Source organism: Corylus avellana, chromosome 9 (genome assembly GCF_965113065.1).
Source record: "Corylus avellana chromosome 9, dhCorAvel1.hap1.2, whole genome shotgun sequence".
Lineage (NCBI taxonomy): Eukaryota > Viridiplantae > Streptophyta > Magnoliopsida > Fagales > Betulaceae > Corylus > Corylus avellana.
In genome coordinates this window covers 16,358,164-16,502,342 of record NC_142498.1, presented here as the reverse complement: position 1 = coordinate 16,502,342, position 144,179 = coordinate 16,358,164, and the positions used below count along the sequence as shown (strand labels likewise).

General features: G+C 35.6%; 9 protein-coding genes, 1 non-coding gene and 4 pseudogenes across 31 annotated transcripts in view; 6 read left to right on the top strand and 8 right to left on the bottom strand.

Annotated features, from left to right (window-relative positions):
- Window positions 1–451: 451 nt before the first annotated feature.
- Window positions 452–1,574, top strand: LOC132179343 (uncharacterized). The gene has a single exon (XM_059592048.2). It carries the CDS (start codon window positions 484–486, stop codon window positions 1,432–1,434), a length of 951 nt encoding a protein of 316 aa, XP_059448031.2. The 5' UTR covers window positions 452–483; the 3' UTR covers window positions 1,435–1,574.
- A 412-nt stretch (window positions 1,575–1,986) lies between these two features.
- On the bottom strand, window positions 1,987–4,587 carry LOC132179352 (TMV resistance protein N pseudogene; annotated as a pseudogene).
- Window positions 4,588–6,831: 2,244 nt separating this feature from the next.
- Window positions 6,832–9,400, bottom strand: LOC132190977 (TMV resistance protein N pseudogene; annotated as a pseudogene).
- Window positions 9,401–11,472: 2,072 nt separating this feature from the next.
- LOC132185475 (TMV resistance protein N pseudogene) lies at window positions 11,473–14,722 on the bottom strand (annotated as a pseudogene).
- A 2,912-nt stretch (window positions 14,723–17,634) lies between these two features.
- LOC132190177 (uncharacterized) lies at window positions 17,635–27,087 on the top strand. 2 transcript variants are annotated; one of them, XM_059605083.2, is made up of 5 exons: window positions 17,635–17,784; window positions 18,576–18,660; window positions 19,147–19,281; window positions 26,588–26,689; window positions 26,848–27,087. In XM_059605083.2, the coding sequence occupies exons 1-5, from the start codon at window positions 17,690–17,692 to the stop codon at window positions 26,890–26,892; spliced, it is 462 nt and encodes a 153-aa protein (XP_059461066.1). In that variant the 5' UTR covers window positions 17,635–17,689; the 3' UTR covers window positions 26,893–27,087. The 2 variants fall into 2 exon arrangements, with proteins under 2 accessions (XP_059461066.1, XP_059461067.1); XM_059605084.2 differs by having other exon boundaries at window positions 17,639–17,784; window positions 19,147–19,260; window positions 26,848–27,086.
- A 1,367-nt stretch (window positions 27,088–28,454) lies between these two features.
- On the top strand, window positions 28,455–37,154 carry LOC132189241 (cyclic nucleotide-gated ion channel 17). Its single transcript, XM_059603878.2, has 7 exons — window positions 28,455–28,739; window positions 29,540–30,110; window positions 33,255–33,467; window positions 33,656–33,945; window positions 34,551–34,662; window positions 35,338–35,574; window positions 36,153–37,154. The coding sequence occupies exons 1-7, from the start codon at window positions 28,711–28,713 to the stop codon at window positions 36,873–36,875; spliced, it is 2,175 nt and encodes a 724-aa protein (XP_059459861.2). The 5' UTR covers window positions 28,455–28,710; the 3' UTR covers window positions 36,876–37,154.
- A 1,469-nt stretch (window positions 37,155–38,623) lies between these two features.
- Window positions 38,624–47,328, bottom strand: SCY1 (SECY homolog 1). Its single transcript, XM_059605583.2, has 8 exons — window positions 47,086–47,328; window positions 45,616–45,773; window positions 45,114–45,499; window positions 44,295–44,594; window positions 44,124–44,213; window positions 43,329–43,452; window positions 42,431–42,594; window positions 38,624–39,117 (listed from the first exon to the last, which is right to left on the bottom strand). Exons 1-8 carry the CDS (start codon window positions 47,262–47,264, stop codon window positions 38,887–38,889), a joined length of 1,632 nt encoding a protein of 543 aa, XP_059461566.1. The 5' UTR covers window positions 47,265–47,328; the 3' UTR covers window positions 38,624–38,886.
- Window positions 47,329–62,053: 14,725 nt separating this feature from the next.
- Window positions 62,054–66,760, bottom strand: LOC132189301 (Double Clp-N motif-containing P-loop nucleoside triphosphate hydrolases superfamily protein). Of its 2 annotated transcripts, none has more exons than XM_059603971.2 (3): window positions 64,934–66,760; window positions 64,105–64,405; window positions 62,054–63,977 (listed from the first exon to the last, which is right to left on the bottom strand). In XM_059603971.2, the coding sequence occupies exons 1-3, from the start codon at window positions 66,136–66,138 to the stop codon at window positions 62,340–62,342; spliced, it is 3,144 nt and encodes a 1,047-aa protein (XP_059459954.2). In that variant the 5' UTR covers window positions 66,139–66,760; the 3' UTR covers window positions 62,054–62,339. The 2 variants fall into 2 exon arrangements, with proteins under 2 accessions (XP_059459954.2, XP_059459956.2); XM_059603973.2 differs by having other exon boundaries at window positions 64,105–64,390.
- A 16,023-nt stretch (window positions 66,761–82,783) lies between these two features.
- LOC148583866 (uncharacterized) lies at window positions 82,784–86,200 on the top strand (annotated as a pseudogene).
- A 3,907-nt stretch (window positions 86,201–90,107) lies between these two features.
- Window positions 90,108–93,890, bottom strand: LOC132190426 (BNR/Asp-box repeat family protein). 2 transcript variants are annotated; one of them, XM_059605416.2, is made up of 9 exons: window positions 93,526–93,890; window positions 93,128–93,287; window positions 92,929–93,015; window positions 92,119–92,246; window positions 91,494–91,590; window positions 91,309–91,386; window positions 90,995–91,220; window positions 90,479–90,702; window positions 90,108–90,334 (listed from the first exon to the last, which is right to left on the bottom strand). In XM_059605416.2, exons 1-9 carry the CDS (start codon window positions 93,744–93,746, stop codon window positions 90,299–90,301), a joined length of 1,257 nt encoding a protein of 418 aa, XP_059461399.2. In that variant the 5' UTR covers window positions 93,747–93,890; the 3' UTR covers window positions 90,108–90,298. The 2 variants fall into 2 exon arrangements, with proteins under 2 accessions (XP_059461399.2, XP_059461400.2); XM_059605417.2 differs by having other exon boundaries at window positions 90,108–90,316; window positions 93,526–93,886.
- A 2,661-nt stretch (window positions 93,891–96,551) lies between these two features.
- Window positions 96,552–103,158, bottom strand: LOC132189656 (uncharacterized). Of its 16 annotated transcripts, none has more exons than XR_015909110.1 (11): window positions 102,479–103,158; window positions 101,812–101,910; window positions 101,526–101,620; window positions 101,324–101,430; window positions 100,625–101,211; window positions 99,594–99,963; window positions 98,488–98,655; window positions 98,233–98,393; window positions 97,475–97,544; window positions 97,060–97,329; window positions 96,552–96,964 (listed from the first exon to the last, which is right to left on the bottom strand). It is a non-coding gene; the product is annotated as an uncharacterized LOC132189656 (transcript). The 16 variants fall into 16 exon arrangements; XR_015909113.1 differs by having other exon boundaries at window positions 97,475–97,533; XR_015909111.1 differs by having other exon boundaries at window positions 97,475–98,393; window positions 99,594–99,707; window positions 99,809–99,963.
- Window positions 103,159–103,185: 27 nt separating this feature from the next.
- On the bottom strand, window positions 103,186–110,037 carry LOC132190975 (putative disease resistance RPP13-like protein 1). Of its 4 annotated transcripts, XM_088510476.1 has the most exons (6): window positions 106,113–110,037; window positions 105,920–106,023; window positions 105,233–105,368; window positions 104,829–105,037; window positions 104,614–104,724; window positions 103,186–103,405 (listed from the first exon to the last, which is right to left on the bottom strand). In XM_088510476.1, the coding sequence occupies exon 1, from the start codon at window positions 110,035–110,037 to the stop codon at window positions 106,174–106,176; it is 3,864 nt and encodes a 1,287-aa protein (XP_088366602.1). In that variant the 3' UTR covers window positions 103,186–103,405; window positions 104,614–104,724; window positions 104,829–105,037; window positions 105,233–105,368; window positions 105,920–106,023; window positions 106,113–106,173. The 4 variants fall into 4 exon arrangements, with proteins under 4 accessions (XP_088366602.1, XP_088366601.1, XP_088366603.1 ...); XM_088510475.1 differs by lacking the exon at window positions 104,829–105,037; XM_088510477.1 differs by lacking the exons at window positions 104,614–104,724; window positions 104,829–105,037.
- A 14,354-nt stretch (window positions 110,038–124,391) lies between these two features.
- Window positions 124,392–133,922, top strand: LOC132189590 (tRNA-thr(GGU) m(6)t(6)A37 methyltransferase). The gene is given in 10 exon segments (XM_059604334.2): window positions 124,392–124,645; window positions 124,737–124,858; window positions 125,691–125,791; window positions 128,244–128,439; window positions 128,541–128,633; window positions 130,154–130,213; window positions 130,373–130,447; window positions 131,449–131,529; window positions 133,366–133,737; window positions 133,740–133,922. Coding segments are annotated over 10 exon segments (1,215 nt in total). The 5' UTR covers window positions 124,392–124,554; the 3' UTR covers window positions 133,764–133,922.
- A 4,345-nt stretch (window positions 133,923–138,267) lies between these two features.
- Window positions 138,268–144,179, top strand: part of LOC132190296 (diacylglycerol kinase 7) — a 14,659-nt gene continuing 8,747 nt past the window's right edge. The window contains exons 1-5 of the mRNA XM_059605242.2: window positions 138,268–138,809; window positions 140,381–140,503; window positions 140,663–140,800; window positions 140,888–140,973; window positions 142,001–142,088. Of these exons, the coding sequence (XP_059461225.2) occupies window positions 138,462–138,809; window positions 140,381–140,503; window positions 140,663–140,800; window positions 140,888–140,973; window positions 142,001–142,088 (783 nt within the window). The 5' untranslated portion in view covers window positions 138,268–138,461. The remainder of the gene's footprint in view (window positions 138,810–140,380; window positions 140,504–140,662; window positions 140,801–140,887; window positions 140,974–142,000; window positions 142,089–144,179) is intronic.

Sequence of the window (144,179 nt, the reverse complement as noted above, 5' to 3'; positions counted from 1 at the left end):
GTTGCATAGAAGTTCCAGTTTTTTTTTGTCTTTTTGCTAGATTTTTTATTTTTTGTTTTTTGTTTTTGATTTTTTGTTTTTTTTTTTTTTTTCTTATCACCAACATCCGTCAATCACAATGTTTGGTTTTTTAATGAGAGGCCCTCTTGTGCTCTATCCTATCATTTAAAAAATGCATACAAGTCAATTTCTTGAAGGGAGACTTTTCCCTTGGCTAATGTAGCCAACATAGACTGACTATAATCTCCATGATATTTTGTTTTTTAATGAGAGGCCCTCTTGTGCTCTGTCCTAGCATTTAAAAAATGCATACAAGTCAATTTCTTGAAGGGAGACTTTTCCCTTTGCTAATGTAGCCAAAATAGACTGATTAAAATCTCCATGATATATATATATATATATATATATATATATATATATATATATATGAGCTTTCCCTTGTGTCAAGAATATCAATCATCCTCCCTCTCTAGCTATAGCACAATGGAGTTGCATGCATGTTTTGGTTTTCTGAAAATTCTTAGAGAATCCAGCAAAATGTTTTTCCAAAATGTGAAGCTAATGGCCTCCATCACCATACTCATCCTTCTCCTCAACTCATTGCTCTTGATCTCCAACATCTTCTCCATCAAAGAAGTTGTCGGCGATTTTGCCACCAAGGCAATGTTTTTGCAGATTACTACTCCCGGTACCTCTGACTACTACAAACTTATCATTGCTTTGAAAGAAGACGCCAGATTCCTTGCTAGGGTGGAATGGATTTTCTTTCTTGCCATCTACGTCACCTCCTTATTCTCTGCTGCAACCGCAATCTCAGCATCAGGGGCAACATACAGAGGAAAAGACATGTCCATCAAAGATTTGCTTCTGGGAGTGGTGAAATCATGGAAAAGGCCTTCTATTACTTTTCTTTACATAACTCTGCTTCAGTCAGGTTACCTTTTCTTTACATGGGCAACTCTGTGTATCTTCATGCTGATGTTTGTAGGTGAAGTTTTCTTGCCTGCAATTTCCTGGATAATAATTATTCTAGCCACGGTTTTCCTCAGTTACTTAGCCATTGTTTGGACCTTAGCATTTGTGGTTTCTGTCATGGAAGAAAGATGTGGAATCGATGCACTAGGAAAGGCTGGAGAGCTAGTGAAGGGCTTGGAGATGAGTGGATTTTTTCTGAATCTTGTTTTTGGAGTAGTAGCTTCTGTTGTTTATCAGGGTTTTAGGTTGATCAATATTAATCAATCAGCAGTAATAAGACTGCTTATTGTGTTGCTTGTATCCAATTCTCTCTGCCTGCTCAAGGTGTTTGAATTGATGGCATTCACTGTCTTGTACTACGAGTGCAAGAAGAACAAGGGAGAAGAGACTGAAATTCATGGGAGCCTGGAATACACTAAAATACCTGCCACAGCACCAATTAGTGCAGATATGCCATAAGAGGGGAAAGATCTATGTTCTTTGATGTACGTGTAATAAGGCTTGGTTTGTTGTTCTTTTTTCTTCTTTTGTTTTTGCTTGGCATAATATGTGTTAATGGAAAATAATTTGTAATGCTCAAACACAAATTTTCTTCTTGATATGTGCTGTTCATATGTAAAGAAAATATAAAACCCTTTGTTCCAAAGGGTCTGTCTTTCTGCGATAGCAAAGCCAAGTGAAGCCAAGACGTATAATAGTTTATTGAAAAAGAAATGTGAACTATGTTTTAAGATCAAGCTTTTCATCTCTCTAAGTTGATTTTGAAGGCCTGATCTTACCATGTTAGACGTTTCCCATAAACCTTTGTTTGAACAAATGGGGGTGAGAATATTCAAAATAATGTGATGCACAAATTCTATATGTGAGATTTTGGTATAGGGTGAAGGACAAAGCTGAAAATTCAGCTAATGTATGAAGGTGAAATGGGCTTAATTAAACAATTTTGTGGTGTTGGTAGTAAGTAGCAATCTCATCTGACGTCACAGAAAATGACAGAAATGGAATTTCTCATTACAATGGCTGTTCCAAATTGCAAAAAGCTAAATATTTGCTTTTTTAATAATTAAGGCTCTGATTATTTCAGCGTAAAATATGAAATAAAATAAAGGCAAGACAACCAAAAAAGAAAAGTAAAAAAAGACCACAAAGAAAAGAAGTAACAAAGCGATGTCCTTTGCTTGTGCGGGGCCGAGACCTTGTTGGCATTTCTGCTAGCAAATAACTTATTCTTTCTTGAATACTTCTGTGAGGAATTCTTTTGTAGGTATCTAATGCCTTTTTCCATTGATGTATATCTTTACCATGCAGATCTGAACCTAGCACTTCTAAAGCTAGTGGAAGGCCCTCAGCATAACTTATTGCATGTTCCATCAATTTTAGAAAATCATCGGTAGGTTTTTTTCCTTTGAAAGCATTCCAACAAAAGAGCTCAAGAGCTTCATTGTATTCTAATTCCTTCACTTTATATATTAGATCATCAACTACTCCATGATTAGTCAATACTATGTTGTCTCTTGTCGTTATGATGATCCTACTTCCTAAACCAAACCAATCAACTTCTCCAACCAATTTATCTAATTGGAACAATTGATTATCCACGTCATCAAGAACAAGGAGTACCCTTTTAGAGCAAAGCCTTTCCTTTATCAAAGAAATTCCGTGATCAACACTATCAACCTTCACAGTGTCTCTTAAGATTTTCGAAAGAAGTGTATTTTGTAGTTGGACCATACCGGAATATTGCTTAGAAGTTTCTCTAACGTTTGCAAGAAAACAACTACCTTCAAACTGAGAAGCAATTGAGTTGTAGATAGCTTTAGCAATAGTTGTCTTACCAATTCCACCCGCTCCTAAGATCCCAACCATGCGTCTATCATTCACATCAATACTTAAAAGTGAATTAACCTCCTGTACACGAGAATCTATTCCAACTGGATACTTGGCAACGTGTAAGTCTATGTGATTTACGATTCTTGATACAGTCTGAACGATTTTGTCAATAAATCTAGCTTCATTCCTACAAAATACAAATGATTAGAAACATGTAATGAGTTAAACTTTCCATATGAAAAAACATAGGAACATAAATATATGAGAAAAATATAAAAAAAGTCCCTCAAACTAAAATTTGTTTGCGATAGAGACCCACAATATTCAAAAGGTACTAAAGTAGCCTATCAAACTACCAATGTATGTCAAAAATGCCACATCTTTTTTTATATTCCTATAATATCCCTATTCTTTTAAAAACAAAATTAAAAAATTAAAAATAAACTAAACTATTTTCTAAAAAAAAAAAAAAAACAAAGGGCGAATAAATACAAAATATATTTTTTAGAATAAATAAAAAATTAGTCATTATAGTTAACTTAAAATACAAATCGCTCGTGCAGTATAAAAAATATGGATAAATGCAAAATCAAACCATGTGATTGCCTCAATTGACAACCACCCCCTTTCCTTTTTAAAAAAAATAAATAAATTTAAATAAATTTAAATAAATAATTTTTTAGTTTTTAAAAGAATAAGGATATTATAGGAATAAAAAATTAAAAAATTAAAAAAAATAATTAAAAAAAAAAAAAAAAAAAGATGTGGCCTTTTTGACACACTTTAGTAGTTTGATAGGCTACTTTAGTACATTTTGAACATCGTTGGGCTCTTTAAAAAACGACTATTAGTTTAAGGGAACATTTTTATGAAGAAAAATACTTCTTTTTAAAAAATAAAAAATAAAAAATAAAAAAGAAATAAAAAAACCACAGAGGATGTTATTTCTTCAGAAATTTTTTTAATTTTTTTTATTTAAAAATAAAATAAAAAATAAGAGAAAAGTTACACCAAAATTGTGCCTTTATCATTTCTCATACATTATTTCTATCTGTTTCTCTCCTAAATTTCTCTTTACCTTCCCAATCTCTAGTCCAAGATCTCAAATATACACCCATAGATATATGTATGCACGTATGTCCAATCTATAAGTATGTATTGTAATTGGAATCATCAGGAAAAAAATAAAAATAAAAATCTTAAATGAATGCACAAGAGTAGTAAGAAATACCCATTCCCTAAGGGCCACCCAGACAAATTGGCGACTTCTGTTAGGGCCGTCTTCCACTTCTGCACTTTGATGTCATTTTTGAACCTTTCTTCATGTTTAGCCAATGCTTCTTCAAAACTGTTCTTTTGATGTCGGACATCTGATGGGTCCAACTTGTAAAACAATGGCATAACCATTTGTCCATTTGTTTCTTTACATTCAAGGATCTTCAGAAGCTCGTCCAAGCACCATTTGGATGATGCGTAGGTTTGAGAGAATACAATGATTGAAATTCTTGATTTTTCAATAGCTTCGAGAAGTGCTGGAGAAATTTCCTCTCCGCTTCTAAGCTGATCAGCATCTATGAAAGTGTTGATTCCCTTTTGAAGCAAAGCTTGATGTAGATGGGCAGTAAAATTGTCACGAGTATCTTCACCTCTAAAACTCAAGAATACATCATAATTCCATCGATGGGTGGATGAATAAGAGGAAGAGGCTTCTTGGAAGGCCATGGAAAAAGTTATCCTCTCTCTGTGTGCGAGACCACTAGCTAGGAGAGATAATTGCCTTGCAGTTGCAGAACCAACTTAGCTCTTAAGGAGAATAGTGATGCTGTTTTACATCATTTAAAAAAAAAAAAAAAAAACAAACAAACAAACGGAGAAGAGAAGAGAAAACGCGTCGGAATCTCATCTGACGTCATAATTAAACAATTTTGTGGTGTTGGTAGTAAGTAGCAATCTCATCTGACGTCACAGAAAATGACAGAAATGGAATTTCTCATTACAATGGCTGTTCCAAATTGCAAAAAGCTAAATATTTGCTTTTTTAATAAATAAGGCTCTGATTATTTCAGCGTAAAATAATTTCAAAAAAATGTCAGTATTTGCTGTTAATTTTTTTCAAGCTTTTCTTTAGAATTCTTGACTAGGACTTGGTAAACAGATCCTTTTCCATGATCAACAAGTCTTTGCTATTGGTATTTAATAAAGCTAGCTTTTCTCTGGAATGCTTGACTTTTCGGACATTGCAAGACTCTGTAATTCGAGTCTTTTTCCAGGAAACTTCTTGTTGTAGACTTATTGGCCAGGAAACCTTTAGGCATATTATTGAGTTCAGAGCAGATAGACGTCACAAATTCATAGCCTTAAGATTGTGGGTAAGTGATGCCTAATATGTCATACTATGGACTCCCTTGATGTTATAATGAAAATAACCTCGCGGTCAGTGACCGAACTATATGTTAATTATATATGTATTTTTAAGCTTAAAATTTAAGCCCACTGCCAATTGCCCGTGCAGTTGTTGAGTTGTTTGAAAACCACTACCATTTTGGCTCTCTCGAAAAGTGTCCTAATTATTATGACAATCAAGTAATTTTAACATGCATAGTGTTAAGCATGAGTAGTCAAAAAAGAGTTTCTTTGGAATTAAGTTAGAGAGTTTAAAATGTATTTTTAACATCTAAAAAGTTGATATGTCTGATAAAAAAAATTTTAAAAAGTTTTTATTTTTTTTTATTTTTTTTTAACTTTTCTTCATTTTAAAAATTATTAAAATGCACTTTTAAGATAATAAAGTTTTTCTCTAAAAGAATAAATTATTTTTAGGCACCATGTCTCCTTTAGGCAAATCTACCGGCATGCCTTAGGATATTTTTGGGCTAACTTCACAAAGGCCTATGTATTTTGAGAAGACTTTCAAAATTTAAAAACTCTTAATTTCACCATTTGAATCTTTTTTTTTTTTTTTTACATGTCCACGCAATAGAAGGGAGGGGAACTCAAACTAGTGACCTCCGCTTCATAAGATGTGGTTTATAACCAATTGAGCCACCCCTTAGGGACTCACCATTTGAACTTTTAATTTGATTCAATCTACTCCTTCATCAATTTTTGGCGTTAACCCCTAACGGAGGCTATAAAAAAATATCAAAATACCCTCAATTTTTCCTTTAAAAAAAAAAAAAAAAAAAAAATTAAGGGTAAATTTAAAATTTTATAAAATATTCAGACGTATAAAATTCATTTCATCTATTTTAACGTCGGTTTAACGCCAAACTCTAATACATGGGGTAAATTACATCAAATTAAAAGATCGAGAGGTAAAATTGAAAATTTTTGAACTTCGAAACATCCTCTTTAAACGCATAAAAATTCAGGGTCTTTCTCAAGTTTCCTAAGGCAATGAATCAGTAGTGTGCCAGCAAAATCAAAGCATAAAAGTGTTCCACATTTTAGCACTTGCTAGAATTATTAAGTTTGCAGAGCTCAAATGGGTAGCTGAAACAGAGCTCGATAATGGCTTCGTATCACTAGGTACGCGATTCTTGCTCCAGCAGAGCATTAATGGCGGAGGACGAGTTCAACTCGTTTGATTTGGGACTCGGGTGAGCTTGTAACTGGTGCGAGGCTTTTGTTTGGGTGCCGGATTTTTTTTTTTTTTTAATTATTTTCAAACAATTTCTTTCTCTCAAATTTCTTGGTGTTCAAAAACAGACCAAAAATAAAATGATTTGAAATTTCCAATTTGTTACTATTTTTAATTGAGTAATGGTATAAGGAGATGCCAAGGGTTTGTTTGGTAATGGGGATAGGGATGGGCTAAACACTGTTCATCACCATTTCCCAAAAAAATCAACATCAAAACATTCTAACTTTTTCACTTTTAATATCAAATCATTCACTTTTTATTATTATTTAAATAAAAAAATCACTACAAAACAAAACTTTTTCACTTTTCCATACCACTTTTTCGTTTTTTTTATACCAAACATTCTTACTTTTTTTCACATCAATCTACATCAACTACAGTGTTTAGGCCATCCCATTTGCCAAACTCCCCCCAAATACGATACATCTGAAATAAAGTAAAGGCAAGACCACCAAAAAAGAAAAGTAAAACAAGACCAAAAATAAAAGAAGTAACAAAGCGATGTCCTTTGCTTGTGCGGGGCCGAGACCTTGTTGGCATTTCTGCTAGCAAATAACTTATTCTTTCTTGAATACTTCTGTGAGGAATTCTTTTGTAGGTATCTAATGCCTTTTTCCATTGACGTATATCTTTACCATGCAGATCTGAACCTAGCACTTCTAAAGCTAGTGGAAGGCCCTCAGCATAACTTATTGCATGTTCCATCAATTTTAGAAAATCATCGGTAGGTTTTTTTCCTTTGAAAGCATTCCAACAAAAGAGCTCAAGAGCTTCATTGTATTCTAATTCCTTCACTTTATATATTAGATCATCAACTACTCCGTGATTAGTCAATACTATGTTGTCTCTTGTCGTTATGATGATCCTACTTCCTAAACCAAACCAATCAACTTCTCCAACCAATTTATCTAATTGGAACAATTGATTATCCACGTCATCAAGAACAAGGAGTACCCTTTTAGAGCAAAGCCTTTCCTTTATCAAAGAAATTCCGTGATCAACACTATCAACCTTCACAGTGTCTCTTAAGATTTTCGAAAGAAGTGTATTTTGTAGTTGGACCATACCGGAATATTGCTTAGAAGTTTCTCTAACGTTTGCAAGAAAACAACTACCATCAAACTGAGAAGCAATTGAGTTGTAGATAGCTTTAGCAATAGTTGTCTTACCAATTCCACCCGCTCCTAAGATCCCAACCATGCGTCTATCATTCACATCAATACTTAAAAGTGAATTAACCTCCTGTACACGAGAATCTATTCCAACTGGATACTTGGCAACGTGTAAGTCTATGTGATTTACGATTCTTGATACAGTCTGAACGATTTTGTCAATAAATCTAGCTTCATTCCTACAAAATACAAATGATTAGAAACATGTAATGAGTTAAACTTTCCATATGAAAAAACATAGGAACATAAATATATGAGAAAAATATAAAAAAAAATCCCTCAAACTAAAATTTGTTTGCGATAGAGACCCACAATATTCAAAAGGTACTAAAGTAGCCTATCAAACTACCAATGTATGTCAAAAATGCCACATCTTTTTTTATATTCCTATAATATCCCTATTCTTTTAAAAACAAAATTAAAAAATTAAAAATAAACTAAACTATTTTCTAAAAAAAAAAAAAAACAAAGGGCGAATAAATACAAAATATATTTTTTAGAATAAATAAAAAATTAGTCATTATAGTTAACTTAAAATACAAATCGCTCGTGCAGTATAAAAAATATGGATAAATGCAAAATCAAACCATGTGATTGCCTCAATTGACAACCACCCCCTTTCCTTTTTTTAAAAAATAAATAAATTTAAATAAATTTAAATAAATAATTTTTTAGTTTTTAAAAGAATAAGGATATTATAGGAATAAAAAATTAAAAAATTAAAAAAAATAATTTAAAAAAAAAAAAAAAAGATGTGGCCTTTTTGACACACTTTAGTAGTTTGATAGGCTACTTTAGTACATTTTGAACATCATTGGGCTCTTTAAAAAACGACTATTAGTTTAAGGGAACATTTTTATGAAGAAAAATACTTCTTTTTTTAAAAAAAATAATAATAATAAAAATAAAAAAAATAAAAATAAAAAACCACAGAGGATGTTATTTCTTCAGAAATTTTTTTAATTTTTTTTATTTAAAAATAAAATAAAAAATAAGAGAAAAGTTACACCAAAATTGTGCCTTTATCATTTCTCATACATTATTTCTATCTGTTTCTCTCCTAAATTTCTCTTTACCTTCCCAATCTCTAGTGCAAGATCTCAAATATACACCCATAGATATATGTATGCACGTATGTCCAATCTATAAGTATGTATTGTAATTGGAATCATCAGGAAAAAAATAAAAATAAAAATCTTAAATGAATGCACAAGAGTAGTAAGAAATACCCATTCCCTAAGGGCCACCCAGACAAATTGGCGACTTCTGTTAGGGCCGTCTTCCACTTCTGCACTTTGATGTCATTTTTGAACCTTTCTTCATGTTTAGCCAATGCTTCTTCAAAACTGTTCTTTTGATGTCGGACATCTGATGGGTCCAACTTGTAAAACAATGGCATAACCATTTGTCCATTTGTTTCTTTACATTCAAGGATCTTCAGAAGCTCGTCCAAGCACCATTTGGATGATGCGTAGGTTTGAGAGAATACAATGATTGAAATTCTTGATTTTTCAATAGCTTCGAGAAGTGCTGGAGAAATTTCCTCTCCGCTTCTAAGCTGATCAGCATCTATGAAAGTGTTGATTCCCTTTTGAAGCAAAGCTTGATGTAGATGGGCAGTAAAATTGTCACGAGTATCTTCACCTCTAAAACTCAAGAATACATCATAATTCCATCGATGGGTGGATGAATAAGAGGAAGAGGCTTCTTGGAAGGCCATGGAAAAAGTTATCCTCTCTCTGTGTGCGAGACCACTAGCTAGGAGAGATAATTGCCTTGCAGTTGCAGAACCAACTTAGCTCTTAAGGAGAATAGTGATGCTGTTTTACATCATTTAAAAAAAAAAAAAAAACAAACAAACAAACGGAGAAGAGAAGAGAAAACGCGTCGGAATCTCATCTGACGTCATAATTAAACAATTTTGTGGTGTTGGTAGTAAGTAGCAATCTCATCTGACGTCACAGAAAATGACAGAAATGGAATTTCTCATTACAATGGCTGTTCCAAATTGCAAAAAGCTAAATATTTGCTTTTTTAATAAATAAGGCTCTGATTATTTCAGCGTAAAATAATTTCAAAAAAATGTCAGTATTTGCTGTTAATTTTTTTCAAGCTTTTCTTTAGAATTCTTGACTAGGACTTGGTAAACAGATCCTTTTTCATGATCAACAAGTCTTTGCTATTGGTATTTAATAAAGCTAGCTTTTCTCTGGAATGCTTGACTTTTCGGACATTGCAAGACTCTGTAATTCGAGTCTTTTTCCAGGAAACTTCTTGTTGTAGACTTATTGGCCAGGAAACCTTTAGGCATATTATTGAGTTCAGAGCAGATAGACGTCACAAATTCATAGCCTTAAGATTGTGGGTAAGTGATGCCTAATATGTCATACTATGGACTCCCTTGATGTTATAATGAAAATAACCTCGCGGTCAGTGACCGAACTATATGTTAATTATATATGTATTTTTAAGCTTAAAATTTAAGCCCACTGCCAATTGCCCGTGCAGTTGTTGAGTTGTTTGAAAACCACTACCATTTTGGCTCTCTCGAAAAGTGTCCTAATTATTATGACAATCAAGTAATTTTAACATGCATAGTGTTAAGCATGAGTAGTCAAAAAAGAGTTTCTTTGGAATTAAGTTAGAGAGTTTAAAATGTATTTTTAACATCTAAAAAGTTGATATGTCTGATAAAAAAAATTTTAAAAAGTTTTTATTTTTTTTTATTTTTTTTTAACTTTTCTTCATTTTAAAAATTATTAAAATGCACTTTTAAGATAATAAAGTTTTTCTCTAAAAGAATAAATTATTTTTAGGCACCATGTCTCCTTTAGGCAAATCTACCGGCATGCCTTAGGATATTTTTGGGCTAACTTCACAAAGGCCTATGTATTTTGAGAAGACTTTCAAAATTTAAAAACTCTTAATTTCATCATTTGAATCTTTTTTTTTTTTTTTTTACATGTCCACGCAATAGAAGTGAGAGGAATTCAAACTAGTGACCTCCGCTTCATAAGATGTGGTTTATAACCAATTGAGCCACCCCTTAGGGACTCACCATTTGAACTTTTAATTTGATTCAATCTACTCCTTCATCAATTTTTGGCGTTAACCCCTAACGGAGGCTATAAAAAAATATCAAAATACCCTCAATTTTTCCTTTAAAAAAAAAAAAAAAAAAATTAAGGGTAAATTTAAAATTTTATAAAATATTCAGACGTATAAAATTCATTTCATCTATTTTAACGTCGGTTTAACGCCAAACTCTAATACATGGGGTAAATTACATCAAATTAAAAGATCGAGAGGTAAAATTGAAAATTTTTGAACTTCGAAACATCCTCTCTAAACGCATAAAAATTCAGGGTCTTTCTCAAGTTTCCTAAGGCAATGAATCAGTAGTGTGCCAGCAAAATCAAAGCATAAAAGTTGTCCACATTTTAGCACTTGCTAGAATTATTAAGTTTGCAGAGCTCAAATGGGTAGCTGAAACAGAGCTCGATAATGGCTTCATATCACCAGGTACACGGTTCTTGCACCAACAGAGCATTAATGGCGGAGGACGAGTTCAACTCGTTTGATTTGGGACTCGGGTGAGCTTGTAACTGGTGCGAGGCTTGTGTTTGGGTGCCCCATTTTTTTTTTAAATTATTTTCAAACAATTTCTTTCTCTCAAATTTCTTGGCGTTCAAAAACAGACCAAAAATAAAATGATTTGAAATTTCCAATTTGTTATTATTTTTAATTGAGTAATGATATAAGAAGAATTAAAATCTTCTTAGAATTTTAATAAATATAATATGACTTTTAAAATCACTAATAGATCAAAATTTAATAATACAATATAAAACATTATCGTATCAAGCAATAAAAAAGGGCAAGACCACCAAGAAAATAAGCAGCTAAGCGAAGTCCTTTCTTTGTGCGGGGCCAAGACCTTATTGGCAATTCTGCTAGCAGATAACTTATTCTTTCTTGAATACTTCTGTGAGGAATTCTTTTGTAGTTATCTAATGCCTTTTTCCATTGATGTATATCTTTACCATGCAGATCTGAACCTAGCACTTCTAAAGCTAGTGGAAGGCCCTCAGCATAACTTATTGCATGTTCCATCAGTTCTAGAAAATCATGGGTAGGTTTTTTTCCTTTGAAAGCATTCCAACAAAAGAGATCAAGAGCTTCGTTGTAGTCTAATTCCTTCACTTTATATATTAGATCATCAACTACTCCGTGATTAGTCAATACTTTGATGTCTCTTGTCGTTATGATGATCCTACTACCTAAACCAAACCAATCAACTTCTCCAACCAATTTATCTAATTGGAACAATTGATTATCCACGTCATCAAGAACAATGAGTACCCTTTTAGAGCAAAGTCTTTCCTTTATCACAGAAATTCCGTGATCAACACTGTCAACCTTCACAGTATCTCTTCGGATTTTCGAAAGAAGTATATTTTGTAGTTGGACCATACCGGAATATTGCTTAGAAGTTTCTCTAACGCTTGCAAGAAAACAACTACCTTCAAACTGAGAAGCAATAGTTGTCTTACCAATTCCACCCCCTCCTAAGATCCCAACCATGCGTCTATCATTCATATCAAGACGTAAACGGGAATTAACCTCCTGTACACGAGAATCTATTCCAACTGGATACTTGGCAACGTGTAAGTCTATGTGATTTACGATTTCTGAGACATTCTGAACGATTTTGTCAATAAATTTAGCTTCATTCCTACAAAATACAAAAGATTAGAAACATTTAATGAGTTAAACTTTCCATATGAAAAAACATAGGAACATAAATATATGGTAAAAATATAAAAAAGTCCATCAAACTAACATGTGTTTGCGATAGAGACTCATAATGTTCAAAAGGTACTAAAGTAGCACATCAGACTACCAATGTGTGTCAAAAAGGCCACATCTTTTTTTATATTTCTATAATACCCCTATTCTTTTAAAAACTAAATTAAAAAAAATAAAAAATAAAACTAAACTATTTTCTAAAAAAAAAAACTCAAAGGGCAAATAAATACAAAATATTTTTTTTTAGAATAAATAAAAAATTAGTCACTGTAGTTAACTTAAATTACAAATCGCTCGTGCAGTATAAAAAATATAGATAAATGCAAAATCAAACCCTGTGATTGCCTCAACTGACAACCACCCCCTTTCCTTTTTTAAAAAATAAAATAAAATAAATTTAAATAAATAATTTTTTAGTTTTTTATTTATGTTAGTTTTTAAAAGAATAAGGATATTATAGGAATATAAAATAAAAAAATAAAAAATAAAAAATAAAAAATAAAAAAAGAAGAAAAAAGATGTGGCCTTTTTGATACACTTTAGTAGTTTGATGAACTACTTTAACGCATTTTGAACATCGTGAGGCTCTTTAAAAAACGACTATTAGTTTAAGGGACCATTTTTATGAAGAAAAATACATTTTAAAATAAATAAATAAAAGAACCACATAGGATGTTATTTCTTCAGAAATTTTTTTATTTTTTCTTTTGTTTTAAAAAAAAATAAAAAATAAGAGAAAAGTTACGCCAAAATTGTGCCTTTATTATTTCTCATACATTATTTCTATCCGTTTCTCTCCTAAATTTCTCTTTACATTCCCTAGGGGTGTCAACCCAGTCCGGTTTCCCAATTTTTGGCCAAAACCGAGAACTGGAACCGGAACCGGGACCCCGGTTACCGACCAGTTCCGGTTTTACCCGATCCGGTAACCGGTTTTTTAAGAAAATTGTGTTTTGGGCTTATTTTAGATATTAGGCCTAAAATAAGCTCTCTTTTTTTCTTTTTTTTTTCATAAGTTGGCTCGTTTTTAAAAAAATCTATTAGTCTTTTTGTCTAAATTAAAGGAGCTTTGTTGTGATTGTTTCAAATAATTATTACAACAATAAATATAAACTACCAACAATAAATACTTTATATATATATTCAAACAGTATATTTCATTGTGAGCCTAAGAAATTGTAAGAACAAACTTCATGCCCCAACATCATAAAATAAACAACTACTACAATCAACCCAATAAACCCAACATCAAAATTCCATCAAACCTTGTTTAGATGTTAATATTATACACTAACGTAACAATATATATAAATATTACAACAATAAATATAAACTACCAACAATATATTTATTTGTTTTCCATTTTTCCTACTCTCCAAATTGACTGTCTAAAAATTTCAACTTAGCATAATAATATATATTAATATATAAATATAATAATATATAAATATTATTAAATAAAATGGAAACCCGGTTCCCGGTTTTGTGGTAAAAACCGGGTACCAAAAACTGGGTACCGGAACCAAGGTACCTGGTTTTTGGATTTTTCAAACCGGAACTGGAACCGGGTCCCTGGTTTCCTGGTTTTCGGTTTTCCAGTTTCCCGGTTCCGGTTCCGATTTCCTGGTAATTTTTGACACCCCTAACCTTCCCAATCTCTAGTCCAAGATCTCAAACATACACCCATAGATATATGAATGCACGTATGTCCAATCTATAAGTATCTATTGTAATTGGAATCATCAGGAAAAAAAAATAAAAATAAAAATCTTAAATGAATGCACAAGAGTAGTAAGAAATACCCATTCCCTAAGGGCCATCCAGACAAATTGGCGACTTCTGTTAGGGCCGTCTTCCACTTCTGCACTTTGATGTCATTTTTGAACATTTCTTCATGTTTAGTCAATGCTTCTTTAAAACTGTTCTTTTGATATCGGACATTCGATGGGTCCAACTTGTAAAACAACGGCATAACCATTTGTCCATTTGTTTCTTTACATTCAAGGATCTTCAGAAGCTCGTCCAAGCACCATCTGGATGATGCGTAGGTTTGAGAGAATACAATGATTGAAATTCTTGATTTTTCAATAGCTTCGAGAAGTGTTGGAGAAATTTCATCTCCGCTTCTAAGCTGATCATCATCTATGAAGGTGTTGATTCCCTTTTGAAGCAAAGCCTGGTATAGATGGGCAGTAAAATTGTCGCGAGTATCTTCACCTCGAAAACTCAAAAATACATCATAACTCCATCGATGGATGGATGAATAAGAGGAAGACGCTCCTTGGAAGGCCATGGAAAAAGTTATCCTCTCTCTGTGTGCGAGACCACTAGCTAGGAGAGATAATTGCCTTGCAGTTTTGCAGAACCAATTTTGCTCTTAAGGAGAAAAGTGATGCTGTTTTACATCATTAAAAAATAAAAAAACGGAGAAGAGAAGAGAAAACGCGTGGGTGACTGGGTCACATGCATTAAATTAAGGATGACAATTGATTGATAAACTTCCCCACACACAATAAACTAGAAAAGTAAAGTGTGGTTGAAAAACGAAGGTTAAGAGGCTTCATGGAAACTTGCAAGGTATTTTATATGGTTCTGTTTAGGTTTTTCTCCTTTTCTCTCATCTTGTATCTCACATACTCACACCCATGTCGTGATGCTAGGTCTTAAAAAAATTATAAAACAAGCTCAAAACACTAAAAAAAGCTCAGACTATTTTATAGGTTCTAATAGAGACCAAAGAAGGGCAAAAAAACTAAAATAGGCTCAAAATGCTCATTACCTGATATGCAAAGAATGACGAAAGAGGATACCTAAAAGTGATAACTTCATTATATGGATGCGAATGCAAATTTTGTCAATGACTGCATCCACATGTACAGCCCTAAGTATTTATATGAATAAATATTATGCAAGATGAGATAAACTTGTAATTTGAGGAAAAGGGCCGGTTGTTCACACCAGTCGCTCGTTGTATTGATAAGAGCAATGATACTTACTATACTTTCATTTTATCCCCTATTTTATTGCCAATGTTTATCAATTTTTTTTTATTTTTTTTTTTAAGATTGATAGTCACTGCGACATTAACCCAATGAGATGAGCTGGAGTATTTATCATGCCTCATTGATCAGTAAATGCGCCTTTTTTTTATTAATATCTTAGTTTATAAAAATTGATTTTAATTGTTTTCTTTGCCGCGGATTTGAAATAGGTCATTCTTTGTCTTTTTCGTCCAATAAAATAATGTCAGTTTTCAATATCATATTAAAATAATAATTATTTATTTTATTAATTATTAAAAATTTAAAATGACAAAAAAAAAAAAAAAAGAAGGTGGGGGTGGGGTTCAGCCATCCCTTATCCCTTAAAGGGAAAGGGTCAGGGCAGCCACCACATGAGCTGGGAATAAGAGGGTTACACGTATCCAAGAATTAAAGAAATATTATTTAGTAAATTTTCGCATAACTAACTGTTGTAAAAGTGAAAATAAGTTAATTTTTCTTTTTAAAAAGTCCGTTGTGATTGTCACTGTCAAATTATTTTAGTTGTATGAAAATTATATGATAAGTTACTAAATAGCATTTCTTTAAAAAATTAATAAGAGAAAAACCATAAATATCTCATAAAAAATAAAAAAACAACAAAATGTTCTTGTAAAAAAATGGTCATTCTCGAAAATAAACTCTTGGCAGTTGAGAACACACACCATCATCTATCATTTGCATGATCTGTTTATGACACATTTATCTTTTGTATGTTTTTTTATAATAAGGTTTATCTAGGCGTTATAAAGAATAGTTACATGCATAGGATAAACAGATACCTGTTTATTTGCTAAGTACCTGTTTTGCTAGCCCTACCATCATGTCATTATTCAAAGAATCAAAAGCATTCACATCTTGTTCAAAAATATGTAGCTAAATTTTAGTTAAAAGGTCCCTTTGTTTTTTTTTTTTTTTTTTTTTTTTTTTTTTTTTAACTTTAGTTATTTATTTTTTAAAATTACTTATATTCAATTTAGTATTTAGTTATTCACTTTTATTATTTTATTTAAACATTATGTTTTTATTATTAAAGTTCAAATATCATTCAATAACAATTAGAGGAGAAAGAATAAAATAAATTTTTATTGAAAGAGAGATGATAGAACGAATTTTACATTTATACATGTTATGAATTGTTGAGCTACGATGCTCAACCAAGAGCGGAGGGAGGGGAGTCGAGGGGGTCAAATGCCTCCCTCACCAGAACCTCCACTTGCTGAAAATCCTGTATGTTAAATTCTTATTTACAAGTTACAATATTCAATGTATTTTTACCCCTAACAAATGGTAATGTTATGATGTATATTACAAAGATTTTTTCTTAAGAAATGAGAAAGAATGATTTTCAATGAAAATGAAAATGTTATGAGAAATTTTTTTTTTTGGGGGGGATAAGGAAACTTTTTATGAAGGTAAAAAATATTATGATTTTACATATGCTGGTAGAGATATGAGAAGGAATGAGAAGTGTGTGATAGAAGGCTATAATGAAAGCTTATGAAGAAAGAAGTCTAGCATATGTTTAAGTAAATGAAATGTTTTCAAAAAATGGATAGTTACAATTGGTCTCTCTGACCTACGCTCTTTGTTCAAAAAATAAAAAATGTTTCAGATTACTTCGGCTAAAAAAATAAGACATAATATGGTATTAGGGCTAGATGTAGCGCAACTATTATGTGTAGTCCATCATTAGAGATTTGTTACGTTAAGTACATTTAGAGTTAATCTGGTGCTCAAAATGACTCAATCCGCAGATACAGGTTGAGAACAGGTCCTTCATGATTACGCACACTCCCAACATACCGGATTTAATTGTATGTGAAGCTGCAAAGTAACAATTGGTAAGACAAATTTTCAAGTTACAAAAGTTAAGTAGTTGTTTTAATTTTAGAAATTTTATTTATTGCAAAGAGTCAAAGAGATGTTATTTCTATTTTCTACTGATAAATGTTTATTCAATATCTCATAAATTTTCAAGAAATTATTCATTGCCAATTCAGAAATTGCTTTAAGTGTCTTTAAGGGATAGCTCAATCGGATAAAAATTACGCTTCATGAAATGGAGGTCATTTGTAAAAAAAAACAAATTGCTTCAAGTTTTCACAAAAAGTATTTATTGGCAAGAAAGATTATTTATTTTTATTTCTTTATCAAAAGTTTTTAACTCAACTGTTCTAAAACCGTTGGAGTACTTACGGATCTCAAGACTCTTGTAGATGGCATCCAAATCTCTACCACTCATCAGTGGAGGACTCCTTTTCCCTCAGTACTCATCCCTTTCCAACCACAACAGCCCGGCAACTCTCCTCAAGTAAGTCCAATCCTTTATCATACATACTCACTTCTCCGTTTCGTTCCGACACCGGTTTTTCTTGTTACTTCTTCTCAGATTTTCCTTACCCTTCGTTTGTTTTGCTGAGAAAGATGTTGATTTTAAAAACAAAAATTTAATCTTTTTGGGTGTTAATTTGTTCAATCTCACATACCTCACATACCCTCTTCTTTATCTACTTTATTAAGTGGATTTCTTTCTTCTTTTCTTAAAATTTTCTCTACCCATCTGTTTGGTTGCTGAGCAAATTATGATTTTAGAAGATACATACTCTTAAAAAATGTTTGTCCTTTAAATTCACATGCCCTTTTCTTCATATGTCTAAGAAGTGGACTCCTCTGTTTATTTCTTAAATTCTCTTTGTCTTTTGGTTGCTAGGAAAAATATTGAAATAATATTTAGAAAAAGCACATGATCTGGCCAAAATTCAGTTTAACTGTTTAATTATTTGTCATTGATATACAGTTTCAGATGTAAATTAGAATATTTCATGCTTTTGGCGAAGAAGAACCATGCTTTTCAATGCAAACGAGAACCCAAGAGAGAGTAGAAATGAACTTAGAATTGGGAAGAGCATAAAAATAATTGGTTGATTAATTACCTATTTAGTCAAAAGGTCATGGCACCTTTGGAAAGGAATCTGTTTCCAAAACTCAAATGAGTTTGATGACTCATTTCACCATCTTAACTGATTTAGAGGGTTAAAGCCCTGAGCATACCCTAACCATTTTGCATATTTGATATCCTTTTTAATTTCATTTTTTTCTCAGGTGGGGATGGAAAAGAGACCAAGAAGCAAGCATGGTCATCAACCAAACCAGAGGCCAAACATTTCGAATCTTGGCCAACCCTAATGTACGCATTAATCCAAGGCTTCCGCATGTATAATGCCAATATGTTTGGTTTGAATATGATCAAAGGTTTTGTAGGTATGTCGTTGGTGATGAAATTAGTGCATAGTGGGAGCAAAATTTTTACGCTCTGGATGGGTGTTAGATGATTCATTTTTTTAATTGCTTGGGTAATGGTACATACTTAAAATGTGTGTACATTCTATCTTTTGTATGGAATTTTTCTTACAATCTTAATGTCTGAGATTCATTGAAGTTGCAATTTACACCCTTTTTTCTATTTTGTTTGTACTTTCTTTTCCTTTAACTGCCTTTTTTGCTCAATCAAGTTCCAGCTCATGTTAAGAAGAATTGCTTCTGTATTAAATTTTGATTTGTGTAAATAAATAAATTTGTAGCCCATACCAATAAAATCAACTTCTGCTCCTTATCCTATGCTTCTTGTCCATCTTGGCTGTACTCTAACCAAAAAAAATTAATAAATGTGCAGGTGTCTTCAGGGAAAGTAGGTTTCAACAAAGAAGTGATCATGGTTGATCCTTTGGAAGCCAAGCGGCTGGCTGCCAAGCAAATGCAAGAGATTGAAGCTAAAGAGAAATTCAAGGTGAAGGACATTTCATCTTTGGTAAAGATGTTGACTATGAATTGAATTGTCTAGCATACTCATTGATACCACGCTGTTGGTGTGGATGAATATCTCATAGATTTTTGGTCTTAATATAAATATTTGCACTAGATATCTGCAGGGACCTTGGAAGTCCTATTTAGGACATGCATTTGCGTCTTATTTCCTTTGTTAAATGTTTTATTCTTTAGACTATGAGAAAGAAAGGAGCCTAGCAGCCTTTTTTTCTTGATAAGAAAAGAGGAACGAGGTTGTCAATTCCTTTTTTCATTTTGGCTTAGTTGAGAAAATAAATGGTGTATGAGTTTCCATATAGAAAGATTTGAAGATGGAAACAATTCAAAATGATCTTTCATTAAGAACAACCAGGTTATTTTTGAACAACGATCAACTAAGGTAACAAAGTACCTATAACCAAGGTCCCGAACTTTTCAAAGGACCTTAAATATCTGAATGAACTACCTAAAGGGTCTAGACTAAAGACTACTATCTCTAGAAGAATAGGAAGCACAACGATGCTTACTCAATTGACAAGCATTACAGTCAACTACACTTTTTTGATGTAAAGTAGGGACTAATTGATGCAAGACACGTACATACTAGTGACCAAGGCGGCAATGCCATTAGAATAGATTGAGACTAGAGGAAGAACGAAACACTTGAATTTCAGGTGCAACTTTTATGTAGTATAGGCCATTCATTTCACAACCTCCACCAATCATCTTCATCTTTAGTTCTTGAAAGACACAATAGTGAGCAAAAAATGTAACAGAACAATCTTAAAGCTTTGTGGGTTCGCTGACGAAAACCAAATTAATTGGAAATTTGGGAACAAATAAGATTGAAGAGGGAAACATTAAGCTTGTTCCTTCACCTATGATAGGTTGAGAACAGCCATCAGCAAGCCTAACAATCTTTTGGGATAATTGATTCCAAGAAGAAAAGATATGGGCATTACCTATCATATGATCAGTAGCTCCAGAATCAATAATCCATGAATTTGAAGAGGATGCATTACCTGTTTTTGCAAGAACGGCAGTGGAAGAAGAAGAAGATGGCTGATTTTGGTGTTGATTAAAGAATTGGTTGATATCCTCCTTTTTCAAGACCATAAGATCATGTCCACCAGAAATTGATGAAGCCTGTTGGTTTGACTGATCAGTAGGGGACACTTGATTGACAGTAGGTTTACCATTTTAGTCCCAATAATAATCGATTTTATGTCCACATACACCACAATGAGTATAGTGTTTGGAACCTTGACCACCTCCACCTTGTCCTCCCCCTGAATCTTTTCACAGCATCTACCACCCCTTCCACCATGATTACTTCGACCACCACCACCATGTTCAGATGAGGCAGCAAGGGTTTCTGTTTGAAGAACCATTGTCAGATATTTTCAAACCTTGACTCCACAATTCACCCTCAAATTTTAGTTAAATATTATACATGTTAGACTTTACTTGTTTAAGCTCACATGTGAAGGGGAGTGTTGGAATATGAATTAAATTATTAAGTTCACCCCTTTATGAAATTGATTTCACTTTTTGGGACAAGTGGTGATTTAATGGTATTAGAGTAGAAGTCATGAGTTTGAACCTTGACTCCACAATTCACTCCCCATTTCAGGTAAATATTCTACATGTTGGACCTTACTTGTTATAAGGGAGTTTGAGTTCAAACATGAAGGGGAGCATTGGAATGTTAATTAAAATATTAAATTCACCCCTTCCTACCAACTTAAATTGTTGGGACAAGTGGTGATTCAACACCAAACACTGCCAACCTTTGCAACTTCGCAACCACAGTGATGATGAAGAGCTTAGCAACACCAGCACAAGAAAACACCATAGACAAAATTGATGACGACAAGAAAGGGAGACACTGTTAAATATATTGGAGATATATATTGAAGAAGAGAGAGCGGAAGCATATAATGGACTACATTGTATTAAGATTAATTATGATGAAAGATTATAGAGATTTCTATTTATAGAGAGGTTATAAGTGATAGGCAAGTAAACCTATTAGACTAAGGAAACCCTAGAATGCATAAGGAAGGAAATAACCCTAGAATAATATCAAATATATATTCTTAACATCCCTTGTCAAACTCAAGGTGTAAGCTTGAGTTTGGGAAAAAGAAAGGATTTTTCTTTGAATTCGCCGAAAAAGCTGCTTGTTTCGGAAGAGTTGCCAGAGTGACGCCATAAAAGTTGCAAGAGACCGGTGGCCTACTGATGGAATAGTGGATTGGGCCGCTATGATGGGCCTTGACTAATTAAGTCATGCATTTGGATTGGAGCCTAGTTCACTTGGTGGCAATTTGACTCAAAAACCATATACTAGTAATGGACTAGCTCGCTTGGTCGGCTGAGCGGAGAGAAAAGGGCTGGTTGAATGAGCTAATTTGGCTTGAAACCCTTGGACCGTCTCGCCTGGTCGAGTTGAGAGAAAGGACCGGTTGAAAGGGCTAATCACGCCCGAAAGCTCGTGGACTGTTGGAAGGTCTGACCTGAAAATTCAGAGCTACTAATGGATCGATGGCTTGGGGAGAGGCTGCAGTAACCAGTGATGGCGGTGGTTGGCAAGGCATAAGTGGGCCATTTGAAATGGGCTTGTTTGGCCCGAATCCATGGACTAAATGAAATGATTGGTTTGACACGAGAGTGCCTGCCAAAAAAATGATTGCAAGAAGATTGAACCGGGTTGAACTGTGCCGAAAAAGGCTGTGGAATTGAACTGAACAGAACAATGCATGAACCGACTTGAATCGGATAAAACAAAAGCCTTAACTTGGTGAAGAATCTCATTTTGTGCCATATAGAGATGCCAAAAGCAAAAAACAGACCACAAATATGAAATCAGGACAAAAAATAGAGTAGGGAACACCTAGTTAGCTCTGAGAACGGTCAAAGTCAACGGCCAATGGTCAAAGTAAACTTGAATAGTCAAAGTCAAAAGTCCAACAACGGGTTAAAGTCAAGCCTGACAATGTGCTGACGTGGCAGAGGTGTTGACATAAGACTAGGGCTGAGGTGGCACTCTGTTTGGATGACACGTGGATGTAGGAGAACTTCTGGCATGTGTAGAACACGTGCTTCATTGCAGTGGCGCTGGGGTGCATAAAGCCCAGGCCTAGATTCTTTTGCTGGTGCGTGGAGGCGCGTCTGAGACCCGTTGGCAACGTGCAGGATGGAATTGTGACGATCGACAGAGGATCTTCGGAACGGCGCGACAACAAAACTGTTTGGAAGAAGACGGCAGCAGGTGGGAAAACGGCAGCACCTTCGGGCGGCGTGTGTAGGCGTGTGGTTGATCTGATGAGGTTGTACTCGGCGGCTCTAAAGTCGTCTAGCCCTAATCTATCAATTGGCGCTATTACCGAGGTGATCAGCACTTTATGACGGCGCGTAACAAAACAGGCAAATTCTTGAGGGGCTGTTGCAGCTCGTTTGGACACCATTGGCGGTGAATAGACTGACGGATTTTGGTCTATATACTTGGAACGACTTTTGAGGCTATGGGAAGTAGAAATTTTGGAGGCGCTTGGTGTACGGTGACGAGACTAAAATTCGTCAAAGGAGAACCTAGAAAAGATGACGTTTATTGAAAACCACAAAAAAGTAGCTCTGATACCATGTTAACTATATTGGAGAGATATTTTGAAGAAGAGAGAGCGGAAGCATATAATAGACTACATTATAATAAGATTAATTATGATGAAGTATTATAGAGATCTCTATTTATATAGAGGTTATGTAAACTTAGTAGACTAAAGAAACCCTAGAATACATAAGAAGGAAATAACCTTAGAATAATATCAAATATATTCTTAACAGCCTCATTGGATCAGCCACGCACTGCCCGAAGCTGCTGCTATGTTGCCCACGCGCCGCTGCATTCTTTCGATCAATTTGGTTGCAGCACCATTCCACAAATCTGCCATCGGCTGTTTAGGATCTGTTCAAAAATTAGCCAACAGACGTGATACGCGCCCCCACGCGCCACTACTGTCTCTGTGTGTTGGGCCTCGTGCCTAAATTCTGCCGCCATTGTAGCACGTGTACAACACGCGCCAGTCTCTTCTTCTTGCAAGGTTTCGCCATGTGTCAACTAGACCAAGATCCACATTAGTCCTAGCCACGTTAGCTCCTTGTCCGGCTTGACTTGGATCCCTTGTTTGACTTTTACTTTGACTTCTCTTATGGTTGACTGTTGACTTTGACCACTCTCTAAGTTAACATGGTGTTTCTTACTCAAGTTTTGGTCCTAATTTCATATTTGTTGTCTGTTTTTTGCTTTTGGCATCTCTATATGGCACAAAACTAGATTCTTTCCCAAGTTGAGGCATTTGTTTTGTTTGGTTCAAGTCGGTTCATTAATTGTTCAGTTCGGTTCCAAAGCCTTTTTTGGCGCAGTTCAACCTGGTTCGTTCTTCTTGCGGTGGGCACTCTTGGGTCAGACCAATCCTTTCATTTCTAAGGGTTGGGGCCAAATATGCCCATTTCAACTAGCCTACTGATGCCTTGCCAACCGCCGCCATCACCGGTCACTGTCGCCTCTCCCCAGGCCATCGATCCATTACTTGCTCATAATTTTTGGGTTAGACCTTTCAACGGTCCACGGGTTTTTGGGTGTGATTAGCCCTAAGGCTGGCAATTTTGACATGACTCCTGAACCTGACATGAACACGACACGAAGTTAACGGGTTTTGAGTTTGATCTAAACGGGTTCGGGTCACCCGTTTATGGCTCGGTTATTTTTTCGTGTCTGGCGGGTCTACCCGTAGGTAAAGTGGGTTGACCTGCCAGACTCGTTTAAAATTTTTTTTAAATAATTAAAAAAAAAAAACCCTAAACCAAAGAAAAGCCTAACCTAATGATGATGGAGTTTTGTTTGTTTGTTTTTTTTTTTTTTTCTTTATTATTTTGTTTTTGCTAGCTTTTTTTTTCTTATCTTTTTCTTAATATGATTTTACCTTACTTGGTAAGTGATTTGTTGTTTTATAGGTTTAATTCCAAGAGATTGAATTGTTATTTGAATAGACAATTAAACCTATTAGTGACAATTCCCAAATCATTTACCATGTAAACTATATACTTTGAAATTTGCTATTTGCTATGATGGACTATGGAGTTGAAAATTGCTAATAATTGTGAATGTTTTTATTGAATGACAATTTGTTAACAATTAATATGTTTTTATCATATTGTAATTTGTGAATTCTATTGAATCTCAATGGCATTAGTATTATTATTACATTATTTTTCCTATTTTTAATTCAAACGTGTCGGGTCGTGTTACCTTTTAAGTAAATGAGTCACGTCGGGTCGTGTCAACCTGATATGACTCGGTTATTTTAAACAAGTTAAACGGGTTGTGTCGGGTTACCCAGCTATTTTTCGTGTAGTGTTCGTGTTTGATAGTTCAGCCCGTTTAGTTAAACGTATCGTGTTCGGGTTTAGGTTAATTGGGTGACAGGTCATTACGGGTTGTAATCGTGTCGACCCGCCAACCCATTTTGCCACCCCTAATTAGCCCCTTCAACTGGTCCTTTTCTCTCCGCTTAGCCGACCCAGCGAGCTAGTCCATTACTAGTATATGGTTTTCGAGTCAAACTACCACCAAGTGAACCAGGCTTCAGTCCAAATGCATGACTTAATTCAGTCAAGGCCAATCACAGCGTCCCAATCCACTATTCACACCTTGAGTTTGAAGGGGGATGTTAAGAATATATATTAGATATTATTCTAGGGTTATTTCTTTCCTTATGTGTTTTAGAGTTTCTTTAGTCTACTAGGTTTACTTGTTTATAACTCATAGTCTTTCTCTAAATAGAGGTCTCCGTAATACTTCATAATAATCAGTTTTACTACAATGTAGTCCATTATATGCTTCCGCTTTCTCTCTCTCTTTCTCTCTCTTCTTCAATATATCTCTCTAATATATTTAACATTGTATCAGAGCCACTTTTTTGTGGACTTCAATAAACGTCATCTTTTCTGGCGTTCTCTTTTGACGAATTTCAGTCTTGTCACCCCACATCAAGTGTTGCCAAAATTTTGCTACCCATAGCCTCAAAAGTCATTCCAAGTCTATAAACCAAGAGCAGGTCATTCCATTCGCCACCAACAGTGTCCAAATGAGCCGTCACATGCCTATAAAGAATCTGCCCGTTCTGTCACACGCCGCCACAAAGCGCCAATTGCCTCGGTAATAGCTCCAATCGATAGATCAGGGCCCAATGAGTCTAGAGCCGCCGAGTTCAGCCTCATCAAATCATTCACACACTCACACACACCGCCCGAAGGAGCTACCGTTCCGCCATGTCCGATCAATTAGCTTGGTTGCCGGACCGTTGCATAGATCTGCTGCCGGCCGTCACAATTCTGTCCAGCATGCCGCCAACAGGCCTCAGACACGCCGGCAGAAGAATCTGCGCCTGGGCTTCACGCGCCCAGCACCGCCACAGTGAAGCGCGTGTATTGCACGCGCCAGACACTTCTCCTCTTTTCCTGCAGCCACGTGTCATCCAGAGAGATTGCCACATCAGCCCTAGTCCTACGTCAGCATCTCTGCATTCTTCTGATCAACTTGGTTGCAGTGCAGACTGCCACCAACCAGGACAAAAACTCACCGAAAAACACCATAGACAAGATGGACGACCACAATTGACCACCACAGCAGCTGTGTTACAGATTTGATGTCTAAACCACCATAAACTCAAAACCATCTGACAAAAACTTTCAACGGAGACCATCTGATAGTCTGGTTGTGATGAGAGAGAATTGAAAGAAGAAAATTCACACTCTCACTTCGCCAAACGCAGAGAGACAAGAAGGAAGAAAGGAAGCATGGTTATCTATGAGTAGAAAGGAAGAAGAATAGAGGTGTGGATGTTTGTGGGTAGAAAGGAAAAGGAATGTATGCGAGGGTGAATGAGGGCCCAAAATGATATATTTATATTTGGTTTTAGAATGCTCTAATGCCATGTTGAGAAAATAAATGTTGGGTTATTATCTTATCTAGATACCCACACTTTGATTTATTATTTATAGAGGAGATTACAATTCAAGATTAACACAATTTCTATCAACAAGATACAGTTTATCACAACTCCTAAACAAGATAGACTGCCAAAACAGCTAGATAAGATTAACATATAAAATCAAACTACTATCTAACAGGCCCCAAATGCAGAATGAATTGGATGATGCCATAAGCATATGCATTTTTTGTTCGTAAGTTACTACAATACTTCAAGTTACTTATCAGCCTGGCTGGAACTATGCGGTGATTACAGAGAAAACGTCAAATTGAAGCAATCAATGGGGCATGGGCAATGATTGGTCTCACAGCAGGCTTGGTCATTGAAGGTCACACTGGAAATAGTATCCTGACACAGGTAAATTTGCTCTGCACATGTGGGTGGCCTCTCTCTGTGTTTGTGCACATGAATGTGGTCTCTCTCATACGTGAACACAAAAATTTGAATTTGGTTAATGGGTGGTGGCTTCTTCCTTCAAATGATTGCATCTTTTGATTAACCCTTTTATCTTTCAGTTGGCAGGATACTGGAATGCCATATTCAATTTTTTGCTGCATTAGGAGTAACGTTTGAGGAATTGCAGAGTGCTTGTCTGATCATTCTTTGAAACTGGATATGTTAACGTTGCTTCTGCACACAATCTTGTACGGTTTCATTTTAGTTGCTACTCATTATATTGTGAAAATTCTTTCTGCTGCACTCTGTAATAAGATCCCCATATATATATATATATATATATATATATATATATATATGTAAGAACATTGTCCAAAATCCTCGATTTAGAACACGTTAATCATAATTTTGTTGTGATGATGTCTGTTGTTTAGTTACAATTCTAATAATATTGACGTCCAAATAAGCCTAAAAATGATTTCACTATACAGAAAATAAAATGGAATTATGGATTATAGCTTCTTCTTTTGATGTGCAATCAAATAAGCCTAAAAATAATTATGAAGCTCGTATCAATCACTGTTTACATTACCAACAGGGCCAAATAATATGGAATTTGAATTCAAGATTGTTAATATGAAAAAGATGGTCATCTTCTTCCAAATCGCAGATAGCAGCAAGTAATGGTATATGCCATTTAGTTATCTCCTTTTCATTCTTGCAAAGCTTATGTGACGTGGTCATTTTTATATATATTTTTAAAAAAAAATTTCTAAATTCCCTTTACTTTTGACCTTTGATTTGTTTGCTAATGTTTTTTAATGACAACTTTGTCAGATGAGTTTTTTTTTCGCATGCAAAACCCAGTAGAAAAGCGTCGTCGTCTGTAGTGGGTATCATGTCAGACTACCATTTCAATAAAGCAGTGTGGAATTATATTCGTAATGTTAGAATATTCCATTATTTCAACAGTAAAAATAAAAGAGAGGGGGGTAAAGGAGAGAGGGTGAAGTCCGGCAATTTTTTTTTTTTTTAATATTAAAAAATTTTTAAAAAATGAAAATAGCCTGACGTGCTAAGCACGCCAGCGTGCTTAGCATCACGGCCCAAGGAGAGAGGCTGACCTCTCAAAAATTCGTTTTGCAAAACAAAATAATAATAATAATAATAATAACTGAGTGAATATGACCAAAAGTTATTGGTTTTGCTGAAATTTGATATTTTATAAAGTTTCTTGAATTTCAGAAGAGTTTTAAGAAGTGTAACAATTAAAAATTGATTTGGTGTGGGCTTGAGAAATGAGTTGGATACGGGATCTACAATAGAAAAGTTGTTTGGTAAAATTTTGAAAAAAAAAAAAAAGAAATTGGAAAATATTTTTACAAAATAATATAAAAATTTGTGTTAAAAAAAAAAAAAAAAAAAAAGCGAATAATTTTGTGGTTTGTTTTGAAAAATGTGTTAGTGGTAAGTCAAGTAACTGATATTTTGATATGTTCGCACACGAGAAAGAGGACGAGAAAGATTTAAACTGATGACTTACACTTTATAGAACGTAGTCCTCAGCTAATTGAGATATTACATACTAACGACTAATATTTGAAACAATATTCTAGAAGAAAAAAAAAAAAAAAATTTAAAAAAATTTTACCAAACAGGCCAATAACAACTCATCTTTCCAAAAACAATTAAAAAATTTAATTGTTTGTTTAAATCTCGTTCCAAATCTTCACGTGCTATTCGCGAACACTAGTCCACTCCCGATGTTCAATTCCGTCTGACATGGACGGATGAAGTACCTGTGACAAAATCAACGATTGGTGAATTCGTTCCAAAAGTTGTCTGATTTGGTCAACATTTCGTCTACTATACAAATTCCATTTCCCACCAGGCCACCTGCTTCTGATTCCTGCCAAATTCTCCATCATTTTCTCTCGAGAGGGTTTTCATAGAGGATCCGATTTAGTAGCCTTCTTCTTGGCATGAAACTGAACAAGGAAAAGCTTGTCAGGTAAGTGTTCCTTTCTTCATTTCCTCGTCTGGGTTTTGTTTGTTTATGCGGAATATGGATTCTGGGAATCTTTTTTTTGGGCTTTTATGCTTTCTTTGGGTTGCTGAGTTTAAACTTCTATTGAACTAGAGCTGTAATACTCGATAGCTTTAGATGAGCTCAGATTTTGGTTACATGGGAACCTGGACAATATAAAGTATGCCATTCTCTGTTAAAAAAGAAAAAAATAGATATTTATATATATGGGATTTTGACTTCTTCAAACGCTCTATTTCGCCGCTAAGAGGATTTGTGAACAACTTAGATGTTTTTTTATTAAATTATGTTAGGTTTCTAGAAGCTTCAACTCTACTTGTCTCGACCTTGATACAAAATTACGGTTAATGGGCTTATTTGAGGCAGGTTTGGAGTTGTTTGGAACCAAGATACCTAAAATATCGGATTCTTTGAAAACATTTGTGCGGGATCTTTAATTTCTTTTCAAGCTCTGTTTGGTTACTGATAATATATTTTTGGAAAAATATGAAAGTCTTCATTATTCGAGACCCGAGTAAAATTGAGCTCTGCTTTTATTTTACTTATTTATTTATTTTATTTTTTTTATCTGATTCTCTTGGCAACCAAATGGGGGGTTTATTACATTTACACCATGCCTTCTGGGAGAAATTTATAATGTCTCTTCAGTTTGCTTTGAAGAACTGTTTTTGTCTCATCAAAGTAGGTTTTCCTGGAAGTCTTTTTAGTTGAAAGCGGAGATTTTGGGAATTTTATGACAATTTTGTTCCCCTAAACTGTTGTAGGTTTCATTCTGATGGAATAAAACATAATGAGTATCCATGGGGAAGAACTGAACCATCACAGCTAGAAAGGTCGTCATCTGCATATAAGGTTCCATCATCTTCATTGCTAAAATCTGATGATGGACTAGTTGGGGGCAGAAATAGATTCACTGAAACTTTCGGAATTGGGAAGTCTAAGGTGTTTCCAGAGGATCACAAGCCATGGCGCAAGAGAATACTTGACCCGGGTAGCGAGATTGTGCTACAATGGAACTGGGTTTTCATCATTTCATGCTTGGTGGCACTTTTTGTTGACCCATTGTACTTTTTTTTGCCCACTCTGGGAGGAAATGTGGATTCTTCATGTGTGAAGACAGACTTGAATTTGCGAATTGTTGTGACATGTTTTCGGACTGTTGCGGATATATTTTATTTGTTGCATGTGATTATAAAATTCAGGACTGCTTATGTTGCACCAAGCTCTCGAGTGTTTGGGAGGGGTGAACTTGTCATGGATCCAAAGAAGATTGCACGGAGGTATATTAGATCTGACTTCTTCATTGATCTCATTGCCACACTGCCCCTTCCTCAGGTATTTTGTTGTGAAGTATTGTTCTGCCTTCTATGCATAATAGATCTTATTGCAAACATGTCGTGCTGAATTTTCTTTCTGTTAAAGTGTAATTGTATTGTGAAGCAATTAGAATCAATATGATTATGAAAAATATACTTGTTGTTTTAGGAGGTTTTATCTTTTTCCTCTTATCTACATCATTTCTTGCTGTGTTTGTTAAGTCTCGGAAAATCATAAGGTATCTAAGTTCATATGTGTCCTCTTACTCTACAGTTTTCTCATATGTGTCCTTTACTAATTTCATTTGATTGGGCTTGAATAGTTTGTGACTAGGGATTTCATATCTTTCCTATGGTAAAGTGATGCTATTTCGAGTATTTCCTACCATTATTGCTTAGGTTCTCATTAAGTATGTTAATCACATACAGTGGCAATGGGTTGTCTTTTTTTTTTTTTTTTGATGAGTAATCGAGATATCATTAAAGACATAAGACGCCCCATATACATAGGAAGTATACAAGAGAAGTCGTTAGGATAATAGGGGCAAAAAGAACAAGAAAATCATGATAACTAATCACTAAAGGAGAAACATAAGCAGCTGTCTAAAGATACAAAGTGTTGAAAAATAAAGATTTAATCTTCTCCAAAGCCCTCTCGCAGTCCTCAAAACTCCTATCGATTCTTTCCCTCCATAGACACCACAAAAGGCACAAAGGCACCATATTCCACAGAACAGCGCTATGAGTGTTGCTGGCAATCTACCAACAAGTATTCAAATTACAAATCGACTATTCGTCTAGGCATAACCCAAGACAACGCAAATCGATTGAAAAAAACATTCCAAATAGTACATGAAACCTCACAATGAAGAAGAAGATGGTCCACGGACTCCCCAATCTTTTTGCACATACAACACCTATCAACCACAATGACGCGCCGCTTTTGGTGATTGTCCATGGTAATGATCTTTCCTAGAGCCACCAGCTACACAAAAAGGTTAGTCTCAACGAATCCTTAGTCCTCCAAAAACTCTTCCAACGGAAATGAAAACGATCATGACAACCCATGATCCTATAGAAGGATTTAACACCAAACAACCCTCTTTTGGAAGGAAGCCACCACAACTTGTTCCCTTCCCTTCTCAATCTTACTAAATATAACAACTTGAAGAACGAGGCAAAGACATCCACCTCCCAATCCTAAGCCGCTCTAGCAAAGCTCATGTTCCACTGAATGAAACCTTCAGAAAATTTTACATGAGCCGCAACAAGGGCATCCTTTGCACTAGAAATACCTAATAAAACTGGAAATGTATCCTTAAGGGCCATATTCTTCCATAAACACAACTTCCAACCTCTCCTAATATTCTTCCATAAACACAACTCATATGCCCCAATAGGCTCACTAGAACACCATCCTCCCCATGAACTTCCATATTTAGAGTCCACCACCACTCTCCACCAAGCCTCTCTCTTAAGCCCATAGCGCCAAAGCCATTTACCTAAGAGAGCATGATTGAACTTCATCAAGTTCCTAATCCCCAACCCTCCCTCAGAGATCAGCTTGCACACTTATGGGCCAATTCACCATATGATATTGAATTCTTCACTTAGCCCACCCTATAAGAAATCACATTGGAGCTTCTCAATACGGTTTGCAATACTGTTTGGAGAGGAAAGAGGAATATGAAGTATGTAGGTAAGTTGGATAGGGTGCTCTTGATAAGGGTAATCCTCTTTTTTTTATTCCTTTATATTTCTTTTTCTAAGTGATTCATTTGGTTGATAGAAGTTTCCTTTGTCCATGTGAATGAAAAATAAATACTAAAAATCTTGTAATGCTCTCCATGAGTCATTAGTCCAGTTTCCACAAAAACCACTTATTTTGATAAAAATTTCCAAGTTCCAGGGAAATTTAACTGGGAAGTATGTCAATTAATATTCTACTACAGATTTTTATTTTAATTAAATTTTCGCTAGCGAGTGATTTTTCAAATAAGCTTTTGAAAAATAATTTAGCTGGCTAGCTAATTCATGAAGAGAAAAATCTCTTCTGGTCAAATCTGAAAAGTTGGTAGATGAGGGCGTTGAGGATGTGAAGCTTAATGAAGGATTGACGTGCTCTTCTACTGCCTTGAAACTCTCCACCAACCCAGAAACCAGATTTGAGAGAGATTTTCTGGGTTGGAAAGACACAGAGCTTGGACTCCTTTGGACGTGCAAGAGGGAGATGTGCGTGTGTTTGTCTCTGTAGATGTTTGAGAGAGAGAGGCTAGAGGGAGACGTGAGAGAGGGAGAAAAAAGAATTTGACGGAAAAGTAGAGAGTTAACGTACGTTTGTGGAAATTAGGGTATTAAAAAAAAACATGTGAGAAGCACATGTTTAGGGACACATGTCAACTTTAGAGATTAGGTTGGAGGAAATTCCTCCAACCTAGTTTGGTGGAAAACTTTGTCCATTAATAATTATGTTGAATTGTGACTTAATCTTATTGTTTTTGCTTCCAACAATGCCTTTTGGTACACCTTAAGTCTAGTCTATACTTGCTGAAGGGTAGTGGGTGAGGGTCTCCTCTTGGTGCCAAGGTCGTTTGGCAATGCTTTTTAGGTTAGCTTTTTGCTTTTTAGCAAAAAAAAAAAAGCATTAACAAACAACTCAAAACACAAACACTCGAAACTATTTTCACATTTATTACATCACAACCAAAAAACAAAAAGCACCTTCTAAAAAGTTTTGACGAACGAATCCACTCGTGTAATTTCGTTGACCTTTGGGCTAACTTGGCTCTCCATAGTGTCACTAATAGTTTACTTTCTTATAAGATTCAAGGATAAATAAAAATAATTTTAGTTGGTTTTTGATGTGTGCTCAAGGTAGATTTATTCTATACCTTATAAATTGATTGGTTTATCACTAGCACACCTGTGTGAGCTTTTGGGTAGATTCCATTTATGACTGAGTTAAAAGAGAACACATTAAATTTTATCCACTTTTGATTACCATAGCTAAACTTTTCTCTTCCTGTATGTTGCTAAGAAGTGATGTAGTTTCATTGTTCTTGAAAATTGAAATGTGCAGCCAATTTTGATCTGAGCTGTTTGTTTTGTCATTATGTTGTTATTGTCTTGTTTAAGCACAGTTGATTTAAAATATTTTATGCAGATGGTGATCTGGTTTATTATACCAGCAACAAGAAATCGAGAAACTGATCATAACAACAATGCCCTTGCACTTATTGTTCTCCTCCAGTATGTTCCGAGATTATATCTGATTTTTCCATTAAGTTCGCAAATAGTAAAAGCAACTGGAGTGGTTACCAAGACTGCCTGGGCAGGGGCTGCATACAATCTACTGTTGTACATGTTGGCTAGCCATGTATGTACTGTTACTTTTTCCTTCCTCTGATTGTTGCTTTCTCTCTCTCTGTCTTCCCCCAATGTATTCGACTAATCTTGTAGAACCATTTTAAAAGGGTTACTATCCTTGATTAAGTGTTATTTTTCTTATTTTCTTGAGTTACACAGTGGGGATGTTAATTTGTGATTGTACTTCTGTAATTGCAGGTTTTAGGGGCAGCATGGTATTTGCTGTCTATTGACCGGTATACCTCATGCTGGAAAAAATTTTGTAAAGAGGATATCAACTCTACAGGTTGCCTGCTACATTATTTAGATTGTGATGCTTATCGCAAGACGTGGGAAAATGCTACAAATGTGTTTAAGAAGTGTAATCCTAATAATGAAATTGAGTTCAAGTATGGCATATTTGAAAATGCAGTGAAGAAAGATGTTGTTTTCATAAACTTCATCAGGAAGTATTTCTACTGTTTATGGTGGGGCTTGCAGAATCTAAGGTATGGTTTCTTTTACTAACTAGTAGAATGAAAGTTATTATTTAATAAAAATGTTGCACCCATTTGCGCACACCCACCCACCCACACACTTACACATATGTTATATGTCGTGCATTGAGATTATCATGTTTATGATTTCTCTTATTTTTCCTGATTATGTCTGCAATACATTTTTTTTTTTTTTTTACCATTTTTAATGGCTTTTTAATTGTATGTCATGCATGCTGTTGGCTCTAGTATATGATTTATGAAATGGACCATAATTTTCATCAATTAATGCCTGGTAGGTGCCAATGCCGTATCTATATAACCTGTGTTATGATAACTCTTTAAAGTATGACATATAAGATATTCAATCACTACATGGGGATCAACCATTTATTTTCTTTTCATATCTTTTCTGTTTCAAATGACATGTTATGATAGTGAAAAACTGTAAAAACAACGGGTAAGAGAAAGGATATACACAACCCCCAATCCCCTGCCACTGGCAAGGGATAGCATAAAATATTATTTAGTCATTGGGAAAGTATATTCTTTGCCACACAGCTAGTCTGCCCAAAAACAATTTGTTTACGTTTATCTTTGCTTTCTTTCTATCTCAGTTCATATGGGCAGAATTTGTCTACAAGCACTTTTATTGGAGAGACGTCATTTGCCATTCTTATTGCCATCTTGGGTCTGGTATTATTTGCCCGTTTGATTGGGAATATGCAGGTATTTGAGAATGCTTTTCCTTTAATTCTCACCATTCAAATTTTGAAATTACTTTTCTGTCAATCAAATTTTGATTCAACATATGATTAGTGTTTTGTTGGTCGATGTTTCCCATTTACTCACATGCTTTTGTTTTTGCCTCTTTACTGAAATAATAATTTAATGTAATCATATATAACCTTGGGTGTTGTGTCTTTGCATGCACGCCTATGTATGTAGGAAGTTTAGTACTGTCTTCTGAAATTGTCTGTTGTTCGGAGTGGGCATGGCTATGTTCTTTTTCTTTCTTTTTCTTGCTGGTCTTGCACTTTATTCCTATCCACTTTTTTTTTTTTTTTTTGATAAGTAATTATGATATAAAAAAGCGCAGAGGGGGCGCAACCCAATTACACGAAAAGTATAAAAAGAGAGTGTCTAAGAGGGAGTAAATTAAAGGTTAAAGGATAATTCTCTATTCCTATCCACTTTACTTGGCAGCTGATGCAATTCTTTTGTTTTCCTGTCATTCACTTGTATCGTGTTTTTCATTCCTCCAGTCTAATTACTGGGTTTTTAGACAGTTACATTTTAAATTAAAAAAAAAAAAAAAAAAAATTGGATCAAATTTAGAGAACTTGTCATTGATTCTTTTTTAAGACATGCTAATTTGTGCTTAAAGTTGTTTTCCTGATGTAGACGTACTTGCAATCTCTTACCGTGCGGCTCGAGGAATGGAGACTCAAGCAAAGAGACACTGAGGAGTGGATGAGGCATCGCCAACTCCCTGAAGATTTAAAAAAACGTGCTCGACGTTTTGTTCAATATAAGTGGCTTGCAACTCGAGGAGTTGATGAAGAAGCCATCCTTCGTGGATTACCTGCTGATCTTCGTCGTGATATTCAGCGCCACCTATCCTTGGACCTTGTTCGACGAGTATGGTCCTCCCAAAGTATTTCTAGAGCTAACAAACTGCACTCATTGGTTATCCGTAGTCATATTCTATCCAAAGTAATGGGTTTGGAGGAATTCTAATTTGGGACTTACAGCCATAAAGATCCTTGGGAATGTCATTTCTAACTAACTGGCTAGACTTCTGTGTGAAATTGTGGAGGAACAGCCCAACTGAAATGTATTAGAAACAAGCCATTTGATCCATTTTGAGCAATACTCTGCTCCTAAACTGTCTGTAGCCTCCAGTTCACAAATTGTGTTTTAGAAAATGATCAAGGGATATGGCGTACCAAGTAAGCTAGGCATTAGACATCAAAACTACTGTATTAATATAGAATACCAGCAGGATACATGTTAAGTAGTATCTCTGATATACTAGATGCCTCTTCTCCATCCAACATGGCCTAGGCAATATTGCTAAAACTATTCAACACGTGCATAATTTGGTCTCAAAAAACCATAGGACAAATGGCAATTTTTATTTTTATTTTTTTTGCTTTTTTTATAATTAAGTTACTTCTGTTGAAGTATATAAACCCTCTTGCTTTCCACGTTTGCAGGTCCCCTTCTTCTCGCAGATGGATGATCAGCTGCTTAATGCAATATGCGAGCGACTAGTATCCTCCCTAAGCACTGCAGGCACATACATTGTTCGCGAGGGTGACCCAGTGACAGAGATGCTCTTTATTATCAGAGGTAGACTCGACAGTTCCACAACCAATGGAGGTCGGACTGGTTTCTTCAACTCAATTACATTGAGACCTGGAGATTTTTGTGGAGAGGAGTTACTTGCGTGGGCTTTGCTCCCCAAATCTACTGTCAACTTGCCATCATCAACTAGAACAGTCAAAGCACTAAATGAAGTTGAAGCCTTTGCACTGCGAGCTGAAAATCTCAAATTTGTGGCCAATCAATTCAGACGGCTCCACAGCAAGAAGCTGCAGCACACCTTCCGGCTTTATTCTCACCATTGGAGGACATGGGCAGCCTGCTTCATACAGGCTGCTTGGCGGCGGCACAAGAGGAGGATGGCGGTAAAAGATCTCAACATGAGGGAATCCTTTGCTTTGAACCAGAAAGAGGCAGATGAGACGGGGCAAGAAGAAGAGGAACATTCTTCTGCTGGTTCAAGTCCTTCTCAGGCAAGAATGAACCTGGGGGTAACAATACTGGCTTCAAGGTTTGCTGCAAACACAAGGAGAGGAGCTCTTAGGATAAAAGATGAGATGCCAAAGTTAAGGAAACCCGAAGAGCCTGACTTCTCTACTGAGCCTTATGAATGAGTAGTATATGGTGACTGTGCTTGAGAATTTGTTTCATTTGGAATATGGGATTCCACATCTTTATGGGAGATGGCCCTGTGATGCTTTTCTTGAAGTTCCTCTGCTTTGCTTCAGTGATGACACCTTTAGGAGGTGGGTAAAAGGATCGTTTTGCAGCACAGGAAAAGGGTGGGAGGGGCATTAATATTATGTCTACTATGTAAACTTGGTGATAGAATTTAGTGGACTTAATCAGTCAAACTGTGTGTCCATTATTAATGGGACTTCTAATTCTAAGCATCATACTGTAACAAAGATATATTTGTGATCAAAATACGGCTTTCCTCTTCAAATCTGGAATAGGACATTAAAATCTATTTATGGAAACTTTCTAGGTACAGGGACATCTTATGGGAGCGATTAGCAGTAGTCTCTGGAAGCTTCCATGTTCGCCAACCTGGATTCTTCCCCACTGTTTGACGTCTCTGCTCTGAAATTCAGCCATGGGGGGGGTGGGGGCAGGAATTGAGTTGGGCCTAAAACACATTGCTGAACGAAATATCTTTCATACACCAACACTTTGATAATTAAATTAAAAAAAAAAAAAAAAAACCTTAAAATATTTTGAAAATACTACTTATTTTTTAAGTGAAAAGATTAATTTAGATTTATGAAAGAATATTTTTTTGAAAAGAAAAAGTAGAGAGGCGCTAGGGTGGCATTGCAGCCACTCCTTTCGCCATATTAGGGGTGGTTGTGTGCGATCCTTAGCAGCCAAAACGGGTGGCCATGCAATTACTCCAACATTAAGCCACAAGTGGCCAACACCCAGTGGCTACCCCCCAATAGACTGGGGGTGGTCGCACAGCTATCCTTAACAATAGAGAGGGGTTGGTTATGAGCCCTCTCCCAACGGTTAAGAGGAAGTGATTGTGTGACCATCCTTGAGTTTCTTTTTTTTTTTTTTTTTTTTTTTAAACCACCCTTAATTTTTTTGTTTTTTTGGCTTCGTTTCTTTTATGTTTTGAAAATAATTATCAGTTTTTTTTTAAGCTTCATTTTTTGTGTTTTGAAAGTACTTACCAGTTTTTTTGTAGCTTAATTTCTTGTGTTTTGAAAATACTCATCAGTTTTTTTTTTTTTTTTTCAAAAAGTTTACCAAACAATTTTCTTCTATGAATCCTAAAGAAAAATGCTTCATTTCCTTCCCTTATTCTTTTCAAAATCACCATTGTATCTTTAGGGCTCATATGAGGTCAATCAAACACATAAGTTCTACAGATCTAATGGTAATTTTAAAAATAGAATGATAAGAGAAGGATGAGGGAGTACTTTTCAAAAGCATATCTCATCAAAAACACTTTTCAACTTTCTATAACATCAACTCTTTTCAAATCAAAACATTTAAAAAATTCCCACTCACATAAAATAACACGAATTATGTCTTTTCTTTTTTTTTTTTTTGCTTTTTTTCAAAAAGCTTATATACATACTATTAAGATTGCACTTAACCAATGAGAGATACCTGAATTCGTAACATTATGCTCGTTTATTCTTTGCTCTCTCCAACTTCTGCTTTCGATTGACTACAGATTCAATTAACCATTGCAAATAAAGTTTTCAATTATCTTCTATAGGACTGAAAGAATGAAACCCTATGTTGCTGAATTACATATCCAAAAAAAAAAAAAAAAAAAAAAAACCAACTGGAATATCGACTGCATATAAAATGTGTATAACACAAAAACCACTTCTGTTTCCTTTCATCCTTTGACACAAACTTGTTAGCAAAAGATGAATTTTGTAATTATTTGTCATAAATTTTAAAGGAAGAAAATTTTGGCTGTCCTGCAGCACTATGTACAAACCTAAATCAATATGTATTATAAAAATTAAATTAAAAAAAAAAAAAAAGTATAAGAATCAAACCAGCATGGAAAAGTATCACCATGCCATCTATAGAGAGCCAGATCCCCACTATAAGTTCTTTTGCAGATTTGTCCACTCTCTAGCCTTTAACCTGTCATTCCTTTTATGGGCCGTACCTTTCAGTGTCATAAAACTCTATGTTCTTGTACTTCTGGGATATTATTTCGGCTTCAACTTTTCTTGCAGTGTCTGTTGCACAGCCAACAAGAATGAGAACAGATGTGCCAGCAAATCCCCGAAATGCAGTCAGGTGTGTGGTTTGTTCAATCACGGCAGGACCAGCAGCCAGGATCGCCAAAAAGGCCGAACCAAGAACTGATATCCGACTTAGAACCTATTTCCAACCATAAAAGAACATAATTGAATTCAAAACCAAATTGAAGCCAAAAAGGCATGTAATTGATGCAGTAACTTTAAAGATGTTAGTCAAATCCAGTTCAGCTGCATCTGCGTTTGATACCATTTTATAAAGGAGGAAGAGTAAAGGAAAGGAAAGGAAAGGAAAATAAACACAAAAGTAGGGAAGTTATATATTTAGCATAATCAGTAAGTGAAGGTAGCACAACACTGTAGAAAAATTCTTGGAGAATTAGCTTTTGAAGTCCTTTTCTTTCAATAATGAAGGAAAAGAATAGTGGCTGTTTGGAGGTCAACAAAAATGAAGACCATGATGTAGGACAAAAGCTTGACATCAAATCCGAAGTAAAAAATTCTGACCGGCAACATTCTTTTAGGGTGAAGAGCTAAGGATGTTAAAAATGGGTAAAGTTTGGGAATTTACGGTTTTCAATAGGAGAAGGTATATGGTAGGGTTTGGAGGTCAAACTATGAGCAAATTTCAAGTTTTGAACTACTATTCTAGGGGTGGTGAACAGTACCACCTAACATTAAAATTACATTATTAGGTATTTTAGAATGGTTTGGGGTTTTAGGATTTCGACTCTTTAGGGAAAAGATGAAAACACAGTTCAGGTACGAGTATTCTGGGATCGGGTTGAAATCATTGAAAAATTCAAAAGGAAAATAAGAATAGAAAGAAGAAAATAGATTTAAGCATCACATCTAGTTTTCCCAAGTATCACATCAAGGGTTTCCTCAGAATCGCACCTCAGAAAAGGATTGCATCATATGAGCATAATTGCTATAAAAATTTCATAAAAATTGTTCTCTCCATTAAAGTGAAAGTGTTGTGTTACATCAATATATATTAAAAAAACAAAAGCACTAGACCCAACTCCAATAAGGCTCAAACCCCTAATAAGACTTGGAACACTAACCCTAATAAGAATTAGACTTCTAAAAAGATTTGTACTAATAAGACTTGGGCTTTATGGGCTTTGATCATTAAGCCAAAACTAAATAACCATTAGAACCCACAAATAAAATACCAAGACATAATAACATCTAAAAAAAAGACCTAATGAATAAAAAATACGGCCCATATCTAGAATATAAAATCCTAAAATCAAATAAGACTACTAAAATAAAGGGATAAATGCAAAATTAGTTCTTGTGATTGGCCTAAATTACAAATCATTGCTTGTGGTATAAAAAATAATCTACAGGTCCCTGTAGTTGACATAAATTATAAATCATTCCCTGTGGTATAAAAAATAATTTATAGGTCATCATGGTAGGCCAAAATAATAGTTTACTCCCTAAAATCAATTTCCATGCTCTAAAGACAAATGCCAATTTAATAAAAAGAGTAACCCAATTTTCTCCAACATGATTTGAATGAAAAATTTGTCACAATTTATTAACTTGAATGTTGTTTTTATTTATTTTTCAATGGTTAGAAGATGTAACCGTAAAATTCTCACAAAATGCTTTCAAATCGTGGTGAGGAAGATGAAAATGAAACAGGGTTGCACATAAAATAAAATTTTGAGGATAGAAGAGATTATGTTAATTTATTAAAGCAGTATGACTTGGAATGATAGCCGATATGTAATCTTAGCTAGTGTCCTAAAATAATGTGAAAAATCCTAGTTGTCATATTTTAAAGTCATAAATTAATAATAATATATGTCGCGTTTTTATTGACTATGACGTAACAAAGTTACAGATTTTGTTAAGTTACTTAACAAAAATTGATTTGAGGAAATAAACTGCTATTTTGGCCTACCCTGAGGACCTATACATTATTTTTTATAGCACATTGAGTGATTTGTAATTTAAGCCAACTACATGAACTAATAAATTATTTTTTATACCACAGGGAGTGATTTGTAATTTAGGCCAATCACAATGACCAATTTTGCATTTATCCCTAAAATAAAATAAAAAAAGGAAACTTTAGAAAAGCCTCTTGAACTTCCACTCATTTTGACACTACCCCTTCAAAGTTAAAAACTCTCAATTGAGAGTATCGAACTTTTAATTTCTTTCGATTACCCCATTATGTTAGGATTTTCCGATAAATCTTGTCCAAATCCCCAAAATACCCATGTTTTCTTCTTATATAAAAAGATAAAAAATATTTCAAAGATTTTTTTTTTTTTTATATAAAAAAACTAAATAAATAAATAAAAACCCTAAATCTATACAATTTTTTGTTTTATATTTTTATAATAAAAAAAATACGGGTATTTCGAAAATTTTGACAAAATTTAACGGAAAATTGTAACGGAATTGGGTAGTTAAAATAAATTAAAAGTTTGATACCCTTAATTGAGAGTTTTTGAACTTCAAAGGGGCATTTTCAAAACGTGTGGAAGTTTAGAGGAGTTTTCTGAAGTTTCCCCTAAAATAAAAATAACTTTTTACTGTTTGCATCAAACCATTTTGATTAATTCATCCACACAACAAAAAAAAAAAAAAAAAAAAAAACCAAGAAAGGTGGAAGGGGGCATGTATTGCAATCATATCAAACAAACTTGAATCAATTTAAAAAAATAATAATAATGAATAACATAAACAATATTTACTCCAAGGTGACTACCAATCTCCGTCGGACGTCTAAGCACTGCATAAAGTAGATAGCTAACAGAGTTCTGCTACAGTTCAACATGGGATAGTTTCATTTTGATTTCAAAATCATTTGAAAATGCAAAAACTTGTGACATGAAAAAAAAAAAAAAAAAAAAAAGCAAATTGCTTAATTTTAATAACTCAATAACCTATTGGTATAATATGCAAAACAAAGATACTTTGATGAATATACACATTAAGAGCTTCATTCAACCATTTTAAGTCAAGAGCAGGCTTCTTGCTACGGCCTTTTTCAATGTCTCCTATCTTAAGAGGGTTATTCGGATTGGACTGAGAAGAAAGGGGACTAAGTGGGAAAATGATTGTAATATGAGAAATGCAAGGAGGTCAACCTCTTTCAAATATACAACATGGATTTTTTTCCTCTACTCGTTTACTTTATCTGGCAGTTAATGCTACAGCTTGAAAAGTTTATGCAGCTGTGAATCACGGTGGAAAAAAAAAAAAAAAAAAAAAAACCTCTAATTTCACATCATTTCAAATCATTCTGGCAAATGGCATAGCCTATAATTCACACAAGCACCTAATAATCCTACTATGTTAAAACCAAAGCAACATCATTTATGTCCCAATCATAAAAAAAGTCGATTAAGAACCCAGGATTAATAATGTATTGAGGGACATAAATTATATCTAAAATGAGAAAAATTTACCGTTTTAATAAATGCAGCTGTACTTTTACCAGGTCGGACAAGTGGAACTGATGCACCTTGGCGCTTTAACTGTTCACTCACATCATCAGGGTCCAATTGTAGGAAAGTATAATAGTAGTTGAAGAAAGCTATTAAAAGGATGTTTGTCGGAAGATAGAGAGAACCTGCAAAGATTTGTCTCGTTAGTTTTAAATTACTAAATGTTCAATATGATAAAAATAGGAAGTTAACCTACAAAATGCTAAAAAAAAAAAAAAAAAAAAAAAAAAAAAAAAAAAAAAAACTGATGGAATGTCTCTTTGACTTCATTTGATTCTCTTTAGTCCTTAGTATTGATGATATCATTATAACTTCAACAAGGTAAAACATGCGGTTTCAACCCAGTGTCCCACCATGTAGACTGCAATAGCAATAGGCTTTGTCTAGGGGAAATAATCACAAAGTCTTTATCAACCTATGCATAGGGAAAAGATTTAAGGGAGAATAGAGCATAATAAGATTTAATTTTTATAACTTAGTTTAGTTGGAAGTGGAAGAAGAAAAAAATTGTTTTATTCCTCAATATTGTTTCATACATTTACAAGGGTTTTAAATAGAAGAGAAATACAAACTATTATGGAAAGAAATTAATAGCAGATTACAATCAGAATAATAGGAATAAATCAAGCAATCAAATCAAGGAGACTCAAATCATAGCATATCGGAAGTTTCCATCTTCGACAGTTTCATCATGCACAAGTTGCCTATAACTTGAGTAAAATGTGAAGATTTGTAATAGATTTTGGAGACAGTCGTGTCAGCTGAATGGGACTAGCATTATTAGTGTCCATAAACAGACCATATTCAGTTTTATCTTCAATCTTCAACAATTTATACAACTAAAAGTTACAAATCTTACCCCCAGGATTTAAAGCCACTGCAGCATTCTTCAGTGCAGTTACACCAGTGAAGCGTGCTAGAGTACCAGGAAGAGCTAATGATGATGTAGAAAATATGATTGGCATCACTCCAGAACTATTCACCTGCTTATCAGAAAATTGAGATGGTTATGAAGATAAAAAAAACTAATAAAGTTTCACTTGGAAAAAATTGTAGAATTATTACATTCTTTTTCCTAAACAAAAGGAAAACAAAAGAATTAGACTCAGCTAGAGCAAAGAGAAGATAAATGTAAATGTAAAATTACACACATAAAACAAGCTGTAAGTGCATAAACTAAATAATTAGATCAGGAATGGAATGTGGAGAACCATTTTGGCAGAGCTCTGAAACAGATATGGTGATCATGAATGAAGAATGGCTGAAACAAAGATGTCAAAAGAAGTACCGACAAGATAAGAAAGGATTTATCTGTAATCAATGTTCTCACCAGATGCTAGAGGTAAAAATCGTTGTCAATTGTCAACAGAATAATATAAAATTGGCAGTGATGATCAGTTTAGTGATTATATGATTAGAAGTCAGGAAAACAATATGCTAGATTTTAAATGTAGAACAAAATTCAAAATTAAGCGCTCGTGGCCACAGATTAGCTATCCATGTCTTTATGAGCCTTAAAGCATGAGTAAATGACTCCGAGTAGGTGAAAAACAACTAGTAAACATTTCCAAGTATGTGTTGACTAGAGTCCTCTAATTAAAGGATGGGAACTCCAAAACTACAGAAGCATAGAGCAAGAAGCTAGAATACAAACCTTAAAGGGTAGGTAAGCAGATTTTTGAAGTCCTCCACTTTTGCTGGTGTATCTTGAAGCATAGTTAAGTGGAATTTTCCTCTCTGCTTCCTGAAACCCTTTGTTGATATAATTGTGAACATTTCTTTACTTCCAATGACATCTTGGTTAAAAAATACAAGCAGCACTTACCTGAACATATACAATACTGAGGACCAATAGAAAGAAGGAGACAACGATGGCAATGAGTCCAATGTAGTTACCATCCTGAAATGCCTGTGAAACAGTCCTACCAAAAGATGCTGGCAAGTAGGAGATAATGCTTGTAAATATCAAAAGAGATGTGCCATTTCCAAGTTTTAGGTCAGAGATTCGCTCCCCGATGTATGTTGTAAGTACTGAGCCAAGTGTCAATAAGGTAACAGAAGTAAGAACCCATTGCGTACTGAAGTCATTAACATAGGGACGAAGGTAGAGTACTTGGCCAATTGCCTGCAATGGCAACCAGAGATGGATAACAGAATATTACAATCAGAGCTCATCATACAGCCCCTAATGTAGAAGCATTACAATGTACATGGTATTGGTATTAGGGAACTTTTTAATAAGATATAGGAACTTTCAGGAGAGGATGTTGATGGTCAATCCTTCCAGAAATAGTTGTGCCATATTATTATATTTAAATTATTTGTGACATATCCATTGTCTACCCTAATTAGAGAGTCCATACCAGTTCAGAGCAAAACTGCCCTACATATACTCAAATTTGACTTGATAGATTCTAATAATAGGAATCAACATTCAGCATATGATGGTTGTCATTTTTTTTTTCTATTGGAATCATTCTATTATTTTGAATTCCAGTTTTAAGGTATTCAGTTTCACTTTTTTTTCCTTTATTTTAATCTAACGATCCAAATCACTAACCCAACACACCAGTTGAAGTTCTTTTCATCTCACAAGTTATAAAGTGTAAAACTGTTCTTGATTCAAGTTAAGTGAAAGTCTTACCTGTACTATGGCAAACCCAACCGAAGCATATCGAGTATACTGAAGAATTTTCTTTCTTCCTGCTTCTCCTTCTCTTTTCTGAAGATCTTGCAACTTTGGATATATTTGCGCAAGAAGCTGGAACACAATCTGGGCATTGATGAAGGGAACAATACCAAGAGAGCATATCCCAAGTCTACCAATGCCTCCTCCAGAAAAAGAATCCAAAGTGCTTAATAAACTGTTCTGATCCAAATTTCCAAGAAAAGCCTCGCTATTTACCCCACCAAGAGGTATATATATTCCAAGTCGGGATAGGGCTAGATATCCCAAGAGCTTGAGAAACTTTCCTGGTAACGGCCCTTTGAAGAAGTCTCCAAAATCAATGGAACTGTCCTCTATTGCAGCTGCCAATTCAAAATGTCTTAATCAACTGCTAAAAGCTACGGATATCAATTGCAACTTGAAGATCTTTAGAAAAAAAAAAAAAAAAGAAAAAAAAAATTGAAGTCAAGAGACAAACCTGCCACTCCTCGAGCAGAGGTAGGTTTCTCCTTTTTTGTACCAGAGGCACTCTCATATGTTTGTGAAAACAAGCATAGAAAACTTTCCCAGGCAGCATTTATACCAGAAGATAAATCTGAATTAATATTCAAGGGATCAAAATTGGAGCCCTCACAGCTGCAAAGGAATTACAGTCAGCAGAAGGATAAATAACTACAACAACGGGTACCCACAATTCTGGCAGTTGTCCCAGAATACAGAGATGACACAAAAGAAATTTGCATTTGATCTATTCTGTTATCAGTATTGAAGAGTTCAATACTCTTAAAAGTCACTAGGTATACAGAACCCAAATTCCTCTAAGGTGAAATTTTGCTATGATTTGGAAAAACACGTAAATGTTAAGAGAAATGCTAGATACTGTAATTCTATCAAACATTCATCTAACAAGGCTGACATGGCACTCCCAACTAACCTTTGGATTAGTCCTTGTTAAATTTAAAAAATAATAATAATAATAAAAATGGAGAGAGATCCAATGGTTGATTGGGAGTACCACGTCAACATTGTTGGATAATTGTAGGATAAAAATATAATATCTAGCATTACTAATGCCTTAGATTATAGTTCTCATGAATGGCTTTCTCAAGGTCTCAACTTTTTATTGGACTTCCCTAATCGCCTTAGATCATACTATGTTGGCATCCAACAAAAAGAGTAGAAAATCTTTGAAATGAAGATAATCAACAAAAGAAAGGCAAGGTCAGGTGACCAAAATAAATAGACAACTAGTTTGCCAAGACTAAACAAATCCTAGCAGAAAACAGTATTTTCAAGCCGTGCATGATATTTCTTGTATTGTACACTGCGATAGCATGTGCAACTGAAAGAAGACCCTGACGGGTACTCTTCAGAACCCTACTTCGATTGGGATTGGAAAAAAATCACAATGAACTTAAATAATGACTTACCCAACAATGTTTACTTTTTTGGCATTCCATTACACAATCTTGGCATTCCCGTTCTTCAAACGGTGTCTGTCCCCCTGGACTGCCATATTTGCTTTCCCTATAGCTGCTAGCCTAGCCTCTCACAAATCTAGAGAACAAAATGAGTTGAAATTTGTGAAAAACTTAAAGTCAGTTCTGTTCCACTACTTAAACTGCATCCAAGCTTCAGCTGACTGTTCACTAAATCCTCTAGTAGCGGTGTCTTTTCGGACTAGAATTCCATCTAATTTTTCTCATTACTCTCAGTTTCTTGGTCCATTTTTCTAATTGCTCCCGTTGTGTAAGTGTGTCCGCGTTTATGTGAGAAACTCATAAACTACAGCTAGAAAACGAACAGAAAACAGAAATCACACACACACACACACACACAAGATATTACCAAAGACCCATTTAGGAGAACACCCCAGATGCCCATGTTTGAGGAATTAACGAACCTAGAAATGGTTATGGAAGAGAAAAGTGAAAAGGGTATCGCATACCTTTCTGAGAGAAGACCCAGGTTCCAGGATACGGTGCTGTTGGGTTTTCTCCGAACAGAAACGCTGGCTCGGCAGACTGATGTTTTGGGTCTCCGACAGGCTTTGGGGTTGAGATGAGACAGGGTAGAGAGGTGGAAGCAAAGGGGAGAAGAAGAAGCTTCTCTGACCGTTATCAACATTTTTATCTGCCGCTACTACCACTTCTCAATTTGGCTGTGCATCTCTTTTTCTTGGCTCCTTGTAACAGTTTCACAACTTTCTCATCCGTACACCCAAATAAACGTTTAATTAAAACATACTCATATTTCACATATCCGTTGATTGATGTATTTTAAATCACTTCTTATGGTAGTTGTTTAAAAAAAAAAAAAATTAAAAAAATAGTTAAAACACGCTGTGAAATAGGTATAATAAATAAATATAAAAAGCAATATTACTCTTAAAATTACTATTATTACTTACACTTTTTTTTTTTTTGAAGTGACATCATACTGTTATTAAAATCAAGATCAGCAATATAAAAACTAAAACAAATTTTGATTATAATTGTCTCTCGCACTATTCGGTGGAGACTTTTCCATTTATATAAAGAAATGCACAACACATGGCATATATAAAGACACTTGACTGTTAAAGAAATAAAATAGTTGTACTAAAAAAGACATAAAGGTAGCCACACTATTCAATCATTTATAACTGTTGGAAGACATAAAGGCAGCCACACTATTCAATCATTTGTAACTATTGGATTAATGTGAGTGGATGATGTAGCAGCTAGATTTATTTCTGCAGAGGAAGTTTGTGAGGTTGATGTTACTGGAAGAGGAGTAGATGTGAAATTCATGGTTTCTTGTGTCCTTTCACGCTCCCTCAAACTCCACGATAAGGGACGCACGTTGAGGTTGAAAACTAAGGAAGAGAATTGAGTAGTTGCCAGTGGCTTACTAAGAGCATCAGCCAATTGATATTTGTTGGACAAAAATTTAACTTGAAGCTATTTGGAGGCAACTTTGTCACGGACAAAATGATAATCAATGGCTATGTGTGTTGGTGCACGAATGAAAAGCTGGGTTAGCCGTAAGATAAGTAGCCCCAATATTGTCATAATGGAGTATGGGTGCTATTGGAAGAAAAACACTAAGTTCTTGAAGGAGAGACTGAAGCCAAATAAGCTCCGCAGCTGTATTGGCAAGAGCACGATATTCAACTTCCGTGCTTGACCAAGAGATAATTGGTTGCTTGTAGGAGGACCATAAGATCAAATTGTTACCAAGAAAAACATAGTAGCCCGTGGTGGATCGGCGATCATCAGGACACCCAACCCAGTCAGTGTCGGAAAAAGCAATCAAGTGTGGTGTAGAGAATTTAGGTAGAAGAAGACCATGACTAACGGTATGCTTTAAGTAACGTAAAATTCTTTTTAACGGCAGTCCAATGAGAAATAGATGGACAATGCATAAATTGGCAAACACGATTGACAGCAAATGTGACATCAGGCCTTGTGAGAGATAGATACTGCAAAGCTCCCACTGTACTCCTGTACAACGTAGGATCCTCAAAATCTGGGCCATCAAACTTGCTTAAGGAAGCAGTAGCAACCATAGGAGAGGTGACTGGTTTCGCAGTGAGCATATTTGATCGTTTAAGCAAATTATAAATGTAGCGTTGTTGAGACAACATCAAACCATCATTGGTCTTGACTGCTTCGACACCAAGAAAAAAATGCAGCGCTCCTAGATTTTTTTACAGCAAATTCACTCTGTAATTGCTAAATGAGAGTAGAAATTGCTAATGGATTTAAACCTGTGACAATAATATCATCCACATATATCATAACATAAATTCTAAGCATGTAGCGACAAGAAGAATGAGTGAGGAATCAGATTTGCTTGCAATGAATCCAAGCTCAAGTAATTTAGTGCTGAGGCGAGAGAACCAGGCTCGTGGAGCTTGTTTAAGACGATACAATGCTTTCTTTAGTTTACAAACATGTGTAGGGTAGCCTGGATGACTGAAACCCGGTGGTTGAAGCATAGAAACATCCTCTTGTAAGTATCCATGTAAGAAGGCATTACTTACATCCATTGTAGAATATCCCAACCTGCAGAAACAACAAGAGAAAGCACCAGTCAAACAGTTATGGGCTTAATGACAGGACTATAAGTCTCAACAAAATCAACCCCTTCTTGTTGATGAAACCCCTTTGCAACCAAACGTGCTTTGTACCGCTCAAGTGACCCATCAACCTTTATTTTGATACGATAGACCCATTTACATCCCTCAACATTCATGCCATTGCCTTAAGGAACAAGATCCCAAGTGCCATTTCCCAGAAGAGCTGTGAACTCATCATTCATTGCAGCTCGCCATTGAGGAAGCTTTGTTGCCTCAGTGAAGTAGGAAGGTTCGGTATTTATATGTGAGAGATTGGCGGCAAAGTGGTAAACGCCTTAGGGAGTGGATATCGAACAATACCATCAGTAAATTGTTTAGGTTTAACAACATTATCTTGCAATCTGGTTCGCATAGGATGGATTAGGGGGGGAGCAATTTCTGAGGGACCGGAGGGAAGAGAATTAGAGCTGGCTATGGGAATGGTTGGGGAAGGGGTGTTGGAGAATGAGTCGGGAAGCAACTGGGCTAGCATTACTAGATGGGTGGAAAGTGAAGGACTCAAGTGCACACTTGATGCAGAGGTGTTGGCAGATGGAGGTGATGTACTAGACATACTAGGCGGGTGAGATGCAGATGTAAGATCATGAACATGTGTGGGTAGAGCAATGATTGAAGGAGTTGGAGGAAGAGACTTAGAAGAAGGTGGTAAGAGGCCAGATTGGAAGGGAAAAAGAGATTCATCAAAAATGACATGATGAGCTAAATATGTTCGCCCCGAAACTTGATCAAAGCATTTATAGCCCATATGAGATGAACCATACCTGAGAAAAACACAAGTTTTGGATCAAAAATCTAATTTTTGTTTATTATATGGATGCAAGAGAGGAGAACATGCCAAACCAAACACACGTAAAAAAGAAAGATCAGGTAAGGTTTGGAAAAGCAACTCAAAGAGAGATTTATAGGAAACGACGGGTGAGGGAAGATGATTTATCAAAAAACAAGCAGTTTGAAAAACATCATTCCAATGAGATCGAGGAACAAAACTATGAGCAAGGAGAGAAAGACCGGTTTCAACAATATGACGATGTTTGCACTCAACCATTCCGTTTTGGTGGTGAGTATGGGGACAAGTAACGCGATGAGCGATCCCTTGAGAAAGAAGAACCTTATGAAGACTTCGAAACTCACCACCCCAATCACTTTGCACGGCTTTGATTTTATGATCAAAAAAACGTTCAACTAATTTTTGAAATTGAAGAAAGACATTTGTAACATCAGATTTTAAACAAATAGGAAACAACCAAGTGTAACGACCAAAAGAATCAACAAACGAAAGTTAATATTTATTTCCATTAACAGAAGTACAAGGAGTGGGTCCCCATACATTAGTAAAGAGGAGCTCTAAAGGAAAACGTGCTTGAGACATAGTAGTAGTAAAAAGTAAATGATGGCTTTTGGCCATTTGACATGAAGAACAAACGGGCAAGGCCTTATTGGAAAAAGTGGGAAGACCAAACTTGGAAATGACTTGACGAACGATGCGGAGAGCGTGATGACCAAGGCGATCATCCCAACGTCCAACAAAAGCGCGCTCACCAACAAAAGCGGAAGGAAGAGGGGCAGTGGCGGTTGAGGAGGAAGGCCAAGGGTATAGACTGCCCTTAGTCCACCCTCTGAGGAGGGTAGTCCCCGACTGCAAATCCTTAACAGAAAAAAATGAAAAAGGAAAAAATTCAATAGAGACATTGTTATCTCTGGTAAATTGACTTACTAAAAATAGATTTTTCTGGATTAAAGGCACATGCAAGAGATTATGTAAATAGAAATTAGAGGAATGAGATGGAAGTTTAGCTAAACTAGTGTGCAAGATTGGCAAACCTTGAATATTACCAACACGAATCTGATCCAAACCAGTGTACTCAGTTGCTTAAAGACTAAGATTATTGTAGTCAGGGGTCAAGTGATTTGTAGAGCCTGTGTCTGGATACCAATTATGGTTGGTGCCTACAGTAGAGTTAGCAGCAAAGACATTGAAGTTGGGAAACTTGGGAGCACTTTGAAAAGCATGATCAAACCTATGATAGCAGTTCGTAGCAGATTGCCCAAGTTTGTTGCAGACTTGGCATATAAAACGTGGAGCTTGGCCGTAGGAAAATTGTTGGTGACCACGGCCTCGGCCACGCCCACAGCCACTGCGACCACGGTTGGAGAAGGACCCATGAGAGGAGCCAGGGTGGGAAAGCTGAGAGTTGGTGATCCGTTGGCTAGAAATAAGTCCGAGGGAGGCATGCTTCACAGCTGCTTTGGCAAAGAAGCCCGAAAGATCCAGAGAAGGAGATAAGTGTTCCGAACGCATTTCATGCATTAATAAATGGGCATATAAGTCCTCCGAAGACAAAGGTTCAACACGAGTGGTAATTGAAGTAACAAGAGCATCATATTCAGAGCCCAATCCTGCAAGAAGATAAGAATTAAAGTCGGAGTTGTCCAATGGTTTGCCTACCACAACAAGCATATTAGCCATGCCTTTAACTTTTTGAAAATAATCCGAGATTGATAGAGCGGATTTTTTCAGATTTGCAAGTTGGAACTTGAGCTTGAGAACACGAGCCTGACTTTGAGAGGCAAATAAGCGCTCAAGAGTGAGCCATGCTTCACGGGAAGTGGAGGTGTTGAGAATGTGAGCCAAGAGTAGCTTTGTTAATGTAGAGAAAATGGTTGCAAGGAGTAATTGATCTATTTCACACCAAGTAATGTAAGCTGGATTTTGGACAAGAGCAGAATCAGTACTAGAAGAAGATGCTATTGTAGATGCACCACATGAGGCAAGAACCACCATGGGTTCAGGGCATGGAAGAGTACCATCAACATAACCAAGAAGGCGGTGAGCTTTGAGGTAGGGAAGAAATTGACCACGCCACACTAAATAGTTGTCGCGGGTCAATTTATGCTGAAATTAATGTTGCATATTTGGGAGAGAAACAGTGGCAGTACCACTTTTTTGGGTAGCCATAAGAGATGAGTATAGAATAAAAGGTTGAAAAAAAAAAGAGAGAGAGAGAGAGAGAAGATCGCACAAAGACTATTAAGTCATGAGTGCTCTGATATCATATAAAAACTAAAACAAACTCTGATTATAATTGTCTCTCACTCTATTCGGTGGAGACTTTTTCATTTATATAAAGAAATCCACAACACATGGCATACATAAAGACACTTGACTGTTAAATAAATAAAACAGCTACACAAAAGAAGACATAAAGGCAGCCACACTATTCAATCCTTTGTAACTGTTGGAAGACATAAAGGTAGCCACACTATTCAATCCTTTGTAACTGTTGGATTAATGTGAGTGGATGATGTAACTGTTGGATTTATTTCTGCAGAGGAAGTTTGTGAGGTTGACGTTACTGGAAGAGAAGTAGATGTGAAACTCTTGGTTTCTTGTGTCCTTACAAGCAAGTACAATACTTTAGATAAAACTAAGACACTCCTCTAACCAGACTTGATCTAAAAATTGACTAAGGGATGTCTTCGCCTCAAGATGGGCCGCTTCATTAGCCTCCTTGCGGACGTGTCTAACGAAACATGCTTGAAAGCTCAACATTCTAATAGAGACTAGAATTAGAATGTTGAGCTTTAAGCAACTCCCCCAACTCCTCCATGCATACGATGGCCTAGTCCCCAAATTTGCCTCTAGAAAATTCTCATGTGGATAATATTTTTCTCTAAAAATTCTCGAAACTAGACAATGTTGATAATGGATTAAGCGTCATCCTTGTTTTGCTAGCAATGCTAGATTAAAACACTCCAAATCCCAAAAACCCATCCGTCCATAGTTTTTGGACATTCCTATTCCTGCCCAACTCATCCATTTCACCTTAGATGTGTTCTATTGTTGTCCCCACTATAACTTGCTCATCATAGAGTTTAAATCTTTGCAAAACGTTTTTGGTAGTTGAAACACACTCATGGTGTAAGTAGGGATTGTCTGAACAACTGCTTTGATTAAAATCTCATTCCCTACTTGCGATAGGAATTTCTCCTTCTAGCCACTCAACTTTTTTTCATACTCGCCCTTGGATGCCCACAAAGGTTTTATTTTTTGTACTCCCCACTAGTGCTAGAAGGCCCAAATATTTCTCATAACTTGTTGTCGAAGGGACCCCCACAATAGATGATAGATGTTTTCTAAATTCTCTTCACATATTTCGACTAAAAATATAGAAGTCTTTTCTTTATTAATCTTATGCCCCGAAGTGTTCTAATAGACTTTTAATAATTGTTGAATATTTCCCCACTCCATAATATTTGCTCTACAAAATAGCAAGTTGTCGTCTGCAAAAAATAAATGGCTCAAACGAAACCCTTAGTAGCAATCGGTTCCTTCTCCATCCCCCAAGGCCCCAACTTTGTTCTCTACCTCTATATACCTCTATATAGCAAGTGCTTGCCTTTTTACCTTTGGAGACAATAAGATTTGATATCCGTTGTGTGACAATCGATGGGCACCTCTCTCAACAAACATTAGACTAGAGATCCTCATCAACACCTCCGGTCCAATTAATCTCAAAGCAATCTTCTATGTTATGGTATTCAAGCTCTCTTACTACTCTAGCTATACGCGACTTTGCAAATAGCTAATTCTTTGGGCTGCTTCAAAAATCGTCAATTCGACGGCCCCTTTCTTAGCTTGTAGGCTGGATTGGGCCAATTCTTTGACCCATTTTCTTCTTCTTCTTTTTTTTTTTAAGCTCTGCATGAACTTCATTGGGGTATCAGACTCGCCTACCCCTTCCTTTTGTATTTTTTTATTTTTTTTTTAGTTTTATTGAAATTTATCTTAACCATGATAAAAGAAAAGTAGTGGTTCCATTGAAAAGATAGTTTGCTGCATGGGCTTTCGGAAGTTCATTACTAGTGAGATTGAGTCCATATGCCACTGCCCAATTTCTTGTGGGTTTTCATCCGTACTTAATAGCCTAGGCTTGGGCTTGGATGGGCCGTGGGTCGGGAAATAACAATCACACACCCTATCTACCACCTAACCTTTCAATCTCAACTGGGTCTTACAAGTGGACATGTAAACGTCAAATGAAGTTATGCCAGCTCATCACACACGCACCGTCCTTTAAGATTTTGATCCACTTACGCGTTATATAAGACTTTATTTCCTTTGCACGTCATTTTGTAAAGACTAATTCTCACCTTCATTTTACATGATTGACATGGTATGTTTATCCGACTTTTTATTTATTTATTTATTTTTAACATGAATTAATATTAGTTGAGTGGAATGTGAGTCATGAGATGGAGGTATAAATAAAAAAAGTAATGTTAAATACTGCATTTCTATTTCACTTGGTTGATATGACAGTAAATAACAATCATTCACCCTCTACAATAAATAAGGGTTCATTCTATGAGAATGAGCTCTCTCATCCCTACTCTCTCCATTCTCCCCATAGCTCAAAAACATTAACTCGAGCATCAAATCGAGTGCTTCCTATCAGAGGACTGGTGACCTGTTGACAACCCCTCTTTCTCTTTTGCAAGATTAGTAGAAGACTCAATCTATACGTACGAATGAAAGAAAATGAAGATACACCGAAATAAAGAGGTCGTCTAGCAGGGTCATAGTCAGGATATTTTGGGCTCTTACTACATTTTCATCTCACACACCTTTATTTTATTGAGCTAATATGGCAGTATCCTTATTGACTACGAGTGTTAAATTAAGTTCAAAAAATCATTACCTAAAAGAAAAAAGAAAAAAGAAACAGTAGTTATGGTAAAAGAATGGATATGGTTGGGGAGTCGTGCGTTACCATCCTTTCTTAAAAGGTTTGCCAAACATTTGATGATATATAAATTAAGATCCTCCTTTTGAAAACTCATACAATTGACAATATGATATACCCATTATCCCCACACCTTTTCAAGATTACAAAATATAATAATAATAATAACTAGGCAAATTTAATTACCAGTTTACACACTGACACATTATTATGTTTGGTGCAAGAGTCGGTGCTTTTGCCAAAAAAGTGTAAATTGGAGTTTCATGAGTCGTGTTTTTAAATCCACTAATTATAATCAATAATTATGGACCAACTTTGAGAGATTAGGGTGGTTTTTAATTGGAAAAAAAAAGGGTACCCAAATTTGTTTGCCCCCACTAATCAATTGTGAAGAAAAGGTAAGAGAAAAGTTAATTAATTAATTAATTAATTAGATTATTAATTCAAGTTTAGTCAGAGGGAACAGGTAAGCATGGTGCTCTAAAAGCCCGCAAATCTACAAAAAGATGAGCAACAAAAAGGCAGCTTCTGCCTTGTCGTCTACTACTTGTTCCTTGCTTCTAAGTTCTAACTCCACTCTCACATTTCATTTTTACATATATTTAAATTAAGGGTAAATTAATTATTATTATTATTATTATTATTATTATTATTAATTTTTTTTTTCAAGTTTCATCATTTTCATATTTAACATTAATTTTCATATGATCGAATATAATGAAAAAGCAGAAAACTTTAAAGATAGGGAGACATTGTAACTAACCATATATATACATATGTGTGTATATAATTGAAGGATTTAATTAATTATTTAAATTTGAAAAAGGGGACATATATAACATCTGACCCATAGTTTAGGGTATGAAAAAGCAGTATATAACGTTTAATTAATTAATTAATTTAATAAAAAAAATACTTGAGTTGGGTATTTTATTGATCCCAAGAAAAGATGAAATATAAATAATAATGAAAATCATAGTGGAAATAATAAACAAAAAGGAAAGAATATCTGATGCCAACTTTCCAACCTCCACATCTTATTCTTCCCACTAAAGTATTAGAAGAGTGAGAAAAGCTTGAGATGTCAGCATCTGCTTTATAAAGGGTAGGAGGAAAAAGGTGATGGTCTCAGTATTCCTTCCAAAACAATCCTTTTCTTTTTTAGGGTTTAGGTAAACCAAGTTGGACCTACATATATATATTATATTTTGTTTCACAGAGAGATTATAATATATATATAGTTGGAAGATGAGTGGGAGGGAGCAGTAGACTTTGATTTTCTACTTTTTAGAACATTACAAAAGCAAAAGACTAAAGACTATAGACTAAAGAAAGTAGGTTAAGAGCATGCTTAACTAATAATACATTATTATTATTATTATTATTATTATTGTTATTGTTATTGTTATTATTATTATTATTATTTGTCTTACGTTGGAGACAGGGGATTTCATCCCCCTTCTCTACCAAACAACAACATAAATATTGATACTCCACGCAACCTTTTTCCACTATGATTTTGGTTACTCCTTTTTGGAGTTTTCCTTAATATTGAACCTTCAACTTGCACATAGCCACCCCCACCACCTTACCAAAAGCCAATGCATATCATGAGATCATACCCTAGGATAGATTAACACCATTCTTTAACAAAGGAATTATTATTTTCTTTTTCTTTTTCTTTAACAACTTTAATGCCCAAATTTGTAATTGTTGAAGATTTTTTTTCTTAAAATATTTTTATGACGTAAAACCTCTCTTAAAGCTGGCCCTTCGAACCACCTTTAGAGCAAATTCAGACTCGAACACAAGGCCTTGAGGTATAACACCACTTAGGCTTCCATTCGAGTTATCCGTGCGGGACAAAAGGTTTAACTATTGATACACAAAAACAAAAATGAAGATTTTTTTTTTTTTATCCTTGAGCAAAAAGAGCAGGAAGGGGCGACCAACTGTAATTACTCTACTAGGATGTTGTCATGGTAGTACCAACCCTCTAAGAATTGCTTAGGAGGACATAAACAGCAAGAACTGCATGCATTTCTTTAAGACCAATTGAGTTATAACCTAATCCAATCCCACCAGAACATCAACGATTAATATTAATCAATCTTGTATGAGTGATTTTTCATTGCAAAAATTTAAACTCACACCCTAATACATAAATCTCATGAGAATTTTCTTGAAATTACTTAACAACCGCCGCACGTGGTTGATTATATCATATTTTGAATGCATACATAGGATAGAAGGAAAGAAGGAAAGAAAAGAAAATTGAAAATTTGCACTAGCGTGTGTGGGGGGTGGCTTTTGAAAAAGGCAATATTAATGCAAAAGCATGGAAATTTCGTGGGGGGAAGGCATGAGCCATGCACGGGGTTTTGGTAAACCTTTAAAACGGTTGGGTTGGGGGGTAAAGTTGTTGAGGGGTCGAATCAAGGGGCCGGTGTGAGTGAATCATTCCCATGCCCGCCCCACTTGATTGAGCCGCCGACACGCATGGTCTCGCGGCCTTCTAGACCATACCGGCCAACCTACCTTTTTACCCTACTTTTTTGACTTTCAAAACGCGTTATATATATATATATTTATTATTATATTTATAAAAGTTTCAAGTGAATCTTTTCTTTTTCTTTTTTGATAAAGATAAATTAGTCAGACATTGTTATCATTATGTTTGGTGTGACCTTTATCCCTAATTGGTGTGCATAGTTTCAGATTATCACTGTGGATTGCTTAGGTCATGTGCATGAGCTTAAAAGTTAAAACACCTTCAAAAAAATAAAAATAAAAACCAAAAAATAAAGTCCGTTGACATCGCTTCCCCTTTCGTATGATCACCGGTATGAGTTCACAAGATTGCTTTCCAAATGGAACCCACGAATCGAACAAAAGTATGCTAACCTTATATTCGAGAATGTTGATGCAAATGAGCATCCCGAGTCCAAGTCCACGAGTACTTGCAAGACAATTATCAAATAAGGGCCGAGGCTTGCTGGATGTGTCGGCGAGAGGTTCATATGATGCTTATGGTAGCGGTCATTTAGATGTCTTAGAAGTTAGCGTTAGAAGACAACAACCCCATACCTTATAATAGAAGGGAGAAAACCCATACAGAGGCAAGCCACCCAATGGCCCATGGGGGTGGTTGACCATTCCCAAGAGCCAAATGAGGGTGGCTGAAACCACCCCCAAACCCTTTAGGGGTCAAACGACCAGATTCGGGGTGGCAAGCCACCCCTTGGCCCATGGGAGGTCATCGACCACCTCCAAGGGGCCAAATGGGGGTGGCCTAAACCACCCCCAAATGGCCAGATTGGGGTGGCCGGCCACCTCCATATGGCCAATGGGAGTGGCCGTAACCAGCCCTAATTTTTTGTTTTTAGTTTTTTTTTTTTGTATTTTTAGATTTTTTTTTTTTGTTAAAAAAAAAAACAAATGGGGTAATTTTGAAAATTTTAGACAAAACAAAATTGCACGTGCCTCGTACGTGAGCAATTTTTCGTCAAATTGGACAGAAATAATTAACAGAGTGACTACATTATAAATTTTCGATACCTTGTTGAAGTACATTACAAATTTGGTAATACTTTTGAGTCGTAAATATAATTTTCCCATATTAAAACACAAACGCCAAGACTAGGCAGGTCCAAATTTAATAATATTGACTACAACTGGAGGTTTCAATAAATACAAATAGAGAGCGTTACATTTTTGTCAGAACATACAAATAATTCTGATAAAAACCATGGTTTAAAAAAAAATTAAAAAAAAAACAATCAAAATCAAAATCAAAACATGCTGAATTCTGATTGATCTTGGCACGTTCCACCGGCCTATCATTGCAAGTATTACTAGGAAAAGTAGGATGTTATAAAAATAACAAACATTATTAGACATAAATACATTATTTCATGTGGAGCACGATTGGATCGATGTGACCCAAGAATTTGCAATCCCAATAAACAACTCCTTTTTGTTCCAATTAATTAAGTGTACGTTTGTTGATAAACCATTTTACATTATTTAAATTGCATGCCAATGGTGGATTTTTATTTTTATTGCAAGAAATTTATATATGTGTGCGCTTCGAGCGGTCAATTTTTTAAATGAGAATCAAACACGAAGCTATTATAAAATTAACGAGTTATGGTTAAAAAGTTTAACTTATTTAATTAAATAAGTCGAGTTATTGTTGATCTATATAATATATTCATACTTAAACACGACCAAATATGAAAGGAGGAGAGGTTCTGCCTAAATAAATATTTTTATTAATATAAATTAAAAATAAAAATAGGTGAAAATTAAGTTCTAAACACAACTTATTCTTTGTAATTTTGCCCCATGTGAACCGAAAACTTGTTTCCATCACTAGACACGATTCGAACTTGACACGCGACATAAATGTCAGCAATTTTGACATAATTCACGAATCTGACATGAACTTAATATAAAATTAACAAGTTAATGTTAAAAAATTTAACCTACTTAATTAAATAGTTTAACTTTATATCCATATTTCGATACAGTCTGATCATGACCTGCGAATATGGATAGTACACCCCTTTGTTTGCTTATAGCATAAACTGATAAAATCATAAAAGTAGAGATGGATGCATGGTTTGTGTAGTTGAGATCGAGAAGAGTCGGCTTTATTGAAAAAAAAAAAAAAAAAGATTTGAATGATCTGAGCTTCCTTCCCAGATTAAATTAATCTGGTCTAGTTGGTGGGGAAAGATGGGGGGAGAGAGTGATGGATTTTTGTTTTCATTCCAGAAAGGTTGATATGACACAAGGAAGGGACACAAGTATAAAGGTGTAAAGTTGTGTGAGTTGGAGAACAAAAGGCCGGCCACCCCTACCCTAACCTTTTCTGCATACAGACAAAACTCTCTTGTATTCCTTTCTCATCACGTTTATTCCCTCACACACACAGAGAGAGAGAGAGAGATCACCTTATCTTCTTCAACCTTCAACCCTTTTTTTTTTTAATTAACTGAAATTAATTTCTTTTTGAGAAAGGCAATGGGGGTGTTTGCATTAATGGTGTAATAATGTGTGTGGGGGGGGGGGGGGAGTGATGATATTTTGCAAGAAATAACAAATAAATGACAACACATGCATGGTTGGGGTGATCATCAATGGAGCTCATTAATTTGAACTTGACATGATTGGTACATTTTTGTCTTTTAGGTCTCTTCACTTCGTTTTTCTTTCTGCAATTCAAATCAAAACCCTCACAAGAAACCCTTTGCATTAATGGTTCAACAATGACTATTATTTTTTCCCCTTGGCAAAAAGGACATTAGCCTATTTGCCACTCATGCTATAGCTAGGCTTGGAATTAGTCATTTTACGGACCATGCTAGAGGTTTTGGAGGGGGGCGGACTTATAAAAATACTACTTTTTACGCCGTGATCTCGTCAAGTCAAATCTTTTTAATTTTAAATAAGGGATGTGTCTTGAATACGCTTTTCAATTTGAAAGCAAAACACTCGTAAACTATGACTTGATATGAAATTAAATTTAAGACTTCCGACTTTGATCTTATCATCTTTCCTTATGTGTTGACAATTGATAGGAAGGTGTGCATTAATGATGTTGTGTTGAAAGTGGGGGTTGGACGGCTTGTTTAGCCTTGAAGAGCACGGCAGAAGATGATAAAAGAGATAGAGAAAGGTAGTCTTTATCTTTTGAAAGCAAATGTAGTAATAAGAGTTGAAAGATCCTTCTCTATTAATAAGAGATCAGCGCAACAGGTGTTTGAGGAAGTAAACAAAAGAGATCCATTGTCTTTTAGTGCTGTGGTCCTCAATCAACTTTCTCATGATGCCCATGGGAATGCGATGTGGGTTTTCATTTTCTAAAAGCTTGTGTTATATGTTTGAATCAGAAAGTCACCCTCCAACTTCTTCTCTGCCCCCATTCATTTCTATATACCATTTTTTTCAATATTTTCACACCTTTGGTAATCATGGGTAGGAGACCGTTTTATGAGATGGAAATCATAAAACATTAATACAATGCTTGTCATGGAGGGTTAGATACTTGGATTTGAATTGGGTGCTGTAAACAAAATATTGAGAGTTATAATTATATTGAAGTGAATGATTTCACTTTTCCAAATAATTGGCATCTAGAGATGAATAAATGAGTTTAGGGAAGTTTTTGGCTTATTTGGTAAATGTGTATTGAGGATAAAAATAACAGCATCAATGAGTCATCATGATTCATGACCCACCAAAAGATCACTGTGATTCTAATTAGATCTTGTCATAGCTAATGTAAGAGATCATATATAAGACTCATCTGCTTCAATAAGTAAGCAAAAACAGTTGTTTTGTTTTTCTTTATGATATTGTCATCTCAGTGAATTGTATGATTTGATATTTTATTAATGAAAACATGCGATTCACTTAAAAAAAGAAAAGAAGATATATTCTATAAATTCTCTTTCACATTAACTTATTAAATTGCTAATAATTTGGACAAATTGAAGCAACTTGGTGGACCCTTAATTGGAATGGCTGTCCAACAGTGTCAAATGAATACTCCATCTATATTGATTTACTTCCCTTCCAAGGTTCTCTGTCTCTCTCCCTCATTATGTTCTTTGTTCACCAGACAATAGACAAGGAGCACGTGGCTGTGAAGTAAGCAATGTAGATATACAGTGGATGGGAATTGTAAGAGATTTTTGTTTTCCCTTCAAATATTTGCTTCATTCCCATCATTATGTAGGGTTACACCTGAATGGCAAAGAGGAGCTACTTCTATCAAATCAACCCCCCTACCATTTTCTGTACTTCACATGATATTCTGAATCCTTTCTCAGTTTTGCTTTCTCAAAATCACAAAAATAATAATAATTTTTTTTTAAAAAAAAAAAAACGAAGAAATATATATATATATATATATATATATATATATACTTGTTTATGGGTCTTGAGTCTGGACTCTAAAAAACAAAATAAAACAAAATAATAATAATAATAATAATAAATAAATAAATAAACTAAAAAGGATAAAAAGGAAGATATTAGAGTGAGAAAAAGAGAAATGCCTCAACTCATCTTATTCATCATCGTCTATATAATTGATAATGAATGTAAAACTACATCACATTTTATATATGAGAAAGAAATAAAATAATAAAGAAAAAGATGGGACATAGTCCGGCTGTCAAAAGGTTCCGTCAATCTATTCAACGTTACCCTCTTCTAACGGTTTTTTCTTAATCCTTCCAACCGTCTTACTCCCCGCCAAATATTTCAGCATATTTACATCTCTATTCAACAGATTTGGAAAAATACCCACTGTATCCATCACCCTCACAACCCATCAGCCACCACCTTCACACTACTCGGGAGGAAATCTCTGCTGCTCCGGCTATCGGAATTACCGTTGTGTTCGAGCCTGATAACCATAGAATCATCACGGTCGACCGTGCTCGAAAGGCATGACTTGAGTTGGTGGAAGCTCGGAGCTAATACTTTCTCTAACCATTCTTCTAAGCCCGTTTGGCCGAACCATACCCCGCTTGTAATATTTTCGAGCGCCTCTTCTTGAACTTCGATCGAAATTCCGTCGCCCATGATGGTGGAAAATTTTTTGTTAATGGAAGTCGTGATTTTGCTGCTAATGGGACCAAAGCTGACAGGCTTGAAGACAATGGTTTCGTCAACGGCATCAAGCAACTCACGAGGGACTGACGACGACGTTGTAGGTGACCGCAGATTCGTGTTGAGGCCGTGTTCGCATTCGTGATCAATTGTGAGATCACTTGAATTATGTGATCCATCTGTTCTATCATCCTCAACATCGGCAGCTTCATTTAGATCAAATGCTAAACCTGAACTTGTTTCCTTCCTACTAGGCTTTGCTGGCCTCACTTTATCATGTAGCCAATTGGCTCGTCGTTTTGCTGTCCTCTCACAAAGGGATAGCCTTAGTTGCCAGCCACCTTTGGCTAACCTGGCAAGCTTCTCTTCGTCAAGTGAAACGCCATCGGATAAGCATTTGAGGTTTTCTGGCAACCAATTTGCAGTAAGAATGAAGATGACACTTCCAAGACTGGTTTCACGTCCATGAGAGTCAGCAATTCGTCCTCGCTCCATTGCTCGTTTTATGCTCCCTCGCACTATCGCATCTGCTTGATCAATGTCCTCGAGCATGATTACAGAAAAGGGGTACCTCTTAACGGCCTCCGTAATTCGATCCAACGCGGTTTTACCACGGAAACTCATGCCTGATTCCCCATCATCACGTTGAGAGCCAAGACAAATTGTTATGGGGTTGGACCCAGATACCAGCTCTGAAAGAGCTGATGCCATCTTCTTTTTGCCAGCCCTGTCGCATCCCACAAATAATAGCCACATGTCACCTTTTGATGCAGCGCCACGTTGTTTCCCGTTGCCCACTCTGCAGTGGGTCACGGCTGTAGCTACTGCTGATGCTGCGTCCCGCTGCCACCACACCTTCTCCATTAGACCCTTGAGGAGCTTCTTGAAGGAGTCGGCGTCTAATGTGCTAAACAGTTTATTGCTCTGTATTTCATGCAAGTTGTTCTGTGGTTCAGATGACATGCGCCCCAAAAAGTCTTTGATGAGTTCTTTATGAGTTTGATCTGGGCTGGTCTCACAGACTTTTGTTCGTCCAAGAACCAGTTCTGTTCTCACAGGGCTTCCAGGCAAGGAAACCGCCTTCTCAGATGGTTGAGTGGGCACTTGATTAGCGTTCGACTGCAGAGTTTCCCCGAGATTTCTGTTCAACTGTAATTTGGGTTGGAAAGATTGGCGACCAATCAGGTTTGGATTGTACAAGCCTGTCATTGAGAGAGGTACGGGAGTAATTCTCTCAGAGTTGAGATTTGGTTGATGAAAATTAGGATGAAGACGCAAGCATGTATCATTCCATTTCTTCAGTAACTCTTGGCTCCTCTGTTTCCAGACCAGTTCTTGGTCCTTGGTCTGCAAAGAAAGGATAAAAATGTAAATTTGATTCATTCAAATGCAATAATAAGGTCTTTCATCACCCAAAAAAAAAAAAAAGGTGAGAGGAAGATTAGGCTTAATTTGAAATTCGAGCTGAATTTACCTTGGTCTGATCCATTGCTTTGGCATCACTGTCGTGGCCTTTAGCGTTTTGCAACCACGGTGGCAGCAATTGTCGAGTTGCTTCTGATTTAACTTCAGAAGATGATTTCTCCAAGTCCTTGGGCAAAAGTGTGGCTAGCTCTTGTTCATATTTCTGAATGCATTGTGGGCAACAACTTGATCTTCGGCCAGGATCCAAATTCTCAGAAAGACGTCTTGGTGGAGCAGTTGTTGCCGCCGGGAAGCCCTTCAATGGGGACAAAGACTCAACAGAGCTGCTAAGGATCCTGTTGGTGTCAAGCCTAATTGTCAAAAATTATGAAAGTAAATAAACAATAGGAGTAAAGTTGCATTCAAAGCCTAAGCCAAGCACTCTTAGCCTCATCATACAAACAAGGAGAAGAAAATAAGGTAACAAGGAATCCAAAAATACTGTCGATTTGAACCAAAAACTATATATGTTCATTGAAGCTGCCAATTGCAGAAACAAAGGGCACCTAAATCTTCAAAACAAACTCGTTTGTGAGCTAACACAGAATCTAATTCTTGGATCATGATTAACTTTTCAAGGAACAATGGATTCTATAAACAGAAACTTCTAACACTAGTCTACATGGAAGATGTTATGCATAAAAAAAACGTTCTGTTTTTCTGCTATCTGAAGCAAGTCATCCAGGCCACACAATTCAAAACAAAAGTACCGCACGCACAAAGAATAACATAGATCAACGTCTTAAATACAGAAATCTTAGGTCCACAATCAGCAAATGCCAGTATATAGCAATTCCAATTGAGCCAATAAAAAAGAAAAGAAAAAAGACCAAAAATACCTGGGAAACATTCCCGAAGGTGCTCTCGCTGGAATTGGTACTGCCTGAAGATCCCAATCATTTTCCATAGAAGGATGATAGACCTGGCACCTCAAATAAGTCTCACAAGTAGCAGTCCCAATCAACCAAAGCCGCCCCCCACTCCCCTCTCCAAACCTCCCCAACAGCTTCCCCATCTCCGCCACCGCCGCACGGCCCACCTCGGAGACAACCTGTTGCTGCGCTGCCGCCCCTGAACCCGGCACCCCGAAACTCACCGGCTGCTCAACCAGCCATTTCAAATCACCCAAATCAAGAATAACATCACTGCCACTCGAAGTGGCAATCAAGTCCCCCAATTCTTTAACCTTGGCCGGTATTTGGGCTCTATCCGACGAAAACTCCTTCTCCAAACGAATCACCCGAGCATTCCCGAGCGGCCCTTCACCCAATTCCTTGTTCTCAATCCTCCTCAATAGCTCCCTCACCACAGCCTCCGGCTCCGACTCGCCCACCAAAACCGGATTTCTCTTCTTCGTTCTCAGCAGAATATCGATGACCCGCTTCACCTCCTCACCCCTCTGCTGGCCCAATTGGGCTGCACTGCCCTGCTGCTGCAACCGGGGATTCAAGTATAGATTCCTGTTGGCCGTCGACGGGACAGGTGTTGCTCCTGCTCTGAATCCCAATCCCATGGGAGACGAATTCCCAACCGAAGCCGACGAATTCAGAGACTGCTCAATTGTGGCCTTCACGGCCGGGCTCGAGAAGCTGGCCTCGCGCATGACTCGGCTCACGCTGGGGTCGTCGAGTATCGATATAATCAGCTGCTCCAACTCCACCTTGACTGCTAAAAGCGGCTGCTGTTGCTGCTCGGGGCAGCCCCGGCGCTGGTGCGCCTGCGCGCGCTTCAGCGCCGCCCAGAGCGCGTTGGAAAGAGGTGGGTCTATGCCGGAACTCACGTTCTGGGCCGTGGGAAGTCGCTCCAGCGCCACGCTGAAGCAGAGCTCGAGGGCGCGGCACTGGAGCGGGTGTGAAGAATTGGGGTGGGACTTGATGCAAGCCTGGCGGAGGAAGCCCGACGGCGACGCCAAAAGGGTGGCCGCCACGTGGAGCGGCGTCGTCTGGCCATGGTTGCGACGACCCGCCTCACCTATCGAGTGGTTCAGCACGTTCGCCGCCTCCGGCGTTAGGGTTTGCTGGATCGTACTCAGTCCTGCTCTCATTTCCGAATCACCGACTTCACCTAAAGCGAAAAACCCCACGAGCAGGTTCCGATTTTATGAACTGGGTATTGCAGGAAAATATATGATTGCGCGAAATTCACAGTTGAAAACAAGAAAATCCAGCAGGCCGCAATGGAAGCGATCCAAGTGTGAACGGTTTGGGCTAAAAAATGGACAAATCCGTGATATTTCAATCCGGCGAAATCTTTTTTACAAACACAAACAAAAACCAAGAAAGTAATAGCTAAGCTTTAGTTTCCAATAGGGATCTGTCTATCTATCTCTTCTTTTTCTTCGCTCTCTCTCTCTCTCTCTCAGTGTGACACACAAAAAGCTATACGAAAATTCAACGCGAAAAGGAAAGATCGGATCCTCTCCTTCACAAGAACCTTCCCCCCCTCTCTCTCTCTCCTCTCTCTCTCCCCCTATGGTTTCTATCTCTATCTATCTGAATCAATATCCAAGACAAAACACCGAACATCAATAAAAATGGCTAAGATTAAAAGAAGAAAAGGAAGAAAAAGAGCAGGTGAAAATGGACCCAATCTTGTCAAATACTTACAGAGTGCGAAAAACAAACCCATGTAAGTAAAAGTAGTTATGAGCTCTCACGACCCGGAGAAACAAAAAAAAAAAAAAAAAAAAAAAACATTAAAAATGGTTTAGAGAGTGGAGAGAGAGAAAGAGAAAGAAAGAATTTCTGGAAAATAGAGAGTTGGAAGTACTATCAGCTTGCAAGGATTTCTGGAAAATGCTTTGTGGGCAGAGCAAATCTGCTCTCCTTTTTTGTGTCATCTTTTGGTTTATTTATGCATTTATATTTATATATATATATATACACACACATTTTTGTTAAATAAATAAATTCTCTTGTCTCAATGCGTTAAAGATAATGCAGAGAGGGAGAGAGAAAGAGGGAGAGAGAGAGAGATACCTTTTTAGTTAAAGAGAAAAGATAGAGAGAGAGATTCATGAGTAGAGATTACTTACTTTTCATCTCTCTTTCTTTCTTTTAAGTCTTCATGACCATGTCTTGACTGGTTTTTCTTTCTTTTCTTTTTTTTTTTCCTCATACTTTTGTTTGCATTAGTTTTTCTCACGTTGGAATCGCAAACGTCCACACGCTCACCTTGCAAGTGACGACACTCTCTTTCTCTCTCTCTCTCAACCAATTTTCTGCTTTTTCACACGCAACTCCTGCAAAGGTATCGCACGGTTTTTACCTTTTCATACCTGCACTTTCTCCTCACTTTCTTTCTCCAATTTTCGTCTTCAAACTTTCTATTTAACTTCACCCAAACCCAAATCCCCTGCCTAAATTGCTAATAATTAGTTATTTTTAATTTAGATAATTAATGTAAGAGTACTCTAAGAGACCATACATAAAACTCATATCTCTTCACAGGCGAGAAGGATTTTTTCCATTTCAAAGGAAATTGAGAGGAACCGATTCTTTACTTTACAAAAGTAGAATGGTCTAACATTTATTTAGTTACGTGAATAGCTAATCAATCAACTTTTAAATCGTCAAAGTTTTGGCGTATTATAATTTGAAAAGAACTTTCATAGTTTTTACAATCAGCTCTCCAAAGTTTAAAACCCTTTTAATTTAATGCATATCTAATTTCGTAATTTTTGTTTTAAGGGGGGCCCTCAGTGACCCAATTTGTGTCTCACCAAAATTATTTGAGTAATTCTAGAAGTCCCTTTTATGTCATTCTTATGTCACTCTAAAAATGAGATGGCTTTAAAATTACCATTTGATCAAAAATCCAATAATGATCAATCACAAGCTCAATGGTTATTTTAAAAACCACATTATTCTTGGAAAAACACAAGATAAACTCGTAGCATTACTCAACTCACTTGTGCAATTTTTTTTTTAATATAAAAAAAATGTAATTTTATAAAATTTAAAGGGGTATAAGGGTCATTTTACTTATTTACCATCAGATATAACCCCAGACCCTAACAAGAAGAGTAACAGTATAAATTTTTAAAAATTTCGTATACTAAATTAAGAGTTTTTAAACAAGACTTACTACTTTTAAGTACCATTAGAGATTACAAATCCATTAATTAATAATATATTTGATAGTTGTAGGAAAGGTTATACCATAACATGTTCCATTAATTTCACTCGTTGTCAATGGAAAAAAGTCAATAGAAGAGGGCGGTGGTAGCATGTCCAGCCTCAGACCAAACATGTTCCATTCCAACCTCAGCATTAATGATTGTAGTCTTAGAAACTTTCAAACTTTGTGTGCTTCAAGCAACACCACAATCAACTACATTTTTTTTTTTCTTCTTCTTCTTTTTGATTTCAAATATAAAAGGACTCTCAGTCATATGATTCATCATCTTCTTTTAGATGATGAAAAGGTTGTGTGAATTCGTGCTCTTTATAATGTTTTGGTGCGCACTTGTTCTTCATGAAAAATAATTTTTTCCTTCCATTTTAGAATTTCAGCTTCTTTTTTTTTTTTTTTTTTTTTTCATAATTTGTGTCTTTCGCTTAATCCCAAATTAAAAATATAAGGGATTGTTGTTTTTCTTGAAGTTTAAATTGACTTTTGGGTAAGCTCATGCTAGTAGTGTCATTGAGTGCCTATTTCAAATTTTCAATAGTTTACTTTTTACAAGGAACTCTTGAATTATCATGTGATTTAAAAAGATCATCTTGAATTTTAAAATCTCTTAATGAAACATAAACTGAACTTTTAATTTAATGCAATCTACCCTGTTCCATCGGTTTTTGGACTTTTAAAGTGATGAAATGACCTTTATAGCCTTAAAATTTTTATAAAATTCTAAATTTACCCTTAATTTCAAATTTCAAACTTTAAAAAACAAAAATTGAAGGGTAATTTGATCTTTTTAGTGGCTTCCGTTAGGGTTTAACGGAAAAAATTGACGGGAGAAGGGGGTCAATTGCATCAAATTGAAAGTTTAAGGGGTGAAATTGAGAGTTTTTAAAACTTGTGAGGGTCTTCTCAAAACACGTAGTAATCAAGGGTCCTAATTTACTCTTTATACTCAAATTTTGTTCACTGACTTAACAGATTCCAGTAATGCAACATACCGACTAATTTTATATTTTTCAGTTTATAATATCATAAATTCGATTTACACAACTTTTACTCTTCTTCTGTTGTTACACATTTCTTCTTCCCACTTATCTATTTCCAACACTTGTGAGATGAGGAATTGTAAAATCCAAGCGGTGGTGAAATTGCTATCACAATCGTGGGATTTTTTGTTTTCTTCATTTTTCTGGATGGCTTTCTCTATTGGACCTTAATCAAAAGACACAAACAAAATAATATTATATCAAATTGACTATATACGATATTCTTTTCAATTTTATGGCCATTATTCATCCACCAGGACTAGTCCCATACAATAAGACACAAAACAAAATAATATTATATCAGGAAAAAAAAAAACTGAAATTTGGAATGTTTCTCACTCTGTGCAATATCAGCATGTCGGATTCTATACCCTCTCCCATCCCAAATCCCTATCATTTTATCTTAACACAAAAGATTAGGGTTTTTAATGGGTTATATGTTAAATTATACATGTTTTTAATCGAATTTTCAAACTCTACTATTGTGCTCAACATGGGATTTGATCTCAAGTATAAAATGCTGTAGACAAGATATTATTTAAAAAGAAAAAAAAAAAAAAAATCTAGAGACACAACTTGAACTAAAATCTAAAGCTCGCGAAAAGAAGGGCTTAACTTGATTAATACTTTTTCTTATTTGGTTTTATTCACTTTCATATCTTTTGACATCTCTGTATGTGTAAATTTATCGTTGAATCTGTGTAAGAGAATGATAAATCTAGTACTTTAAATTTTGGAAAAGACCGAATCACCACCTCCGTTAATTTTCGTCCATCCCAATTAATGGCGGCCACCCCCAGTTTGACCTTAGGGGTGGCTGAGCCACCGCCAAGGCTGGTCTAGGGGTGGTTCGGCCACCCCCAAGGGCCAAAAAAGGGTGGCCGAAACCACTCCAAAGGCCTTTGGGGGTGGCTCGGCCACTCCCGTAGGCCATGGGGGTGGCTTTGGACACCCCCTGCAGCCCCTCTAGAGGTGGCAGAACCACCCTCAAGGCCAAAGGGATGAGCGAAAATTAACGAAGGTGGTGATTCGGTCTTTTTCAAAATTTGAGGTACTAGATTTGTCTTTTTTAAAACCTAGGAGAGAAAAAATAAAAACATTAAAACTCAGCTACCAAAAAAGTTATTAACCCTAAAAATAAATAGCAGCTACGTTTTAAAAAAGACAAATCTAGTACCTCAGATTTTGGAAAAGACTGAAGCACCACCTCCGTTAATTTCCATCCATTCCAATTAACTGTAGGGGGTGGCCAGTCATCCCTAGTTTGACCTAGGGGTGGCTGAGCCACTGCCAAGCCCAGTCTAGGGGTGGCCGAACCACCCTCAAGGCCCTTGGGGGTGGCCGAACCCTGCGGCCCCTTTAGGGGTCACAGAACCACCCCCAAGGCCAAAGGGATGGGCGGAAATTAACGGAGGCGGTAATTTAGTCTTTTCCAAAATCTGAAATACGAAATTTATTTTTTTTAAACTTCGGGAAAAAAAAAAAATTCATTAAAACTCAATTACTAAAAAAGTTATTAACTCTAAAAATAAATAGCACCTCCCTAGATATCCAAACCTTGTGCAATTAAAGCAGAGGTGACTACAATTCTACGAGTTGCTGTGACCACAAATTTGACAAAGAGACCTCTATTTCTTTGTCCCCCATCCAGTGACAATTATGTGAGTTATGTAGACTTAATGGTGAATTTAATGAAAAATGGAGAAATATTATTTCTCTTGGACGAAAGACTTTTCAGTCTATTTATTCCTGCATATATAAACTAGGAAAAATAATAATTCACAACTAAAATGTAACTAAAAAAATCAAACTGAGCTCATATGGATGTCTTTGTAATTAAAAGAAATAGGAATATATATATATATATATATATATATATATACTCCTTCAAATTGCCACTTAATTTATAATGTTCTTTTTAAATTAAAGATTGCATTAATATTTCCCTTAAACTAAGAAAAATTTGCAATGAATACCGTGTCCTATAACAAGAAAAAAAAAATTACCATATATATATTTTTAATAAATTGTAATTTTAGTTTTAAGATTTTTTTTTTAAATATTCTTTTATGAAGGGTATTTTTTTTCATTAGGAGATACATTGCAAATTTTTAATAATTTAAGAGGACATTAATACAATCTTTAGTTTAAGGGGATATGAAAAAGAATACATACTTCCAAATTGCCAAGCAATATGCAATGTTTTTTCAAACTTTTAATTGAAGCAACATTTTTCTAAATTACTAAAAACATTGCAATGTACACTTTTTTTGTCCCGCAAAAGACAAAAACACCCATACAAATTCTCAAAAAGACTAATAATCTTATAAATTCATAAAAAATAATAATAAAAAAAAAAAACACCGTGGTCGTGGGTTACTAGTCTTTTTATTTTTAACCTTTTACTGATTTTTTTTTTCTCGATTATTTAGAAGAGTATTATTGTCATTTTTAGTCCACGAAAATACATTACAATTTTTTAATACTTAGAGAAGAAGGAAACATTGCTTCAAAGAACATTACAAAATGCCTGATAAAATGTGAAAGGTATGCTTACTTTTGCCAAAACATCATAAAACCTTGATCAATTACATTAATGGAGACCCAAAACAGGATAAGAATCCCAAGTGTGGGTTTGTTGTGAGTGTGAGGCAAGTTTTGGAACCCATGGAGTTGCAAAAGCTTCTTCTATATATATAAGTTCTAATCCTATCAATCAAACGTACGTCATAATTAATATTTTTTTTCAAAAAAATATAATAAAGCATGAGGTGCCCTAATGATTACCCTTTATTTTATTTTATAGTAATATAAATATTAAATAAATAAATAAATATAAACAGGATATTATATGATAGCATGAAAAATGTTAGTTTAGTGTAGCTTTTTGGGATTCCTAACTTTATACTACTTTTCATGAAGGAGAGAGTCTGAGAGATAGAAAAAATCATCATCATCATATTCTCCTTTTTCCCTTTTGGTAACGCACGCTCCCCCCTCTTTTTGCTTCCCTTGCCTTTTACGCCTTTCTCCAGCTCCCTACAACTACTACCACCTTTTTACACTTCTTCTGTCTCTTTTCCTACACCCTTTTCCACCTCCAACTCCTCGTGCGCGAGTACGTCCACTTTCTCTCACCACAACCGCACCAATCAATATTGAGTTTCGTTTGACAACGCTTTTTATAAAACGATTTTTAAACCGTATGACGTAACTTACAAATAAAGTAGAACGTTTATATGTATTAAGTTTTGTTAATGCATTTTTTTACTTTTTTGCTTTTGTCTCTGTGTGCCTATCTAGTTTCTCCTGTCTGAAAGCATAAGTTGCTTTTTCTTTTCTTTTTTTTTGGTTGAAAAACTTGGATTGGAAGTGAATCATGGAACATGGGTATATGATCATAAATCTCTCGTATAAATGTGATATGTGTTAATTAAATAATTATTCTGATGATTAATAATTGCATTCTTCTCATATATAAATAGATGAGTGGCACGTGTATCTTGGAGTTTCTTACAATGATGTACAATTAGGTAGGTCTCCTATTTTATTCCCATAAAATTATTGGTTCCTTAGTCCTAACAATTGGAAAAAAAAAAAAGGAATGATAAATAGTTAATTACTCTTAGGATGCGTTTGGTATTACAATTTTATAAACAAAAAATATGATTTTAAATTAAATTATAGAAAATGAAATATTTGGAATTGCGAATTTAAAAAATTGTGATACTAAACTATAATTTTAAAGGTCAAACGCTTAACTGCGTTTTTAAAAATCATGTTTTCATATTGTACATTTTAAAATTATTATTTTAAATCGCACTTTTTGAAATCACAAACTTAAACCAACCCTTAATAAATTACTCAAATAAGCGACACTACTCTAGAAAAGTTATGTTTTGGCAAAAGGGACGAAATTAGTTTAAAATTACAAAAATTTAGAAGTTCGGTACAATAAATTGAGAGTTTTTTAAATAAAAGTTAAGTGAGGTTTTCTAATATTTTTTATATTTTAAAAAAGATAAATATTAATATGATAAATGAAAATGAAAAGAATAATTAAAAAAGACTGTAGTATTTATTTATCGCGAGAAGTGGAGGTTGATTGCGAGATTGTCGTGTGGGGGTGAAAGTAAGGAGAGATAGAGAGATAGAGAGAAAGAGAAAAGGTGACGCGTGAAACTTAGTCCTTTCCCTTTCCGGTGACCGAAAATAAAAAGCGAGAATTTGAAAGCTGTGAGTGAGTGAGAGAGACTATCGACTTTCAGCATTTATTACCGTTCACGTATCTTTGCGAACTCTTTGTCTTTTTATTGGCAAGCATTAAATGACAATAATGCCATTTCCTCTCTCATTCTTCGTAAATCAGGGCCACATTATTTTGTCACGTGGCATTAGCTACAGTTAAATATATTTTTTTAGTCTCCCTTTGTTAATACAGGGCTGATGAGAGGGCACGAGACAAACCACTTTTTCATAGCACTACTCCTATAGCAGCTTTTCTAAAACTTATTTTATTCTCTAAATTTATAAAAAAGAAATTAAAAATCTTTTTAAAGAGATTTTCTTTATGTTTCTTAAGCCAAAGGAACAAGAAAACCAAAAGTGTTAACATTATTTTAATATATATATATAAAAAAAAAAAAACTTTCTTTTTGCCCTCTCTCTCTTCCCAGGGATGGAACCAGAATCTCTTCCATAAACGGAATTAGAAAATTTTAATTTTATGAGAGAGGGCTAGCCAATTATTTTTTCTTATTTCTTTAGAATTTATTATTATTATTATTATTTTTGATATGTCCACACAAGGTAAAAGGGGAGGAGGGATTCAAACTAGTGGCATCCGCTTTATGAAATCAAATTGAGCTACCTCTTGGGGACTAGAATTCTTTTATTAAAAAAAAAATATTTTGGTTGTTTTTTTATGACCTAAAGACTACCGTAAGGGGCAAAAAAGTGGTCATTTAAAAGTAAGGGCCAAAAAAGTAAGCATTTGAAAAAAAAAAAAAAAAAAAAAAAAAAAAAAAAAAAAAATCTAATGGGTATGGCTCAAAAAAATAAAGAATAAGGCCAAAATTTACTATTGGATAGGGCCCATTTTTTTTGAGGAGGAGGGGGCCAAATGACTAAAACTAAAACTTTACTTTTTTTTTTTTTTTTTTTAATGTCTCTCTAAAATTTTAAAATGACCCTTAAAATTTAAAATTTTACTCTTAAAATTTATGGGTTTTTATGAAATGTTTTCTCAAAAACTAAATTTTTACCCCTAAAATTTTATTTTTAAAAGGAAAAATATATTATAAGTTCATAAGTCAACGTGTCAAAATTAAAAACTTCATAAGTTTTTTTTTTCTCGATAATTTACTCTCTGGATCAATCGAAACTACAATAAACTCCCTACCGTCAAAAATTTTTAACAGCTGTTAGAGCCACTCAAAACGCAGGCCACCCCATGGGTGGAAAGTGGTGGCCGCGAGCCACCCCAAACCACCCAAGGGGTGGCTCGAGCCACCCCATTGGGGTTGGGGGGGTGACGCTGCCACCCCTGGCCACCCTTCAATTTTATTTTATTTTTTAATTTTTTAAATTAAATTAATAAAAAATTAATATTTTAATCAGGTAAAGCGGTGCGTTTTGAGTGGCCCTAACGGTTGTTAAAAAATTTTGACACTAAAGAGTTTATTGTAGTTTGGATTGACTCAATGAGTAAATTGTCGGAAAAAAAAAAAAAAAAAAAAAAAAAACCTAGAGAGTTTTTAATTTTGGCGCGTTGACTTAAGTACTTATAATATATTTTCCCTTTTTAAAATTTTGTCTCCCCAATCTTAATTGTCTAGTTCCTCCCCTGCCCGGTCCCCCTCCCTCTGTTATTGTCTCCCCCTATGCATCACTCTTCACCTTCACTCTCACCGCCCAAACCCTATCCCTCCTCTTTGTTTCCTCTACACCACTCTTTGCCTTCCAAACCGACCTCCGTTGCCTTCTCTCTTTGGCACCGTCGACCCCTCCAAGTGTGATCCCCTAATTTCTAATATAAGTGATATCAGGAATTTTTCTTTTTCCCAAAAAAAGATTATTACTCCCATTTAATGCAGCTATGGGATTTCAAATTGGTGTTTTCTAGTTCAAAGAAGTATGCTAGTGCAATGGGGGGCAATGGTAAAAAGGCGGTTACGATTAATGGTTATTGGCTAAAACTGTTAATCATAACCGCCTAAAATCCAATATATATATATATTCAGTTAGCGGTTTTTTTTAACCGCCTTAAAAAATGATTAGCAGTTAGCGGGCAGTTATTATCCACCTGCCTATTCCCCTCAATGGTGGGTCCGGACATTGGTCATCACGACTGACAATGGCGATCCTGGATATCTAGCATCATGACCGTTGCTTTTATCTTGTTGACCAAAGAGAGCTTCATGTTTCAATTGTTAGCTTGTAGAAGCTCAAAATAGACAAGTATATATAGCACGTATGCTTCTGGCTAGCTTAGATGTGGCTTGATGATATTTAGATAATTGGAGTTCTTTTTTGCAGGGTTACGAAATGGAGGATAGCCTGCCTTCCCTTACCCACAATAAGCATTTCTAGGGAGGAGAACAGAATCCAAAAAATTTCATGATTTGGAAGTAAAATTAAATTAGTGTATTTAATGGTTTGTAACGACTCAAGAAAAAACATTAGTCACATTTGCGCCATGACCCCAAAAAGATTATTCAATTTGGAGTTTTTCTTAGAATTCTTTATAAATCTCAGTTTTACCTAATAATTAAGCAAGATAAATACTATAGAGTACTGTAATTCATCAGGAAAAAGTGTTGTTCTTAAGGATTAGCTATTAAGTAATGTGAAACTTAATACCCATAAACATCTTTTATATACCAATTACCGCACTCTCTATGTGGACTGACCATCTTCTCAATATGAGACCGACCCAAGGTGTTACATACATAATTCTACATAATCGAAATTTTTTTAAAAAACGTGTAAACATCGATTTCAAATTTTAAACCTCTACTATCAATTTCATTTTAAATGTGAAAAATCCTTGTCCATTAGGAGGATGAAATGGAGTTAAATTGCAATTATGGCATAAAAATATCACTTAATTATGAGGGTGGAAATGGAAAAATAGGAAGTTATATTGAAGAAGCTCTCCTTCTCACTCTCTTTTGTCTCTAGCAAAAGCCCACATCTTCAGCATGATACCGTAATAATGTCTTCCACTTATAAAAAGCCCTACGTGACCTCATCAACCCTAAAAAGTCTTTCTCCCACTTTTAGCACCAACCCTTAGATCTCTTTCCATCATTCTACTTCTTACCCCCTCTGTTTGAAAATCTCAATTCTCTCTCTCTCTCTCTATAGATTAATTTACCTTTGCATCGTTATCAAAAGGTGTTGCTTTGTTTACCTTTTCATCATTATCAAAAGGTGTTGCTTTGTAGTTGGTTCCTTAAGAAGGGAAAAGCTTTTTCCCCATTATACCCCCCCTGCCCTTTAAAGTCCCTCCACACCCCCACCAATAATAGAGGATCCATAATTCAAAAAAGAAAAGAAAAGAAAAAACAGTCTCACATTTTTTTTCATCCCAGATGGAGGAACACAAATAAGAAACGGGTCAAATTCTTTAATCTTTAAATTTTTGTATCAGATTCGTAGATCGTGTCAAAAATTGTTAGCTCTAATCCAAACAAGAAATACTAGATGAACCAATGAACCCAGTTATAAGGATCTCTCGTTTTCCATACGTAATTTCTAAAGTACCAATTTATTTGACCCCATTAGAGCCTAAAAAAGGCCACCTTTTTCCCACATTCAAATGGAAATAGAGAGAAGGATGATCAAGTACTCCAAGTAAAACTTTCCGCCAGAAGCTTAATTGATGGAATATTATGAGAAAGAAAAAAGGGCCCATATTCTTTTCACTAGTGCAAGCCAAACCCCACCAAGCTTTTGTCACAAATATATATATATAATAAAAAAAAATTTAAAAAAAAAGTTAAAATCATGTCATCAAGGTCAAACTTTAAGCAAACACATGACAACAATCACTCACAGCTGGGGGAATTGAGAGCCATCTCGTCTAAAAAGTTATGGTAGCTTCTTGCACTCAAAGCAAGTAGACTTTTAAGCACCTCCTACCCCCCCTCCTTTTTTCTAGTCTAGAATAAAGGAAAGTGGTCTTGCTTTTTGGTGAGATGAATTCCGCAGGAGGAGCACCAATCAAGCAAAAGATGACCATTGGTTCCCCATTTTTACAGTAGAACAATTTTCTTATCAGAAAAAGGAGAAAAAGTTTCAATATGATGTTGAATCATACTCCGACCAAACAAATAAATAAATGATTTGTTATAAAGATTAATTTATTATGGGTGGGTATGTAGTGTTTCCTCATAGATGTTCATAAATTTCTTCAAATATATATATATATATATATAACTATTTGAGTTAAAACAAACATGATTCCACCAATTAATAAAGGAGAGTGATTAATGATGTTATTTTGGAGGCACCGCCCCATATCCAAGACTTGAAATATTTTTATTTTCATTTATGATCATAAAAAAGAAAAGAAAAGAAAAGGGAGAAAAGGGACAAGGGGAAGATGCTAAAATCCCCACCACCCCACACAAAAGCTTTTGGTTGAACGAACATGGCATCTACTTCCTTTTAACTTTCTGGAGTTCTTGGAATCCTTAAGTTACTAACAATAGAAAATCCCACTTAGATGAGAGGCAGCTGAAAAGCTACTTTTTCTCCACCAATGGTGTGAAAATTTGGCTTTGACAAACCTACTTTACACACAAGCATTCAACTTTTGATGAAGAAATTAACAAAAGGTTTCTAACCCTTTTGGCTTTGGATGCACATAAACATTGAAAAGGAAGACATCCTACGTGAGACACCTTGTGGGCCTTCATTAAAGTTGTTGATGCATTAATTAGAAGTTTTGAGGGTTTTTAAAACTGCTTTTTAATTAGAGACCTAACTACTTAATTAATTTAGATATATAATATTTTGTGGATAATAAACCCTTTACAAAATATATATATATAGCTAATGAAGGCTGAAAAAAAGAGGAGAATGTTATAATTTCAGAGACACAAAATGGAAAGTCTCGTGGAGTTGATTTGTGAAGGCAAATTGGAATGCAGTTGTGGATGAGAACAATAGAAAAATTGGCCTATGTGTAATTGTGAGAGATCGTATGGGAGAGGTGTTGGCGACTTTGAGTGCTCCCAAAGAATATATCACTCATCCGGTTGTTGCAAAGGTCTTGGAGGCATTGACGGCTACACAGGGTGGAGGTAGAAAGTAATGTTCTCCAAATTATGCAGGTACTAAGGAAATAATGAACGAAACTAGTGTAAATATGGATATTTGATTGAAGATACTAGAGTTGTTCTGAACAATTTACAGACTCGGTAGGTGAATCACGTTCGAAAGAGGCAAATAAAGCAACTCATATGCTAGTGAGGGAAGCGTTTACTCTCTTAGTTGAACGAGTTCAACCAGAGAAAACCACTCCTTATATTCTTTTGATTTAGTTGTACTCCAAGCTATTTTTCATTAACAAAAGACTCTACTCAATCCATGTTGGTAAATTTTCATTGCACAAATCTGTTTGGTATTCCATATTAAAGATGGCCATATCAATTCATTACCACCCAATTTAGGCATGTAAAGACTTCACTCCTATCAATGCATCGAGTACAATTTGAAGGATACAACCCCACTTTAACTCCATCCATAAATATGCATATTAATTTGGTCATCACTCTCCTTATCCCCAACCTATTAAATACAGTAAACTATTAGGTGACATATATTCAATAATAGTAGGCATCTCGCGAAAGACGACAAAGCACTTCTTTGAAATGGAAATTCATACCAAATGTTAATGTTGCTTTTTGGAGGGTATTTTCAGTTTTTATTTATGAAAAAAAAAAATGTTATAAAAGTGAAAATAATTTTGATTGCGATAATATTTTATTTATTTTGAAATGTGAAAACAAAAGGGAGAAGAAAAAAGCATTAACAAATTAACAAATTACAATTTTTTTTTTTTATTATTATTATTATTTTTTTCATATATAAATCTAAGCAAGCCCTATCTTTGCAATGAGTTAGAATGAGAAGGAAGGCTATGTAATTGTGACAAAATTTTCCAAATATAGAGGTAGAAGACAAACCTAACTTTGTTGAATAGGATGTAATAAAGAAGACTTGGGGAAGCCTTTTAGAGTTTGCTAGTGTCGTCTGCTTATGACAAAGAGAACAATGTAAACTAATCTGGTTCTTGGTTGGACTGTCATCTTCAAGAGTGGTCCAAATCTTTCTTAATATTCTTTTATTGCCATTTGACTTTCTGAAATTAAACAAAAATAATAAGAATTCCATGATTAAGATGATGATAATGATATGCTTAACAGATAAGAAGATCGCTCCACACTAACATATAATCATGGCTCATGAGAGATGATGGCTCTTCAAAATGCATATGCATTCATTTGTTTCAACTATACCCATTTTGTTAATTTTCAATATATTTCCATTTTGAATGTGTTATGCTTTATGGTTTCAATCACAACTTTAGCTTGATCGATCGGAAGCATGGGCAGATTTTGGGTAGCTCATATTTTCAAAATTTCAAAAATATGTAAGGTAAAAAAAAAAAAAAAAAAAAAAAAAAAAAAAAAAAAACTCCCCATGATCCCCTGAAAGTTCATGTAAGTCGGTGTTAAAACATTATATTAAACACTAGGTAGGTCACGTACATTTTCTCAAGAAATTTTTTTAAAATGACAATAATACCCTTCCATTACATGAAAAAATTAAAAATAAAAAAATAAAAATAAAAATCATGGTAGTTGGGGACCCACGCTTCCATGTCCAAGATTTTTTTTTTTCATCAAAGGATATAACTATATTTTCACAAAAAATATAGGAGTATAATGGACATTATACCTACTTTTCGTAGAATTTATCGTAAAATATTATCAGAGGTGGCTAAGTAAAATGGTTAGGACGTTTTGAGGGTTAATTAATTGCAACTTTTAAAAATTGAAAGACATGTGAAAATGATAAACATACTTGATCAATTGCTCATTCACTAACATGACAATAAAAATTATCATTAATGCTATATATACTTTTATTTGTTACCTCATACAATCAACCCATTGGAAAGCATGAGTAGTAGCACTTGTCGAAAGTCATTCAAAACTTGAGTATAGATTTGAGAATTATTGACCAGGAGGGGTATCGTCAGTTTGAAAGGAATTTTCAATTTTTTTTTTTTTTTTTTTTTTTAATGTTTTCCCGGATGGAAATTAAAGACTGACAGATTCTGATTCTGTGTGAGTTTTAAAAGGAAAAACAAATGGTGTAAAGACAATGATGTCACACAGCATATGTAAAAAGCGTATAAAAGCCTGCAAATCCACAGAACAGATTCCTAATTTTCTAGAGTTATCTCCCCAAAGTAAAAGGACATGTAAGTAGGCAAAGCGACCAAAAAAATCCACCCCTTAGATTTCTTTAATTTGTGTGGGAGAGAGAGAGAGAGAGAATTGGAAAAAGGCAAATCAAAGTTCAAACATGCGCCTGCAAACTGTAGCCAAAGAGCTGAATGTTGCCCAGAAACTTTCATGTCAGGAAGGAGTGAAAGCATGGCACATCTATCAACTACTTCTGCTCACAAAACAACAACATTTGTCAACAACTAATCTTTTGAACACCTTTAAAGTGCACCAACAGGCAACAAAGTTCTACTCGGGATTCTAGGAAGAGAGAAAGTTAGACAACATATAATATTATATGGCTACACTTTTTTCTTATTTTTTCTCTCTGCCATAGCTACTGCAATCAGTTTTTTAACTTTTTTATTTGTAATTTTCTGTTCAAATTGTTATAATAATTTGAATAGTAATGCAAAAGAGTTTATTTCGGAAAGTTCACGCTTCCGCACCTGACATTTACAATGCTTTACTTTATCAATATTGACCTGATAATGTCTATTTCCTTTTTAGAGACTCCACTTATCTATCAGTATTTTAGTATAACTTATAAGTCGCTCATTTCATAACTCAAACTTGTGATGCAGTCAAGGACGGAGGAGGGGGGGACTGGCAGGAATTTTATGGTTTTTTTTTTTATTTTTTTTTTTATTTTTGCTAATAGCCCATACCAGCTAAATTTTTTAGCCATGGGCCCCTACCCATTTTCAGAGCTGGCTTCGTCCCTGGATGCGAAGTTTGGCTTTGATACTAAATAATACAAATTTTGGATTGAACTCATGCACCCTATTGGGTCGGACTTGTAAGGAGAAGGTGTCCAATAGCTTATTATATACGCATAGATAATATTAGACTTAACCCATGTGGGACACAAGAATCGTAACATAATTTATATAAACTTTGAGTAAAACTCACCATTGAAACCGGCTTAAAAGGGAAATATGTCCAAAAGCTTATATACACATGATAAACACATGTGAAATGCATAGATCGTAACAGATTCACTTATTAAGTCATTCGACGGCAAAGCATAGAAGTCATTCGACGGCGAAGCATGAAAATCATTCGACAATTTACATCCGAAATTTTCAGCGAACAACAGGAACGTAAGGCTTGGACTAACTTCGGATGGATTTAATCTATTTGGGAACATGAGCACATCTCATAGCACTTGGCCTGTAATGCTTGTATCGTACAACTTGCCTCCTTGGATGTGCATGAAACAGACGTCTTTCATACTATCCTTGATTATCCCAGGCCGAAATTCACCTAGAATGGATATAGATGTCTATCTTTAACCCTTAATTGAGGAGTTACACGAACTATGGAATGTAGGGGTACGCACATTTGACATCTCAAAGAAAAATAATTTTGTGCTGCGAGCGCAGTTGAAGTGGACAATTAATGACTTCCCAGCATACGCAGATTTGTCCGGATGACCTACTAGGGGTGAAAAAGCATGTCCTTACTGTATGCACTCGACAAGGTCCAAATGGTTAAAACACGGCCATAAATAGTGTTTTACGGGGCACATGCAATACTTGCCCATGGATCATTCGTGGAGGCGGAACAAAAGAACATTTTACGGCAACTAAAACCTAGAATGTGCCCCTGATGTACCAAGTTGAGATGAAATCCTAAGACAATTAGAAGGGATGGTGTTTGGGAATGAGAACTTCGGTAAGGCAAAGCCGGATACTAAAGAAAAAGGAAAGAAGCGGAAGAAAAGTATTGATAATGTAGTGTGGAAGAAGAAAAATATTTTTTTTAAGTTGCCATATTGGAAAGATAATTTATTGCGACACAACCTTGATGTCATGCACACAGAGAAAAATGTGATGGACAATATACTTGGCACAATACTGGACATTCCAGGAAAAATGAAAGACAACCTCCAAGCCCGCACAGACTTGCAAAAAATGGGTTTGAGACATACACTTCATCCCTACACTGGCAAGGATGATAAGATCTATATGCGACAAATTCCCACATGATGTCCAAGGATGATAAATTTGGTGACAAATTGTTAATGTATTGTAGAAGGCCAAGGGAGTCAGCAGTCAGATACAATAGATATGTGGTTAATGACAAGCTGTTTCGCACTTTTGCGTATGATGCTGGAAAGAGGACTCAGAACAGCGGCGTGTGTGTGCTGACTGTTGATGGCGAAACGTTCTACGGGAAGTTAACGGAAGTACTTGAGATTGAGTACTACGACAAGATTAAGTACGTTATGTTCAGGTGTGATTAGGCGGACAACATGAGGGACAAGGGGTACAAGGTGGACAAGTATGGCATAATGCTTGTCAACTTCAAAAACCTTGTCCACACGGGAGAGCTGATTACTGATGAGCCGTATGTGCTAACTTTACAAGTTGACCAGATATTTTACGTTCAAGATGATAAGGCCCAGATTTGGCTTGTCCTGTAAGGACTAAACCTAGAAACGTATACGACATTGGTCAGAGTGAAGGGCATCATGCTGCATGTGCCAACTACTACGATTGTGAGCCGCTCCTATTGACCAGTAATAAGGACCACAATCCGCAGGATCACATCGAATACGTTAGACTCGACTTAGATTCAAACCAAGCCTATGTGATTGAATTGTGATCAAATTTTTCCCAATTAGTGAACAACTACCACTATATATATATATATATATATATATATATATATATATATATATATATATATAAATTTGATATATATCTTATTTTTTAGGAAAAAATACAATTTACCCCCCTGAAGTTTCAAAAATTGGCAGTTTAAACCCTCCGTTTAATTTTTTCGTCTAAATGGACGGAAATCTATGAAATTACATCATTACCCTCATGCTTTTTTTTTCTAAATTTTCGTCCAATTTAACTGAAATTAGTAACGGAAAGTTTAAATTGTCAATTTTTTAAACTTCAGGGGGGTAGATTGCCAATTTTTGAACTTTGGGGTTAAAATTGAAAAAACCCCTAAAACTTCAAGGGGGTAAACTGCATTTTCCTCTATTTTTTTAATATGTGAGTCATTTACATATAGTAGTGAATATTTCATACATTGTATACGTAATTAATTGAGTGCGTGCTATCTTTCACATGTTGCTATAAGTACTAGGGGAAAGACAAGAGCACAGAGGCCCCCATCTTCAGTGCGGCAGTCTACGGCGCATGGGTCTTTATCGTGCCAGCCTGATGACAACGAGCAACAGGACGTTGCTCAGCTTATGAGGCAGCAGACCGGGTATCGACCATTACTTCCAGGTGATGTGGAAGGGGCGACCCTTGTCCCTAATCCATACGATCCGACAGGCCTGACCTAGATGAGGTATCGGTATAAGCCATCTCCGTACTACACAGATGCATCCTTTCATACACCTGATCACCTAACGACGATAAGCGAGTTAGGGGTGTGTTCTCATGGCCATGTGAAGCGGCTCTACGGCCAACCTAGCGTAAGTACAAACAACAGTGAGACACAGGCCCTGGATGACCTGCCTGTGGGACAGGTGCCACGGATGACTCGCAGCCGGATGACACTGCTCCACCCGTGTTAGGCCCTCACCAGGTCTAGACAATAAGTTAGTATATATGCCCAAAATATAAATATATACATCTTTATTATTTGTAGTTAGTATTCAATTCGAAATAACTAACATCGATAATTGTTAATGTGTTAGGTATCAAGTCAGGTGGAAGCATATGTTTAGAGGTGTTCACCATTATCGACTTGCACAGGTTGCCCGGGGTCCCCGCCGAGAAAAGGACCGTACTCGAGTACAATAGTTCGTGGCAACCTGTAGGATTTAGCGATATGAGGTTTAGACAGATGATCGGTAAGATCATAAGGAGCGAAATTATGTTAGAATACAGGACGACTGGACGAAGGTACCGGAGCGTACGAAGGAGGATATATAAGACGCATTGATGGTATGTTTTAACTAGATGTTATATGATAGCATGTGTATTTTATTATGTCAAACACTCCTAATGCATGTATATATACGCTCTAAGTTGTACATATATATGTGTTTATATGTACACACACACACACACACACACACACACACATATATATATATATTTGTTTTTTTAATTTATTAATTTTTAACTTGTGCAGGTAGACTTTTACGTCCCACCCGAGTGCAATATGGTTGTCGTAACAAAGGACGCGTTCCGAGATATGGGCACCAAGCTGAGGACTTGAAGGCACCAGTTAAAAGACGATCTTGCCATTCGGCCGGACGATACTCCGGACACCGTACGGGTGAGAATGGGGCAAGAAAAGCTCAACGAATACGACCCATTCGACTTAGAGATCTTGTTGGATAAATGGTGTAGCAAGTAGAACCAGGTAGGTTCTGAGTTATACTATAATTTTGTGTAGTTTCATTAATTATAATTGCGTTAGTGCTTACATATTAAGAATGTTAATTGTGTAGGAGTATGCAACGCGTATGAAGAGATTGTGAAAATTAAACAATACGCCCCATTGCACCGGGTCGAAGAGCTTCACCAGGGTGACATATGAGGAGGTATGTGTGTAATTTACCCTATACTTATAGATGTAAACATTTGAATATATATATATATATATAAACATCTCTGTATGTTCTATTTTTTCAGCAGGCCGTAACTGTGAGCACTCCTCCTACACGAGCACAGTCTTACATCAAGACACACAAGAAGAAGGATGGTCAATATCCGAATGACATAATCAAAGAGAGATGTGTATGTCACTCACCTTTCATATGTTGTTTTGCTTATATATGTGTGTGATAATTTATTTACGATTAACAGTTGTATGATGCACAAATAATTAATGTAACATGCAAGAGAGGTTGGAAGAGCTAATGCCTACTAACCCTGTAGTATCGTCGAGCGTGACAAATGGGATAGTACGGTGGAAGCCGAACGACGGGTACGCCCAGGCGATTAGAAATAAGTCTGAGTACGCTGGTAGGGTTCGATAGGTTGGACCGAATATTCTACCTGTGCAGGATAGCATACACTTATACTATACATCGTCACAGGCACGGTCACAGAAGCCCTAGCACTCCGCGGTTTCACAAGAACTTCTTGACAGAGCACTTGAGGCTAAGAGGGCACAACACAAGGCACAGATGGATGCGCTGTTGACCGCAGAGCAGGAGCAGACAAATGTGTGGGTAGCTCGGCAGGTGGCTGCGAAAGATTCGCAATTGGCTGAAAAAGATGATCATATGGCAGCGCATCTTGCGCAAAAGGAAGCTCAGATGACAACAATGTTTGAAGTCCGTTTTTGCCAGCTCGAGGAAATGATGAGGTCGAGCTCCGCACCCGAGGTGACTCAATATAAGGGAGCGCCAGACAGAGCTTCCCCACCCTTTGCGATTGTGAGATCGTCGGTCGATAGTGGATTAGGTAATGACATTTTTTAATGGTCAATGTGGTTTTAGAACTGTCCCTATATATATATAGGGACAGTGATTGTCATTAATGATGTTGCAAATCCTGTTAAATTTGGTTTATATCTTGGTTGGTTTGGTGGTGGATGTTGGTTAAAGCTTTGTATTTGAAGTGTTTGGCATCGTGAGATGGACCACTATGGTCCTGGTAGAATGTGAAGTCCATTTGATTTGATGACAAAAATATGTTGGGGGTGTAGATATAAATCTGAATTTATTGAGTATGATGACCTTTGTTTACAAAGTGACGTTGCTCAATGATTAAGACTTGATACGATTCTATAATATTGTTTAGTGATTGTTTATTTTATCATTTGCAACTAGTGGCTATGGAGAGGATGCTATTGATATCAATGATAACTTGGATTGAACAAATGATTGGCCATTCGCACTTTGTGTACATAAGTTATTTTGTAGATGTAATTGTTTTTTTGATAGTTTTCTTGATGTAGTTAGATATATAGTTATATATGTCATTATTTTTTTTGTACATGTCCGCACAAGAGGGGGATGGAGATTCGAACTAGTGACTTCCGCTTCATTAGGCGTGGTCCCAGCCGATTGAGCTACCTCTTAGGGACTATATATGTCTTTATTTGTGATAACATGGATAGTTTTATTGTGTCTTGAAGCTAGTTTTGTTAATAGTTTGTTAGATGTACATTGAACTTGTATGTTTGTGATCGACGTTGATGGATATGTATTATGTTATTTGCATGGATCGATGGATAGTTCTTTTGTAGTACATATGTAAATTGTATATCAGGTTAACTCCAGAATTTGGGTAGAACCCCAAAAAAATTCAAAAAATATATAGGGGGAGGCAAAAAATTAAAATTTAAAAATTACCATTTTTTTGACGTGTCAAGTTATGACACATCACAATTTAGTGACGTGTCATAACGTTTGACACGTCAAAAAATTTTTGATGTGCCATTCTTAACATGTCAACCATTACTGACGTGGCAGTAGTGGCACGTCAGTAACTTTTTTGACATGGCAGGAGTGGCACGTCAAAATTTTTTTTGACATGTCAGTACTAACACGTCAAGAAAATATTTTGACGTGTCAAATTGCCACGTCAATAATTTGTTGACGTGGCAATTTGACACGTCAAAAAATTTTCTGACGTGCCACGTCAATAATCGTTATTGACGTGGCATTTTCTGGCATGTCAGAAATTTTTTGACATGTCAGAAAATGACACGTCAAAATTTTTTTTTGACGTGTCACTTGTTGACACGTCACAAATTATTGACATGTCAAACAGTGACACGTCAAAAAATCCCCATTTTTTATACTCATAATTTTAATGCCCGACACATATCAATAACGTTTAGTGACATGTCAGGCCACCTAGCACGACAAAAACACCCTATCAAAAAAAAAAAATCATTTTTTATAATGTAAATAGATAGTCAAATATTTTAAAATTTATTTAGACAAATAAATTTCATATATTTCAAGCTGGAAAATCCCAATCATCTGTTTCTTATCTTGATCACCCCCAACTAATGCCTAATCATTCATGCTAGCCTGTATGGCGCTAAAATGGGCAGGGATCTCCTGTTTTTGGGTACCCCTCTTTTTACTCTACTCTTTTTTGTGGACAGGACTTGTGAGGTAAATTTTCTTCTTTAAAAAGAGGAACTTCTACCCGAGCAAGAGCTCTTCTACTTGATTTGGCAGAAAAATCTGTGTTATTACTTTTACTCCCTCTTTATGTACACATCAAATAAGAGGCTATTCTGATCCTGATCATTAACCTATCACCTTTTCACTGACTGGTTGATGGTTGATGGATTGAGATCCCAGATTTTTATATTCTAAAATCTAAACACTTCATTTTATTTAACAGTTTAAATAAATATAAAAATTTATGTGTTATTTAAGTAATTAATTTTAGATTTTAATATGTCAAATTTATTAATCTCAATAATACAAGCTTTTGTATTTATTTAAATCATTAGATAAAATGAAAGGGCTTAAATTTTAAAATAAGAGAATTTTGTATTTTAAGAAATTAAAGGGGACTATCGGGTTTTGGAATTCTTTTCCTTCCCAAAATAATTCCCTTTAGGTTTCTCTTTCCACATTAAATGGGTCGGAAAGTTTTTCACAGAAAACAGAGAGAAAGACAGTCACATTTAATGCAGAAAGTGAAGTTGGCATGGCCAGCAACAGGCAACTTCCGAAAATGGTGCCTGATTTCAGCTAGGGTTGAATTCTAAATCAGTTTTTGCAAGAAATGATTGGGGAAATGAAATCACAGTCGTCAATTATGTGCATGGATTTCATAAAAACGACAAGACAAGCTACCTGCAATTCTCTTGCATGAATTGCACGAAACTTAGGTCCCATATATATATATATATATATATATATATAAATTTTGTTATATTATTTATTCAAATTATTAACAATTCGAACATATGTAATTAGTAATTACTATAAATCTCAATTCTTACGCATTGAGGGACATTTTAGAAAAACAAAATATGAGTTGCAAGGGGCATTTTAGAAAAACAGAGATTTCCCAGTTGTGAAATGGGCCGTGTATGGCATATGGACTATGGGGCCTTTCCTATGTGGACGGGACCTCACACTAGGAGGCTGGAAAGTAGCTTTGGATTTCTTTTCCTTTTATGTTTTAATAAGTATTCTTAATAATTGATTTTTCGCAATTTAATATATATATATATATATATATATATATATATATATATATATATATATATATTTTCCTTATATTGGCCCACCGAAGTGGGATTATAGGAGTTTATGAGATAAAAAATAGATTAGCACAACTTATATATATATAAATCTTCACTACCTAAAGTACTTTTCTTCACAATTAACTCAAAATAAAATAATCAAGATCCAAGCTTCAAGACTCTTCCCTTCCACTCACTTCGGCCAGGGATAAAACCAGAATTTTTTGGGCTGTTCCCTGTTTGGGCTTTCAATTTTAGGCTGTTTATTTATTTATTTTATATATGAACATGCCTTTTTGGAAAGATGGGGGGTGGGGGAACCAAAAAAAAAGAAAAAAGAAAAAAGATTACTCCCCCAATATTCACACTATTAATTGGAAAAACAGATCTCTAACTACTTTGATTAAAGAAACTGTTGTGAAAGACTATTAATTAGCCAAACAAATCTCTAACCACTTTGATTTGATTAGTGCCACACAAAGACTTTTAATAAGTAAAACAAATCTCTAACCACTTTCATTAATGAAACCGTTTTGAAATAACGGGTATTATTCTTGTGCTGGACTTGTTATTGAAAACAAACAGCAACTTGTTTGACAATTATATGGAAAATATTTGTAATTCCAAACCCATAATTATTTGTTGGCAGTTGCCACACTCTTTTTCTTTTCAGTTTTCTCAACTACTCCCTTTTTCTCAAATTAAAATCAATCATCTCCAGTTCATTTGAACCAAATAATATCCGTTTAGTTATATTGGAAGGGTATTTTTATCCCCTTAAAAAGTGAAAAGATAAAAATACCTCTCCAATATAACTAATTAAATGAACTGCCCCCTCTTTCTCCTCTTCTTCTAATTTTTTTTTTTTAATATATTTTATTTATCTTACACTTTTTAACAGATTTTAATTTTTGATTATTTGGAGCATTTTGTGCACCAAAGTACCAAAGACAAGTAGGCCCATAAGACATTGCTGAGCAAATGGTCAAACCTGGGTGCACGGATATACCACATCTAACCTAACCAGTCTCACTTGGTCACAACCTTGAATTACTTGACAGTGTGTAGTTGTATGCTTTGGAGTATATATATATTCATGCAAGGTCCCCCCCCCCCCCCCCCCCCAAAAAAAAAAAAAACAACAGGAGGCGTGAAAGATACCGACAGATTGAATTGAGAAATGGTTCATATAAATCATATATTACAAGCCAGTGTATTGTATATATTTTAAGCATGTATCTCAGAACCTGTGGCATCTCTGATGTAATTGTAAACCACCAATTCATTAAGCTGCATAATTCATTTTGAGAGAAGTTGACCTTCTAGTTCTGTTTGCCCATGTGACATTGCATCAGCTTCATTTAAGGACTACATGCTGCCAAAAGAGAAAAGACTAGAAGAGATTATTAAATGTCCTGCAAAGCAATGTTCGCAATGACATGAAGAATATCACCAGAACAAAAGATGGTTGACCGTTTAAGTAATGGAAAAGAGCATTTACAAATAATTTATCGTTAAAAAGAAATTAAGCGGTTACCTTAATCTGTGTCCTATTATATGTGTAGGTGATGTGCACAGACCCATCACTAGCCTGGATAACAGCAGGATATGAGAATTCCATTGCCAAATTCTCCTCCAATGTCAAAACATCATGCCATGAGTCACCATCATCCGCAGAGAGTGCAACTTTAAGCACACCCCTTGAGATTGTATTATAAGCAAGTAAGAAACGCCCATCTCTCAATTTAACCCCATCAATACCTGGTAAATTGAAATTTGAAGTTAAAATCAGACACAACATGAAATGGAAAGAAGAGAAACGGTCAAATAATGCCTCGAATTAAGGTCCTCTGAAATTAAACAAAAAGTGACACCAAAATTGTTTATAAAACAATGAACGGAATGTTACTAATTACCCAATTGATCAAATACTTTCAAAAGCCATCAAAACCAAGATGGAATCAATTTCTAAAGTCCAGGTAAATACATTCATTAAAATTAGATGTTCACCTACCCACTCATTTGATGCAAGAAACATAATTTAGCCATTAACCTGAGTTTGGATTGGGGAGTTCAGTAGGTTTTGCATCATCCCAGTTCTTCCCACCATCACGGGATTCCGACATACAAACTTTACCAATATTATCAAAGGATCGCAGTAAAACGCGCAAGGTCCCTTTTGCAGTCTGATAAGGAACTGGTTGAATAACACTGAGAGATTCATTTTGTACATAGATTGGGCCATACTTTCTCCATGATCGACCGGAATCTGCTGTAATCTGTTCCATGGGAAACAAAAAGCATATCAACCCTTTCCAAACATCAAAGCACTTCAGATGTTCAATGTAGTTGAGTTGTTGCTACAACCTCCATCCATGCCCCCCAAGAATTCCAACTTTCAACAGAGGATCCACAGAGCAAGAGCCCATTTTCCAGCAAGATAGGCTAAGGAAAGCAAGCAGTACATATGGCAAAAGCAGCTTTTGAGTAAATGAGTAGTCCCAGACTATATGACTTATATGAATATACATTATAACAAATTCAAGTTATACCTTATTCTTTATTGGACCTAATATACCAGGAGGAAGTTGTTCTCTTTCTGTCCAAGTAATACCTTTATCATATGAACGCTTTATGCATCCGCTCCATCTGAAATTCATTAAGCCAAAAATTAGCAAAGGTATCAAAATAAATCTAAAATATGAAAAGTGTGAGTAGTTAATTAAGTTCACATTTCTGAAGAGTGCTAAGTAAATCAAAGAGTGCAATAACAACATAGAACATATATTGATAACCGAAAACAGAATGTTAAACTCAGACACTATTACTATTGACATACTTTTATAATTGAAATGCAACTCCTCAACCATTTGTGGACCTTGCTCCTAAAAGAGAAGAAAAATTGGCATGTATTCCAAAATTTCAAGACTACGAAGTTGTAAGTATACTAAATTCCAGCCATTAAATCAACATAGTTGCAAATAAGGTACATGAGAACATCATAACAGGTTAACCTAAAACATATTACAGAAAAGAACATTATTTAATTAGAATAGAAAAGGGATTTATAGATAAAAGCAAATATTAGTGAATGAACATTTATTAATTGGATTCTGCTAGGAATCTATCAAGGAGAGAAGAAAATAGCATTATAATTTAGTCAGAAAGTTGCATTACTTTTGAACCTCTTGACCTATTTTATAGAAGAGCAGCAGCTCGCCTGATGGAAGTTTAAATAACACCGGGTTCCACATAGGAACATCTGGTTGTTCATCAACAACAATGGGTGACTGCCAACAACCATTCTGCCCAGAAAATTTCCACTCATTGAGTTAGGCAACCATCTAAATATCCAAAGAGGAATATGCCAAGAAAGTTAAAAATAATATGTTACTCAAGGAAATTGAAATGAATTGATGAACTCATTTGAAAGTATTCATATGTTTAAAAAACATTTAAAGATAGCATAAACACAGAGTTGAGGAGTATGTTGAGTCGAAAATATCTTCCAATAAATGCTAGCTTAAGCAATCATTTGTACTAGTGCCTTGTGGGCTTGTGATGCTTCTTCTTGTGAAGGTGGAGGTTTTGGTTCAACATACAGCGGATATTGGATTTTTGGAATTAAGGGTTTTTCCATTGTTTGTTTTAACAGAAAAAAAAAAAGGGGGTTGTAAACCTGGAAATGAATTTGAAAGACAAACCAAACCTCCTTGTTTTTGATCGGCTTGGCTTGAGAAAAAGCAACCCCTGTTTAAAAGTTCAAAGCTAGGCTGAGAGACAAGAAGTAGAAGACAAATCAAAACTCACAAGCAGCATATGCCACCATTCTATCATTCCAGAAACTACAAATTATAGTTTCAACTTGGGTAATAATGAGCATACTTAGATGAGCAGAAATTTTACATCCCATCCTCCTATAAGTTCACAAAGGAACCGATTTAAGAAATACGTTGTTCATGAGCTGCTACACTAATATGTAGTTACCTCGTAGCGCTGCAACCAAATTTTTACATCAGGTGCTCCCTCTAACGCACCCCCAAAATACGCAACCAAAAAGATATCTTTCTTGACCTACAAAAACCACAAAGAAACTACTACAATCTAGTCCATTTCCTTCAATGAAGCAAACATTACAAAGTACTAAGTAAAAAATAAAAATGCAAATGCTTTTGTCCTGCATAACCTCAACAATTGTAGAAGCATGACAGCTGTTGAAGGGAGCAGAATTTGCAGGAAATGTGAACTCCTCTATTAATGGTCCTTCAATGTAACAATCGTTTCTCATATTTAAACTCTTAGGAAATGAATTTACAGATTCTGTCTCTGCAGATATAACAAATTTCCTGCATAAGTGTTCAGCAGATGTTTAGCTATTGATCAGAGGACTGATATTATGTCAGTACAGCACACACACAAACACATGGTGGGGTATTTTTGAAAGAAGAAATTTATACAAGCCAAGTTTATTCAATGCCGGATTGCAACTCGCTTATGTCTTTGTTGTTGTTTTTTATCATTGGGGATTACCATAATGCACCAACTTCAATCAAACAAGTAGACCAAAGACAAGAAATAGACCACCTGGTGAGACGGGCTTGAAAAGAATGAAGGAAGTGGTGGTGGGTGTTCAATGTAAGATTGAATCTGAAGAAGAGAGGGGTGGAACTGAAGCTGCTCGAAACTCCAGATAATGGGTCACGCAAATCATACACATTGGGGACTGTAAACAGCAACAACAAAAACGACAACAAAACAAGCAACAAAATGCTTCTTCTCATTGATTTGCACATCCCAATCTTCATAAAATGGGTTTCATCCAAGAAATTTCTTCTTTTGTTTTTTTTCTTCTTCTTTGTTTTTCCGTATACAGAAACATAAATGTAGTTGTCGAGCCAGACAGACACACAGAAGTGGACAAAAGAGCAATAATTGAATATTAACAAATCCATTTAGTTTATAGCATAAATATGTTGAAAAGGCAGTAACGTACCTGTCAGTCGCCGTGGCTTGGCCGAGAGAAGGAAGTGTGCAAGACAGAGAGAGAGAGAGAGAGAGAGAGAGAGAGAGAGAGATGTGTCAGCAGGTGCTACGAAAATAAAATGGAAGGCGACAAAAAGGACTCTTAACAGCTGGAATTTGAGCACCGGAGCCGGAGGGCGGAGGGTGTCCAATCTCTTCCCCCCTTCTCCACAGAATTATCCAAGAAGAGCTGCAAAGAGAAGAAATCCCGTGGTTGCAAAAATCTAGAGACGCCGGCCGGGCTCACAAGTAGAGCACTCACACGACTCTCTACTTTCTCTCCTTTTTTTTTTTTTTAAAAAAATAATCATTTTTTTATTCTGCTGAAAAAAAAAATGTCTATTTTTTAATTCAACAGAGTTTCCTCCAAATTTGGTTGAATGAACTTCTTCCAACTTAATCTATAAAAATGATATGTATCATTTGAACATGTGAGATGCATATATTTTTTTAATAATAGGGAATAAATAATATTAAAAACTCGTGCATCTCATATGTTATTAAAAAAAAAAACACATACTATTTTTATAAACTGAATTGAAGAAAGTTCATCCGATCCGATTTGGAGGAAAACTCTTTCCTTTTTAATTCTGGTTCTTCAATTTGGTGAAAATTTTAGGAAGCATGAACAATATTCACCTAATTTGATAAGCACAACCACCATTCTCTCTACTTTCAATTATTATTATTATTATTATTATTTTTTTGTACCTAGCATACCGCATCTTAAATATATTTTCCTACTATGGATTCATTTGAATTTCTAATTTAAAAAAGTGTGATTAAAAATTAATGATTTGATAACGTAGTTTTTAAAAAACCCCATTAAACTATCCCATTAAACGTTTGACAAAATCGCAGTTTAATTTTTAAAATTATAGTTTAGTTTTAAAAATTATGCATTTTTTTAAAAAAAAGATCGCCTATGATTTGAAAATGTAGCATAAGAGCATCTCCAATAGATTAGATAAAAGTTTCATAATAGTTACTTTTTCTCCTTAAGATTAGCTAGAAAACTAGGTAAAATGTATAAAATGCTACCGTGAATAGTAACTTTTTGCTATTCATTGTAACATACTAGAGAAATATTTTATTGTTTTTTCATATTACTTTTTAGTTGTTTATTATTTCTTTCTTTTTCATATAAGTATAATATAATAAAAAAAGAGTGAAAAATGTAACATTGGTTCAAGAGGATTTTCATTGAGTTGTTCATAATTGAAGTCTAACGTGTTTTGATGATCTCGTTCATCTTCAACAATTATGTTATGGAGAATTATGCATGCTTTCATAATGCCTTTGAGGTCTGGGACTTTGAACATCCGTGCAAGTTGACGTACAATCGCAAATCGTGTTTGCGACACTCTGAATGCATGCTCTACGTCTTTGTTTGTACTCGTATTCTACAACAAAATGTTTTTTTTTTTTAAAAAAAAAAAGAGTAAATAATTGTGCATTAATTAATGTGCAAGTGGAAACCAATTATATATTTAATGTTATATGCAAGCAATTCTAACATGTTGTGTTTTGAGTTTTTGGGTGATTTTACGCGTAAAAGTATAAAATTATTGAAGTCCTTATAATTAAGGATATTAATTAAATGATTATTCCATCTATTGCTGTGAATATAACACGAAATAAAATATTAACTTAATCTTTAATGCTTAAGGGTTCATTTGAGATTACAATTTTAAAAATTGCTTTCTAGTGTGCATGCTTGGTTGGTAAAAGCTGTGCAGAGTAAAATAAGAAATTTTGATGTGTTAGAGAATGAGGTGGCGTGAATTTTTGAAGTAAAAATGTTGTTGCAGCACTAATTCATCCAAACGGCATTGAAGGATGTCTGGATGAGGCCCTAGTCAGTAGGCTTCAGCATGGCGTGTGAGAAGCTGAATCTGCGAAGTGCGAACACTAAATCAAACAACTCTTCTAGAAACCCTATAATAGGAATATATGAAAGACAAACGAAGAATTCGCTATGGAATATTCTTGTCAAATTTGAATTACATTAAGAAAGAAGCTAAAGTGGAAAGCTAAGACAACCTATTTCTTGTCAAATTTCGAAATTCCTTTCCAGACTTTGGGTGGACCTGGTCCACAGATACCTTGCTAACAGAATCATGCCTATTTAGAAAACTAAGTAACAATTGATTTTGGACATCAATTGTAGGACCTATGTGGAGCCAACACCAAATAATTTGACCCCATCCACCCAAATGATTTGAAACACTTACATACATCAATCACTACAACCCCGTTTGCTTATAGGGGATAGAAAATCTCCAATCAATGCAAATTTTGTTATTAATTTGTTTAAAGCAGGCAAAGACTTGTTAAGGCGTTGGTTGTGCCTTGAATTGATTATAAAATCTACAAATTTTTTCATGTTGTCACTTAACCACGTACATAAAAATGAGAGAAACATATGTTATAAATAAACAGAACCATACTTAGAGATCAAAGCACACTGCCTCCAAGAAAAGAAGTGCTCAACCTTTTCTTCATTTTTAAGATAAAAGAGACAAATATTAATCCAGATGCCTCCTTGATGATGAAACAACCCTTTTATAAAGCCAAGAATATGAATATAGGAAACAAAAGAGAAACTCTCTCTCAAGTATTCTTATTCATCAAACTGAACAACAATAACAAATAGATGGTGAAGCTGGCATTATTGTGCTTAAATAGAATTTAGGACTCAACATTGAAAGTAAAGTTACAAAAGTAGTCTTTATTAAAAAATATCGCAACTTCGCTCGAGCTAATGGCGCACGAGGGTCGCACAGAAGCATCTATCCTATGCTTAGCTACATTATTGTTCGTCCCAAGGTGAAGCAAACACCACACAAGATTTGTCTCTTGCAGAATCGAAAATTTCCACTCCAGAAGCCTTCCTCCTTCACTTAAGATCCACCATGAGGCCATTTGCAAGCACCAATAATTCAACATGCAGAGATTGACTTGCAGCACTGTTGTGGTAATGTTTCTTCTACTTATTAAGCTGCAACACAAAAAAAAAAAAGAAAAAAAAGTACATATTAATCTCAAGTTCTTTGATCTCCAAAACCCCAAAAAGCGCGTGGGAAAAACATGTACCTCATCTTGGTCGAATAAACCAAATTCTGTCCATGTTGATTCAGCTTCATCAGCCATTGGCAGCACATGGTTCTGAATGCAAGTAAACAAGGACTGAAAGTGATTATGGAAGCTTTTGTTCTCTGCAAAATACCAAATTCTCCAAAGCACAATGAATTCTGTTACAATCTATGCAACAGAACCACTTCCCTTTTGGCAATTTCTGGTGCACGAGTATTGTTAACAATTGCAGATCCAATAAACAGAAAAATAATTCTGGTGGCAACAGAACTGCAAAAAATAACAGAAAAAGTCCTCACCCCTTAGTCTTACATATTGTCATATAACCATGAAACATAAACACCCATTTATAAGAAAAACTAAAATTGACACCAAAAAGAATTCAGTGCCTGGAAAAGAGCTACAATATTGTTACCTCCTATTTCCACCAGCCCCACCCGGACCACGACCAAATGTCTGGGCAGAAACCACAGGCTGTAGCTCAGCTTCAACAACCCCAGGAATGTCAGAGAAAAACAGAGAAAGAGGAAATTAGAACAGAACTATTCATGATGCTGATTCATAGGATCATAACAAACAAGTAGTTCATAAAATGATTGTAACTATTTTACTTCAATTATAATTCAAACTCTTTCATATCATCAATTCGTCACCTACATGTTCTCTCAGTAGTCAAACAGAACAACTCATTAGGCATGATTCACTTCTTTCTTTTCACAGTTGACATTTTTACTATGACCAAGCAATTTAAAGTAACATCAAATCTTTGCTTGTTTGCCCGATAAATGTAGAAACGATAAGAAAAAAAACAAGGATCTTAGATCCATCACCAACAATCAAAATCTCCATGTTGTGACAGTACATCAAAGATATTACCAAAAGCACATGCCAGGTTCTCTAGAGCGTGTAATATGTTCCCTTAACATCAAAAGTTAAGGTGACAACTCATCAGAGCCCAAAAGTGTAAGAGATTCCATTACTGCTGTGAAGATCCTCAACTAGTTAAAATTTCAGTATATTTCTCTACAAGCTTACATAATGATGCATTGAATCACTTTTTCCAATGGCCTAGGCAAAGACAATAGCCTTTTCCATCAAATCCAATAACTTCATGGTTAAAAAGAAGTATAAATAGATTGTACTATATCCAATAAATTCATGATCAACACATACATAAGTTTTGTTTGGCTTGTGAGTTTCTATGCCACAGCACAGAAGCCAAGATCAGGTCTAAAGGTCATATCCTTATAGAATAAAATGAAGCTCTTCAAGGTTGATATTTGAACTGGGCTCATCTTAAAGAGTCGATCCCACATGCTTTACCAAGAGATGCACTGCCAATGTGAAAAATAACTAAAAGCACCAGCCATTTTATTTGCAGAAATGCACTTGTAATCACCAACAATGAAAGCACATTGGGACACCAACCTCAAATGCTGGGTGATCAAGACTCTGCTCAAATCAAATGGATTCTCATTGAAATTGTTTTGAGCCCACAATAACACGGTTGACAAGAGAGCTTGCCTAAGATGTATCAATCCATTTTGCCAATTGACTGACCAAACTGTCTTCGGTGACTAAGTTTTGCGCATAAACCTGGCAAAGAGGAAAAAAGAAACTTGAACAAAATAAAGACAAAAAAAAAAAAAAAAAAGTATCCTTGTCTAAGTGTAATTCAGCTTATAGACCATTCCAATAATGTGAATCTAAGATTTATTTATTTATTTTGGGATATGTAAATAGCTCACACTCCATTTTGCCCAGAGGCCAATCTCTTACCAAGACTGCAAAACCAGTCAGGCTAGTGAACTCAAATGGCAAAATCAAGATTGACCTTGTAGAATGTTAAGTTAATCAAACTTTGTGACTATATGTATCAATTACCCTTAAACCAGTTGAGTCTGGCACAATTAACCTGCCTTTTTGAAGATAACTTGTTTAGAGTAGTAGCAGTAACTTCCTTTATATTTTCCTTAAATTTAAGGAACCAAACTACTTTATACTTCTATATTCAAGTAAACTCTATAATAGCTTCCATTTTCCTTTCCAATACCATTCAAATATTCCTTAAATATCCTTTCAAACAAATGATAGGGGAAAGTGAGAGGAAAGAGAAAGCATTTAAATATTCTTTCAAATAATGGTAGAGGAAAAAGAGAGAGGAAAGAGAAAGCTTTTTTATATTAAAATAATGTTCAAGGAAGTAAAAGTGCTACCCTAGATTTAAGGTAGCACTTTTAGTTCCATTGGTGATCTCTTGGTTTAAGAAACACGAAGGGAGTCTGTTGCAGGTGGTTTTCTATGAGTTTGCCCTACATTTAGGAAAGGGAATGAGATTTAAGGAAGCTGCTTCTAGTGTTCTAAATTGATGAAGAGATTGGCATAATGACACAACTACAGTTTGTATTGCAGTCCAGATGATCTGCTAAAAACACACTGGAAATCCATTACATCAGATATTCATTTATTTGGATGTGTATTAACGATAAAAAAATAAAAATAAAAAAGAAAAGGGAACACCATTGATAACATACCAGCAAGTCAACAGATAATGTCACCATCCAAATGCATCTTCCATTTCTCGTCTCAACAGTTTAATAATTGAAGGTATCAGAACTAGTACTAGCTTGCAATTGGTTTAGTGCTGGCTGTAATTAGACATCCTCCCATTCCGTTACTATAATCAACTCATCTACCTTAACACAATCATACAATAGCCACAATAAAATCCTCTGCTGCCATTGATTACCTTTTCCCATGTAGCAGCTTTCACGAGATTAGGTACTGAATGGTAATTCAGAACCTACAATTCCAACAAAAAAAAAAAGAAACCAAAATGCCCATGATGTCAATTTGGCACAATACTTTCATAAGGTCCATAGGTCTCCATTGAACTTTTAGTACCTATGCATCAAAAAATAGCTAAACATCTGAATCAACTAAGAAATAACAACACATGCATGGTAAATTGAAACATAAGATCTACACACATGTGCATCGGATGATATCAATAGTTTATGCATAGTGCTTTTCACACATCCTGGCACAATAGTGCATCAATACAAGTTTATGGTAGTGCTAATGCAGATTCCAATAAAATATTCAACGCAATTGCTATCCTAGTTTCAAATCACTTAGAAAATTTTTTTGATGCAAATAAAACCATGCATTAAAAATATTAGATTAGGCTTCATCAGCCTCCTAGATCCAACTAACAGATCTTTACAAGTAATATTACCATAGCTATATTCATAATTTCAAAAAAGGAAGTAGTAGGTTTATGCTTCAAATCAGGTTAGGCAAGATTGAAGTTAGAATGATTTGAATATGTATGAGCAACCATAGAAAAATAAGGAACAAGCCCAGAAGTTGTGCAACAAAAATCAACTGAAGTATTGATCAAATAACATGCTAGTCATCAAACATGTATGCTGAATAACTGGGTGTATGAGATCAATCATTCAATTGTCCGTCTTCCTATTCTAACAAAATGTTAAAACTCAAGAAAATGGGGTATTTACAATGCAAGTCCGCGAACTAGAGGGACATGAATTCACGACCTTACCCCCTACCATTTGAGTTAGAGCTCATTGGTGCAAGTCCACATGCTCCAGCGACAAATTCAAAACATAACTCCTTTGAAGAGAAAAACCCCCAATGGGAGTGAGTAAAATGGAGATTAATACACAGCAACACAAAAGTAGAAATTGAGAGGACCGAAGGTGGGCTGTGATGAGGCACAGAGCAGCTGATAGTGTACTGAGATGAGAGGCTTGTCAGAAGTAATTCAGGCCGTGAATAAAGGAGCTTGAGTTTGCAACATGATTCAAGGAGAAGAGGCTGCTGTTCTGTGTTACTGTTGTGAGCTGATGTGGAGGAGCAAGTCAGCAAGAAATCTGGAGATCTTTAGCGAATGCTTTTGCTGAATTTTCATGCTGGAGCTGAGGGTCCTTTTGGGTATTAGCATGAAGCTCATGCAACTCATGTTTATCCTTAACACAGAAGCCTTCTCGCTTTACTCAAGAATCAAGATCCTCCATAAGGCCCCATTTGCAAGTTGGGCTGCATCACTTCTCCATTTTCACAAAATTTTTGTGGTACTCTCAACACCTGAGCACCAATAATTCAGTATGCAAAGACTGACTTCGAGCACTGTTGTTCCTCGGAAGATCACCATATGGTAATGCAAAAAAAAAAATGTACATATTAATCTCAACTTCTTTGCGCACCCAAGAAACAAATAGAAAGTGGAAAAAACAAGTACCTCATTTTGGTTTAATAAAATCAAAATTTTGTCCATAATGATTCAGCTTCATCAGCCACTCATATCACATGGTTCTGAATGCAAGTAAACAAGAACTGAAGGTAATCCTACACCAACAGCATTCATCAATTTAGAATAGGTTCCACCATCCAAAAAAAGGGAAAATATATATATATATATCCCATCAATAGATGAAAAGTACCTATCCTTGATAATTAGTATTTGTTGCTACTAGAGGGAGCTCTACCACTTCCTTCCCAAATATTATGGAACATTTCAGCTGACAGAACTGATTGGCTGCATCATCTTAGATATATGAGACGGCATACAATCATTAGGTACAGCGACCATTTGGTCTTAGTGCATTATGCATAGCAACATTTTTTTTTTTCTTTTTCATATAGAAAAAAGTTAAGGGCAGAAGTAAATAATGAAGCATCTATGGTATAGAAACTATTGATGGCAAGAATAATGATTATAGAACTCACATAATACACATCCACTAAAGTCAAAATCTGGAGTTTTGACAGTAAGAATGCATTGCTTAGTTTTCTGTTCTTCAGGATCAAGTCCGGCATCCCTTTCAGCTGCCACAACATTAACATTATGCTTACATATTTTTCTTTTGGAAGACATTCTAGCGATATTTAGAGGAGCACACTGCAATTGGCCCAAATAATAAACAACATAAATGCAACTCAAGCAAACTGAAGCAAGCTGAATGACACAATTAACCCAAATTGTGTCCACTAAACAATGATCAATTAAAAGAACAAGAAATATTGCTCCTTCACAAGAACAGTTACAATAAATTGAAGAGCATAGAGCTGGTTTTTTTTTTTTTTTATATTAGATCTATACTATAATCCTAATGGTTTCACAAAATTTATTTTGTTAAAAAGATAAAGCAAAAAATAAGTTATGAGACATATATTTGCAATCCAAAACACAATATACACATAAAGGCAATAAGTTTTTGTGTATGTATAGACGACAGGACAAAGAGATAAATAGATAAACAGTTCATATGGCAATAAGTTAACAATATCCTAACAAGTTTCGACATTTGAATTCTTTCTAGTCTCCCAAATATCAATGAGTTGGAAGTTAATGAGCCTAGCCCAATTGTTAAAATTTGATTGCTTAATAGTGCACCTGCTTAATACTTCACCTGCTGATTGCAATTTTTGGGTTGGAACAAACTACCTCAACAGTCATTGTACAGCTGAGCTGAAATGGGGTCCCCAATGTGAGAATAGAGTGCCTGCAAAACAGAGAAGGCGTAAGAGGGTCCTCGGCCGGAGCCGAAGACACTCCGATGCTTAAGTCAGCATGCATGTTCTTTGGAATAAGAAAGAATGTGAAAATAATGGTCTCTTATTCTCTCAAGAATGAGCTTCCCCAGAGACCATTTGAGAGAAAGAGAGCCTGAGAGAGGGAGAAGAAATATCCAGTCAAGACGAAGCCCCTTCTCCTCCCTTTCTTTTCTCTATTTATGGGTGTTAACCTTTTGACCACACGCGTCCCCCATAGAGTGTATGTTGGCGTTTTGCTAATGTGTCAAAAATGAGTGGGACTCATGAGGCATCAATGGCGACGGTTCTCAACAGAAAAGTTTATCTTTCCAATCATGCAATACACAACTTCTTCAAAAAAGAAAAAAACTAACCTATGTGAAAAAGCCCATGCACATCCATCACAGCACAAAAGATCCCCTCCATCTTGACAAATGGAGCACAGACCATAATTTCACAAGTAGACAATTTACAAACTTTTGACGGGGAATATAAACAATTTATGGAGAGAACCTTCGTTAGGTGTAAACATGTAGGTAACTGCCCCCCCCCCCCCCCCCCAATAAAGAAAGAAACTAAAGTGGAAAGCTAATACAACTTATTTCTTGTCATAGACCCTACACCATTCCTGAAGCTTTCCAATTCCGTCTCCTCTCAAGTCCATAAGTTCTACTTCTCTGCACTTTAGCCGTGGCCCCGGTGTTTCACTTGGAAGATATGTCAGCAAAAATATAAACGCAGCAACTTGTTACTTTAGATGCACTTCACATTCTTATTAAGAATCCTCCTGAAATAAAACAAATTTTAATAATAAATTAAGGATATTCTATAAAAGAATATAGAAAAAATCAAGTAATTAGAAGGTGTACACAAATTCCACCTAAATTTACAATCTAAAATCTATAAGGGAAAGAAAATCAGGAAATAAAAAAGGCACTAGAGCTCTATAGAACAGTCATCTAATCATACAAAAGTTGTAAAAACACAGTCTTTAGGATGTCCTGATCGAGGTCAATACCGATGATAGTCCAATTATTTGTTTCATGCCAAATGACTCGTGTAAGAACAAGTGGAACTGCACTCCACACACTACTATACACAATTTGTTTTGCTGAAAAAAAGAAAGAAAGAAGAGAAGCCTATTTTACATGTTACGCACTACACATTCATGTATTTGCACCCTACACATTCATATGTTCCATGGTAGTCAGTGTAATTGTGAACATACTGCAAATAATAAGATTTTGCATGAAGCAAACTTTGTATGTCAACTGAGAAAAAGAAAATAAATTTCATTTTCGTTCCACTCATGACAACATACAACTTCAAATTAAGCATTATAAAAACATGTTACAGAATTATAAGTATTCCATATTGAAAAGCAGGGCAAAAACTCAATACGATGAACACAACAGCTTAGCCATTCTAACTTATCTCTATGTTCCTCGTTTCATCAAGCAAAGTGCAATCAAATCTGTTTTGAGTCAACAATATAATCCAATTCTGAGTTTTAGAATCATATTGAAGGTAAAGTTCAAAAAACTAGTGCTGCAATTTGAGAGAGAAGCAATTCATGTACCTTGCCCAAATTTATGAAATCCTTAGACACACCATAATCCATTTGAACCTAACACCTATCTCATCACCACTCTACACTTAAACCACTTGTGCCAAATACAACCTCAACTCCATGATGGGCCTATAGATAATGTTTGAACTCCATCTTTCCTATGTATGTGTATCTGCTATAAATGCTAACCAGTAGCTTCATTTCATGAATTTGTCTACCAATGGTATAGTACATGTTACTAGTAAATATTATGTTAATTCAATATGTGAAAAAATGTAACAAATTATGGTCGTAACAAACTTTACAGTTCAAGATAACTGACAAACTTTGGCCAGTTATAAACACATTCTACCCAGCAATGCCAGAAAATCAGGCGACAAAACACATAACCACAATAGCAGGAAATAAACTCTAAGAATGCATACCCTTCACTAGCATCAGCTATTGAGCGAGACTAACTTGACACTCTTTTAAGCACTCCACACATGATTTACATGGCGGCATCAAATTCCCATTGTCAGTTTTAGGAAGATGTCCTGTAATTCATTAAAACAGTCAAAACGTCACATTTTCTTTGAAAAAAAAAAACTTACGTTGATGAACTTTATAACATATCAAACATGCATGATTCAAAAGAAACCTCTGCAATTCAGACGGATGGTAGATTTTGTTAGAGAGGAACAACCACAGAATTTCAGACAAACTCTTTCAGCGTTCCAACGAAGCCTTTACACATACACATTCATGACATTATGGAGAGTGATCCCATTCTCCAGCTAAATATATATACTCCAGTAAATGCTTATGTGCACTGCCCATATGCAGCTCCAAAAACAAAGGCATAACTACCTACAACCAACATAAAAATAAGCACACACATGCAATTATTCGCAGAACAAGCTAATGGATCTTCTAAAATAACGCTAAATACCCACTTCAAATCCTTTGCATTTGCCTAAAAAACACATCCGCACCATATAACCGATACTCTTATATATGTATGTATACTAATGATAAAGAAAAGAACCACCATTGAAAACTTACCCACGCCTCTTAGTCAACAGATAATGTCACCATCTAAGTCTAGCTTCGGTTTCTCATCTCAACATTTTGATAATTGAAGGTATCAGAAACAACACCAGCTTCCAATTGGTTCAATGCCAGCTAGATATCAGGAAGCCTGCCATTTTGTTACCCAAAAAACAAGTCAGCCACCTTAACAATGATCAAATGTACAGTACCCACAAGAAAAGGTAGCAGCTTGCAGGAGAAAAGGTATTGAATGGTAATTCAAAGTTTAGGGGAAAGATTGTGGCTTTGAAGTTATTAAGGGATGGAAAAAGGAAGTACTCGGTTAATGCTTCAAATCAGATTTAGAAATACTGAATTTTTAAGTGTTTCATTATGTATTAGCAAACAAAAGAACAAACAAACAGAGCAAACCGAGAAGTGTACACTAAAAATCAACTACAGGACACCTTAGTAAATCAAACAAATATGCAGAATAACTTGTCTCGGCCTTTCTATTCTAAGAAAAAGCTAAAATCTAAAAAAAAAACAAATAGAACAATTTACAGTGCAACTACAAGTCTGCATGCTCTGTTTGTTTACATGATTTGATCCCAAGCATATGACACTGGTTATTGAGAATAAAAAGTGACCCTATAAACAAGGAAGTGAGAATTGACGGTAGAATCAAGATTTATAGAAAGACAAATCATGAGAATATACCAATTCTCAATGGAGTTCTCGATCATTCTGGGTTGTTACATGACTCAACTGCTTATGTCCGGAATAGTGAAGTAAATGAAGAATTAACAAGTGGACAGAGCATCCTGTTTTTATCAAAGATAGCAATTAACCAAACCAAAAATAAAGAGGTTAAATTATAATTAGTAAATTAGGTGGTTGAAAAGTGGTGTACCTAGATAGCTGCAAATGCTGAAATGTATCGAAACTGGGGACCCTTGCTGTTCGACTTTGGCTTATTCAATAATCAAACGGTTATCAATCCATTTCAGTGCGACGTGAGCAATCTTGCGCCATTCTTTTCCTTTTCTTTTACCTTGCCATTTTTTTGTCAACAAAGGACAGTCGAAGATTTCTAGAATAGAAAGAGAGGCAGGTAACTCCTTGTCTGGCATGTGCTTGAGCTTAGGACAGTTAAAAATCTTCAGGACTTGAAGAGCACGAAGGTGTTGAAACTCCTTGAAAGATGTCAAATTTGGAAAGTCGTCAATGGAAAGATAGGTGAGAGTGGTGGGGAGCAACCGTGCCCCTAGGAAGGACTCCACATCGTCATGTCTTGTTCCACCCATTGACAAACTTTTAAGAATGGGGAGGTTCTGCAAACCCCATCCCATCCAACTCGCAATGAGTTTGTCACAACGATCGATCTCAATTGAATTCAGATTGGAAGGCAAGCCCCCTTCAGGAAGAGACTCAATTTCTGGACATTGACTTACAAGCAACACCTCAAGAGACGGAAGGAGTGTGCCCATTTTCTCAGGAAGCGATCTCAGCCTCCAACAATCTATGATCGAAAGCGATGTAAGGCTGGGGGCACGCAATCCTCCGTTTGGAAATGACACAAAACGATTGCAACTATTAATCTTCAAGGTGACTAAATCATGTTCATAATTTTCTGGAACCGTAAGAGATTTCAGACTGTCACACCTCCACAAATTGAGTTGATAAAGCTTTGGGAATAAATCTAATGGAAAGGAATCGAGAGTAAAACAATTGGTCAACGACAATGTTTCAAGGGATGAATAGTGCAGGTGCCTTGGGAACTCGAGCTCCAGGGAAGAACTGTAAAGGTCAAGGGTTTTCAATGTAGAGGGAAAACTACCAAGTGAATCACAGCAAGCGATTGATAAGTTTTGAAGACAGCTGTTGGAGTCTATCGACACAGGTGGGAAACAGCTCGTTATGTGGAGGGTTTCTAATGTAGAGGGAAGGCCATCCTTAAAAAGGGAATTAAATGAACGAGCACAGATTTCTAACACTTGAAGACAGCAATTGGAGTCTATTATTCCCTCTCGTTGGGAAAATCCTTCAATTTTGAGCATTTGCATTCCGGTTGGCAATTCCTTAAACTGTATCTCATTACAATTGCTTAGTTGCATTTCACAAATAGCAGGAGTCTTTGGGAGTGGAGCCACCAGCCCCCGACAATAAGAAATCTGAAGTTTGGTTAAAGAAGGAAGATGGACGGGCAATCCTCCTTTTAACTTTGGGCAATGCTTGATATAAAGCTCTTCTAGTTGAGAAAAAGCAACACCTCCATTTTCAGCACCAAAAAAAACCCATTCCTCCCACTTTGCCATATCCTCGAATTTTAGAACTTTCAAGGCACCAAATGAGTTAACTGAAGAAGAACCGCCGCTGCCACAAAACTCTGAACCCACTCTAACAACTTCATTAAACCCAACAATAGAGAGGTTCTGCAAAGAGGGTAACTGTCCAAGGGATGGCAAGCTACTGCAATAATAACAGTCTTGTAGATGAAGATACGCTAGTTTAGAGAATGAAGGAAGCCCTATCCAATCTGAAAGACTTCTACCACAATAGTATTTGATAGCGAGGCTTTTCAAGTTTGTATGGGGTCGGAGACTATCAAGTACAATTTTCTGACTTTCTGAAAAATTATCATCACGTTCCCATTTTAATACCAGCTCTTCGAGGTACTTTTTATTCCTCAAGCTTGCATCTAGAGCATCAATAGAAGATTCAACATTTTGGAGCTTTAATATAGAAAGCGATCCCCGAAGATTTGTAAGTTTTCCCAACTCTTCAATGCACGACCCACTCCCTTTGCCAACGATAAATTCAGTCAACGTCTGTAGGCATTTTAATCTACCCAATTGTATTGGCATCTCTGTTATTCTAGTATCCGTAATATCAAGATGACGTAAACTAATGAGTTTCCACATATCGCTTGGCAATGCAATAAGCATTTTACATTGTGACAAAATCAATGTTTGTAAATTGCACAACTTACATATGGAATCAGGCAATTTTTGAACACTAGTAGAAGAGAGATCCAAGTAACGCAGGTATATAAGTTTGCCAATTGAATCTGGCAATTCAGTCATATTGCCATAATGAGACAGAGAGAGCACACGTAAGCACTTTAGCATAGGCAATAACTCATGTGGTACCTTTTTTGTTAAGTAGGAAAAGTAACTCTGAGACAAGTCTATTGGCAAGAAAGTGCACAACTTAGTCTTATAAAGAGCCTCAAACTTCTTAAAGCCATCAAATTCTTCTCTAATATATGACAAATGACGAACCTTGTTCGCATTTTCTCCAGAATAATGACCCTCCATCCTTACATTGAATTTTCCAGACACAAATGTTGCTAAATCGTTCACAAGATCATGCATCGTGAAAAGTGATTTATTGCCACTTGATTGTTGGAATAATGATCTTGATACGAGAGCAGAGAAGTAATTATCACCAACTTCTTCCATTGTCATATTTTTAGATTCATGTAGGAAACCTTCTGCCATCCATAATAAGACTAACTTGTTTTTTTTGAAAATATAATCCTTTGGAAATATTGAACAATAAGCAAAGCATCGCTTTAGATGTGATGGGAGATACTTGTAGCTTAATTTTAGAGCAGGAAGAATTTTCGTCCTATCAATTGGCGAATCCCATAAGTCACTCTTCAATATCTTATTCCATTCATCAACGTCCAATTTATACCTCAAGAGATCTCCAATTGCTTTTATTGCTAAAGGAAGGCCATCACATTTTTCAACAATTTGTCTACCTAATTCTTCTAGTTGTGGATGTGCATTAGGGTTACCATCATAGAAAGCATGTTTTGTAAATAATGACCTACAATCTTCTTCTCGTAACTTCTTTAGAGGATGAGTTGAACTAGCACGCATAACTAATGCAACTTTGTGATCACGTGTCGTTACGATAACCTTACTACCTTGTGCCCCAAATTTTAAAGGTTTACTTAATTCCTCCCAATCAACACAAATCTCATTCCAAACATCATCTAAAACTATTAAAAATTTCTTCGCCATCAATTTCTCCTTGAGTTTAAGTTGGAGTTGGTTTAGACTCTTAGTATATTTGGTTGACAAGGATAACCCATCCATAATTTTTTTTGTTACCTTGATCACGTCAACTTCTTTGGAAACATAAACCCATGCATCAAGGTCAAAGTACTCCTTCACCCTTTTGTCATTGTATAGAAGCTGAGCAAGAGTGGTTTTGCCAATCCCTCCCATGCCCACTATAGCAATCACACTCATCTCATTGCCACGTGCCTCGTTTGAGAGCAACAAGTTAATTATTGCATCCTTTTCGTCATTTCTACCACAAATATCAGATTCGTCAACCAAAGAAGACGTGGGAAATATTTCAGATAATTTCCCTCCACCACCTTCTGTTAGACCTATTTTTTCCTTTTGCCCTGCTAGAGATTCTAGCCTTCCAACTATCTTTTGTATCATTGGCTTTATTTCTTCAACAAAAGAATTACGAAAAGCAAAGATGGACTTTTGTACCTTACTTGCAGTGGTTTGAAATTCAGCGTCCAACTCGCTTTGCAAGGCTTGAGTAGCAATCTCATCCAAGACGTGCTCTGCATCGTAGACTGCATCTTTCAGCTCATCAAGCCACCTTCTCACAGCAGGCTTTGTAACTTGCAATTCCTCCGCGTCTTCAAGCACTGCATTGACAGTTAGGTATGTTGTCTCCAACTTCTTCAAGAGTTCACCGGAGAGTTTTTGCTTCCGAAAGAAGTCAACAAACCCACCAGATGCCATTTTGTCGAAAAACGCTTGTAGGAAGGGAGAGAGAAAAATGGATGCAATCTCAGCCATGTTTTCTTCTTCGAAAATCAAAAAGGAAATGAAGGAAGGCGATTACAAACAGGAGAATAGCAAAATCAGATAGGAAGTTGTGTTTTGGTTTAACAAGGAAGAAGTGGACATATTGTGATCATACTGGAAACATATATAAATTAATTTGATAAAAGTAATATCAGCATCTTCTTGCTTATAATAATAACATCACGACTCACGAGTCTCACTAGTCAACAAAAGCATCTTCTTGATTATAATATATAATCCTCACCTAATTTTCCACCGAATATTGATCAGCATCTTCTTGCTTATAATATATGTAGACATATAATAGAGAGGTTATCTTATCGACTAAATTTACTCTAAAAACAATGAGTAAATAATTGTTCATTTTGCATGTGGAGACCAACTATTTAACCTCTGGTCATTGGTTTGTGAGTTTTGGATTCCGTTGGTCGGCCAGTGCCCAGTTGTGTTGGACTCCTCCTCGCAAATCACAATAATGTCATTCAACACAAATTCAACGAATAAAAATGCTCTAACATGCGACAAGGAAACGAAACCCTCATGCTGTCCCAAACATCCACCGACATTAATTAAGTGGGAGGTCTACTTTGGAATATTGCTTTTTAGTTTGTTCCAGTTTGTGAGTTTTGGATTCCGTTGGTCGGCCATCTCTTTTTTACCCCCATTAATTTGCCGCGCATGAGGGAGGCAGCTTGGATTACCTCTAATTACAACCTACCGTACTTTACTTAATTAATCAAAATAGGAACAAGCTAGGGCAGGAAAGATTTTTGTTTTTTCATTCATCAAGAAGAAGTAAACATCATTGCTCACTCCATCCATTATCACTAGTAATATCATAAAACTCTTTCATCCAAACCTAATCTTCATACTGAGAAATTGTCGTTTTAATAGCACTAATTAGCGGCAGCTTTTCTTACATTTTCATTAAATTTAAGGAATTAAACTACTTTTTACTTTTCTATTCAAATAAACTACACAATAGTTTTCTTTCAACCTACTATAATAAATGTCAAGCGTCATCTAATATATTGAGTTCCTCAAAAATCAATGATTGGGTTCTTAGGTTAGTAAAAAAATTAATAAATGACTATTAAGAATGTTAAAGAAAACATGTATCTCACATGTTAGAGGCACATGTGCATAACTATGGCAATTTAAATATAATGTCTTTATGTAATTCTTATGTAAAATAACTCTTTAAAAATTAAACGACATAACAACCTCTTCAAGTCAGTAACTAACATAAAGGAACATAAAATGAAAAGACTCAAATTAATGTTATTAAATTAAGTTTATTATTCAAAAAGACCCACGTAGGTGAAGGTGTGCGTCATAAAGATTTAATATTTGATTTTTCAAAAAGTTAGATGAAAAAAAGATAGGAGTTGGGACAAAATAGCAATTCTCAAAAATTAGTAGTTGTGCAATCACAAAAAATACTGAAAATTTCTCAACCTTTTCTTCATTCTTAAGATAAAAGAGACTGTTAAAACAATTTTCGGTTTGGTGAGCCCAAGGGCAGAGTTGTAATGTCGTATGTTGCTTCTCCTCTAACATGCAAGACAAGAATAGGGTTAAGAGAATATGCCCGTGATGTTTCTGGCGGATCTTCCTCCGATATTAAAGTTAGCTTCTTTTTGAGTTCTGTAGAGTGTCTAGCGAGAATGAATCAAGTACCTATCTTCTTGGTGCTCTGGTCCTTTTATAGGTAGACTTGTGGATGTGATGATGATGACCGAGCGAAGGATCTAGATTCCGGGCGTAGCGGGTGGAGGCATTAACAATTTTGTCCCCTAGCCACTACGAGTGATTTGTTACCGCTCTATAGGTTTAAGGCATATCCCTTGACCGGTGCGTAACTGTTCGAGCCATAAGTCATAAGTTTGTGCCCGTGAATAGTGCATAACTGATTGAATGATTAATGCACGTCCGTTACTTGCAGATAGATATGTCAGGCATTCCCGACCATGCTAGTCCCGGATGTGGATCCTCGAGATTACCTAGACTGTGGATAGGCCAGTCTTTTGTAAGGGATTTGGGCCTCTTATGATGGGCTTGTCATGATATTTTGGGCTTCCTTATGTTGCCCTATTTAGGACCCGTGGGCCAGTTCTCTGTGAATATGTGTAACAGAGACAAATATTAATAGTTTTCTTCAAAATCCAGATGCCTCCTTGATGATGAAACTGTTGAAGAGTATCAAATTCTTTGGACATTGAAACAATACTTCAATGGAACACTCTGTTTTAGCTATCTCAGCAGAAGAACGATTAGGACTAAACTATCCATCATGCTCATTCATAGGGTCATAAAGCCGAGAATATGAATATAGCAAACAAAAGAGAAACTCTCTCTCAAGTATTCTTATTCATAAAAATGAACAACAATAACAACTAGGCTAGGCGGTCAAGCCGGTGTTATTGTTCTTAAAAAGAATTTAGGGTTCAACGCTGAAAGTAAGATTACAAAATAGTATTTTTTTTAAATTTCCGTCTGAACGAAGTAGGGTCTCAACATGTCAACAAAGCGTTGGCACATTTATTGGCTCTGACCCGGGTACGTCCAACAATCTGTTTGGACAAGTTTGGACAGCACTCGAAATTTTTTCCTATTTAAAGGCCAACAATTGAAAGAAATTCACCTCCCATTTTGGATGTTCAAGAGCTACAGGGGGCAACTTTGAGAGCTAAACACTTGAGTTTTAAGTGGAAGAGTGAGGATCTAGACGACGAGTGAAGGAGGTCTTGAAGAAGAGAAGCTACACCCTCTTAGAAAGCTATTTTGGCTAAAGTTGTTATGATTTATGCTAAAGCTATTTTGGTTAGTATTGTGAGAGGATTGTGTTGTTGTTGTTGATGGAGATAAGACAAAAATCCAGGTTTTTCCTCAAAGGAAGATTTTGTTACGTAAAAGTTAGTATTTTAGCGTGCATGCTCAGTTGGTTAAAGTTGTGTGGAGTAAAATAAGAAATTTTGATGTGTTAGAGAATGAGTTAGAGTGAATTTTTGAAGTAAAAATGTTGTTGCAGCACTAATTCATCCAAACATCAATGAAGGCCGTCTGGACGAGGCCCAGGTAAGTAGCCTTCAACGAGGTGTGTGAGAAGCTAAATTTGCAAACACTAGATCAAACAACCCTTTTATAAAGCGTATAATAGAAACATACAAAAAACAAAAGAAAATTTCTCTTTGGAGTACTCTTATTGATAAAATTGAACAACAATAACAACTAAGAGCCTGATTGGGATTCCGTTTGAGAAATAGAGCTTTTAAGTCAAAAAGAGCTTCTCTATTTTCACAAATTTTTGTGTTACTCCCAACACCTGAGCACCAATAATGTTGTCAAGGATTGACTTGCAGCACTTTTGTTCCTCGAAAGATCACCATATGGCAACGTTTCTTCTACTTTTTAAGCTGCAACACAAAAAAATGTACATATTAATCTCTAATTCTTTGCGCTCCTAAAACGCAAACAGATCGAATGTGGGAACAACATGTAAACCAAATTTTTGTCGATCGATATTGATTCAGCTCATTAGCCGCTGGTAGCACATGGTTTCTTTATGCAAGTTAAACAACATTATTCATCAAGTTCGAATAGGTGCCACCATCCAAAAAAGAAAAAGGAAAAAAAAAAAATCCCATCAATAGATGAAAAATACCCGTCCTTGATAATCAGGTAGCTCTGCCATTTCATATCTTCCGTTTGCAAAATCTATTAATCTATCATAACTCCCAAGAAAGCAAACAGGGTGGTAGAACTGCAAAGTATATCAGGGGAAAATTCTCCTCCTCCTGTCTTCCTATGTCAATAAGACAAGAAATAAATAACAAGGAACACCATATGTAAAAAGTCAAAAGAATACAATTATTGATACATAGCAACAAGCAAATATGGCCCCCAATTATATCACAAGAAACTAGTCAATCACAAAACATATATATGACAAGAAGTAATCATTGGAAGGCCCTTAAGTTTCAATTACAGATTGTTGAGATGGCATACAATCATCAGGTATAGCCACCATTTGGTCTTAGATGCATAGCAACATTTTTTTTTTCTAACTTTTTTAGGATTCATATTCAAAAAAGTTAAGTCCAGAAGTAAATAAAGGAGCACCCATAGTATGAAAAAAATTAATCCAACTTGTGTCTACTAATTAAACAGTGATCAATAAATTAGGAGATTAAGAAATATTGCCCATTTCATGTATATATAGACGACAGGACAAAGAGATTAAGAAATATTCTCCACCAAAGTCAACCTCTGGAGTTCTACAGTATTAACAACAGCAACCCATCCAGATGCCACAGCATTAGCATTACACTCTATAAGTCTTTCCCTTTAGGAACACATTCTTGCAATATCTACAGTACCACAGGGAACATTTGGAAGAGGCCAGAAATCACTCTGCAAATGGCCAAAATAACAAACATCATAAATGCAACTTACGCAAAATTGAAAAAATGCATAAGCATAAGACAATACACAAAATTTGAAATGTGTTTCCGATTTACTAGATTCAGTTTATAGTTGATAAATGAAAAACCCATGGTAGTATAAACCAAATGGGATTGATGTTGTGCCTTCCCAACAACTACTTTCTAGACTCATTGACTTTAGGTACTGAATAAGAAACCCAAAGATACAGTAAAAGAGAAGAAAAGTGGACAGCAATGATTCTCTATTGAGTTCTCAATAATTTGTGGCGGTGACATGAGAGAGATTCAACTGCTCAGTTTTGGCATAGTGAAGAATTAACCAGTGGGCAGAGCATTCTGTTTTGGAGGAATGTTATGCATACGCCTATGTGCTCACTTTCAAATGCTCACTCTTTGACGTGAATTAAAAATTAAAATTGAATGCTACATGTACTTTCATTTGTTATTTATCCAACTATGATTTTCACGGCCACGTTATGGACTAAGTACTTGAGAATGAAGACTTGGGAGTATGTGTAATAATCATCTTCTGTTTTATCAAAGATAGGAATCAAAGAAACCTAAAACAGAGAGGGTAAAGATATTGATGAATTAGTATGTTGAAAATTTATGTACCTAACTATAAAAGCTGATAATATACCGAAAATTGAGACTCTTCCTGGACTTTTAGCTTATTCAATCTCTGTGAGCAATCTTAGGCCATCCTTTTTTCTTCTTTTCCTCCTTTGCATTGCCACTGTTTCTTCAACAAAGGACATTCCCATATATGAAGAATAGATAGGGAGGCCAGCAACCCCTATTCGACAAAGGATCACCATATGGTAATGCTTCTTCTACTTATTAAGCTGCAACACAAAAAAAAATGTACATATTAATCTCAACTTCTTTGATCTCCCAAACCCCAAACAGAATGTGGGAAAAACTTGTACCTCACCTTGGTCTAATAAAACCAAATTTTGTCCATATTGATTGAGCTTCATCAGCCGTTGGCAGACATGGTTTTGAATGCAAGTAAACAAGGACTGCGTAATCCTACACTAATAGCATTCATCAATTTAGAGTAGGTGCCACCATCCCAAAAAGGAAAAAAAAAAAAAAAAAAAAAGCATCCCATCAGTGGATGAAAATTACCTGAACATGATAATTAGTATTTGTTGCTACAAGAGGGAGCTCTACCACTTCCTACCCAAATATTATTGAACATTTAAGTTGAGACAATTGATTGGCTGCATCATCGCCTTTTTTAACTGCTAACTTACACACGCAACCAGTGGAGCTTGAACTGACGACCTCACCCTCCACCTTGCTACAAAGAGAGGAAGCATCATTTGAGCTAAAGTTCATTGGTAACTAGCTGCATTATCAGGGATGTAATACATGAAAATGCATTGATACTATGTGAGAATATGCATCTGTTGTACCCTGCACAATTAATGATGTACGAGTTATCTCATTGTCGAAACTAACTTCATAAGATTTGGTCTTGCAGATGCTTAATATAATGGAAATCAACTTTTATTTTTTTTACATGTAATAGAAAATCACTTGTATACTAACATAGAAACTAACCATCTGTAACATGAAAAATGGCAACATACTCTCAAAGCAAGTATCTAGTTTCATATGAAGAGGCCAATTCCAATTCAGAACTCACCATCTTATATCAATGTTAGCCTTCTTACAACATTCAGAAGTGCTTCTCAAAACTTTTCATCTCCACGAACTACATAATTTTACAAGCAAAATGAATTCTATTGCAATCTGTGCAAAAAAAACCACTTCTGTTGAAGTGGAACCAAAAAATTTCCCATTCACAAGAACACTTACAATAAATTGAAGTGGAACCAAATATTTACATTAAAAAAAAAAAAAAAAAAGTTATGCAGATGAGCTTTATAGCATACAAACATGATGCAAAAGATACCTTTGCAATTCAGCCTAATGGTAGATTTATTTGAAGAGGAACAACCATGGAATTTCAGACAAACTCTTCTAGCGGTCCAACGAAGCATTCATGACATTACAGAGAATGTTCTCCTTCTCCAGGAAAATATACGTTGCTAAATGTATATTTGCACGGTCCACGTGCACCTCAAACAACACATAATAACCTATAGCCAACATAAAAAATAAGCACAACATAAAAAATAAGCACACATGCAATGATCCACAAACAATCTAATGGGTTTTCTAAAACGATAATCTAAAATAGCATCGAGTACCCACTTCAACTCCTTTGCATTTTACCACTAAAACATAATATCCCTCTACTTTCAATCGCACCTTGCAGCCCGGTTTCTCCAGGGACTCTAGCCTACAATACCAAGAGATGTAATCAATATTCATATATGTATATATGTATGTGTACTACCTATAAAGAAAAGAACAACCATTAAAACAATTACTCACACCTCTTAGTCAATATAAAATGTTACCATCTAAAACCAGCTTCAATTTCTCATTTCAATATTTGATAATTGAAGCTATCAGAAATAGCACTAGCTTCCAATTGGTTCAATGCTGGCTAAATATAAGGAAAACTGCCATTTTTTTACCATAAATCAAGTGAGTCACCTCAACAATGATCAAGCAGTAGCCACAAAAAAATCTTTTTTCTATCGATGATATCATTGATTACCTTTTTCCTTATAGCTGCTTTTAGGATAATAGGTATTGAATGGTAATTCAAAGCCTACACTTCCAAGAAATAATAAATAAAAGATCAATTTTCAAATATATGATTATTGGAGAAATAATAAATATATTTTTTAAAAATGATATATAAATGGGAATAGCAAAAGTAGATAACTAAAATGATGAACTGAATGTAAGTACTTTAAAAAAGAGGGTAGCTAAAGTAGGAAAATGTATTTTTAGCTAAAATATAGAGTAAACTTGGGGAGTTATCTGTGAATGCTAAGGACCTTAACACCAAATTTTTTCATGCACCATCAACTATTACTTATAGAACTAAATTTATTTCATGTATTAAAAATGATGCTGGAATATGAACTTCTCATCCTAAAAATCCCCTCCCTACATGGCTTCCATTCCAAATGGGTTAATTGGATTGAGCAATGCCTTTCCACAGCCTCTTTTTCAATTTTGTTGAATGGGTCTCCTTTTGAGAAATTTGGCCTTAGTAAACCAGAGACCCAAGGTTGTGCTGAAAAGATCGAATCCTTTGTGAGTTTTCTCTTACCTAGCTCCTTTGTGAGTTTTCTCTTCCTTATCCTTTGTTCCCTTTCGGGTTCCCTGGCTCCTTTTTCCCTTGTTCCCCTATTCTTTCTTTTTCAGATCTACAAATTTTCTGGACCCCTTGCTCACAGATATAGGTTTCCCCAACTCCGACATACATCCCCTTTGTGACTCTTGGCTCATCAATTTTCAATTCCTGGAAAAAAAAAAAAAAAAAAAATTCCACTCTCTGTGAGTTTTTCGCTCTGAAGAGCTCCGACCCTTTTCCCTGTCTTCTTTTCTTTTTTGGTTTTCTCGGTCTCCTAGTCGGTGGATGATTCACCCTCTTCGGCCTCAGAGATGCTTTTGTTGGTTGAGGCGGCTGTCCTTCAACCCCCCAACTCTCTATGAGAGATCTTTCTTGGAATTGTCGGGGATTAGCTCGTGCCCCGACTATCCGTACTCTTCAAGCTCTTAACAGGCTTCATCGGCCAGAGGTTATTTTTTTGTCTGAAACGAAGGTACAAGCTCAAAGAATCCAATTTGCTTTAAATCAAATTGGCTTCCCTTTTTGGTTACAAATTCCTCATGTTGGCTCCAAAGGAGGTCTCTGTATAGCTTGGAAGCATGGAGTGCAAATTGAGCCCATTCAGCAAGATTCAAATCATATCTCTTGTCTTGTTTATTCAAATCCGCCACATAGCCCCTGGATGCTTACATGTGTTTATGCACCACATACTTCCCAGAGGCGTAGTGATTTTTGGGATTTCCTTTCAGATTTGGGGAATTCTTTTGGAGGCCCTTGGCTTCTTTTGGGTGATTTCAACTCAATTCTCTCTCCTGCGGAAAAATTCGGTGGGCGTCCGTTCGGATCTCGTTCTCACAAGCATTTTGAAGATTTTGTCCACTCAAATGCTTTGATTGATTTGGGATTTAATGGTAACAAATTTACCTGGAGCAATCATAGGCAAGGTAATGTGAATATTAGGGAGCGTCTGGATAGGGGTTTAGCTAACAAGGATTGGGTGCATCTCTTCCCCAATTCTCTTATCAGCATTATCCCTGCCTCCAACTCTGATCATTGTCCCCTTCTCTTGTCCACGGTTGGCACTTATCAAGATCTTCCAAAGCCTTTCAGGTTTGAGGCTTTTTGGACTAGAGATCATTCCAGCCATGAAGTAGTTGCTAGCGCTTGGTTGATGGAGGTTCCTGGCTCTCCGGCTTTCTCTCTTAGCAGAAAATGGAAAAGCACAAAATCTGCTCTCAAAGAGTGGAACCATCGTCATTTTGGGAGAATTCAATCTTGCATTAAGAAGTTAATGTCTGAAATTAACGTTATTCAGAGCAGCCCTCATTCCGTCTCTAATGCATCTTTAGAGCAGAATCTCCAAGTTGAGCTTCAAGAACAATTGCTAAGAGAAGAAATTTTGTGGAAACAAAAGTCTAGAGAGCTCTGGCTTACCTGCACTGATTTGAATACAAAGTTTTTTCATGCTTCTACTGCTTGTCGAAGAAGGTATAACTCCCTAACTTTCCTTAGAGCTTATGATGGTTCTGTTCTTAATAGCAGGGAAAACATTGGTGCATATATTGTTGATCATTTTTCTAAGTTGTTTACTTCAACTGGTCCTATTCTGGATGATGCTTTGAGTGATCTGTTTAAGCCTATTATCACTGATGAGGAAAATTTTGACTTGTGTAATATTCCGGATGAAAGAGAGATTTATGATGCCATTGTGAATCTAGGGCTTAACAAAGCTCCTGGCCCTGATGGGATGACTGGGTTATTCTACAAATCCTACTGGCCTATTGTTAAAATCTCTGTGATTGCCTCAGTTCAATCTTTCTTTAGAGGGGGTTTTCTTCTGAAAGAATTTAATCATTCTAACATTGCCCTTATTCCAAAGATTGACAACCCTTCTCAGGTTCATCATTATAGGCCTATCAGTCTCATCAATTTCAACTATAAAATTATTTCCAAAATTATTTCCAACAGATTTAAGCCCCTGCTTCATAAGATTATTTCTCCTACTCAATCAGCTTTTCTGAAGGGAAGATCTATTCATGATAATACAGTTTTGGCTCATGAGCTTTTTCATTCCATGAAACAAAAAGTGGGTAATGGTGGCCTCATGGCCTTGAAGTTGGATATGGAAAAGGTTTTCAATTCTATGGAATGGGATTTTCTTATTCGGATCTTAACTCTTTTGGGTTTTAATTCCACCTGGACTCATTGGATCAAGCAATGCATATCCACTACCTCTTTCTTTATTATGATGGATGGGTCCCCGTATGGCAATTTTTCTCCTTCAAGAGGTCTTAGGCAAGGAGATCCTATATCTCCTTTTCTATTTATTCTGGGTTCTGAAGCCCTCTCCAGAATCATCTTCAGAGAGGAGAATTTGGGTAATCTTCATGGCATCAAAATAGCTAGGAGCAGTCCTGTTGTCTCCCATCTTTTATTTGCAGATGACTTGATTATCTTCTCCAAAGCTAACATTTCTGAAGCTAGAGTAATCCAGGAATGTCTTTCCACGTATTCTAGATGGTTTGGGCAGAAGATAAACTATTCCAAGTCTGCTATCTTCTTTAGCAAAAATTGCAAGCCTTCGATTAGAGGCTCTATTAAGAGTATGCTGGATCTTCCTCATATTTCAGCGAAGGCTAAATATCTTGGGATCCCTCTGTTTTTTCATAGAAGCAAGAAGAGATCCTTGGCTGATTTAAAAGACAAGATGTTATCTAAGATTGTTGGTTGGAAATCTAAGTTGTTGTCTCAGGCAGCTAGAACCACTCTCCTTAAATCAGTTGCCAATGCCATTCCTTCTTATATTATGTCTTTGTTCTTGCTGCCCAAGGGTTTTTGTAAATAGCTCAACTCTTTATTAAGGAAATTTTGGTGGGGATTCCCTCAGGATAAGAATCACAATCTTTCCCTTTTGGCTTGGGATAACATTTGCAAACCTAAGGCCTTGGGTGGTTTGGGTATTCGTACTATGGAGACTTTGAACTTATCTCTGCTTGCCAAATTGGGTTGGAAAATTATTACTGAACCTTCTCTTTTGTAGGTGGCTGCTTTGTGTGGGAAATATCTTCGAAGTAGAGTCTCCTTCCTCAATGCTTCTATTAGCCCTTCGGCTTCTTGGTTATGGAAGGGTATTCTAAAGGCAAGGCAAGTTGTGGAATTAGGTGCTTGTTTGGCAGTTTCTTCTGGTCAGGATACCAATATATGGAAGTCTCCCTGGATTCCTTCCATTCAGCTATTCAAGCCTTCTCCTAATCCTAATCTAATGGATCTTCCAGATTTTGAGATTGCTGATTTATTGATTGAAGGTGGAAGGTCTTGGAATGTGTCTCTCTTGGGTGATTTGTTTGACTCTAATTCAGCTCAACACATTCAAAACATTCATTTATCTCAAGAAGTTTTTAGTGATAGGTGGACATGGGCTGCTTCTCCCAAGGGGCTGTTTCTGTTAGGTCAGCTCATGAATTAGTCTCTCAGGATTTGGCTTCCCGTTCTTCTCCTCTCTCTCCTGAAGATTGGTCATGTATTTGGGGTTTGAAGTTGCAGCATAGGTTAAAACATCTTCTTTGGAAGTTGGCGTGGAATATTCTTCCTGTGCGTGCTTCTTTGGCCAGATTTGTTAACTCATTTGATTTGGATCCTTGGTGTTGCCCATTTTGCAAAGGCCCTCAAGAATCTCTCTCTCACATTATGCTTGAGTGCTCCTTTGCTAAGATTTTATGGAGGAGCTCTCCTTGGCCCCTTCTTACTGATGCTTTTAACCTTTTCCCCTTTTCAATTAAAAAAAAAAAATGTTAGAACATATTCTGATATTTATATTATACTAGAAAATATAAATACAAAGTTGGAAGGAAAGCTAATATCAGAGGTACTCGGTAGCCAAGGCCCAAAATGGGCTGCTGCCCATAGGTCCCATTTGTTTTGCGGAATAAATATTTTATTAGAAAAATGAATAGGTATTATTGAGAATAGAAGATGTTAGAATATAATAATTATTCCGATTTTTTAGTTTGGTAAAAACATGTATTGCATAATTGTAATTAAACTAAAATTACTAAAAAGCACGTTTGATTTCTAATTTTTCTAAAACTCAAAAAAAATAAAAAAATAATAATAAAAAATCTAATACTGTAATCATGTTTGTTAACGTCTTTTTTTCGAGTTTTTATTTTTATTTTTTAAGTATTTTTGTGCTTTTAGGAGTGTATTGACTTCGCATATTTTTTATTTATTCATTTGCAATGGGTGGTACAGTATTGTTGCACAAATAATGCTATTTATTATATTGGAATACAATAGATTTAAAAATTAGTCATTAATTTTATTTTTTATTTTTAACAAAAAGGGTAGAAGGGAGCGACCAACTATGGCTATTTTATAAGGACGTTAGACGACGGATTGCAAGTGTTCATTCAAGACCAATTGAGTTATAGCTTGACCTAGCCTCAACCACTTCATTGCGAAGATTCGAACTCATGCTCTGGCATTGCGAAGATTCGAACTCATGTTCTGGCACATGTTTGGACCTCACGGTGATTTTATTGAGACCATTGAACCACCGCCACTGATGATTAAAATTAAGAAAAAAAAAAAAAAAAAAGCCATTAAATTAACATTTGTAAAAACACCTCAAGAATTAAATTTTTGATGCCAAGTTATTTTAGTTATACGATAATAATATAATATTCTACTAATATAAAATCATTATTTGTTTTGTTTCAAAAGCTTAAATTAATAGGAAGAAATATATTTAATCATTTAATCAATACTTTAACACTCCTCCTCACGTGTTCAAACTCCTTTTTAACGGGTGAGACTCAACACGTGAAATATTTAATTAAAATGTGAGTAAATAACAAAATCAAGGTTTGATCTCAGACCTTTAATTTTGAAACCAATTTAAATAATCACTGATCCCAAAAGCTAGGGGTGTTCAAACGGAGTTGTTATAACCGCCCCACCAACCGCTAACCACCGGGCGGTTGCGGTTTTAGGGGTAGGAAAAAGCGTTTAATAACCACTAACCGCCCACCCTTATATATAATAATATAAATATATATTATATATTTTATATTCATAATAATTATAATATAACACCAAAACGACGTCGTTTTGGCCGTGTATGACTGTATGTATGTGAAATAAAATATGATATATGATGTTTTGGGCCAAGTCTTATTCAAAAAATTGCATGGCCCAAAAAATAACATGTTCTTTTCATTTTTTTGGAACACTTCGGCTCAAAACGTTTAAAATAAGCCTAAACAATATGCCCAGTTATGGCCTAAAACACTTAAATAGCCCAAAAGCCCAAAGACTTATATAATACTGCTAGTTATAAAATAAGGATAAATGTAAAATTGGTTCATGTGGTTAGCCTAATTTACAAATCATTCAATGTGATTTAAAAAATAATTTATAAGTTCTTAGGGTAGGCCAAAATAACATTTTACTCCCTGAAATCATTTTCCGTTAAATGACTTAACAGAAATCGTTTCATTGCCACCTCACACCCAATAAAAATAAGACATGTGTTTTTTTATTTATGCTTTAAAAAAATGACAAACAAGCTTTTCCACGTCATTTTGAAGCTTCAGCACACACTCCACGTCAAATTAAATAAACATAATTCCTCTATATTCTCCATGTGCCGCCGTCGTCTTCATCTTCTCCACCGATTCACTATCCATATCATCATCTTCATCTTCCCCATCGATTCTTGCGTCCATCTCTAGGTAAGCTGTTGAGTTTTGTAGCACGACTGAAATCGCCGCTAGAGAATCACCGAAAACGTCACGATGGTAATTAAGCCACCTTTGATCTGTGAGTTACTCTGAGATTTTTGTACATCTATGTTTTTGGAGTAGTGCATTTTTGGCCAGTCTTTCTATGAAAATTCAGATTTGTTTTTGGGTATTGAAGCATCTTCAAAAATTGTTTCTAGTTATCGGAAACAAGCTATCCCTCTCTCTCTCTCTGTCGTTTTTTTTTTTTTTTTTTTTTTTTGTTCTATGGCAAGCACAATTGTGCTGTTTACTGGTAGGCACAATGATGACCATCAGATATCATTTTGGAGTAACATTTGGCACAAAGTACGAATGATGGATACTACAAAAGAGTGTCTTAGGAAATGAAATAAATAAATAAAGGAGGAAAAAATTGGGTGATGGTTGGCAGCCAACTTTTTGTTTTTGTTTTTTTGTGGATCTTCAACTATGAGAATCAGACATGAAAACGACGGCATGGATAGTGAATTAGACATGAAGACGACGGCATGGATAGTGAATCGGTGGGGAAGATGAAGACGACAGCGGCACAGGGAGATATAGCAGGATTATGTTTATTTAATTTGACATGGAGTGTGTGCTGGAACGTCAAAATGACGTGAAAAGGCTTATTTGTCATTTTTTAAAAGCATAAATAAAAAAGAACACGGTATGAGGTGGCAATGAAATGGTTTCTGTTAAGTCATTTAACGGAAAATGAGTTCAGAGAGTAAAATGTTATTTTGGTTTACCTTAGAGACCTATAAATTATTTTTTAAACCACATGAGCCAATCACAAAGAATAATTTTACATTTATTCCTATAAAGTAACTACTAACCTTTTAAACAGTTGTGATTATTAAAAATTGATAATTACCCGAACAATTGCAGTTATTAAAAATTGATAATCGCCCCGGACGGTTGCGGTTACTGCAGCCATACCAAAGGCTTTGGCATCGGTTAATGGATTCCAAGCGACATTGGTCGCACGCGACAGCCCGCTGAGAACAAAGGAAGCCAAAACATTTTGCAGAATACAAACGAAGGCAAAAGCCTAAAAGGTGTTGCAAACTCGAGTCAGAGACGGACCAATCACATGGCCTCCCAAGCCGGAGGTTGCAAGCGCTTGACAGCCGCCATAACCCTAGTCCTCGCCGCAGCTCTCTCCGCCTCCACAGCCCTCTCTCGTAACTCTCTCTTTCTCTCTCTCTGACTCGAACACGCGCGCGCATGTGTTACATGTAGCTTGCCTAATTTTTCTATATTTATGATTCTCAGTCTATTTCTGGAGGAGAAAATCGAGGGGTTTGGAATCCAAGGTACGAGAGCTCGAGAAATCCCTCAAGTCTTCATTGGGCAAGTGTGTTGCTGAGAGGCAAGGTCGTATTCGGGCTCAGCAGGTACTCCACACTGGACATTTCTTCTTTCCACACCACCTCTTTTATTTTTTTGATTATTCCCTTTTATATTTTCAGAGTATTTTGCTTTTCTTGTTACTCTGTCTGTTCCGAGAAGTAATGTAAGAAAAAAGAGCCAATGATTCATTATTAGGTGGGTTTCCATTTTTTTTTCCTTTCTCTCTTTCATACGTGTTTTTGTTTTGTGGGCAGGGAAGAAATGGGATCGTGGGTTTTATTTTTTAAAGGTGAATAAGTTGCGAATTTTGCGAATATTGTTGTACAATATGCTTATGCGTCCTTCAGATTTTCGTGGTTGATATCATGGAGTTTAGGAATTGGAATAATGAAAACTCAAGGCATTTGTTACTGTTTCAACTAAAATAGTGATTGTTTCTAATGTTTCTTTTTTGGGTTCTTTTTGTGTTTGTATTCTCATCGAAGTACGTTTTGTAAGAAAACCACTTGTTGAGACCAATAGTCTACACAAAGTTAAAGCTAGATGACGTTGTCTCATCCTTCTCCTGGGAAGCTTTGCAAGATGCAATTAGTGTCAAATTTTTGTTTATCATAGGTCTACACCAAAGTCATATAAATGAGATCCTTGTTAGCTATTTTTTAAAGGATTCTATAGCTTTCCTGATTGGAAATGTAAATCCTGTAGTTACAAATTCTTTTGCAGCATCTCTTTCATTTCTTTCTTGTTAAACATTTCTATCTTTCTTTGTGTTGTTGATGACCCAGCAATCTCTAACTGTTTTTTATTGTGCTGTTATATCTCATCGTAAGTATTTGTTGGGCTTAATCATGTGTTTTGCTGATTTCTTTTTTATAGGCATTAAGGAAAGCACTAGCACATCCTAATTCTGACAATGTGGAGTCGTCTTCTTATCCCATGGCACCTATTGGTGTCATCCAATCATGCTTCTCAACGAGGTACTCACAATCATCATAATTTAGATAAGCGTTTCTAGCTATAAGAGTTTTATCCTTTTTCCTATAATTGTTTTCTTTCCTGAGATTGCATTTTATGGTATTTGAATTTCTGTCTAAAATGGCATTCAACTATTAAAAGAATATATATTCATTTCAAATGAAAATAACATTTTGTCCCATTAAGGTGTAAGATAAGTAGACACGCTAATTATTCTGTTAGGAAACAAGAAGTTTAGGTGAGTTCTTTTCTCTTTTTACCACCGGAGAATAATTATTGGTGAGAGATTGGAAAATTGGTGGAATTGTTTGGTACAGTTTGAATATATGTAGATTGCTTGTTGACCTTTAGAAGAGTTGATGTAGCGTGGCGTAGTGAGAAGCAAAATCTGCAAGCACAATAATTCACAACCCTTCTATAAATCCTAGAAAATTCTAAGAGTTATAGGAAAACTGAAGAAAAACTCTCTTAAAAGTGTTCTTATTGATGAAATTGAAAAAATAACGTCAACTAGGCGGCTAGGATGTCCTTATTGTGCTTAAATAGGAGTAGGTCTGCAGCCCTAAGAAGTAAAATTACAAAATTGTCCTTTTTTAAAGATCCAAGTTCGATCAATCAAACTCTCGGTTTTTTCTCCTGTGGCATCAGCCACAAGTTCGATTGATTGAACTCTCGGTTTTTCTCCTATGGCATCAGTCATAAGCTTGACTGATCAAAGGTCAAATGAAGGTCGATCGAACTTCCTGAATCAGATTTTCAGACTTCGATTGATGGCTCGTTTGGACTTAGGGTCTGTTTGGCAAAGGCAATGGCCCAGACACTGTTTACCATTGACCGTTGACCGACTGCATCAGATTTTCCAACCTCAAAATGTGTCACCCTTTTTACCATATTGCCCCCTTTTGATCGACTGCATCAGCTTCGCCTTCTTCCTTTCTCTCTCTAAACCCATTCTTCTCCGACTGCATCAGCTTCTCCTTCTTCCTTTCTCTCTCTAAACCATTCTTCTCCGACATCAACTTCTCCTTCTTCCTTTCTCTCTTTAAACCCATTCTTCTCCGACTGCATCAGCTTCTCCTTCTTCCTTTCTCTCTCTAAACCCATTCTTCTTCTTCCTTTCTCTTTCTTGTTTTTATTTTGGTTATTTTTTATGCCTAGGCCGATCAATAGGGGAGTTTAATTGGTTATTTTCTTTTGGTTTGGGAGGAAGGAAGGTGTTGGTTTTCTTGAGAAGTTTGTGGCTTGATTTTTTTTTTTTTTTTTTTTGTGGCTTGAATTTTCTTGGGTTTTTTCTCTACTGACCGCCTGGGTTGGTGTTCTTGAAGATTTGGGTTGTTCTTAAATTGAACCCAGTTTTGAGGTCCAGTTTTTTCTCCACATTCAACATGTTCTTCGTCATGAATTGCAAGAACACCAACCCAGGTGGGTAGAGAGAGAGAAAGGAAGAGGTTTAAGAGAGAAAGATGGGTTTTGAGGAGAAGAGGGAGAAGAAGGTTAGAGAAATTCCGTGAAAATACTCAGTTTGGTTAGAAATTGTCTTGATTACTTCTCAGATTAAACAAAAACAAGAAGAGAAAGGAAGAAGAAGAAAAATGGGTTTAGAGAGAGAAAGGAAGAAGAAGGAGAAGAAGCGTGAGAGAAGGAACCGTTCCATGAAATCACAGCCTTTGTTTTCTTTTTCTTTGTTTTCTATATAATCTCAGCCGTTGGGAGATTAACAGCAAAACTACCGCACCTAAGAAAATAAATGGCTAAAAAAGTAATTTTACAAGGGTCATGTATTGGAAGGCACATAACCAAATGTTAAACAGTATCTAGGCGGGCTCCATTGCGGTTGCCAAACGCCACCTTAGTAAAAGTTAGAGTTGGAAAATTTTTATGAAATACAAAATTATAGGTCTTTGAATCAGCTTTCCAATGCTACTCAACTTTCCTTCATCTGATATCATAATCATAAGATATGACCATTTTACTCTGACTGGTGTACTTGTAAACTGATTTGCATTAAGAGTCCAAGTTGGGTTAGTAGATATGCTACTTGGTTTATCCTGTTTGATTGTAACATTTGAAAGGTGTCATATATATAGCATAAAAATGATATAGGAAATGAATTGTCATCACATTGTTAATCACCCATAAATATAAGGAAATCATATATAGCAGGACAAAATTTCTGTCATTTGCAATTTTTGTTTGTGCCCATTGCTGATGCTTTTCTCTGTTTGCTGCAATTTAGTGTCAGTCATGCTGATAGGAAGTCCCATGTTAGGTCTTCACTTTACTGCCAACAAGCTTAAGATATTTATGATACGAAGCCTGCACATTTTCTCATTGTGAAATTATTGTTTGTTGTTCGTGTTTGGTAAAAGCTTAATGAACATGACCATATAACGATGTATGTCTCTATGCTTCTTTAATATCCAAGAAATTAACTATCAGTTTTTGTTCTTGCAGAAATGGAACACCCAGGCAACCTTTACTTGTACCCCTTGCTAGGGCATGTTTGGTTTTTGATCCTAATCGGGTTCCTCCTGCATCCCTTGAGGGGCTTGGAGAATATTCTCATTGCTGGATTATATATGTCTTTCACCTAAATACAAATATGGAGAAGTTATGGAAGGAACCATCTAAATCGCGGTTCAAGGCGAAGGTATTGAGCACCACTAATTAATATTTTGTTTACCATGGCTCATGCTAATAATTGTTTCTTGTATATCTTTAACTCCTTTAAAAGATTGACTGGATGGATAGGTGAAAGTACCAAGATTGAAAGGTGGAAGGATGGGAGTGTTTGCTACACGATCTCCACATCGACCATGCCCTATTGGGCTCACTGTTGCGAAGGTAAGGAGAAAAGAGGCAAATATTCATGTAGTTTTTTCTAGAGTGAGCGACTTAAATTTAGTCCAGAATGGGAGAATTGAACTTTTTTAAAGTAGGAGAGACTTAAAATCCTGCAGAAATTTGACTTACAACATTTTTACAAAGATTATATTGATTTTTATCAAAGAATGACATGATTAACTAAAATTGTCCAAACAAGCACCTGTCAACTAAATGGTATTCCCGTAGTTAGGGCTATAAATGAATTTATAGAAAGAATGATTAAGTTAATTGAACAGTTTGTGAATTCATTTCAAAAATAAATGAACCGAGTTTAAACAAATTATCTAGATCGAGCTCAGCTCATGTTCAAATCAAAATTAAATGAACAAAGCTTGAACATTTAATACTTGGTTCGATTCGCTTTAATTATAGCCCTACCTGTAGCAATTGGGATTACGGGTTTTTCAGTTTATTAGGGGTAGATGGGATCTGTAATTGGTGAGAAAATCACTTGTTTGATCAAATATGCTACCAATCAACTTTTACCTAATATTTTAGTGTGCATTTGGAGTACGTATGCAAGAAGTTTGAGCTTGATGCAAATGGCTAGAATATCTTCTGCTTTTTATGATTATCAATCAAAAAAATAAAAAAATTCTTTGTATCAATCCTTTATCTGTTTTAGAAATATATTTTGTGGTTGTTTTAACAGCCATGTCAAGAGCATATTATGTTCATGTTTTTGTATCACTTTTTCAATGCTAGTAACAAGAATTCCAGATAAGCCCTTATTAGAAATTAGTAGTTGCGACTCTCATGGAGGCAACATAAGGTCCTAACCCATCTTTGATTTTAATCCTATCATTATCACCCCATTAAATATAAATAAGGGAAAATTTCACTTAACCCCCTTGAATTATCGTCGCTTTTGCAATTACCCTCCTAAACTTCAAAAAATCTCTATTTAGTGTATCTGTTTTTCAATTTTACCATTCAGTTAAATCCTGTCAAAATTCTCAAAATACCCCAATTTTTTTTTTTTTTTTTAAAATGTATAAAAAAATTTCACAGATTCAAACATGGGTATTTTTGAAAACTCCGTTAAATCATGACCAATGCCTGAATCCTTGCAATTTTTTCTTTTTATTTTCCTAAAAAAATGAGAGGTATTTTAGGAATTTTGACTCCCCTCTGTTAGGATTTAATGGAAAATCTTAATGGATAGGTGAAATTGAAAAAACTTGAAAGATGGATACACTAAATTGAAAGTTTTTGAAGTTTAGGAGAGTAATTCCAAAGTTTAGGAGGGTTAAGTGAAGTTTTCCCTATATATAATGTATATATGTATGTATCTCTCTCTCTCTCTCTCTCTCTCTCTATATATATATATATATATATATCCAAGTTACATCCAATACAATTTGATTTCTGTTCCAATTTTAAAGTGAGAAATTTATTCCTTCAAATAAAAGACAAATATGCCACTTAAAAAAGTGGAATATGTTCAGTTTGTTAAAGTTAGACTCTCTGTACTCTAGGTGGAGGCTGTACAAGAAAATATGGTTCTTCTCTCTGGTGTGGATCTGGTTGATGCAACAGTAAGTTTTCATTGCTTTTATTTACTAGCCACACTAGTTTTACTTTATGGGTTTCTTTGCTTCCTGTTTATTTGGTGCAACTTTGAACCATATGCATCTAAGTGTGATGCTGATGATTCAAATCACATTGTCAAACTAATTGTTTGAATTTACCCACAGCCTGTGCTTGATATCAAACCCTATCTACCATACTGTGATGCAGTTGAGGGAGCAAAAGTGCCGAAGTGGGTATCGGTATTTCTCTATTTTTCTTTAAATAATGTAATTCCACATATATGATATTTTTTACTTCTTGCTTGTGAGAGAAAGTGATGTTCAGTCATATGCATGAGCTTTATTAGCATTGATAAGCACAAGCTATAAACCATTGCTATTGTTTTATGGTTCCTGCACTTCATACTCCAAGGTGCATTTGCTTTAATCTGGAGAGTAGAGTTCTTTAAATCTAGTGTACGCAGAAGCACGCCAGTTTAAAATGTGGCTAGTTGTGTAATCCATATTACAGATGCCAAATGTTTGCTGTATCAAAAGTTATGGGTGAGAAACTAATTTAGAAGCGTGAACATTACCTGTCAAAGCTAGTTGTTCCATGAAAATCTGAACATAATTTTTCAAATGTAAAAGAGATAAGTGCACGGTAAAGATGTAACATTAGCTGTTATGATGATGATGATTACTATGATTATTATCACTATATATATTATTATTTTATGCCTAAAACTAAATGCAGATGCAGAATTTGTTTTTGATGATGTTGAACCTCACCAAGGTAGGCCCTTTGGACCACCCCTGAAGAGTAAACCCCGGATACACGACCCCATTCAGATTATATATGAATAGAAGTTCAAAGCATATGAAAAATATGCCCTTGTACAAATCTAAAAGTACATAACAAGAAAAACATATGTATGCAATTGCTGCTTGCTGAGAGTAAAGTGGATATTGTGTTGGGTTTAGATCTAAACCCACGAAGCCTTAGTATCCTTTTCTCAATATTTTGTTTTGAAAATTTTCTCATATTTGCTAGTATTTTACCCTCACTGCTTATACAGTTAGTATCTTTTAATGTGATTTTGTGCGATGGTGGTAATGGAATAAACTGAAAGACCCTGATAAACACCGCACCCCCCCCCCCCCCCCCCCCCCCCCCACACACACACACACATGCTTTTCTCTTTCAGAAATGCTTTTCACTAATTCCTTCTTATTGGTGAATTCTATTTTTGTATTCACAGGACGACAATTTGTTGGCAGTGGCTTCTGTTAGCTTCTCTGAGGGTTTCCCCTCCACTCTTGCTGATTGTTGGGCTACGATAGTAAGTGGTTCAATACTCTACATATTAGACGCATGTCTGATTTTGTTTATTCATTTATTTATTTTTTATTACTTGATAGGATAGTATATATTGTGCTTATTATTATTTTTACCAGTGTAGGGACGCACACACTGCATGACTGACTGCCACAAACAAAATTATGTGAATTAAGATTTCATTTTACTATGCAGCATAAACCAAGTAGCATATGTTACAGAAGAATGTCATGCAAAAAAAAAAAAAAAAAAAAATCAAAATAGGGATTTAAATTGAGGTAGGAATATTTTGATTGAAACCATTTTGCTGACTGCGGCTACCCCAATTTGGTTGGCTCATAGCAGCAGCCACACTCCAATTTGATCGGCTCATAACAGCACCTGCATTTTGATTATGAAGCATGTGTTAAGGCATGCTTTGTTTGGCTAATAGTCCTGATAAAAGTCGTTATATTATGTAAGGCACCATCACAATTCCCGTCCATTAATGTTTCAAATACACAATCAAAAAATGAAAAAAGATTAATACATGAATCTGTCAAGAAGAAAATCAAAATGTAAAAAGTTTTCTACTTGAAAATGATAGGTGATATAGCATTAATTCAATTCAAATAAAATACTTTGTTCTCTTAACTTGGTCTAACTCGAATGAGTTTACTTTTTCTGATTTCTTAGAGCTTTGTAATTCTTTTTCTAATTAGTAGGGGTTTCTTTGTATACATCCTTTGTACATGGGTTGCGCCCCTCTGCGTGTTTGTTAATATACTTATTACTTATCCAAAAAAAGAAAAAAAAAGAAAGTGAAACTTGATGGGGTGGACTCAGGCTCCTTTGAGGGCGGTCTTTTTTGCGTGGTCAGCGGCCCTAGGCAAGATCCTTACCTTGGATTATCTAAGGAAACGGCATGTTATAGTGATGGATAGATGTTGCATGAGTAAGAGGAATGGTGAGTCTGTTGACCATCTTCCTCTTTGCAACCTCACTACATTTCCTACTATTATGACAAGATGCCAGACATGGTCCTCTATAATTTCTTGAAACTACATGAATGTGGATTTGATTGATATTATGTTAGAATGATCAAGAGAATAGGAGAAATCAATTATTCTAGGCTGGAATGATCTTATCTTATGTGGGAATATATCCTCTTGCTGATTGCAGGCCACATAAAACTGATGTTACTATTGTCGTCACTCTTTTCCATCTATGATATCTAGAGTAAGGTTTCCATCTATTGTACACATCTGTGAAAGCAGATGTGCTTTCGTGCTTAATCTTTTTCTACTTTTTGTACTCTAGAATAGTCAGCCGTGGCCTCCCTATTCGTACAATGTTTATGAATTGGTCACTTGAACAGTTATTTGAACTTTTGCTCAGTTGAAAACTATGTGATACATCTCTTGCTGTTATCTAGCAAAAAGCCAAATCATCTATTAGCTTAGTGGTGTGGAGTAATCACGGTGATACCTCAGTAAAAGTGGAGCTCAGGAATTTAGAACTCCTTGATTATTATAGACCTCACTTTGAGACCTTTTATATTGGTTGTAAAAAGAAAAGGAAATGGTCAAAAAAAGAAATGAGAAAAAAATGGTGGTTTAAGTTCATTGACTAGATTCTCATTCAGCCTAGCAATAGTGATTGCTTGCTTTCGAGTTATTTTTTTGTGGCTGTGGGTTGACCTTATGGCTTATATTAGTTCCAGAATTAATACTCTCCCCATCATTTTCCCCTAAATTGTACTATTTACATACCATGCATTCATCTACATTAAACTGCATTGTATCAATGTAGTTTATTTGGCATTTTCTCAGTGATCCTGCAATTGTTTTCCTTATTTCAGGATAAGAAGTCACTCTATTCATCATCAGATGAGCTCCAAAGCTTAATAAAGCAGGTGCTTTCATGGGATATTCGGTCACTGTCTCAGAGAAATCGACCTCATGATTCTGATGTTCAGACAAGAAATGGTGAACAGTTGGGTAATGCTTCTGATTCAGACAGTTGCAAAGATGAAGAAGCTTCTACCCTCAGAGCTGATCCGGCTTCTCTTTCTTTCGGAGATATAATTTATCACCTAAATTTGGAAGGAATGGACGTCTCTTATAGAATCGATTGCCATGGAAATGTCGTCGTTGAGAAAGTCGCAATTTCATCTGGCATCCCAAACACTCGACGAAAACCGCTTCGATTTTGCAATACGGATAGACAAATTTAGTGACTCATGGTGTTTGGACCTAATATTGTGGTTTCAATGCTTAGGGTTCCTAATAACTTTGATTTTCCAAAGTTTCTGTGAAACATTTGGGTTTCCCACCATTTTGTAATGCGATGCAAGACCTGGAAATAGCATTTTGGCTTGGTTATATTATTTGTCATAAACTTGTATTTTCATTTTAACTTCAATTCTTTAGAAGCTGAAACATGGGCACCTTGCAGGTAGGATTCAGTACCTCATATATTTTTTTCCCATTGCATTTGCAAATGGTCATAACCAACTTTTGTGTTGACCTTAAGGTGTAGTTCATTCGATTGGAACCATGCCTCGTGAAGGTTCAAATCCCTCTTCTCCCCCTCCCTTCCCTTGGATGGTCAACAGAAAGAACTTTTGTGTTGGATGATGTTTCATGGCTCCAATGCCTAGAGCTTATAGTTTTAGGTTTACTAGTGGCTCTTTTATTGTTAAATACGAGTCCAACCACATCCTCTCCTACCCATTATCTTTGTTGGGATTCACAATGGTTAGCAATTTGGATCGTTATTGTGCGAGAATTTACTTATAATCTATCATTCAAAAGAAATTTTGAACTGTCTAATAATATACTAGAGCAAGTAGGTTTCATATAAGCTCTCTCTCTCATAATAGTTGTCCGTAGATTCCAATCCATCATCCTTTCCTCACCAAATCTGAGCGCGCTTGCATAAATAAGCTATAAATTACGCTACTTATGATTAACATGTTTGAACAAAACTATAAAAAAATTGTTGTTTGCTTAATCAATACAACATTAATGATTATTGCTAAAGCTGAAGCTTGCCCAAGGTTCCCCATGTGATGTAATAATATAACAACACAAGTAAGTAAATGTTTAGTTTAATTGGTTAATAGGTGCCGTTTTTGCCTTTCCCATAGCCCCACAGGCTCAACAAGACAACAACATTCGTTGCCATCACCGCCGTCCCTTCTCCATACACTTTAATAAAGAAAAGCTGCTCAAATAATATATATATATAAATATATAACATTATTTATATATCAATCCATGTGATATGCCTTTGGCTCGCTGAATTAGCATTGAATAGTGAGTACCCTACCCTACAGTACAAGCTAAGGATTTTCTCACATGGTCGGCAAAATGTTGACATAAATTTTGGACCGTCCAATTATTTATTACATGAAATATTTTACATTAACAATTGGAACTGATTATTTCCGTGTATACTAATCCAAGCTATTGAACTTTCTTCCCGACAAAAGAAAAGACGCGCAAACGAGAAAATAGCACGACACCGTGTTGGATGTCGATGTCAAATGTCAATCAACCGTGTGGACTTCCTTTTTCAAACCCACCGCGGACCACGTTCCCCTATTCCCAACGTCCTACCTACGTAATATTTTTTCATTCCCATACTTGCCCATTTGGATGGCGTTATTTACTCGAGTGCCATCCGACCGACGGCTCCTTTAAACCACCTTATTAATTAGCATTGATTATTCATATTTATCCAGAAACATGTCTCGACAGGTTTGCTATTGCATTTGGGAGGGACTCAAAAAATCTGTTTTAAAAAAATAGTATTCGTTTGGTAAAAAAATTAAAAATATTTTTAAGGGTAAAAAAAGTTTAAAAATGACAAAATCGCACTTTTGACAAAAGTTTCATTTTTAAGCTTCAGCTAAAAAGCTATTTTTAACTTAAAAACTATATTTTTTAAACACAATTTCAAACATACTTTAAATAGAATTCTTTCTACCACATTAATATCTTACCATGCTGATGTGACATTATTAATTTATTTTAGATAAGTTATTACTAAAAAATAAAATAAAATAAATGGTGAATTGACATTGCAGTGTCAATAGAATATGAAATGTAGGATATGTGAAATGCTAGGCGTTCTTCTAATGTTTTCTTGGTATCCTCACAACTGTAATGTAACTTTTAAAATCACCGTTAAATTTGAGATTATTATTATTGACTTTTTATTTATTGGTGATTTTAAAAGCCACATCATAGTTGGGGGAACACCAAAAGAACACTAGAAGAACACCTAGCATCTCCCGTAAGATATTGACATTGTATATATCATTACTTATTACCATTAATTAGGAATGTCTATGGTGTCTATAACAAAATCTTATAACTGAATCAAGTACACCTTTGTAACAAAAAGTTAAGAGATAGGTACAAAGAATCCCTGCAATACAAGGTTGTAAACTTGATAATCTGTCAGCTGCACCCACAGAATGGTCCATCAAGAAGGCTGGCAAACAAGAGGAATTAATAATTTAATGGCTGCCCCTCCTCCATATTTGGGGTCAGAAATGGGAAGATCACAGCTACCCTATTCAATATGCTCCAATTCCTTCAAATCTAAATGAAGCCTAACACATTGATGAATATAAAGTACCTGTCCCCTGTGGGCTTTCTTTTCTGTTTAACGAGTGGACTGGAGATCAGGTGCCCATGCAACTCAACTACCTCATTACTTTACCATTCTCCATGTGGTCCTGAATCTGTTCTTCAAAGAGTAAATGGCTAAAATTTGTAGATTTATTTTATAATATTAATGTGACAGCTTTAATCAATCATGAGATTAATCTTCATATGTATATATATAACTTTCAATTTTTTTCAATTGCTTTATTTAGTTAGAATTTTCAGTTAAATCTAGTCAAAATTCTCAACATACCCTAGATTCAAGCATTTATTCTTTTATAAAAAAAAAACATTTTGCAAAATTTTTTTAATAAAAAAAATTGCGGGATTATTTTGGGCATTTTGACAAAAATTAATGGAAAATCTTAACTAAAGGAGGTAATTGAAAAAAATTGAAAGTTTGATACCCTTAACTAAAAGTTTTAAAACTTTATGGGGTAGTGTCAAAACGAGTTGAAGTTCATGAAGGTTTTATGAAGTTTTTTCAAAAAAATCAAGGAGTTGATTGAAACTGTCACATCAGCATTGTAAGATAGAAATGTGGTATATATGTCTCCAAAGGGTAGTTCAATCGACTAGGGACTAAGTCCCATCAAGTGGCGGTCACTAATTTGAATCCCTTTCCCTTTAGCGAACATGTTAAAAAGAAAAATATGGTATATATGATTAATCATTATTCAAATCCCTTATCTTCCAGACTGTAAAAGGAATTCCGTTTAAGAGTTTAGACTGTGGCATGCCTTAATAGATCACCTTTATGGATTGTGACTAGGGGTGTCAAAAATAACCGGGAAACCGGAACCGGGACCGGAAAACCGGGAAATCGGGAAACCGGAAACCGGAAAACCGGGACCCGGTTCCGGTTCCGGTTTCAAAAAAAAAAAAAACCGGGACCCCGGTTCCGGTCCCGGTTTTTGGCACCCGGTCAAAACCGGGAAAACCGGAACCGGGTATTAAATAATATATATATATATATATATATATATATATATATATATATATATATATATATATATATTTTAATTCTTTTACTCTTAGTATTACGCAATACTCAGTATATATATAAAACAATACTTTTTATTGTTTTAATGTTTTATTTATGTATCTAATTTAAAATTATGTTTAGGGTATTTTAAAAAATTTGAATTTTTATTTTTAAAGCTCATATAGGCAAAAACATTGATTATTTAGGATTTTTATGCTTTTTTAGGTTTATTTTTTAATTATTTGAAACAATCACAATAAAGCCTCTTTAATTTAGACAAAAAGATTAATAGTTTCTTTTTTAAATGAGCTAACTTATGAAAAAAATAATGGGCTTATTTTAGGCCCAATACCTAAAATAAGCCCCAAACACTAATTATTTTCAAAAACCGGGTACCGGACCGGGTAAAACCGGAACCGGCCGGGAACCGGGACCCCGGTTAACCGGGGTCCCGGTTCCGGTTCCGGTTTCCCAAAACCAAGAACCGGGGTACCCCGGTTCCGGTTCCGGTTTTGGCCAAAAACCGGGAAACCGGACCGGGTTGACACCCCTAATTGTGACTTTACTTGATGTAGAGAGCACAGCTTTAAACCTCAGGAATCTATAAAGCATATACCAAAACTTTATTAGAGTAATTTGTTATGAATAAAAAAACTGTTACATAAATATTTAATATGGTTTGAGAGTAAATATAATAATAAATACTGATATGATTAAATTAAAATATAAAATATCTTAGAAAAAAAAAAACGAGGAAAAAGAAACAGAGCAAAGTCGCATAAAATTGCCTGTTTGGGGGTGCGATTTTAAAAATTGCATTTTTAAAATCGTCACTTTTTAAAATAGCATAAACATTTGATAAAATATGTTAAAATCGCACAAAATTTTTTCACGATTTTAAAATCGCAATTTCAAACATTCCAAAATTGTAATTTGGTTTAAAAACGTAAATTATTTATTTAAAAACATACTCCCAAACGGGTGCAAAACCCCAATGCAAAAGCTGGCCATTTCGTAAATAACGGAAACCCAGAAGGGCAAAAGTCAGAGTGAGCAACTCTAACCGGACTTTTCAAAAACTGTTACTTTTACTAATCCTCTCTCCGCCCAACCTTTTCCTTTAGCCTGGCCTGCCATGTTATGATTATATTATTACATATTCTCCGGCCAGCCCCACTCGGCATTCTCTCTCTCTCTCTCAGCCACATAAACGCATTCATTCTGGCTTTTACTCAAACGGCGCACTAAATTTGAATTTGAAAAAGTGTTTTTGCGAGTTTTGGAGAGACGGAAATGGAGTCTCCGGCGACCGGGGAAACGACGAGGATCGCGGCGAGGACGTCCATGATGGAGTCGTTTAGGGGGTGCGGGCTGGCGGGGATGCGGATTGACAAGGAGGAGCTCCGGAGGACGCTCCTGATGCCGCAGTACCTACGGCTCGCCATGCGCGACTCCATTCGACTCAAGGACCCCGCCGCCGGCGAGGCCCGGCTCATCGAACGCGACCGAGACGTCGACGGCGAAGGCAAGAACGTGGAGCCGCCCCAGTCGCCGATGGTTGTCTTCATCAACCCGCTTAGCGGTGGCCGCCACGGCCCTATGCTCAAGGAGAGGCTCCAGCAGTTGATTGCCGAAGAACAGGTCTCAATTCCTTCTTTTTCTTCTTCTTCTTCTTCTTCTCTTACCAGAGATATTTTGCATGAAATGATGGTTTAGGGTTTTAGTTGCATTAAATAATTGTTTTCTGTTTTGGTAGTTTAGTTGGATTGTTTATGTGTTGATGAAAGCCTTATGCATTGGGGCTTGTGATGAATTGCGATGTTATCAAAGAAGGGCGGTGCTTGAGTGGTGGTTCTATGCAATGTTCGAATTTGATTAGTTTTGTGGGATTAATGAGTATGATTAAGGGTTTTTTTTTTTTTTTTTTTGGGCTGAGGAAACAGAGGGTTATTTTTTTTAATAAAGAAATAAAAAAGACACGTGAATCCGATATTTCATGTTGAATGAAAAAATAAAGAGCATAAAAATTTCATTGTTACTCATAAAGTCACCATTTTATTTTTTTATTTGTTTTTGGGTGTCTGGGTTAGACCACAACAAAACGGGGTATCCTGGATAGGGATTTAATGTTCTACACTTCATGTGAAGGTGAGATGAATAGTCTTCGTGAAACTGAAGGACTGTCATGGAAGCTTGATTAGCCTTGGTATGTGATTTATAAGTTTAAGGGCTTGTAGTTTGCTTCAAACATGTGGGCAATGTTGTATTATGGAACTTCTACAAAGACCACCTGCTTAGTTAGCAGCTTGCTCGTATGGTAGGTAACTTAGCCTTTTAATCTCCTCACACTGAAGTGACCTCTTAGCTGCTAAGTCGGGAGAATTTACATACTTCATATACATTTGGCAAAAGGTTGAAGATGATATTTCTAATTAGGTTGTTGAAACTAGTCTGTGCCCTAGACCCGTAAATCATACTTTCTAGGCCAGTGTCTATTTCAGGATGTCAGCCCTCTATGATATCTATTGATGGACAGTAAGGGTTGAGTACTTTGACTTAAAAACTTACTAGCGGATTGTTTAGTTTCCCTATTGGCTGATGGCTATTCCATCTGTCAAGGTGAGGCCCATATTTACTCTACAATGATATCATGATACAAGCTATTTGGTCCTCTGAAATTTTATTCTGCATATGCCTGTAAAAGCAACATTTTTAGCTACTATGTCAGACATGATAAGTTTTTAACTTTATGAATATCTTGAGAGGATTTGGGAACAAACTTGTGAAAATTTGAATGTTGTGGAGGGCAGAGAATAGGAAAATTTTTCTTCCAGCCATGCCCACAAGGCTTCTAACTACCAGGTTATGGAATCCAACAAATTCAGGATTTCCCTCTCAAGGTTAGGAAATGTTACTTTTACCTACAATTTACAATGTTGGTGCCTATGTTAATCTCTCTCTCTCTATATATGTGTGTGTGTGTGTGTGTGTGTGTGTGTGTGTATTTCTATCGATGTGCTTGAAATCACTTAAACAATATGCAGCTATAGTTTATGATTCTGCAACTTAAATGTAGGTTGGAAAGAAGTTATTTGCTTTAGGATTATTTTGTTTTTGGGGTGGGGAAGGCCTTTTTAATTTATTTCTATAATATTTTTCTGTTTGCTGTTTGGAAATTTGGTCTTCTGAGCTGGAAGTACTTTGTAGTGCAGGTTTTTGACCTACAAGATGTGAAGCCTAATGAATTTGTCCGATATGGATTAAAATGCCTAGAGATGCTGGCAGATCTTGGCGACTCTTGTGCCAGAGAGACTCGTGAAAAGATGAGGGTTATGGTATGTTCCCTCATGAAACTCATTTTTGCATATTGGTCTGCAGTATGTTACTCAGCTGCGTTTCCTCCATCTACCTATAAGGAAATGATAATAGTGGCATTTGGTGAATGTGCCAAACTATATTCATGTCCAATGTAAGAGATAGAGATTCTTGAGCAGGTTGCTGGAGGTGATGGTACAGTTGGTTGGGTGCTAGGAAGTCTTGGAGAACTCAAGAAACAGGGTAGAGAGCCATTTCCTCCTGTAGGAATCCTTCCGCTTGGTACTGGGAATGACCTATCAAGAAGTTTTGGTTGGGTAAGCTTCCTTGTGCTATGAATTTTTTTGAGTTTGCCAAGTGATGACTTGCCTGTTGAACCGTGCGCTTGAATGTTTTCATCACAGGGTGGTTCATTTCCTTTTGCATGGAAATCAGCCGTCAAAAAATCTCTCCACAAGGCTAGTACAGGTCCAATCTGCCATTTGGATAGGTGACCTTTCTCTTATTTGGTAACAGTTTGTACCATTCTCTGAATTTTAGGTTGGGAATGCCGATTACTTTTTCTAATCATTGGTAGTAATTGACAGTTGTTGAAGTTATATGCCTTAGATTACAATTCTTCAGGGGAACCTTTTGTATACTTCTTGGATAGATGAGGTTTCTCTTCTCTTTCAAACAAAATTCTTACTAGTTATTATTATTATTTTTTTTTAAAAAATATAGTTTGAGAAGTTGAATAAGGTTAATACCTTGAGACCTGGGGTTTAAGCATGATGGCTTTTGGCTTAGCTTTGAAGCTTATAATCCTTAATGTTTCTGCATTATTATCTGATGAATTCATTGGGCAGTGCTGCAAGGCTTTCCCACTTTAGAAGAATGCGAGGTCCCGTTAGCAAATGAGTTGAAATGTTAAAGATGTCAATATGAGTAATGAGTTTCAGCCATCTGAATTTATATTTTTGCAACATTTTTAAAGGTTACATAATCAAAAGAATTCAGTTGAAGTTATCATTATTTTATCGCGCAACTCAGATTAAGTACTTGTTGTAAATTTATTACATAAAAAGAATATTAAAGAAGTGAACAATTTATTCTTAATTTTCATTTTTCTTAAAATTACTAAAAGCAAGTAAATATTAGGTGGCGGATTCTGGATTTGTTTTAATACGCAAGCAAGTTTGCTCCTGTATATGCCCTTTCTAGTTGTATGACTAGCATGTGATGAACAAATTGACAAAGGTACATAAAATGTAATTGTAGATTTCTGGTCTATAAGTGATTGTTTAATTATTTTGGAAATTAACGATAATATCTCTTATATTTTCTAAAATATCTTCTCTGCTGTTTTATGTTTTAAATAGTTCTGTCCCTTGCCCATGCAAATACGCTTATTATGATAATCTAGTTTTGCTAGGGTTCCTTTTTTACGGTCGCCCTTGTTTTTGGTAAAACTACTGTTTTATGATGGCTTATTCATGTGACTAGCAGTTATGGAAAGTCTCTTTTTGGTGGTGCAGTTGGCATATTCGGCTGTCAATGCCAGCTGGTGAAGTTGTTGATCCACCTCACTCTCTGAAGCTTACAGAAGAGAGTGCTCTCGATGAGGTTGCTGTTCTAGTTACTTCACATTATACTATTTTCGCTGACATATACAAAATCTCATCTATATTTATTATGTTTTGCTTCTTCTGGAATATGTTTAGATTGTGATATGTTAGCTACCAACGTATATTTATTATTATTATTATTTTTTTAATTTTAATTTTCTAAATGTTCTTGATTAAATTTGAGAATCTTGCATTGAAAAATTTGTTATGGTAGATGCTCACTAGTGGTGTAGACTGTGATTCTTGATTGTGAAAATTAATTCAAAAGATGTATGATTTTTCTTGTCTTGAGTTGTTATTATGTCTATATTACATATAAAGACAAAAATTTTGAAGAATGAAATTCTTTTGGGTGGAAAAATTGCTGAGAGTTTGTTTTGAACTCAACTTCAATGACACTGTTGTTGTCACTCCCAGCCTGGCTTGTTTTGGGGTATTTGGCTGTGCTCAACTTAAACTAACAATTTTTTTACTTACAAAAAAAAAGAAGAATTTTTTTTTTTTACAAGCATTAAGGAACTATTTTTGTAGTCTTTTATGATTAAAAAATCGGCTTTGCTATTAAAGGGGAGAGATAAGATGGGAGCTGCTTTAGATACTTGATAATATCAATGATTAAACTCAAAATATGATATGAGCAATTGTGCATAGCTGATCCAGGATATTAATGATGATGGGTAAGCTGCAAAAAGCACCATTGAATTTCAACTGCTTAAGCTGCCGTGTACAAAAGTTTGTTTTATTTGAAAGCTAGCTTATTTCCAGTCTGCCTCTTATTCGCTAGCATTGTGTATGAACTGTGAAATTCGAGTTTGTAGTGAATATGTTTCCACTTATTTATGTAGCATTAATATTATTATTATTGATCTAAACAAGAGATTTTGAAAACATAGGACACTCGATGCATATAAGACAAAACCTCTTTAAATCTAACTTAAAAAACAACAATTATTAGTTAGATAAACAGTAAGTGTCATATCATGATTTAAGGAAAACGCTAATTCCATTTGCGTTAGTTCCGAGAAGGACTAGTCACTATTGGAACTTCGTAGTGTCTTCATAATGTGGGACTTGCAACATGCCCATACAATGTCTTCACAATCCACCTCCTCAATGTGAGACTTAATCTTCACAATCTTCTTCACTCAAATACCTGATGTCTTTGTTAAGACCTTTGTTGCGATGTAGTGCCTTGCATTACATGATGTTACTTGGTTGGTTCTAATATCATTTGTCATAATCTAAAGAAAGCACTGGCTACGTTTAAGCTATATCCCAAAAGGACTAGTCACTATTGGAGTTCTATGAAATTACTTATATGGCCATTTCCACCTGATATACACCCATTGTGACATTTAGCACATGTTCATGTAACGCCTTGCAATAGTGGTTAGTCCTTTTGAGGTATAGGGATAATGCAACCAACGCTTGCTTTCTTTTGGAAGTCGCATATCAATTCCAGTTTTTGGCAACAAGTGTTATATTAGAAGGTGATCCTAATATCTTATGCTGAAGGTTTTTCTAATGTATTTGTCTTGGGCAGTCAGATTAGCATAGATATGTTAGGCGACTCCAATGCATATGCCCATGCAACACCTTCACAATAGTGACAAGTCATTTTGGAGTATAGCACATATGTGGTGGCACATATGTGGCAAGCACTTTTCTTGGGTCGTGATACATTAATTCTGGTTTAGCCACAAGTGTTGCATCAAAGGGAAATTTTGATATCATATACTGGGAAAGGCTTTTCTATTGCATTTATCTTGAGCAGTCAGATTAAGTTCTTTATTTTTATATGTTGTTGTTTTTTTTTCTTTTTCTTTTTTTTTTTTTTTAAATTTTTTAATTTAATTCTTCTGGGTAGAATTATTGGTTAATGTTTATTTGACCATTACTTGTTTATTTTGTTTTTGGAAATGAACGAGTCAGGGCATTCTTAACATTTCTTTGGCTGTAAGTAATAGATCCTGGTCGAAAGGAATAGTCACTACATGTGCAGTTGAATAGTATATGTCTCATATGATCTTGATGGATGTGTCATATGTTTCTAATGCATCTTTATTGTTGATTGAGACTCTTCGCTTTT

Bases quoted from the DNA above. Each gene is read 5' to 3' on its own strand.
- LOC132190177 (XM_059605083.2), top strand. From the start codon at position 17,690: ATGGCATCCAAATCTCTACCACTCATCAGTGGAGGACTCCTTTTCCCT. The intron at 17,785-18,575 runs GTAAGTCCAATC...TTTTTTTCTCAG, and splicing joins AGCCCGGCAACTCTCCTCAA to GTGGGGATGGAAAAGAGACC. The intron at 18,661-19,146 runs GTACGCATTAAT...ATAAATGTGCAG, and splicing joins GAATCTTGGCCAACCCTAAT to GTGTCTTCAGGGAAAGTAGG.
- LOC132189241 (XM_059603878.2), top strand. From the start codon at position 28,711: ATGAAACTGAACAAGGAAAAGCTTGTCAG. The intron at 34,663-35,337 runs GTATTTGAGAAT...TTCCTGATGTAG, and splicing joins GTTTGATTGGGAATATGCAG to ACGTACTTGCAATCTCTTAC. The intron at 35,575-36,152 runs GTATGGTCCTCC...CCACGTTTGCAG, and splicing joins CCTTGGACCTTGTTCGACGA to GTCCCCTTCTTCTCGCAGAT.
- LOC132189301 (XM_059603971.2), bottom strand. From the start codon at position 66,138: ATGAGAGCAGGACTGAGTACGATCCAGCAAACCCTAACGCCGGAGGCG. The intron at 64,406-64,933 runs GTATTTTTGGTC...TTTGACAATTAG, and splicing joins CCTTCGGGAATGTTTCCCAG to GCTTGACACCAACAGGATCC. The intron at 63,978-64,104 runs GTAAATTCAGCT...CTTTCTTTGCAG, and splicing joins AAGCAATGGATCAGACCAAG to ACCAAGGACCAAGAACTGGT.
- SCY1 (XM_059605583.2), bottom strand. From the start codon at position 47,264: ATGTTGATAACGGTCAGAGAAGCTTCTTCTTCTCCCCTTTGCTTCCAC. The intron at 45,774-47,085 runs GTATGCGATACC...ATTCCTTTGCAG, and splicing joins CTGGGTCTTCTCTCAGAAAG to CTGTGAGGGCTCCAATTTTG. The intron at 43,453-44,123 runs GTTTGTATTCTA...TCTGATAAGCAG, and splicing joins CTGCTTACCTACCCTTTAAG to GTGAATAGTTCTGGAGTGAT.
- LOC132190975 (XM_088510476.1), bottom strand. From the start codon at position 110,037: ATGGCTGAGATTGCATCCATTTTTCTCTCTCCCTTCCTACAAGCGTTT.
- LOC132190426 (XM_059605416.2), bottom strand. From the start codon at position 93,746: ATGAAGATTGGGATGTGCAAATCAATGAGAAGAAGCATTTTGTTGCTT. The intron at 93,288-93,525 runs GTGGTCTATTTC...ACACTTATGCAG, and splicing joins TTTCAAGCCCGTCTCACCAG to GAAATTTGTTATATCTGCAG. The intron at 93,016-93,127 runs GTTATGCAGGAC...TGGTTTTTGTAG, and splicing joins ATGCTTCTACAATTGTTGAG to GTCAAGAAAGATATCTTTTT.
- LOC132179343 (XM_059592048.2), top strand. From the start codon at position 484: ATGGAGTTGCATGCATGTTTTGGTTTTCTGAAAATTCTTAGAGAATCC.